The sequence below is a fragment of the Papio anubis genome, chromosome 20 (genome assembly GCF_008728515.1).
Source record: "Papio anubis isolate 15944 chromosome 20, Panubis1.0, whole genome shotgun sequence".
In the NCBI taxonomy this organism is placed as follows: domain Eukaryota; kingdom Metazoa; phylum Chordata; class Mammalia; order Primates; family Cercopithecidae; genus Papio; species Papio anubis.
Window position 1 is genome coordinate 9,273,170 of NC_044995.1, and position 133,488 is coordinate 9,406,657.

The following is a 133,488-nucleotide window of genomic DNA, read 5'->3' on the forward strand; positions in this document are numbered from 1 at the left end:
CTATGGTCTGTCTCTGCTACTGTCTGGATTTTGTTTTCTCACTCATGTTTCAGTTAATACCTCTCTCCCCAATTGAGTCCAGCTTGTTACTAACCTCATTTGTTGAGTTTATAATTTTACGAACTCCGTTTTTTAATTCTGGAATTTTGATGTGTTTTTTGTTTTTCTGAGATGGAGTCTTGCTCTGTTGCCCGGGCTGGAGTGCAATGGTGCGATCTCGGCTCATTGCAACCTCCGCCTCCCGGGTTCAAGAGATTCTCCTGCCTCAGCCTCCTGAGTAGCTGGGATTACAGGCATGAGCCACTGTGTCCGGCTAATTTTGTATTTTTAGTAGAGACAGGGTTTCTCCCTGTTGGTCAGGCTGGTCTCAAACCCCCCACCTCAGGTGATACGCCCCCTCCAGCCTCCCAAAGTGCTGGGATTACAGGCGTGAGCCACCACGCCCGGCCGTGTTTGTTCTTATATTTGCTAGTTCTTTGTTGAAATTCTTTATCCTGCTCCCACTCAGCTTTTTGGTCATCTGCTGCCTTTCGTTTCAGAATCAGCAAACCGTTAACATAAAGCTAACCTCAAAGGATAAAGTCCCTTTGCTTGGTTTCCTTCCTCTTTTATGTCTTGGAACCCTAAAGTCTCTCTGACTTGGAAGCGTGCCAAGTTTTACAGACAGATGTTCTTCAGTTTTTGTTCATCTTTTTAAATTTTTTTTTCTTTTTTTTTTTGAGACAGAGTCTCGTTCTGTTGCCCAGGCTGGAGTGCAATGGTGCGATCTTGGCTCACTGCAAATTCCACCTCCCGGGTTCAAGAGATTCTCCTGCCTCAGCCTTCCGAGTAGCTGGGACTACAGGTGCCCTCCACCACACCTGGCTAATTTTTGTATTTTTAGTAGAGACAGGGTTTCACCATGTTGGCCAGGATAGTCTCGATCTCTTGACCTCGTGATCTGCCCACCTTGGCCTCCCCAGGTCCTGGGATTACAGGCGCAAGCCACAACAACAGGCCTAAAGTTTTTTTTTTTTTTAAATGAACAGTGAGAAGTTTATTCTAAAACGACCTAGTCAGATATTTCTGGAAGCCAAACTTCCATCAGTGTTTCTTCTGAACCTACCTCCCAGGCATAGATCCACATATTTACTGAAATTCCTGCTGTGATAATTCCAGTCCAAGCAAATCATCACTGTCCTGGAAGGCAACAACTTTCTTTTTTTTTTTTTTTTTTTTGAGACGGAGTCTTGCTCTGTCGCCCAGGCTGGAGTGCAGTGGCCGGATCTCAGCTCACTGCAAGCTCCTCCTCTCGGGTTCACGCCATTCTCCTGCCTCAGCCTCCCGAGTAGCTGGGACTACAGGCGCCCACCACCTCGCTCAGCTAGTTTTTTGTATTTTTTTAGTAGAGACGGGGTTTCACCGTGTTAGCCAGGATGGTCTCGATCTCCTGACCTCGTGATCTGCCCACCTCGGCCTCCCAAAGTGCTGGGATTACAGGCTTGAGCCACCGCGCCCGGCCGGAAGGCAACAACTTTCTAACTGGTCTATCCACACTTGGTTTTTCTTGTTTTCTTTTAGAAATATAATGATATATCAATAATAGATAAGGCCAGCTGGGTGCGGGGGCTCACGCCTATAATCCCAGCATTCTGGGAGGCCGAGGCAGATGGATCATCTGAGGTCAGGAGTTCGAGACCAGCCTGGTCAACATGGTGAAACTCCATCTCTACTAAAAATACAAAAGTTAGCCGGGAGTGGTGGCGGGCTCCTGTAGTCCCAGCTACTCGGGAGGCTGAGGCAGGAGAATTGCTTGAACCCCAAGATCATGCCGCGGAACTCCAGCCTGGAGGCCTGGGCTCTGACAATAATAGCCAGCAATAATGGTGGGGCGGCGGGTGGGGCTCCCATGCCTGTAATCTGGCTCTGGGAGGCGGCGGGAATGGGTGGGACCATCTGAGGTCAGGAGGTGGAGTCAGCCTGGTGCTGTGGTGAAATCCCGTCTCTACTAAAACAAAAATTAGCCAGTGGTGGCAGGAGCTGCAAATCCCAGCTACTCAGGGAGGGGCTGAGACAGGAGAACCTGGCACCAGGGGCTGGGAGGCTGCGAGGTGAGCCAAGGTGTGCCACTGAACTCCAGCCTGGGTAACAGAGCAAGACTCTGTCTCAAGCCTTGTGGCCATGTAACCAATAATAGTAGAGTAGGACACTCTACTTTCTTCTGCGGTTGAAAATCCAGTTCCATCCATAGAAATTATGGTGAAACAGGCACTAATCAAACTAATTAACCTCTGAGTTCCACGGTAATTCTCATCTATAAATGGAAGTCTAGTGAGTAGAAAACACCTTTGCAAAGTTATTTGGTAAGGAAACTATCCATACAGAGAGATTACTCAGGAAATTGTCTGGCATAAAGTAAGTGCTCAGAAAACATTACCTCTTACTTTTTTTGCTTCGTACAATTCTGACTTCAGGAAGCGGTCTCACAGAAACATTTTAGACAAAAATATGATGATGCCACACCTTTCCCACTCTCTTGAGGGTAAAATACCAAAACTTCATTTGGCCTTTTAGAGACTCCCGCTCAATCAATACACATACTCTTCCTTATCATTTTTCCACCTGGAATCCACTCAGCGTAACAACAGGAAAAATTACCTGCTGATGGGGACTTTCACCGAAGCTGTCTCCTCCGTCCAAGTCTCCCCCCAGCTGCTCTTCAGTCAGTCCTCAGCCGCCGATTACACTACGCAGAGCAGGTGGCTACCCTGGGGTCAGCTCTCAGGGTCGAGTCCCCTTTTCACACAAGGTCGTAGGATTGTATGTATTTATGTATTTATTTATTTTGAGACAGAGTCTCACTCTGTCCCCAGGCTGGGATGCAGTGGTGTGATCTTGGCTCACTACAACCTCCGCCTCCCAGGTTCAAGTGATTCTTCTGCCTCAGCCTCCCGAGTAGCTGGGATTACAAGTGCCCGCCACCACGCCCAGCTAACTTTTGTATTTTTAGTAGAGACGGGGTTTCACCATGTTGGCCAGGATGGTCTCCATCTCTTGACCTTGTGATCTGCCTGCCTTGGCCTCCCAAAGTGCTGGGATTACAGGCGTGAGCCACTGCACCCAGCCGGATATTTTTTTCTTTAGAGCACTTACTGCATCAGCAGATGTGGCTCTCAGTGCCACAAAACTCTGCCTCCTAGGTTCAAGCAATTCTCTTGCCTCTCAGCCTCCGGAGCAGCTGGGATTACAGGCGCCTGCCCCACTATGCCTCTCTAATTTTGTATTTTTAGTAGAGATGGGGTTTCATCATGTTGGCCAGGCTGGTCTCGAACTCCACCATCAAATTGAGTCCATCCACCTCGGCCTTCCAAAGATGCTGCAATTATGCAAAGGCGTAGAGCCACTAAGCCTGGCCAGTTGATCCCAGCTTTCAAAGAAGAATATTACAGGTTTAGATTTACAGGGGGTTGCAAGGAGGCAGACTCGTGGCTCCGCCTCCCGTCCCAGCATACAGAAAGCTGATGCTTGGTAGCGATGGCTCAAGCCTGTAATCCCAGCACTTTGGGAGGCCGGGGCAGAGGCGGATCTGCGAGGTCAGGGGTCAGAGAGACCATCCTAGCTATGCAGTGAAACCCGTCTCTACTAAAAACTCTAAAAACAGCAGGAAGTGGCTGAGCCTGAATCCCAGCTACTCAGGAGGCTGAGGCAGGAGAATGGCATAAACCCAGGAGGCAGGCTTGCAGTGAGGAGGCTGAGATCGGCCTGCACTCAGCCAGGCAGAGGCAGACTCAATCTCAAAAAGAAAAAAGCTGAGACAGCCAAATCCAGGAGTCAGGATTCAGACCAGCCTGAATCAACATAAGTAGAAACCATCTCCAAAATACAAAATTAGGCAGGCATGGTAATTTGCATGCCTGTAATCAACTTCACCCTAGAAGACTAAGACAGAGAGAATCCATGAACCTAGGAATAGGCTACAGAAGAAATGCTGAGAGCCAAGACCCATGCTATTCACATAGCCCTGGAATTCACAGAGTGAGATTCCATCTCAAAGAAAAAGGAAGGAAGGAAGGAAGGGGAGTAGAGCATCTACTAAGGACACACTGGGGCTGCAACAAGGACCAGGACATCCTGGGAGAGAGCTCATTCTGTTTGGCTTGGCTAGTATTCTGCACCCTCTCTCCATCTGGAACCAAGTCACGACACACCTATTAGAGTATTAGATTCTAGAGCATGAATTATTCACACACATGCCTGGCATACTGGGGAGGACGTACAGGAGCCAAGCAGGAACTCTCATTCATTATAGTGGTTAGATAGATCCAATAGCACAGGAGACAGTGTGGCAATTTCTTTACAAACTAAATGCCATGCTAGGAATCCAGCATTGTTTCCTTAGTATTATTTACCCGAGACTAGAAAGCTGTCAGTCACATAAAGGAAGAGCAGCATGTAGATCTCGGTAGCTTCTTCATAATTGCCCAAAACTTGGAAGCAACAGGATCTCTACACAGTAGATGGAGTGGATTAACTGTAATGCTCAAGACAGTGGAATGTACTTGTCTGAAGAAGATGCTGGAAATCTCAAGTCATAGAAAGACATGGAGGAAGTTAAATGTATATCATTACATAGAAGAAATCAAACAGATAGGATCACTCTAGTTGGCCTATATTGCCTCCTGAGAGAGTAAAGGCATATAGAAAGAGTAGAAAGTTCATTGGTTACTTGGGAATAAAGGCTTGGACGAGAGGAAATAAATCCCAGTACAGAATGGAAGCAGGAACAAATGAAAGAGCAGAAGAGGCTAAACATTTAGAGTAAAGACAGGAATTTTCAGTGGATTTCATCATGAATGGAGTCAGAAACATTCATCATTATCGATTCGTATTTAGTGGCAGCTGCAAACGGTATTTTTAGAAACTATATACTCAGGAAATTAAAAGAGAGAGGTGAGGAGGACAGTGGCTCCTTGCCTGTAATCCCAGCACTTTTAGGGAGGCTAGAGAGGAGCCCAAGATCCACCCTGAGGGCAGGAGTTCAAGGAACTCCAGCCCTGTCCAGCAGCTGAGAACCCATCTCGACATACAACAATTAAAGCTGGAGTGTAGAGGTCACGCACCTGTAATCCCAGCTACTCGGATGGCTGAGGCAGGAGGATCGCTGGAGCCCGGGAAGTGGAGGCTGCAGTGAGCTGAGATTGCACCATTGCACTCCAGCCTCGGTGATGGAGAGAGACCTATCTTAAATAAATAAAAATTTTAAACGACAGCATATATATATACATGCACACACACACATATGTGCATATACACACATGCATATATGTATATACACACATGTGTCCATATACACGTGTGTATACACACATGTATATACACATATGTGTCCATATACACACGTGTATACACACATATGTATATACACATGTGTCCATATACACACGTGCACACACACATATATGTATGTGCACACATATATTATATATAATATAATATGTATATATACACATACATACATATGTATATATACACATACATACATATGTATATATACATATATGTATATACACACACTTATATGTATCTATATGCACACACACACCAAATAGACACATCGATGAGAGAACACTATATTTACAAAAGTGCAAGGGAAATTTGAACATAAGACTTCAGATGCTGATTACGGTAGCTGAGGTAGGAGGGGGAAACAGGGTGGAGTATACACTACAGAAATAGTCATGCTTTATCAATTCTGTGGTTTTCATGGAGCATGTTGACTTCACGTTGATGTTTTTTACGTGTTCTGCAAAAAAAAATTTCTTTAAATGGGCCCTTGGAAATTTACCAGTGGTGTGCTGGTAAAGGCTTGACCATCAGCTCTCTGAAAAAAAAAGCAAAAGGAAACACAGAAAAACAACCCTGACGTGCAGCATTTGCCGATTTCGTGGTGTAAAATACTACACCACGGTTTTGACGTGAGTTTTACATTTGGTAAAAGCAAATTGCGCCTCCTTTGAATGGAAGGATTGGGACGGAGATACGGTTCCTGTCAAGCACTAATTAGGGAGCAAGCCTTGCCTCATATTGCCTTGGCTCTCATGCAAGAAAAAAAAAAGTAAAATTTGTGAATCTGTGTTGCTTCCTCAGCCCCATCCTGGGTAAAATTGGAGACGTGTACAGGGCAGGAGAAGCTGTTTATTTCCGTGCCTGGGTGGTTGATCTTGTTAAAGATTTGTTAAATGCTAGCACCTGGGAGACCACATCCTCTGTGCATTTTTCAGTTTTGCTCAGTTCCTGACTCTGCATAGCAGAAGCATTTTCACATCTGTGACACCCACTATGTCTTGTAACCCCGGCAGGGAAGGGAGGACAAGGTTAAAATACGGTTCCGAGGACCTGGTCTCTCCACAACGCAGGCTGGAGGTGGGAGCCCGTGGAAAGCCAGGTTCATCCACCATCGGAACCCGGGCCAGGCCGCCGAGGCTAATATTCAGGACAAAGCCAGGGGCAGGGTGGGAATCCTGTGGAGATGACCATCGTCTTGAGGTCTTCCTTCCACGGCTCCATCCGGGCCCGAAGATGGCGAGAAACGTGGGTGAGTCCCTGCTACCACCTCACCCTCAGGTTGCTTTTTTGGCTGAACAAGAGGCTTCTCCCAGGCAGGAAGGGTGGGACACAGACACGTGAGCCAATGTGGATGACCTGGGGAGGGCTTTGCAGTTGAATCTCCTGAAAACGGCAAGAAGTGCAGACCTCCGGGCAGTCGAGACTCAGATTCTCTAGACACTTCCCTTTGGCTGAGCCAAGCCAGGGTTGCTCAGGAACTGGGGACCTTGAGATTGGATTCGATTGGAAGGAAAGACATGGGATTGCAATGTGCCGAACTCTGTGAGGACCAAGGTTTAGCTTGAGTTCCCCTGTCTGTCCACGAGGTCCAAGCCTGAGATCATTACGGCAAGCACATGTCAGGAGGAAGACTGGTCAGCAACGCAGTGACCGTGCTGGAACAGTTTTGAAATATTTGAACTATTCTAATGCAAACTCTTCTTTGAATGACATTTCACGTTGTATCTTACGTCATTTTGTTTATGCAGATGTCGTCTTTCCACTTGACATTTAATTGGTGTTTAATTTAAGTCGCTAATATTGTGTGTGTGTCTGAGTCTAGTGTGAGAATCATTGCTCCATGCCTGTGCATCCCACACCAAGTAACGTTTTTGAGTGAGGACGCTGTGCCATGCTGAGTCTGTGGCATGCCTTGGACATGAGCATATAGCTTGCCTTCTCTAGCTGGGATCAAAGTCTTAGAGGAGTGCAAAGGCGGAGGGGCCCTCTGAGAATATGGAGCAACGACAGCTCTGTATCACCCCTCTTACGGAAAAACCCAGAGTAACTGCCCATGTTTTCTGTGACCTTAGATTGTGGAGGAACCGACAGATTTCCATTCTGCCAGCCACTCCTTCCCTAGTGGGCACCACACCTTTGCCCCCCATCCTTCCTGGGCACCTGGTATTCAGATATTAGGGGAATATTAATCAGGGCCCAACTAGGAAAACAGAAACCCTTCTCTACAGTTAACAGAGAGGGAAGTAAAGGCAGGACGGTGCCCCTGCATTGGATCCCAGCACAGGCAAAGAACATTAGTGGAAAGGTGATGAAATCTAAATAAAGCCTGTCATGTAATTACTGTATCAGTGTTAATTTTTTTCTTTCTGGCAGATGTGCTGGGGTCGTGTAAAGCATGAACATTAGAGGGAGCTGGATGAAGGGCATACGGGAACTCTCTGTATCTCTGCAACTCTTCTACAAATTTGAATTTATTCCCAGGTAAGACGTGTGTTTAAAAAATGAATTAGTCGGCCCGGCGCGGTGGCTCACGCCTGTAATCCCAGCACTTTGGGAGGCCGAGGTGGGTGGATCACGAGGTCAGGAGATCGAGACCATCCTGGCTAACACAATGAAATCCCGTCTCTACTAAAAATACAAAATATTAGCCGGGCGTGGTGGTCGGCGCCTGTAGTCCCAGCTACTCGGGAGGCTGAGGCAGGAGAATGGCGTGAACCTGGGAGGTGGAGCTTGCAGTGTGCAGAGATCGTGCCACTGCACTCCAGCCTGGGCGACAGACCGAGACTCTGTTAAAAAAAAGAAAAAACAAAAAAGAAATTTCTTCCACCAGATACCCTGGCGTGGTATCTCGAGGGCATGGACGCAATGCAGCCATGTTGTTTGCTAAGGTGTAACAAGGGTGGCCATTGCTCTAGTTCCCAGTAAGATCCTCATTTCCAGCTGAGACCTTGTCAGCCTGGACTTCGCTGCTCACATCACTATCAGCATCTTGGTCATAACCGTGTAATCAGTCTCCAAGAAGTTTCAAACATTCCCTTCTCTTCCTGTCTTCCTCTGGGCCCTCCAAATAACATGAGGTCTATTCCGTTAACAAATTTCAAGTGAACAAGACGTTATTATTGATGATTGATAGGTCGTATGTTGTGCAGCAGATCTCTAGGATCTATTTGCTGATAACTCCCCATTTCCCCCTCCTCCCAGTCCCCGTGATCACCATTCCCTGCTGTGATGTCGTGACTCTGGTGACTTTGCAGACCTCCTGTGACATCATGCAGTACTTGGTCTCTGCATCTGCATTGCTTGGCGTGATGTCCTCAGGGTTTGTCTGTGTTGTCGCCTGTGGCAGAATTTTCTTCCTTGTTTAAGGCTGCATAGTATTCCCCTGTGTGTGTGTACCACATTTTCTATATCCATTCATCTGTCAATGGACATTTAGATGATTTTCACGTCTTAGCTATTGTGCATAGTGCTGCAGTGATCAGGGGAGTTCTGATGGCTCTTTACATAGTGATTTTTTTTTTTTTTTTTTTTTTTTGAGACAGAGTCTTGCTCTTCTTACCCAGGCTGGAGTGCAGTGGTGCAATCTCAGCTCACTGCAACCCCCGCCTTCCGGGTTCAAGCAATTCTCCTGCCTCAGCCTCCCAAGTAGCTGGGATTACAGGCACCCACCTCCACACCCAGCTAATTTTTTTGTATTTTTAGTAGAGATAGGGTTTCACTATGTTGGCCAGGCTGGTCTCAAACTCCTGGCCTCAGGTGATCCACCTGCCTCGGCCTCCCAAAGTGCTGGGATGACAGCCGTGAGCCATCATGCCTGGCCTGTTTATTTTATTTTATTTTATTTTATTTTATTTTCTTATTTTTATTTATTTTGTTTTGTTTTGTTTTGTTTATTTTAAATATAGACCCAGAAGTGGGATTCCTGGGCCATATGGTAGCTCTATTTTTAATTTTTTGAGGAACCTCCCCAGTGTTCTCTATAGTGATTGCCCAATTTTTAATTCCCACTGAAGTACGCAAGGGATCCAGTTTCTCCACATCCTCACCAACACTGTCTCCTGAAAAAAATAGCATGCGTCGTAGGATATTTTTTAACATGTTAAATACCTTGTTGGGATTTTAGCAAAGATCACAGTATGAAAAATTTGGGGAAGGATTTCTATGGCTCCCATTTCTAATACGAGGAAATGTCAGCTTCTAGTTGTGTCATGTCTTGCCCAAGAGCTGCGACCGTTGACTTGTGGAGTTGGGATGGCGTCCAAGTCAGTTGGTTGCCCGACCTTTATTCTGCCTTGTCCCGTAGATTTAGAAAGAGGTTGACACATCGGGTACCTAGTTTAGGGTCATCTGATCCTAAGCCACATTTAGGGTAAGTGACATTTTTCAGAAACCAGCGCCCTCCCTCTTGTCTCACTAGTGGGAAGGGGGAAAGAACAGGACAGAAAGCTCTTCCTCTTGTGTGAGGCAGCTGCTGTGGAAACCCCACAGGCAGGAGGCCCCTGGCCAGCACATCCTGTCAGCTTGTGTCTGCTGCAGAGTTCTGTCCTTGCACTGGTGCGCCCCAGGCCAGGCCAGACTGCTGGGACCGGGGCCATGTCTCCCCACCCCACCGCCCTCCTGGGCCTAGGTGAGTCCTGGAGGCAGCGGGGAGGCTGGAAAGGGGGTCGGGAGGTCTGGAAAGTTCCCTGCTCAAGCCTGACTCCAGTGCAGAAGATTCTGCGATGGAAAGTGTCCTCCTCCCCCAAGACTGCCCTGCTGCTCTCCCCGGGGCCTAAGTCTGACCAGAGAAGACCTTGTCCTAAAAACAGGGGCCTGGGTGTGGGGATGAGGTCAGCTTTAAGAAGGGCTGGGGGAGCAGGAGCCTTTTTGGAAGAGGAGACTTTGGGATTGATCTTGAAACCATTTTGCAGCAAGAAGGATTGCACTGAGATAGCGATGTCGAGGAGGGTTGGTTTGGTCATGATGAAATGCTGAACGCCCCCCAGCTCCATCCAGCCCCCTTTTGATAGCAGCCCCGTAAGGAGACTGGGTGGTGGCATTTTTCTCACTGGGGCTTCTCTTGCAGTGCTCTGCCTGGCCCAGACGATCCACACGCAGGAGGGTGAGTCACACCTTCGTCCCGTCTTCCCCGTCCCCTCTGGCACCCCAAGGGCAGTTCTGGGTGGGAGTCATGTTGATACTTAGAGGGCCTGGAGGGATCCCTTTAAATATACCCTAGATTGGCCGGGCGCGGTGGCTCAAGCCTGTAATCCCAGCACTTTGGGAGGCCGAGACGGGTGGATCACGAGGTCAGGAGATCGAGACCATCCTGGCTAACACGGTGAAACCCCGTCTCTACTAAAATACAAAAAAAAACTAGCCGGGCGAGGCAGCGGGCGCCTGTAGTCCCAGCTACTCGGGAGGCTGAGGCAGGAGAATGGTGTAAACCCGGGAGGCAGGGCTTGCAGTGAGCTGAGATCTGGCCACTGCGCTCCAGCCTGGGCGACAGAGCAAGACTCTGTCTCAAAAAAAAAAAAAAAAAAAATATATATATATATATATACACACATACACCCTAGATTGCAAACTATTCCAAATGTAAAATGCATAACCCTCACCCAGTTCTCTCTCGCATCCTCTTATTTTGCCTTTCTTATTTTCAAAAATTTAATTTTTAATTGACAAATAATTGTATATGTTTGAAGGGTACATTGTGGTATGATGACGTGTGTACACATGGTGGAAAGATTAAATAAAGCTGATTAACATATCAGTCCTATCACATACTTATTTTATTGTGATGAGAATATTTTAAATCTCCTTTTAGTACTTTTGAAATATACAATAAATTATTATGAACTATTGTTCTGCTGTGCAACAGATCTGAAAAACTCACTCCTCCTGGCTAGCTGAAACTCTGTATCATTTGATCAGTGTCTCTCCCATATTACTGGAGGCCCTGCAGCCTCCAGTAACCACCATTCTACTCTCTACTTCCATGCGATCAACTTTTCTTAGATTCCACAGATAAGTAAGATCATGCAGTAATGATTGTCTTTCTGTGCCTGGCTTGTTTCACTTAGCACAATGTCCTCTGGTTCATCCATGTTGTTGCAAATGATACAACGTCCTTCCTTTTTTAGGGCTGAATAATATTCCATTGCATAGACACACCACATTTTCCTCATCCATTCATTTGGCAGTGGACACTCGAGTTACTTCCAGGTCTTGGCAGCTGTAGGCTGTCTCGCGGTCACCCTAAGTGCAAGCGTCACCTTACACCCACCGATTCCCACATGAAATTTAAACCCAACCGCGGCCGGCGGGGCGGTGGCTCAAGCCTGTAATCAGCACTTTGGAGGCGAGCGGTCAAATCCGAGGTCAGAGATCGAGACCATCTGACTAATCCGGTGGCCCGTCTCTACTAAAAATACAAAAACTAGCCCGGCAAGGTGGTGGTGGCTTATAGTCCCAACTACTGGGGAGGCTGAGGCAGGAGAATGGCGTGAACCGGGAGAAAGGCGGGCTTACCGGTGAGCTGAGATCCGGCCACTGCACTCCAGCCTGGGTGACAGAACAAGACTCCGTCTCAAAACAAACAAACAAACAAACAAACAAACAAACCCAACACGACAAGGTTGAGCCCAGCAGTTTTCCCCAGACCAGCCCACACTTCACTCGGCAGCTTCTTGGCGGGGAACAGGACAGTCACAAAGGGCAGACTCTGAACATTCCACCTCTTCTCCATCCTCCTAGATGCATCATGTCACCCAGTCCTGGTGATTTCACTCTCAGTTTTTCTCATCTTTCCCTCTCTCTTCATTGACTTTTCCTGTGTCTCCCCCAAGTGGTGGCCGCTCTCCCCTCCGTGGCTCCCTGAGGCCGGCCGCAGCCTGTCCATACCACTGCTGCCCGCTCCCTTCCTGACCCCAGGGACATTGCGATTTGCGAAAGCACAGACATGGCCATTGTACTTTCCACCGTTTTTAAATTGTATTAAAAATTTTTCATTTAATATCTCATTGTAAGATGAAATTTTTTTCTCAGAGCCCTTCCTCTGTTTATCTTCAGATAGAATCAGACCTGTGTACTTCTCTTTGGTCTGGACCTGCCCATTTTCCCACCCACATCCTGTCCCTGAGGACTTTGCTGAGGAGGTCAGCTCCACCACCCACCTGTCCCCTAGATTCCTGCGCTTACCCACAGGAAACTTAACCGCAGTTCGCAGCTGCAGATTGGACAATTCTCCGAGCAGTATCTGTCCTCCCTTCTAGACGTCCACCTCCAAAGGGCAGGCAGCCTCTGTGTGTTTCTCACATTTGTGGAATTAGCAGCCCATGAAAAGCGTCTTTAAACGGATTGATAAGTAACTGAGATATGGTTAAAAGAAAGAAAAATGAACAAATGGGTGGGTTTGGGGAGATGCAGGTCAAAGGATAGAAAATTTCATCTAGACAGGAAGAGTAAGTTCAGGATTGTGCAACATAAGGATTAATCACAATGTATCGTATGCTTGAAAATCGCTAAGAGGCAGATTTTAAATGTTCTCACCACAAAAATTAACTATGCAAAGTAAGGTTATATGAATTAGCTTGATTCAGCAATTCCACAGTGTATATCTGTACCAACACATCATGTTGTACACCTTCAATATATGCAGTTTTAATCTGTCAGTAACAAAGAATGAATGAAGACGGGGTGAGCGAATTGAAGCCCTGCCAGCTCTCTGCCCTGCTCCAGGGATTTTGCTGGGTGACACAACCTTCCTGTTTCAGGGCATCAAACCATACTTCACTCCCACCCCAGAAGCCCAGTTGAGATAAATGGGGTTTTCAAGAGCACAATAACAAGGAAATGCAAATTCGGCTGAGGAGAAAGGGCTGGGAAAACCGAGGGGCCGGTGTCTCCACAGAGACCTGCATTAGCAATGGGGACCTGTCACGGGCTGGGCATCTGCTGTGAGCAGATCAGGGCTGGGGCTTCACCCTCACCCCATGGGACCCTCACAGGAGCCTGGCAACCCCGTCCCACCTCTAGTCCACCAGGGGATAGGCCACCTGTTAGGCCCAGCGAGCCATCTCCAGAGCCTGCTCCCTGTCCCTTGTCATCCACGAATGTCATTTCTGTCCTGTGCCTCCCCTCCACCCCTCTGTCCCTGGAAATGGCCCTGGGCTCTCGGCAGACATGAGGTCCCAGGCACGACACTTCCGTGGCCCTGAGCAAGGCCGTTTGGCATGAAAGAGCAAGTCTCAGGAGTCCTTATTATTCAACTGGGAAAATAACTGCAGCTATGAGAATTACATGAGTAGAAAGGATTAAGGGCGTGGCGATGTTCTAAGGTGGGATAATTAAATGGCTGCACAGCTCTATAAATTGCTAAAATCCCTAGTATACGTGCTTCAAAATGACACGTGTGGTGACTTCCTACAGGCTGGGCTGAGGTCCTTCTCTGCTTCCCTCCTAGGGCCCTTGAACCTCCATCCTGGCTGAGCCAGGCACCGTGATCCACCTGGGAGGCCTGTGACTATCGTGTGCGAGGGCCCGGTTCGGGACTACACATTCCGCCTGGAGAGGAGGAGGATGATCCAAGTTCAATGATACTAAGGATGTGTCTCAAGCTAATCCCATCTAGGTCAAGGCCAGATTCATTGACTTACTTCATGAGGAAATACCAGGCGTTATCGCTGCCTCTATAGGAATGCAGGTCTCAGCTGTAGTGATACCTGGACCTGGTGAGGAGCGAGGTGAGGGCGTCCTTTGGGCTACTTACAGTCTCAGCTGACCTTGAGCTTGTCCCCAGGTCCCTGGACCCTGTCCCAGCTGCTGCCCTCTCTCTGTGGCCACCCTTGCCCTCCTCCTGACCCCCAAGCCCTCCTCCCCATCTCCTCTACACCTCCCTCTGCCCTCGCTGCTTGGGTCCTGGAGCCCTGGTCTCCTCGGACACCCACCAGGATGGCCTGGACACTCCAGCCCCAGCATCCAGTGGGCTCAGAGCTGGCTCTGCTGGCTGGGTGGGGAGTGGGTTCCCCAGGGTCAGAAGCGACCCCCTGAGGGATGAGTGTCTTTTCACACAGGATGGATGGTCTCACTTGTTATTCCTTTCCACTGAGCCAGAACCTACCCCAGGCAATGTGCTTCTCCTGGTGTGGTTCATCTCCCCATTGGGCGACACAGAAGGGCCCAGGGATGGCCCTGGTCAGGGCTGGACCCAGGGCTTTAGGGAAAGAACCTTTGAGACATGACCCACCGCAGCCCCTGTGTGTGCTCAAGCGGAGATGTCCTGGAGTCCAAAGTCCCACTGGAAACCAGCCACCTCGCATGTTCCCCCCAGGACCTCAAAAAGGTCCCTGAGGTCAGAAGCAGGAAGCTTGTAGTGGGAGAGCAGAGGTGACCAGTCCCAGGAGAATAGGGCAAGCTTGTGGGGGCTCTCCCCAGCCTCCTGTCCCCTGCCCTGTTTTCTCAGGAGTCTCCGGACATTGTCTGAGATTGCCTGATGGCCATGCGGCCTTTGGATGGGGGCTCAGGGTGGAGGAGGGCAGGTTGGTTGGGATGGGTTCTACATCCTTCTCTTGCCCCTGTTTACAGAAACCTCTGGAGGCACGGACTCCCCCGTCACAGAGCCTGACTCCTCAGCTGGTCAGTAGCAGGGTCCTCAGCCGGAAGGGATTACAGAGGGATCTGTGCTGGGGATGCAGCTCCGGGTCCAGCCCTCGGCCCTGGGCTTGGAGTCAAGGACTAGGGAGGCCATGGGAAGGAACTGACACCGCCCGGCTCTGGGAGGTGGCGAATGCTCCTAGAGACCATAGCAACAATGGTACCGTGATTGCAACCTCGTTCCATGCCCGGAACTGTGGAAAGCACTCAATGCAAGCACCACTCTCGGGGGAAATTCCAAGTCACAGGGTTCCTCCTACGCTCCCTCCTCCTCTCTAATATGCAAAACATAAACTAAAGTTTCTTGCTTAAAGTCACAAGGCTATGAAGGGGCAGGGGCAGGGGCAGGGGCAGGGGCAGGGGCCACCCACCCGGGCAGCCCCACCCCAGACTTTCGGGTTCTCCTGAGCTCCATGCTGCCCCCTTGTGGGCGTGGCCTCACCATTCACCCCGCTCTGCACCTGATGGAGGGACTTAGAACTCACCTCCAACCTGGGACACCCAGAGAGGGACGGTGATGCTCCTATTGGCTCTGTGATCCCCGGGGGAGGCCTGAACAGTGGCGTAGGGTCCCGTAGGAGGAGGAGGGTGCCACAGGGAGGGGACATAGCCTGTGAACGGTGACCAGGATGAAGCCATGAGGCTTCCCTTCCATCTGGCTCTGCCCTGGACTCTGTGATGGGAGAGAAGCTGCCCCTGGCTCTGCCCCTGGACTCTGTGTGTGATGGGAGTGAAGCTGCCCCAAGTCCCTGGGTCTCAAGTTGTCCATCTCCTCCTGTGATCTGTGACTGGAACCTCCCAAGGGAGGACACAGGGGTCATAAGACATCCACGGACCCTTCTCCACCTGGGTTTCCATCACCAGAGTGGTCGTCCTCGGACCTAGACCCAGTGATGGCCTGTGAGGCTCGGGCTGTGAGCTCAGGCAGGTGAGATCAGGGGCTGAAGCCACACGGGGAGGTGGGAGGAGCCATGCTATGCTCCAACCGGACCCCTCAGAGGCTCCTGGGCTGCCGGGGCACAGCAGGATGTGCTCCTGAGTCCAGCTGACCTGGTTTAAGTCCTGTATCTGGTTTTTATTAGCCTTCTGTCTCGGGAATATCTACCCTCTGTTTCTCTCTCTCTCTCCCTCTCATTCCCTCTCTCCTCTCTCATCTTTCATGCAGTGACATATAAAGGTTACGAGGACAGACCCTCCTGCAGCCAGATTGCTGGGTTCATGGTTCAAATCCCGGTGGTTCTGCCACCCCCCCGGCTCCATGCCTGATGGTGACTCACCCAAACGTCCTGTGTCCCAAATTCCTCATGTGAAACATAGGCAGTAAAATAGCTGCCCCGGTAGAATCGTTTAGGGGAGACTTGAGTTCAGGTAGACACGGCGCTGACATCAGTGCTGATTAGAAAACCCCAAATGAGGGGTGCTGCTATTAATACTGAGGAAGTATTTTCTCACAGGGACTGTGACAGGCACTGAAGGCTCTGGGTGTGATGCACGTGAATGAGGAGAAATGGCCTTCCACCTTGTGAACTTCAATAGGGAGAAACAATTAGAATGAGCGATAGAAATGCACAGATTCTCATACATGCATATACAGATAAAAATATATGATTTGCAATGGAGAATTTCAGATCTATAATTTAAATTATAATAAATATTTTTCCATCATATATTATTTATGTAAGGAAGATAATTATAGAATAAGAATATGTTAGTGTATCACTACATATGACTATAATGTATATTATCTATAGTATATGAAAGATAATTTACTATATAGTATAATACATTTCAACTGTTATAATTAATAAATAAATATAGGTATTAATGTAAACATACTATCTATTATGTATACATTATATATAACTATAATAGAAAAAATATTTTATATTTAATTACAGGTTTAGATTTAATATAAATTATACATTATATATTATAGTGAATATATGTAACATATAAGTTATAAATCATATACAATTAACACTATATACATTAAATTATGTCTATGTCAAGATTACATAATTTAAAAATATATTTGTTATATATTATACATTTGCATAATACATGATACATATAGCTATAAATAATATAAAATGTATAATATTGCACATATATAATACATATGCAATTTTAAATGGTGGCAAATGTTATAAAGACCAAGCCCAGGAAGTCATGGTGTAGAATAACGGGTGGTGTCCTGGACCTTGGAACGTGGACGAGGCATGAAAGAGAGCACACTCCAAGAGAGAACGTCTGCCTTTCTGGAAGGATATTGAAGATGCTACCTAGGCAGCGGGGGAGGGGAGGGACGCTGTTCCTGGAAGAGAAACGCTTGGTTCAGACCCTGGGTTTTGGGGAGCCCCGCAGGACCCCATTTGGTTACCTGTGAATTGGGTAGTGGCGTGCACTGTACAGAGGAGGGTGAATGTTCAAGGAGACGACAGGCCGGCCAGCAATGCGCTGCGCAGGGAGCCTGGGCGGCGCCGCACACACTCGCCCGCTAGCTGCAGGGCTTCAGGAAACAGGAGCACATCGAGGCTTGGATTCTTCCCACAGGAGGGCGGGTTACATCCCCATCAGGGGGTTGCCGCGAGGGCAGATAAAATCAGACACGGGGATTCTTGCACTCTGGTGGGAACCCAGAAGGAGGTCAGGGAGGGAAAGTCTCCCTTCCTCTTCTTGGTGGTTGGTCTCTGCCTAGATCCACAGAGGGCAGAGAGCAGCGATGTCTACCACAGCTTCATGCCCAGGAAACGCGCTGTATCTGCACCATCCAGTAGGGATGGCTTCAGGCACATGGGGTCACTGAGCCCTCGAGATGCAGACAGTGCAGCCGGCTTCTCACACCATTCAACTTTGGATAAATTTAAATATCAATAGCTACGTGTGACTCTCATACTGGACAGTAGATGTAGAAAGTCTCCATCATCACAGAAGACTCTGCTAGACGGTGTTGGTCTAGAAGGAGCGGTCAGGGTCGTGGGGAGTGAAGAGAGATCCCCACAGTGGACATGGGAGGACTCAGAGCCTTCGCTGTCCAGCTCAGGACTAACTCCATTTCTTTCTAATTCCTCCCTCCCAGGACCCACGCAGAGGCCGTCAGACAACAGTCACAATGAGCGTGAGTGATGGGGACTATGGAGCGTGAGCCTGGCGTGTGCCTCCTGGGGAAGGAGAAAGAGGTTGGGCTTTGGGGTTGGTCAGATTCCCACTCTGCCAATGGCCCCGGCTGTGTCCCTGTGCAGAGGGCCCCAGCACTCAGGACTCCGGTGGTGGAAGAAGGGGATAACGATCCCTGTGCTGCAGGACTATTATTTACCTGAGAGATTTTATATATTAGTAACTTTATGACATGCACGTGACATGTGTGTGGTATACAGTAGGTGCTCAATAAATGCACACTGCTGAAAACCTGTTTCTGTCTTTCTTAGATGCACCTGCTTCCCAAGGTCTGAGTGCTGAGCATCTTTATATTCTCATCGGGGTCTCAGTGGTCTTCCTCTTTTGTCTCCTCCTTCTGGTCCTCTTTTTCCTCCATCGCCAGAATCAGATGAAGCAGGGTAGGTCTCAGGGGCAGGGTGGAGTGACCTGGGGAAGCTGTCAGGAGAGGCTAGGAAGAAGGTCTCCTTAATTCTTACCCCGACTGTCCTCAGGGCCCCCCAGAAGCAAGGACGAGGAGCAGAAGCTACAGCAGAGGTGAGGCCCCTGGGAATGACTCCTGGACCTCCACCCAGTCCTCTGCCCCCAGGCTGCCCCTGAGGTTCACTTTTATTTTTCCTCTCAGGCCCGACCTGGCTGCTGATGTTCTAGAGAGGACAGCAGGTAGAGGGGGAGGAGGAGGGACAGGCCTGGGATGGGGAAGTGGGAACTTCTTGCCAATCCAGATGCAATGTGGGGGGCGGGGGGAAGAATCTTTGGGAACATTCTAGAAGGTCGTATTATCGATTGGGTGCAGGATGTCAACTGAAGCTGGGGGGTCTCAGGCAGATTTGCCTTGTGACATCCTTCCCAGAAAACTGGCCATGTATTTTCTCCCCCAGACAAGGCCACAGTCAATGGACTTCCAGAGAAGGCCACAATCAATGGACTTCCTGAGAAGGAGAGAGAGACGGACACCTCGGTGAGCCTTCCTCCTAGTTATTCAAGTTCCCCACATTTAGCAGCTTAAAAAAATCTCAGTTCCTTGGACTGGGAATTCAGGAGTGGTTCAGCAGGGCGGTTCTGGCTCATGGCCTGTCCTGAGGTTGCTGTCGAGAGGTCGCCCAGGGCTGTGTCCATCTGAAGGCTCTTGTGGGCTGGAGGCTCTACGTCCAAGACGCTCACGCCGACGGCTGTGGGCAGGAAACCTCTGTTCCTCTCACAGGGGCCTCTCCACACCGCGGATTCCCCCAGAGGGAGGGATCCAAGGATGGGTGGCGGGGAGGGGCGGAAGCACGATGTCTTTTGCCTCAACTTGGAAGTCAGGAGTCTTCCCTTCTGCCTTGTTCATTGTCACATAGACCAACCCTAATACCCTGTGGGAGGGCTCTTCACAAGGATGCAATTTCAGGAGAGGGTCCTCGGGGCCCATGGAGATGGCTGCCACAGCCCTCCAGTCCCACAGCCCGTCACCTCACCCTCCACCAGGCACTCCCTCACCCTGGGTCTCTCTCTCTCAGGCCCCGGCTGCAGGGAGTTCCCAGGAGGTGACATATGCGCAGCTGGACCACTGGGCCCTCACACGGAGGACAGCCCAGGCTGTGTCCCCACGGTCCACAGAGCCCATGGCTGAGTCCAGCACATATGCAGCTGTTGCCAGACACTGACCCCAGGCCCACCTGGCCTCTGCACCTGAGGATATAAAGTCACTCTAGGAAAAGGCTGAAGCGGCCATTTGGAAGGCTTCCCCTTGGACTCATCTTCATCCAGAAAGCCAGCCAGGCAGCCGACCTGGAGACATGAGCTGGAGACTGGAGGTTTCTAACCAGCATCCAGAAGGTTCGTTAGCCAGGTAGTCCCTTCTACAATTGAGCAGCTCTTTGGACAGTTTCTCAGTTGATTCCAGAGACCCAGCTACAGTTCCCTGGCTGTTTCTAGAGACCCAGCTTTATTTACCTGACTGTTTCCAGAGACCCAGCTAAAGTCACCTGCCTGTTCTAGAGGCCCAGCTACAGCCGTCAGGCTATTTCCAGAGACCCTGCTACAGCCAATCAGCTGATTTCCTGAGCAGTGATGCCGCCTCCAAGCTTGCCCTAGGTGTCTGCTGTGACCCCAGAGACTTTGCTGTAATTATCTGCCTTGTTGACCCTTAAAGACCTTCCTAGAAGTCAAGAGTTATCCTTGAGACTGCACTATACACACACAGCTGAGAGCCAAGCCCAGTTCTCTGGATCATGCTTTACTCTGTGCATCAATAAATAATTTTGAATACCTCACATCTGGCAACCTCAGGCCTGGTCCTGGGTGCATAGGTCTCTCGGACCCAGGCTCTGCCTTCACAGTTGTTCAAAGCTGAGTGTGGGAAACAGAACCTACAAAGGAGGTGTCAGCGTTTTCTTTTTAAAATTTAATCTATCAGGATTGTACATATTCAAGGCGTAAAATGTGATAATTCGTTATACGCATACATTGATTGTGCAATGATAGCCACAATCACATTCATCAGCGCACCCACTACCACGGATATTATACATTAGATATTCTGAATTTGCTCATCTTAGGACTTCCCATTGGTGTCAGTGTTTTCTGACAAATCACGTGTATCAGGAATGAATGAGGGAGGTGTGGCTGGGTGAAGGCAGACAGCTGACCCTACAGGTCCACATCTGCGCATACATGCACAGGAAGGCATGCTCTCACACACATGCTACACACACACAGACATGCACACACACTCACACGCCTCAGGGAATCCAAGGAATCACTGAGCCTGCTGTTGGTTGAGGCATATCTGAGTATCCACCCTACCTGTAGGGTCAGACGGTACTCTCTCAAACGCAGATTGAAACAGAAAATTACCCTATGCAGCACTAGGAGGTGACAGAATCTCATTTGGGTTCATCTGTGTTTGTCTTTAAAAAACAAAAGCAGGCCAGGCGCGGTGGCTCACGCCTGTAATCCCAGCACTCTGGGAGGCTGAGGCGGGCGGATCACGAGGTCAGGAGATTGAGACCATCCTGGCTAACATGGTGAAACCCCGTCTCTACTAAAAATACAAAACACTAGCCGGGAGTGCTGGCGGACGCCTGTAGTCCCAGTTACTCGGGAGGCTGAGGCAGGAGAAGAGCGTGAACCCGGGAGGGATAGCTTGCAGTGAGCCGAAATCATGCCACTGCACTCCAGCCTGGGCGACAGAGTGAGACTCTGTCTCAAAACAGAACAAAACAAAAACCCCAAAACAGTCACAAGCCTGAAGTGGAGACTCCAATGGGCACGGCTTGCGTGAGACCCTGTGGGGAAAAGAGAGATCAGACTGTTACTGTGTCTATATAGAAAGAAGTAGACTTAAGAGACTCCATTTTGTTCTGTATTTGAGATGCTGTTAATCTATGACCCTACCCCCAACCTTGTCCTTGCAAGAGACATGTGCTATGGTGACTCAAGGTTTAAAGGATTTTGGGCTGTGCAGGGTGTGCTTTGTTAAACAAGTGCCTGAAGGCAGCTTGCTGGTTAAAAGTCATCACCATTCTCTTAATCTCAAGTACCCAGGGACACGCACACGGCCAAAGGTCTCAGGAACCTCTGCCTAGGAAAGCTAGGTATTGTCCAAGGTTTCTCCCCATGTGATAGTCTGAAATATGGCCTGGTGGGAAGGGAAAGACCTGATTGTCCCCCAGACTGACACCCGTGAAGGGTCTGTGCTGAGGAGGACCAGTACAAGAGGAAAGAAGGCCTCTTGGCGGTTGTTGGCGGTTGAGATAGAGAAAAGCATCTGTCTCCTGCCCGTCCCTGGGCAATGGAACATCTCGGTGTAAAACCCGATTGTATGTTCTGTTTACTGAGAAAGGAGAAAACCGCCTTAGGGCGAAAGGTGCGACTTGCTAGCGCAATGCTGCTCTTTATGCACTAAAAAGGTTTATGGAGATGTCTACATATGCATATCAAGGCCCAGCACTTTTCCTTAAACTTAAGTCACAGAGATCTTTGTTCATATGTCTTGCTGCTGACCTTCTCCCTACGATGATCCTATTATCCTGCCACTTCCCTTTTTTCTAAGATGGCAAAGATAATTATCAATAAATACTAAGGGAACTCAAGAGACTGGTGCCGGCGTGGGTCCTCTGTATGCTGAGCGCCGGTCCCCTGGGCCCACTTTTTCTTTCTCTATACTTTGTCTCTGTGTCTCATTTCTTTTCTCAAGTCTCTCGTTCCACCTAACGAGAAACGCCCACAGGTGTGGAGGGGAAGGCCACTCCTTCAGACCCCACCTGAGAAGAACTGCACGTGTAAACCATCATCAAAACACTTAAGACAGTTTGGCTCTGTGTTCCCACCCACATCTCATCTTGAATTGTAAGCCCTACAATCCCCACGTGTCAAGGGAGAGACACCAGGTGGAGGTAATTGAATCATCGGGGCAGTTTTCCCCATGCTGTTCTTTTGACAGTGAGTGAGTTTTCATGACAGCTGATGGTTTTATACGTGTTTGGTAATTCCTCCTGTATTCGTTCTCCTTCCTGCCTGCTTGTGAGGAAGGTGCCTGTTTCTCCTTTGCCTTCCGCCATGATTGTAAGTTTCCTGAGGGCTCCCGAGCCATGCTGAACTGTGAGTCAATTAAACCTCTTTCCTTTATAAATTACTCAGTCCCCGGGGGTTCTTTGTAGCCGTGTGAAAACAGAGTAATGCAACATTGTATCCCGTACATATATGCCATTATTATCTGTCAGTGAAAAAAAGAATACAAAAAAATCCCGGAAAAGCAAACCAAACAAATGAAAAATCCTAGAAAAGAAGCCTACATGCCCACTACAAAGAGAATATTTTTTAAATATTATTTTATATATATATATATATAAAGATTTTTAAGAATTCAGCAAAAACTCAGCCAGCTCTTTCTATGGGGCAGTTGCTAATTTAGTTGTAAGCAAACATGGACACATTAAATTCTCCTACAAACCCTTCACAGCGTGCTCTATTATTTTCCTCATTAAAAAAAAAAAAAAAACTATGGACCGAGACATGAAGTAACCGGTCCAAGGTCGGCCAAGTCTCAGAGGCAGGGGCTTCAGATCCGGGTGAGGCTCCTGATTCCATATTATGAACCCCGGGACGGACTGCAGCTCAGTCTGCTGGGAGGTTTCTGTCCTGGTTCAAAGAGGGTGGGTGCCTGGCTGGCCTACCCAATTTTAATTTGTACTAAGCTTTAATTTTCTATTTGTGCTCAGGTTTAATTTCCTCCTGTGATCTGCTTTCTATTGCTGTACTCTATATCTTTGCTTTCTTGCGTGAATATCATGACTGATTTTCCCTGTTCTTCACGTGGGACACGTTCTCCCTGCTCTATCTGTCTCTGTCCTTGTCTCTCTCTCTTTCTGTCTTTCTGTCTCACAATGTGTCTCTGTCTCTCTCTCTCTCTCTCTCTCTCTGTCTCTCTTTTTTTTTTTTGAGACAGAGTTTCCCTCTTGTTGCCCAGGCTGGAGTGTAATGGTGCGATCTCAGCTCACTACAACCTCTGCCTCCCAGGTTCAAGCAATTCTCCTGCCTCAGCCTCCCGAGTAGCTGGGATTACAGGCATGCACCACCACACCCAGCTAACTTTTTGTATTTTTGTTAGAGATGGGATTTCTGCATGTTGGTCAGGCTGGTCTCGAACTCCCAACCTCAGGTGATCCACCCACCTCAGCCTCCCAAAGTCCTGGGATTACAGGCGTGAGCCACTGCGCCCAGCCATCTTTGTCTCTTTTTCTGTATCTCTGTCTTTCTTTTCTGGTTGTTTTTCAACCATCAGCTGGGTGTTTTCTCCCATAACGTCTTGTTTGTTTGACTCTGAGGTTGACAGGTGGGTAAAGGAACTCTTTAGCAGAAGGCAGACAGTCTGGACATAGGAGAGGATGTGTGAACTTTTCTACCCCTTGCAGAGCACAGGAGAGCTGAGCCGAGCAGATGCCACTGTCTGCTCCAGTGCAAGGAAGTCCAGGAAGTTCAGGCGGTGAGGTCACAGTGGAAACAGGACAGATATAGTTTAGGGGAAATTAAGCAAAAATACCACACTATTATTTCTTGAAGTATTAGTGGGAGGAGGATGGACCCAGAGAGAAGACAGAAAATCAGATGCAGGGGACTGTCTTTTCTTCTTCACCTTCCAACCCACCCAACGCAGGGGCCAGAACTCAGGGTGATGAGGTCTGGGGACATTGCTGTGTGGCGATGTCCCTCCTGCTGCACGGCCCCCAAGCACCACCTGGGCAGTGCAGTGTGGCCAGGCAGAGAGGGAGGGCCTACCCTGTGCTTGTGACCCCACCCCAATTCCCCTGGGGTGTGAGCACCAGGAGGCTGCAGTGAGGCCCAACGTGGAAGGGAGGACAGGCCTCACCTGGGCCAGATGGGGCAGCAGCATATACATACAGACATCCCTGTGAGTATCCAGGGCAAAGGCCAGGGGTCTGACCTTCCCTTTCTTGGAGCCCTGGGCCAGCTGGGCAAGGTGTTGAGAGAAACATTACCCAGTGACCTTTATTAAAGCAAAGTAGGGAGGGCTTTATTCAGAACCATCACTGTAGGTACAAGGACCACAACGGTGGGATTTTGTAGTAGGGGAAATAAAATGGGCTTGACATTGAATAAAGCTTGAACAAGTGAGAATGTTTGTCATACAAACTATAGGGTGGATATATATATATATATATTTTACCTTTTAGTGTCAAAACTGAACATAGAAAATAAATTCATGAAGCGGGGATATTTTCTGAGGGTGTCCAGGGCTGCCCGACACCTCTTGTCTACCTTCTCTGTCATAGCCCCATTTAAAACACTCTCTCTGGATGAATACACCAAACCTCACAGTCTTTGCTCTCTTGCTAGGAAGAGCATGTTTCACTCTTGGCTCCTGCTTACACACCTGCTGTCCAGTGGAAACTACTACTGAGGACATTTGAAAATAGTTGTGGTGGTAGCACGTTGTATTTTGGTTGGTGATGCCAGTTAGTCTCTGAAAACTTTCTGTCATGAGTATAAAATTATACACCTTCATCTCCTTTGTTATAGGATCTGGGACGCAGTATGCACTTGATTGCACCAACAATAGAAAATTTCTGGCATCCATGTGAAGAAAGTAAACTATATCTTCCACTTAAACAAATAAAATATCTTTTTGATAAAAGGTGGCTATACGTTTAAGGCTTAGGGAGGAGGAATAATCAAGGAATATAAATGTGTTGATGTCTGCATGCAATTCTGACACTTAACCAGATTTAAAAGTGCTTTGAGAGTCCCCAGAGCTCTGCACCTGCTCCAGATCCACTGGGATTTGGAGCTAAAGCTTCCAAAAACTGTTGTTCTGCTCAGTCCTTCAGCCGTGAAAACCTGTTCTGTTCCGATTGCTAAGATCTAAGCTGTAAGAGCTGCGGGATGGGAATTTTCCTGTTGCTGTTCCAAGAAGTAAAATGTGCCTCACTTGGTCCTACATTGTACCTCCATAAAAATCACTTTGATAAAGAAAGCAGAAGGTCTTTACTTTTTCATGAATTATTGCAGTTCTTTAAGGGCATACGGGGCCATCATCACAGCTGGTCTAGGATTCACAGATATTTTCTTGTTGCCTTTATTTACCATCCAGCTCAATTTATTTAGTACACTATATCTATTCGTTTGTGAGACTGCTTTCTGCTTTTATAGACCACTCCTCTTTCTCCTATTTGGATTTATTGATTGATCTCTAGAACAAAGTTGCTAAATTAATTATCTTTGTTGTGATACAACATTTTCTTCCCAACAAAAGGAAAAGATTTGTGCACATATACTACATGAAATGTGTATTATTTTCTCATTCTTCCACCTTCTCCCCATCCTCTACAACACTGGGGTCAAACTGTTATTGGTTATTATACATTCTTTCAGAAATGTCTTTGATTTTCTAAAGCATCTTTTTCTTTTAACTAATCTGTACTTTACCAAGATTCTAATTTCCCAAATTCTCATACCAGTTAAATCACATCGTAACTTAATAACTTGTTCATTATTAGAGTAAACAAATACAATGTTTTTCAAGAATAAAGACAGTCCTATTTTTGATGGATCCTAATTTGAATTCTTTAAAAACCATTTACATTTTGGATACTTATAAAATTTTCTGTTAAATTAAACATGACTAAGAAAGCCATATATTTTACTTTGCATGATATAAATATAGAATGATTCTCTTTTCATTCTACTTTAATTATTGGCAAATTGAGAAACCATAATTCATTTATTTCTGTGTAGAATTAAAAGAGCAAGACTGGAATCAGAACAATTATTATGCAAATTGATGGTGTGACCCTGAATTAAACATTTGGCTAATGAATGTATTTTAAATAAAAATCACCTGCACTTTCAAATTTATTTTTGAAATATTTTGACCATATTGGCCAGGCTGGTCTCGAACTCCTGACCTCAGGTGATCTGCCTGCCTCGGCCTCCCAAAGTGCTGGGATTCCAGGCGTGAGCCATTGCTCCGGGCCCATTCTTGTTTTCAAAAGCTCACTCATTTCTGAACTTCTGTGCCAGCGACTTCCTAGGCAAGGAAATGCCAGATGTACCTTTTTTTTGGACTCTAGTCCACTCCGGACATATTTTGTCTCCACCGGTAACCGTGGCCATTGTGTTGAGGAAGGAACAAAAGCAAGAGATTCTCTGAGCAGGTTTCTATGAGCACCAGATTGTCGGCCGGTAGGGGCAACTGCAGGAACTGAAAGTTAATCTCCCCTGGGTATGACACCCACTGTTACTTTCCTCAAAATCTCACTTTCCTCCCCAAGGAAATACAGCTCCCCAGATGAACCACCACGTGGGTTTGGGGATGTGAAAAAGGGAAATGAAAGAGAAGGAATATTTATGATTTCAACCACACTGGGAACTCAAGGAACCTGCTGTAGCCAACTTGAGAAAGAGAGGCCAGGCTAAATTTGGAGAAAAAAGAGATACACAAGTCCCATTTTTAGAATCCAAGAGGCCTGGAGTTTGTATTATTTATTATTATTATTATTATTATTATTGTATTTTTTTAGCAGCAACACTCATATGGAAAGTACTTGGACACCTTGGGGACTGTGTGTAAAGTTGACTCCAGTTATGGTGAGTATGGAAGCTCCTATCTCAGGATTCTCGTTTTAGGGAAAATCACTGCTGGTCTGGAATTTTTTCTTTTTGAGGCAGTCTTGCTCATTACGCCCAGGCCTGAACCAATTCCCGATGGTGCGATCACGGCTCACTGCACAAGCCTCGCCTCCTGGGTTCACACATGCTCCTGCCTCAGCCTCCGTTCGTGGCTGGGACTACAAATACCACGCCGAGCTAATTCCCATGTTTAGTAAAGATGGGGAGAAGCTGCATGTTAGCCAGGATCTCGATCTCCTGACCACCTGATCCACCTGCCTCAGCCTCCCAAAGTGCTGGGATTACAGGCGTGAGCCACCGCGCCTGGCCTGCTGGTCTGAATTGCTCCAGACAGCTCTTTTTTTTTTTTTTTTTTTTTGAGATGGAGTCTCGCTCTGTCACCCAGGCTGGGTCACCCTTGACGCGATCTCGGCTCACTGCAAGCCTCCACACTCCCGAGTTCAGAGCAATTCTCCTGCCTGAGCCTCCTGAGTAGCTGGGACTACAGTGCCGCATCACCATGCCCATGCACTGTATTTTGTCAGAGGCAGGTTTCATCTTGTCAGGCTGGTCTTGAACTTCTGACCTCAGGTGATCCACCTGCCTCGGCCTCCCAAAGTGCTGGGATTACAGGCGTGAGCCACCGTGCCCAACCACGGATAGCTCTTTCTAACCAGAATCATCACCCGTATTTCTGAGGCTTGCAGAAAAGATGAATCTTCTTCTCACTCACTTGATTAAAAAAAAAAGTTGGGGCTCGGCGCGGTGGCTCATGCCTGTAATCCCAGCACTCTGGGAGGCCAAGGTGGGCAGATCACCGGAGGTCAGGAGTTCAAGACAAGCCTGGCCAATATGGTGAAACCCCATCTCTCCTGAAAAAAAAAAAAAAAAAAATATGGGCCAGGTGTGGGCTCACTGACACCTGTAATCCCAGCACTTTGGGAGGCCGAGGTGGGTGGATCACCTGAGGTCAAGAGTTTGAGACCAGCCTGACCAACATGGTGGTCTACTACTAAAAATACAAAAAATTGTCTCTACTAAAAATACAAAAAATTAGCCGGGCTTGGTGGCATGCGCCTGTAATCCCAGCTACCTGGGAGGCTGAGGCAGGAGAAGCACTTGAACCTGGGAGGCGGAGGCGGAGGCGGAGGTTGCAGTGAGCTGAGATCGTGCCACTGCATGCCAGCCTGGGCAACAAGAGTCAGACTTCATCTTAACACACACACACAAATATATTTACCAACGGGCACACAGGTGATCCTTGTTCCCATCTTCTCCATTTCCATCTCCAGAGGCAGTCAAGTACCTCTTTATTCTGTTTCCTCTCAGAGATACCTCGTGTATGTACATTTCTCCACATGCCGTGCTCTGAGACTCATGGCTGTATTGCAGATAAGTGTTTTTATTTCTCACTTTATTTATGTATTGATTTTCAGTGAACAATTTATTGCACACGTCGATGTCCATACGTCTGTTTGCACACCTGGAAATACAGCTCTATACCACTTTTTTCATTTCCTCATTCTCAAATACATTTTAGACACACTAGGAACATTTCTGCATTTTTTGGTATCAAAATACCCCAATCATCTGCTCCTATGTTGGGTAATATTACCTTTCTGGATCCTCCTCTTGCTCTTTGTTCAGTTTTTACCTAACCTGTCACATCCTCACAAACATTTTTCTTTTTATGACAAACTGGGTTAAGTGATCTTTGCCCCTAGTACTCACTGCTCTTGTCTATTTTTTTTTTTTTTTTTTTTTAACAGAGTCTCCCTCTGTCACCCAGGATGGAGTGCAGTGGCAAGATCTCGGCTCACTGCAATCTCTCCCTCCTTGATTCAAGTGATTCTCCTGCCTCAGCCTCCCGGGTAGCTGGGATTACAGGTGCAGCCCAGCCACGCCCAGCTAATTTTGTATTTTTTAATCAGAGGCAGGGGTTTTCTGTTGGCCAGGCTGGCACTGGTATTTTTTTAATAAGGATAACACATTCCAAGACCTCCTGGGTAACTAGAATTTTGTTGTCCCCTCTGTGTGTTGTTTTTAAATAATAGTTAATCTCTTTTGTATTTTTGCTTAATTCATCTGACTTTCTCCATTTCTACCATAAATTGAATGAACAATGGGAGGTTTTGTTCACTGTAGTGTTTCTTATTCCCGAGAAAGTTACTTGGAATCTATGACTAGTCTCTCATTAATTGTAAAACAAAACAGATAAATGGACAGAAGAATAGATAGATTAGTACTTGGATTATTAGTAGTACTATTAAGTTGAACCAAGAGAACGCGGAGAGCTGAGTGAGCTACAAAAAAAGAAAAGGAAGCTGGGCGCGGTGGCTTATGCCTGTAATCACAGCACTTTGGGAGACCGAGGTGGGCAGATCACCCAGGTCAGGGAAGTCAGAGACCATCACAAGCTATGCGGTGGAAGCCCTGTCTCTACTAAAAATACAAAAAATTAGCCGGGCGTGGTGGCACGTGCCTGTAATACCAGCTTCTCAGGAGGCTGAAGCAGGAGAATTACTTGAACCTGGTAGGCAGAGGTTGCAGTGAGCTAAGACCACGCCACTGCACTCCAGCCTGGGTGACAGAGCGAGACTTCATGTCAACAAAAAAAAAAAAGAAAGAAAAGGAAAGGCAGCCACAGCCTTTGGCTGATTCAGAGTCCTGGCCCTGGGACACCAGGAGTCCTACATGCAGATCTATGGATTCCATACTGACAGCTGATGCATTACTAGAGGTCAAAGGGTGAGGCTTGGGTTTAGCTAATGTTGAGACTAATCTGAGACCAGAGAAGAGCAGAGTTAAGCATCCCAGAGGCTGGAGATTGTTGTCCTCTGTCCCTGAGTTGTTGTAAAAACCAAACCCACAGTATCTCTGCGGCTGAGAAGTTGTTTGTGACTTCAACAAGGCCCAGGAACCTGAACACGTTTGAGGAGGGTGCCATAGGGTTCTAAGCCTGAGCTGGGAGTTGAGTTCAGCAAGGATCTCATACAATTCCCCCATGAGAAGGGAGGAGAGTGTGAAGGAGCCAGGGCATAGTGGGTTATACAGCTGGTGGGGGACTGATGGTGAGTTACACACCCTGGGGGGTGGGACAGGGATACAATGGTGGGTTACACGCCCTGGTGGGGGGATACAATGGTGGGTTACACGCCCTGGTGGGGGGATACAATGGTGGGTTACACGCCCTGGTGGGGGGATACAATGGTGGGTTACATGCCCTGGTGGGGGGATACAATGGTGGCCTGGCTACTCATGCCCCGCCTCATTCTTATTCATAGGAGTCTGATATGGTTTGGCTCTGTGTCCCCACCCAAATCTCACCTTGAATTGTAATAATCCCCATGTGTCAATCATGAAACCAGGTGGAGAAATTTGGCTCTGTGTCCCCACCCAAATCCCACCTTGAATTGTAATAATCCCCACCTGTCAAGGGTGGGACCAGATGGAGATTACTGAATCATGGGGGCAGTTTTCCCTGTACTGTTCTCGTGATAGTCAGTGAGTTCTCACGAGATCTGATGGTTTTATAAGGGGCTTCCCCCTTCGCTCCACTCTCATTCTCTCTCCTGCTGCCCTGTGAAGAGGTGCCTTCCACCATGATTGTCAGTTTCATGAGGCCTCCCCAGACAGGTAGAACTGTGAGTCAGTTAAACCACTTTTCTTGTAAATTACCCAGTCTCGGATAGTTCTTCCTAGCAGAGTGAGAACAGACTCATACAGAGTGGTGGATCCTCTCAACCATCCTCCACCAAGTATAGACCCACAGTGAGGAATAACTAGAACTCCCCTTTCCAGAGTGTAGATGTGTAAACACCCATCCAGGGCTTCCAAGGTGAGTGTGATCTGTCTAAGCCCTCACCAAATGCTCCATTCTGTCTACTGACCACGCCCCTCTAGACTCTGCCATGGAGAATCTCATCCCAATGACCATGCTGCCTTGACCCTGGTGGTCTCTGGGGGATGCTCCTTCAGGCTCAGTACAGCCAGAGAAGGCCCCAGATGACTTCCCTCATGAAAACTCAAGATGAGTATGGATTTACTACTTACAGTTTGCAGAACCTTGGAGAATCGGCAAAAAAAACTGAGATAGGGCCGGAAGAATCTGGAGGAGCTGGAGGCATGTTCTGGGTGAACAGCGTGCTGCTGCATTCAAGACGACTGTTATTTTTTTCAGGTGCAGGTTGTGCAAGAAGGAGTTAATCTCACAGCTGCAAGGGGGATAACGTTGGGAGGGTTTGCTTGTAAAGGTGGTCCTGAGCTGGCATCTAGTTCCTAAACATGGCTCCTGGAATGTTCCCTATGTTCCTAAGAGATAAACTGGGGTTGTGTGACTGCAGCACTGAATTCTGCTGTGTCTTGACTAGGCTGTTTCTGCAAACAGTGTAGCTCACTGTTGATGAGCTAGTTAAAAAAAAAAGCTGGCAAACACCAGCTTTTCCCTGGTTTCCCTGTGACTGACCCTTATGCCTACGTGGTCCCCCACCTAATAACAACCTTGAACATTGAGTCTTAAGCAGGTTTGCCTGGAACCAACACTTCACATGTGTTGCTACATTTTTTTATGCTGATGGAATGATTAAGACAAGACACAGATTTTCACAGCTTACGACTAGCATTCTTGATCTTAAATTTATTTTGGTAAAGTTTTTTTTTTTTCCAAAAAGATAAAAAAAAAAAATTACTCTTCTAGAAGGATAAAATGGACACAAGTTTTTATTTAGCTTACTATTAACAAGGGAACGGGAAAAATATTAATACTGAATTCAAAGAATAATCCAAAGAGCAGACATTTATAGGCTGGTAATGTTTAAGGGGATTAAAAAATGAGGCTAATTTTTTAAAATTTTTAGTATAGAGATGGGGTTTCATCATGTTGGCCAGGCTGTTCTTGAATTCCTGATCTCAGGTGATTCACCCGCCTGGGCCTCCCAAAGTGCTGGGATTACAAGTGTGAGCCACCGTGCCCGGCCATAGAATTGATTTTTAAGTGTGTTAATTCTACCCACTACTTTTCACCACAGCAACATCTGCCTATGTCATTTCTAGTCAGCTGTCTCTTCTCAGATATACTGCATGCTGTCCATCTCCCCCATGCACGTGATCTTACAAAGAACACTTCTCCCAGAGTTGACTGAGAAATCGGGCCTGTCCCGAGGGGATGGTTGCAGCTCCTACTGTCCCGGAGCATCAACTCTTCCAAACTTAGCATCTGCCCAAGGTTGTGGCTGGCAAGGCGGAGTCCAATGTGACCTCCCACTCACACGTGGGATAGATGTCCAGGTGTGGCAATACCACACACAGCCTGTTTTTCACACACACACACACACACACACACACACAGGGGAGATGGAGCCTCCTCCATAGGGAGGCTCTGAGAGGGAAGGAGGAGCCGTCAGTCCCTCTCACTGGGAAGGGGCTGAATCAGGAAGACCCCGGGTCTGTTTGCTGCTACATCCTGGCCCTTGGTGAGACAACGACAGATTAGATAGATGAAGCCAAAGTGAGGGGAGAGCTCATTTCTGTCTGTAATATCTCCAGAGAGCCTGGTGTTCACCCCCAGGACAAGCCCTGGGGAAATGACAGCTGGGCTCCTGGGGAGGGGCAGTTCCTCTTTCTGTGGGGCTGCTGATGGGATGACCTCGTGATGGGGAGGACCCAGACTCCGTGTGCCTACACACCATGTGTCTGTCTGTCTACGGGCACCGTGCTCACATCTGCCTGCACAGCCAGGGCCAGGAGGAGGAGATGCCATGACCCCCATTCTCACAACCCTGCTCTGCTTTGGTGAGATCTTAAGAGGGGGAGGAGAGACCCTAGTCTAAAAGAGAGACCCGAATCCATAGCCAGGCCCTGGTCAATTAGGACACCCCAGGGGCTCAAGGAAAAGAAGACCTGCTCAGGCTTTGGGGGCAAATCTCTCACAGGGAATCTTCCAGGAGGCGGAAGCCACGCCCAGGACCGCGTGCAGAGCAGGTGAGTCTGTCCCCAGCTGTCCCAGGTCCCTCCTCCTCTCTGGGGACAAGGGACCACCCCTGGGCAGGTGGGGGTGGAGACAGCAGTTCTGGGCTGACTGATGGGGATGACGCGGGGTCCTGGGGCTGAGAGCCGGAGTCTGAGGGTTGGGGACATCTTCAGACCTAACCTGTGGTTTCCTTCCAGAGAACCTACTCAAACCCATCCTGTGGGCCGAGCCAGGTCCCGTGATCATCTGGAAAAAGCCCGTGACCATCTGGTGTCAGGGCACCCTGGAGGCCCAGGAGTACCGTCTGGATAAAGAGGGAAACTCAATGTCGAGGCACATGTTAAAAACACTGGAGTCCGAAAACAGGTCAAATTCTCCATCCCATCCATGATGTTGAGATTGCAGGCTGATGTCCACTGTTGCTATCAGAGCCCTGCAGTGGTCAGGCCCAGCTGACCCCTGGGGCTGAGTGGTGACAGGTGAGAGGACACTCAGGGGTCCCAGCCCCAGGCTCTGCCCTCGGGAAGCGGGTCAGCTCTCAGCTCTCAAGGGGTCTCCCTTCTCACAGCCCAGCCTTGTGGGATAAAGTGGGAGGTATGAGCCCCACGTAAACACAGCTGCCCTTTGCTCTCCTGAAAGCCTACAGCAGACCCAGCCTGTCCGCCCTGCCGAGCCTGTGGTGACCTCAGGAGTGAACGTGACCCTCCGGTGTGCCTCACGGCTGGGACTGGGCAGGTTCACTCTGATCGAGGAAGGAGACCACAGGCTCTCCTGGACCCTGGACTCACACCAACACAACCATGGGAAGTTCAGGCCCTGTTCCCCGTGGGTCCCCTGACCTTCAGCAACAGGGGTACGTTCAGATGCTACGGCTATGAAAACAACACCCCGTACGTGTGGTCAGAACCCAGTGACCCCCTGCAGCTACTGGTGTCAGGTAAGAAGCCGTAGCTTTTCCTTACACAAAGTCAGGGCAGCGGGTGAGCTGTTGGGAGCCTTACCCTCAGAGCTGGCCACGAACAAGAAGAGCGGGGGGAGGCAGAGCTGGGGACACAAATACAGGATGAGAAAAAAACAAGGACACTGGAAACCCTACTGAGGAAGGCTGCAGAAGGGAAAGAGGCCCACAGCGGGAGGAACCAGCACCTCAAGTCCCAGCGACTTTCCTTCAGGTGTCCTAGGAAGCCCTCCTGACCCTGCAGGGGCCCTGTTGTGGCCCCGGAGAACCTGACCCTGCAGTGTGGCTCTGATGTCGGCTACATCAGATACGCTCTGTGTACAAGGAGGGGGGCGATGGCCTCCCCCAGCGCCCTGGACAGCAGTCCCAGGCTGGGCTCTCCCAGGCCAGCTTCACCCTGAACCCTGTAGGGGAGGCTCCCACGAGGGGCCAGTACAGATGCTTTCTGAGGGTGCACACAATGTCTCCTCCAAGTGGTGACCCCCAGTGACCCCCTGGACATCCTGATGCATGAGTGAGGAGCCCGGGTTGTGGGCACCCAGGGTCTGCACCCAGGCCCTGCAGTGAGCCCAAGTGGTGATGGCCGGGATGGGGCGCGGGGAGTTCCCAAGGGAAGGAAAGACAGACAGAGACAGGGGATGGGCGGGGAGGGGAGACTCAGACTGAGGGTCCCAGAGAGAGGCCTGGGGGTGGCTCAGCTCAGAGCGGTGGGGCAACCCTTCACCCATTCTTCTTGTCTCTAGGACAGATCCCTGACAGACCCTCCCTCTCAGTGCAGCTGGGCCCCACGGTGGCCTCAGGAGAGAAGGTGACCCTGCTGTGTCAGTCATGGGGTCCGATGTTCACTTTCCTTCTGGCCAAGGAGGGGGCAGCCATCCCCGCTGCGTCCTGAATCACTTACAGAGCTCAGCAGTACCAGGCTGAATTCCCCATGATCCCGTGACCTTGGCCCGCAGCGAGGACCTACAGGTGCTCACGGCTCGCGCCAGCTCCGGCCCCTACCTGCTGTCTCACTCCAGTGAGCCCCTGGGCACAAATGGTTTCAGAGTGAGGAGCCTGACCCTGTCCTCTCTGAAACTCGAAGAGGTTCTTGGGAAATGAAAAAGAGCTTCAAGGGAATGTCCGTCCGTCTGTCTCACTTGCCCTCCTCTTCTTCCTCTAATCAGCACCAGCCTCAGGCCTGAGCCTCTCTCCCAGGCTGCCCCCAAGAGAGCTCAGGACACTAGGAAAACAGGAGAGTGAAGGGGGAGGGTCCAGCCCATGGGAGGGTGGAAATACACAGGAACCTCCGACCCAGGGGAAGGTCTAGCCAGGGTGTGAAATAGATAGGGACATCCCACCCTGGGCTCCCAGCCCTGAAGTCTCAGTAGGGTAAAGAGTGGAGAGGACTGGAAGGAGGTGGGGGTGAGCCTCGGAGGAGATGAGATTAGACTGAGGGTGGAAGACGGAGGCCCCACATGCTCCCCTCCTGATGTCTCCATCTCAGAATCAACGTCTGGGTGTCCCAACCTCTAAGTCCTGACCCCATGGGAGATGAAAGTGCAGTTACTCTGACCCAGTATAATATTCTAGATTTGTCTCAACCTTATCTCCAATATTCAGGAAAGGGGTCTATTCCCCAGAGGAGCAGGGGAGTGGACAATGAGGGCATGAGTCCCGCGTGGCTTCCTGTGGCCCCAAGGATGGGGCAGGTGTTCCCTCTGTGGTGGTCAGAGGGGAGGGAGGTGTCCTAGGACCAGGCAGGAAGGAGGGGGCAGTGATGATGGGCAGAGGAGTTAGGTCAGTCCTCCCCTATCTGAGCAGGATTTGGGGTCGGGGGTCCAGGCCTGACATGGACAAGGGGAAGACGCTGAGGCTGATGTTTATGTAACTACTGCATAAAAACTGGAAATTTCTTTTATATTTCCAAATTGTAAGCCCCTCTTTCTCACCTCAACTATGAATATATATGTAGTTACATTATATTTTTAAAACAAATATCTAAAGCCACATATACATATGTGTCTACAATCATTGTATTAATCAGTTCTCACACTGCTATAAAGAACTACCTGATGGGCCAGGTGCGGTGGCTCACACCTGTAATCCCAGCACTTTGGGAGGCCGAGGCAGGTGGATCATGAGGTCAGGAGATCGAGACCATCCTGTAAGCTGCTGGGTGAAACTCCATCTCTACTAAACATGAAAAATTGGCGAGGCGTGGTGGTGGGTGCCTGTAGTCCCCAGCTACTTGGGAGGCTGAGGCAGCAGAATGGCGTGTGAACCTGGGAGGCGGGCCCGGTGAGCTGGAATTGCACCACTGCACTCCAGCCTGGGAAGTGACAGAGACTCCCCTTCAAAAAAAGAACTACCTGAGGCTGGGCACAATGGCTCATGCCTGTAATCCCAGCACTTTGGGAGGGCAAGGCAGAGCCTTAGATCACCTGAGGTCAGGAGTTAAAGACCGAGCGCCTGACAACATACGTGAGAAACCCTGTCTCTACTAAAATACAAAATTGGCTTGTGAGGAGGTAGGTGGTGGCAGGTGCCTGTCAATCCCAACTACCCAGGAGGCTGAGGCAGGAGAATCTCTGGAACCTCGGAGGCAGAGGCTGCAGTGAGCTGAGATCGCGCCATTGCTCTCCAGCCTGGGGGACAGACAAAGACTCTGTCTCAAAAACAAACAAACAAACAGAAACCTACCTGAGATTGGGTAATTTATAAAGGAAAGAGGTTTAACTGACTCACGGTTCCACAGGCCATACAGGAAGCCTGGCTGGGGAGGCCTCAGGAAACACAATCATGGCGGAAGGTGGAGGGAAAGCAGGCACGTCTTCTATGGCTGGAATAGGAGGAAAGAGAGAGAGGCAGGGAGGTGTTGCCCACTTTTAAATAACAAGATCTCATGACAACTCACTATCACGAGAGCAGCAAGGGGAAGTCGGCTCCCACGAACCAGTTACCTCCCACTGGGCCTCTCCTCCAACACTGGGGATTAACATTCAACATGAGATTTCAAAGGGACACAAATGCAAACCATAGTTAATCACATATATTTCATAAGCCATGTTAATCACATATATTTTATATGAATATATGTACTATGTACATATGTAGACACAAACATATATTCAAGTATTCATTCCTATGCTTAATATTTTCCATCATTTTTTAAATATTTATTTGTTTTTAATTTTTATTTTAAGTTTGGGTATGTTTTAAATAGTTGCTTTCACCTTCCAATCTAGGTTCATACTTCAAAAAAGCAGAAATGATGTTTTTCTGTCCCGCTCAGTCATTATCATTTAAAAAAAAATATTTTCATATTTAAGTATATCACATTGTTGGTGTTCCTAACTATACGAAGAATTAGTTAACAAGACAGTAAATGAATGATGAAACTGCAGGGGAGCTGGCTGAGGCAGCACGCAGCGGGGGCCATCGCAGCCTTCAGTCCTTGTACTCCTGACTTTCAAGAGCCACTGAGGACCAGCTCCTCATCCACAGAGACTGGGTCCTCATCCACTGAAAAATGGAAATTTCTATCCCTGGGGGAATTAGTTTTATGTTTTTGTTGCACAAGATTGCACATCCAAGACAGCACACAAGAGCTCAATTCTTTCTAGTTGGGAGATCATTCTTCTCACTAGTCCTGAGCTCTTGGGCTCAAGGAAACGTTGTTCCAAAGTGACTCAGACACAAGATCTGAATTCCCAGAGCAGAGAGAGGTTGAAAAACCCAATGACATACCAGGGGAGGCCTGCTAGAGCAGAGAATGTGTTCACTAAGGATCTACATAAAGCCACACCATGAGAGATGGAGGAATATAAGAAAGCAGAGCCCAGGGGAGAGGCTCTTCAGCTTCTCTGTATCCTTGTTCTTTGATTTTTTAGGAGCAACTGAGACCCTCAGTCCAGCACAAAATAAGTCAGATTCTAAGACTGGTGAGTGAGGAGATGCTCCCAGTTATGGGGCTGGGCACAGAAGGGTCCTGTCAAGGGGAGGTGGGTGCCCTGGGTGGACATTCAGGGGTCCTGGGTAATCATGATCTGCCCTGACCTCTGTGACCTCTTTGTCCACCATCCCTAGCCCCACACCTCCAGGATTACCGTGGGAGAATCCTCATCCATGGGTATAGCTGGCTTGGTCCTGGTATTCCTTGGGATTCTGTTATTTGAGGCTCAGCAGAGCCAGAGAAGCCCCACAAGGTGCAGCCGGGAGGTGAACAGCAGAGAAGACAATGCACCCTTCAGAGTGGTGGAGCCCTGGGAACAGATCTGATGATCCCAGGAGGTTCTGCAAGACTGGGGCAGCAGTTGGGGAAGTGTCTGCTGAGAATATTCGGGGAAGAAACATGGGTCAGAGTGCAGGAAAGGTGTCTATAGAAGATGCTTCTCCATTAAACTGTAAGTGCTTTCCTCTCGTGTTGACTCCTCATGTTGCCCCTCCTTCCTTTTTCTTCCTATGCCGGTGGAAGGCACTTTATGGTGAGTTTAGGTCTCGCCCTGTGACTCATATGCGCTCCACTTTCAAATGACACATCTTTTCTTTATTTCTAGCTAGTGCATTTTCTGATGTGTGTATTACTGGGACTATCTTTTCAGCTCATAACATGGAATTTGCTTTTGATAATTAAATCCATGTACAAAAATCAGATTTGCATTTTACCAAAATTTAAGTTCAAAGTAGGTCTTACCACCTGTCACTCTCATCCTGTTGTTTCTCTAGAAAATACGTCACTAGGAATCAAAAAGTGTCTGATGGAAAAAGCCTGTGTTGTGCCCATAGACTGGCTTCCTGAGCAGCGACAAAGCGTTTTCTAAAAGCATCGGCTGTGGAATTTGTTGATGACTGTGGTATAAACGCTCCCTTCATGGGCAGCTTCAAGATTCTCACATGACTGCACCTTCCCCGACCTGCTGTCACACCCCAGTCGGAGCTGGTGGTCTTGGGTTGATCTTGGGTGAAAGAGTCCTGACCCTGCCCTCTCTAAGTTGGAGGTTAGGCTCAGGCCCTGCCCCCAGGGCTCTGGGTGAGAGATGGAGTGAAGGGGGCTCTGAGGGAGGCTCGGCCACAGAGGAATTCGCCCCTCAGAGGAGAGGAGGCCAACAGGGGTGCTCCCTCTTCTCCTTCACCTGGAGTCCAGCAGGTGCTAGGTGGGAAGGGAGAAGTCTTGGAAGGCCACGAGGCTTGAATGGAAGGGAGACCTTTGAGTGGAGGTGGGCCTGCAGGACAAGCTCAGTCCTCAGTCCCTGTAATGCCCATTCCCAGGACCTCCCAGGGGATCGGCCCCAATCCACAGGCTCCTCCTCACACCGAGGGTGAGTCACTGAGGCCTTTGGGCTTAGGAGAGTGACCTCCCACTAGAGCAGTCCACAGTCTCCCAGAGGATCCCATTCCCTCAGGACTCAAGCACCGTCTTCCCTCTAGAGCCAGAGAGGAGAGACCACAGGCTCCCAGGGGAGCTCTCAAGGCTGGGCTGGAGGTGAGGGAGTCGAGCAGGGGAGATGCTGGGGGCAGCCTGAGGGAAGGAGCAGCCAGGCTGGCGTGGGGGAGCAGAGCAGTCCCAGCCTCCCTGCACCATCCTGGCCTAACAGGCCATGAGGACCAGCCCCTCACCCCATGGGGTCAGGCTTCCCACAGGGGGGTGAGTGCCAGGGGGCTTTTGAGTGGGAGGCCGGGTGGGGTCCCTGGGGAGCAGGGCTGAGTTCTGGTCATCAGTTTGAGGCTCTCTGGTGATGAGGTGACATGAATGAAGCCCCTCCCTGCCTGGGCCTCCAGTTTCTCCAAGTGTAAAGGCAAGAGGCCTCGGGTGGGAAGTTCCTTTCGGCTCTGACTCAGCTGGGACCTCCTGGGTGAGGGGGACACCTCCCAGGGGAGGCCTCCCAGGACCCAATTCCATAAGGCCTGTCTTTTCCCACCTCTACAGCAGTGAAAGCTGGTGACCTGGGGCAGGGAGGAGCAGAGAGGCTCATGTGGAGGAGGCTCATGTGTCCAGAGGGTCTGGGATCCTCCCAGCCACCCCCTCCCCACCCAGAGAAAACCAGAGCCAAGCCCAGGAAAAGCAGTTTCCCTTCCTGTGGGTCCTGGCTGTGGGGACCTGGACGGGCAGCAGCAGGCTCTGAGTGACCACATCCGTGTACCTCTCTGTCTTGGAGGGCCCTGCGGTCTCCTCTCCCACAGCTGGAGCCCCCAGAGCAGGCATCACGATGTTCGTGCTTCTCTGCCTCAGTCGTGATGGAGAGGGGAGAAGGGGCTGCAGGTTCTCCGCGAGCTCCTCTTTACTCAGCCTGGGCTCTCGGGGTTGGGGGGCACAGTCTTTCGGGGCTGAGGGTGATAAAACAGGGACGGGTTTTGGACTAAGCTGGAGGACCGGGAGTGAAAGAGATCTTGGGATCCAGTCTCTGGTTCCATTTCAGGAACCATTCCTTCCCCAAATCCTCCCCATGGGCTGAGACAGGCTCTGTGATCACCTGGGAGAGGCCTGTGTGTCTGGTGTCAGAGGGGAACCTGGAGGCCAAAGTGCCACGACTGGATAAAAAGAAGGAAGCCCAGAGGCGAGAGTCGCAGTGGCTCCGCCTGTAATCCCAGCACTTTGGGAGGCAGTAGGCCGGATCATGGTCAAAGGGCTCCAGAGACCAGCCTGGCTTTATAGGTAGAAACCCCGTCTCTACTAAAAATACAAAATTAGCTGGGTGTGGTGGTGGGCACCTGTAGTCCCAACTACTTGGGAGGCTGAGGCAGGAGAATCGCTTGAACCTGGGAGGCGGAAGTTTCACTGAGCCGAAATTGTGCCACTGCACTCCAGCCTGGTAACAGAGCAAGACTCATCTCTGAAACATTAAAAAAAAAAAAAAAAAAAAAAGGAGGGAAGCCCAGTGCCCTGGGACAGACAGAGCCCAGTGCAGCCTGGAGACAGGCTGAGTTCTCCTATCACGTCCATAACAAATGAATATGTAGGATGACATTACTGTCACTATTTCAGCCCCAGTGACTTGTCCAGGCTCACTTTGACCCTGGGCTGAGGTGAGGCAGGTTCAGGAGAGGACACATGGGTCCCAGCCCCAGGCTCTGCCCTCAGGAAAGGGGTCTGCTCTCAGGGGTGTCTCTCCCTCACAGCCCAGCCCTAAGGGATAAGGTGGGAGGCTTGAGCCTCAGAGATCACACTGCCTCCTTCTCTCCTAGGATTCTACAGCCAATCTACCTTCTCAGCCCCCTGAGCCTGTTGTGACTTTAAGAGAGGACCCTCCAGTGTGGCTCACGGCTGCAACTGGACAGATTCATTCTGACTGAGGAAGGAGAACTCAGTCTCCCCTGCACCCTAGACTCTCAGCAACACCCTAGTGGACAGTCCCAAGCCCTGTTCCCTGTGGGCCCCATGACCCTCAGCCACAGGTGGGTGTTCGGATGCTATGGCAGTAACGGGAACACTCTTCAGGTGTGGTTGGACCCCAGCAACTCCCTGGGGCTCCTGTTCTCAGGTGAGGAAGTTGGAACACCCTTCAGGTGTGGTCGAACCCAGCGACTCCCTGAGGCTCCTGTTCTCAGGTGAGGAAGTCCCGTCTTAACCCCAAACGTTCTTTGAGGCATCAGACAGGTTGCTGTGGATCTCACTCCCAGGCAAGCCCCAAGTGTGAGGGTGGAATGAGGGGAACAAGGGCTTCTGGGGCCAGAGACATAGAGTGTAAGTGATGGTGAGATCTGCAGAGCCAGAGGAGGACAAGGGATGTAGTTGACTAAAAACTAAACTAAAGGCAGGTAGCCTGGCGCCTAGGAACCAGACCCGAAACCAGGCCTGGGCCTGCCTGACCTAACCCTGGCAGTTAAATTCGACCCTGACCCTGCTGTTGGTATCCTGTGTAGATTCAGGCGTTGTCTGGAGACATTGTAAAACCTCCCAGGTTCTGTTCTGTTTCCTCCTGACCACGGTGCTCTGCAGTCCCTGTATGTACCCCTGGCTTGGTCAATCCAGATCACGACCTTCTCATGAACTCCCTTAGAGTCGTGAGCCCTTCAAAGGGACAGAAGTTGAGCACCTGACGGGCTCCCAGCGGATTAAAGCCACTCCCTTCACTATCTCGGTGTCTGAGGGGTTTTGTCCGCGGCTCGTCGTGCTACACATGAAGAAACACCAGAGCACGGTGGTTCACACCTGTAATCCCAGCACTTGGGGAGGCCGAGGCGGGAGGACTGCTTAAGCCCAGGAGTTCGAGACCAGCCTGGGCAACATGGTGAGACGTCCTCTCTACTGAAAATACAAAAATTAGTGGAGTGTGTTGGCGCACGCCTAGAGTCCCAGCTACTTCAGGGGCTGAGGTGGGAGGATCACAGGGGAGATGCCTGACCACCCCCTGGTCTCAACTCCAGGCAACGGGACGACGACGGAAGTGAGCTGCTTCACCCACAGGGTGCCCTGGCCATTGAGAATTTCCAAACCTCCCACTCTAGGGCATGCGGATGCACAGCAAAGACTCCATTTGGTAGCAGTTATGCAACAACTTGTATTCAGATAATCTCACATGAAATAAAATTAAAGTTAAATTAAGTATAATAAAACCGACATCTGGACAGAGTTTATTTTTGGAAGAAGTTTAAGCAAAGGCAGTCATAAGCATGTAAATAAATTCCAACTCATTTACTAATTGTAAATTATTTTTATTTGTAACATTTATTTGTAAAAATTATTTGTAAACTCATTGTAAATTAAAATATTAAATTTACAGTGGACATGCAAAAAAACTTGTAAATAAATGCATTATGAAGTAATACTAATTTCTTTATTGGGTGTCAAAGGAAACTTGTAACTTAAGACACTTTTATTTTACCAACAAATAACAATTATCATGAAGAGAAAATGGGCCAGGTGCGGTGACTCACGCCTGTAATCCCAGCACTTTGGGAGGCCGAGGTGGGCGGATCACCTGAGATCAGGAGTTTGAGACCAGCCTGGCCAACATGGTGAAACCGTGTCTCTACTAAAAGTGCAAAAATTAACTCGGGAGGCTGAGGCAGGAGAATGGCGTGAACCCGGCAGGCGGAGCTTGCAGTGAGCTGAGATCCGGCCACTGCACTCCAGCCTGGGCGACAGAGCGAGACTCCGTCTCAAAAAAAAAAAAAAAATGCAAAAATTAGCTGGGCGTGGTGGCAGGCACCTGTAATCCCAGCTACTCAGGAGGCTGAGGCAGGAGAATCGCTTGAACCCGGGAGGCAGAGGTTGCAGTGAGCTGAGATCGCACCATTTACACTCCAGCCTGGGTGACAGAGCAAGACTCCATTTCCAAAAAAAAAAAGTGTATGTATCAGCAAAGAATGAAGGAGGCATCTGGGGAAAGTGTGGCTGGGTGAAGGCCGAGAGTTGACCCACCTACTCACACCTGCACACACATGCACGAGTATGCATACACTCACATTCACACATGCACATTTGCACACATATGCACACACCCACATGCACACACATGCACACAGACACATCAGGAGAGCCCCAAGTCCGCCATAAGCTGGGACATGTTGGTGTCTCCACTACACCCACAGGGTCAGATGCTGTCACTACTGAGACTAAAACAGAAAATCACTCTGTGAGACACTAGGGGGCGAGATCATCTCATTTAGCTTAATTTGTGTGCATGTCTTCAAAAAAGAAACAGTAACGCTCGTGTACTCACGTATATACACATACACATATGTGCACACATATACCCACACACACGCACACATGTGTCCACACACACATATATACTCACACACATGCACACAAACACATATATACGCCCACACACATGCATACATGAGCACACACACATATATACACACACACATATATCTCTACACACATATGTATCCACACACATGCACACGTGCACATGCATATATACCCACACATACACCCCACACACATGCACACACTCACATATATGCCCCCACACACATGCTCACACATATATACCCACATACAAACATCATACCCACACACACACGCACACGCACATATATATCCACACACACGCACACGCACACATGCATATATACCCCCACACACACCCCCACACACACAACATATATACCCACACACATATTTTTGAGACGGAGTCTCGGCTGTGTCATTTTAGGTTGGAGTGCAGTGGCGCCATTCGCTCACTGTGTGCTCCGCCCCTGGTTCACGCTTTATTCTCCCCTAGCCTCCGGGAGTAGGCTGGGACTATAGGTGCCCACACCACCGGCTAGTTTTTGTATTTTAGTAGAGACGGGGTTTCACCATGTTAGCCAGGATGGTCTCGATCTCCTGACCTCGTGATCCACCCGCCTCGGCCTCCCAAAGTGCTGGGATTACAGGCTTGAGCCACCGCGCCCGGCCCCCACACACATATATACTCACACACATGCACACGTGCACATGCAGATATATATCCACACACAAGCACATGTTCACACACACATACCAAGACACACATGCACACACCTATATACCCACACACATGCACACATGCACATGCACATGTATACACGCACATGCACATATACCCACATGCACACTCACACACACATACAGCCACACACATGCACACACATACCCACACACATGCACACACATATACCCACACACATGCACATGTGCACACGCACATATATGCCCACACACACACAACGCTCACACACACATACACTCACACACACATACACACACCTATACCCACACACACGCACACACATACTCACATACTAACACAAGCTTTATATACTTTCACTTGCACGCAGTACTATTTAACTTTTCACTTGTTAATTTCTTAAGGGGTGGAGTACATCTCATTGGGTTTTTAATGATGCTTCAATTAAATAAAACAGAGTTTGTTCAATGGAAAATGCCAGACAAATGCTGACTGTTGTTATCTTTTCTATTTTCGATGCATGTGTATTTTGGCTTTTTTTTTCTAACACGAAAAATAATTTACAAGCCCTTTTGTAAGCTGCATGTTCACTTAAATATCCTACGAAGGTAGCCTGCCCCGTTACTCTCCTGCAACAACCACTCATACATAGGTTGTCGCACATCCCACTCAGCACACACCTTCCTTGAAGACCTTCGGTTTGTGTGATAATGTGCCCTCGCTCTCTCCCTGCCAGCCTTTCCCACGTAGAGAGACAGTTTAAAATGTTTCACTATTTTTAGGCAGTCCCTGGCACTATGTATTCACCGTGCCTGTTTTTAGGCAGTCCCTGACACTACCGTGTTCACTGTGCCTATTTTTAGACAGTCCCTGGCACTAGGTATTCACTGTGCCTATTTTTAGACAGTCCCTGGCACTACCGTATTCACCGTGCTTTAGTGTCCCTGCATATGGTGAGTTTTCACAGGTATTTGATTGCTACCTTTTCTTCCTGTTTTTTTGGGAATTGAGGGTGGTCGTTTTCACACAGAAAGAGAAGTTTTTCCCAGGGACAGTGATTCTGACCGCAAAGCTGAGATACCCTGAGCATGTGAGGGATGCTGTGGGTGGCATCCACAGCACCCAGACCTCCAGGGCCACTTCCTGAGTTCTGTCCACTGCAGATGCCAAAGGTCTGGACTTCCCTTTCTCAGAGCCTTGCGTCAGCTGGGCAGGGTATTGAAGAAAAGATTATCCAATGGCCTTTGTTAAATCACAGTAAGGGGGACTTTATTCACAACCATCACTGTGGATGGAGGGACCACGGGGATGGGATTTTGCAGTGTGGGAAATAAAACGGGTTCAACCTCAAATACACCATGAACAAGGGAGAATTTATGCCAAGGAGCAGGGAGGGAGAGGTCAGTGGATGAGACATTACAATCAGGAAACCTCATAGGTGTGGGGATTCTGGCTAAACCAGGATTCTTGCTGAAGGTGGGCAAGGGTGACTGGACATCACGTGGAGGATGAGGAACCTGATCACATATCAACGGTGAGCAGATAACTAGGGTTAAACTGACTTAGCAGGATTCTTGCTGCAGTTGGACAAGGAAGAGACAAACACAGAGGCCCAGAAGTCAGGGCTAGTTGGAAAAGAGCTCAGAAGCACCTGAGATGAGCATGATCAAGGAGAGCATCTCTGTGAAGGGAGAACGTGGGCCTGGGCAGGTGTTGGGTAAGTGAGTGTGGAGAGTTCAGTCCAGGAACCATAAAGCACATGGGCCTTGATGTATGGTGAGATCACAGACCCAAGAATCTTATTCTCTTTTTACTGAAGAAATGTGATCACTAGGGCTGTCTCTCTTGAGCTGGAGAATGAAGTCTCGGGAAACTCACAACTCTGTGCCTTTGCAGAGGCTGAGTTCACCTGGTACCAGGAGGACACTACAGCCAGTACTGTGGGCCTCTCCTTCACCTCTACCAGACCACACCTTGCTAACCCAAAGAACCTGAAAAAACAACTTTTCCAGGACCTTAACTCTGCCTGGGAGTACCCCCGCCGGTGCCCTGGCTTCTACTGGCAATTCCCTTGGCTATGATTTGGAGAAGTCTCGGGCTCTTAACTCCATGCCCTGATTCCTTGGTCCATCTCCTCTACTTGGTGATGGCCCCTTGCCTGGGAGGTCACCATGACCTCAGAAGCCCCAGGGTGAGGTGGAGTTCTCAGCTTCCTCCCCCGTGTGAGCAGGTGATGGAATTTCAAAGCAGGCCACTGCAGATTTCAGGATCCAAGGCATGTCTTTACCTATCTGGAAGCACTGTGGCAAATAGAAAATGCAAAAAGAATGAAGATCTACAGAAATGTAGTCTTTCGGCGCTATCAAAGGAGCTCTTAAGAGTGGCCTGAGAGTAAAGTGTAGACTTCCGCAAATGCACAGATAGAGGAAATGATGAAGATTCCCAGTCTTCAGGGATGGGGCTAGGCGGCCACCCTTCCCTATTCACAGAACCCATGTTCTGTACCATAAATGGGCAAGGGAAGCCCGTCAGGGCACCGACCAGAATCCACCACCATCCCAGGCCTATCTAGGTGTCTGCAGGATCCTCAGTCCAGGAAGCCCCATCCACAAATGTTTGCACATTGTTTCTTTAGTGCATTCACATCTGCAGACTAGGGAGCATTCAGTTTAGAATGAGGACATTTGAAAGCATCAGACTGGCCATGTCCAGCCTCCTCCCTCAGTTCTGCACGCTGCTGCAGTTCCCTCTAATGACGGGATATAACCTGGGGCCAGGTGAGAGAGCAGAACTCAGGTATCAGAGTCACATCCCAGTGACACAAGGTGTCAGGGACAGGAACATGCTGTCCTACCCCCCACTCCATCCCTCCACAGCCCAGCAGGGCCAGCTCTGAGCCCACCCAATACTAGGCTGAGAAGGGGCAGGGACAAGGACATAATAGCCCCACCTAGGGTGCAGCCCCCCCTGGAGAACACGAACAGAACTAGGATGAGTATCCTCTCAATGTGCCAAATCCCTCTGTGCTATGCATCTTGCAGATATGACAATATGAAGTTGTCAGGATAATTTTATGGTTCCTTTTTTTGCCTGTGGGGAATCTAAGCATTTGTGTGGAAATGTGTTGCCAGAGAACCATCAGCCTATTAGAAGCTGAAGCCCAGCCAGTAAGTTTCCCAGGCCCCATTATACCCTGTCTGTCCATCCATCCATACATACATACATACCTCCATCCACCCATCCATCCGTGCATCCATGTATCCATCCATCTATCCATACATCCATCTATTCATCATTTATTTATCCATCCACCCACCCACCCACCCATCCATCCATCCATTCATCCACCCACCCATCCATCTATCCATGTATCCATCCATCCATTATTCATTTATCCATCCATCCATCCATGCATGCATCCATCCACCTCCCCATCCATTTATTTATCCATCCACCCATCCATCCGTCTATCCATGTATCCATCCATCCACCCATCCATCCATCTATCCATGTATTCATCCATCCATCTTGCATCCATCCATCCATGCACGCATCCATCCATCCATCCATGCATCCATCTATCCATCCATTTATTTATCCGTCCATCCATCCATCCATCCATCCACCCATCCATCCATCGATCTATCCATGTATCTATCCATCCATCCATCCATCTTGCATACATTCATCCTTCCTCTCTCATCTATCTATCTGTCACCAGTTAACAATGTGTGGGTTTTATCTGGATATGGGCTCAGCCTAGTTATGAAATATCTCACTAGAAACGCCTTGCAGAAACTAAGGCCTCCCTGTGGTCACACAGCGGAAGCTGAATTTGGACTGAGAGCTGACAGCCTTCCTTCCTGTGAGGCATGTATGTTGAGTCCTGTCATGAGGCCCTGTGAGAACATTTTGCACTCTTCTGGACTGCAGGACCTGTCCTGACATCACAAGACAAGGACAGAGAGGACTGGAGAGGCTGAGCCATGAACCTCCCTCCCACCACCTTCCTGGGCCTCAGTGAGTTTGGGAACAAAGGTGGGAATTGAGAAACAGAGGGGTGAACGGCTTGGGGAGGGGGTCCAGGCCCTATCTGTGGCCCAAGATGATCTGATGCCCTGAGAGAGGAGAGTCACCCTCTGCAGGTACCTGCCTGCTTGGGGTCACCTGGGTCCGAGGTGATCACAGAGGTACCTGAGGCCTCTTATATATCACAGAAATTAGAGATGGGTTTGGGTTCAACATAAGACAGGCAGAGGAGTATTTGGTAGAGGCGTTTCCTTGGAACTTTGCCTGGGGAAGGAAACCATCCTACTGAGAGTTAAGGTTGATGAGGGTGGTTTGGAGACTACAGGCAGCTCAATCTTTTCCCTCATCACACTGACCCTTGGCTCCAGTTGAAGGCTGACCGGTGGTGGGTGGTGTTCTCACTAGGGCTTCTCTTCCAGTGCTCTGCCTGGCCCAGATGATCCACACACAGGAAGGTGAGTCACGTCTGCAGGACTCCCCACCCCAACCCCGAGGGTCACTCTGGGTGGGAGTCATGTGGACTCTGGGAGGCATCCAACACCAATTTACACAACGCGAACGTCCCCCTCAGTCCTCTCCCGACAGCTCCACATACCTGCAAGATACCAATAGTTGATTTCAAGAACCTCCAAAACTGGACCTCTGCTTGTCACCCACACAAGGGTGATTCTCCATCACCCTCCACCCTGCTTTCTTTCTCAGTGGCTGTCCTGGACCAGATAGCAGATATCTGGTCCTGGACCAAATAGCAGACAGGTATCCTGGATTCTTCTTTTGTTAACTCGCCTTTAACCAATCAGAGAATTCTGTTGATTTTTACCCCCGATACGTTCTGGAGAACCTCTGCCCACATTTCTTGCCAGAAAGAAAACCCACTTCCCCTGTCTAGAGGGGAACCAGAGATCATGTGACAGCTCCAGCATGTCCCGAGGGCTGCAGGTCCCCAGTTCCCTCTTTCTGACCTGTAATCTTAGTTGTAGGCCACTAGAACTAAGCTCACCTCTTGATGCAAAATGGCTGTTGTTGCTCCAGCCATCACATTTATTTTCAGGCTAGAAGGGAAGGAAAGGCAGATTTTTTTTTTTCTTTTTTGAGATGGACTCTCCCTCTGTCGCCCAGCCTATAGTGCAGTGGCACCATCTCGGCTCACTGCAACCTCCGCCTCCCAGGTTCAAGCAATTCTCCTGCCTCAGCCTCCCGAGTAGCTGGGATTACAGGTGGACACCACCATGCCCGGCTAATTTTTATCTTTTTAGTAGAGACGAGGTTTCACCATGTTGGCCAGGCTGGTCTTGAACTCCTGACCTCAGGTGATCCACCCGCCTTGGCCTCCCAAAGTGCTGGGATTACAGGCGTGAGCCACCGCGCCCAGCCAGATTTTTTTTTTCCCAACAAAGGGCCCTCCTGGCCTAATTAATGCTCTTTAACATCCCTTCTGGGGAATTTCACCAACAAGGCTCCATCTCATTGGCACAGACACCATCACGCGGCTGCACAGAACCGATCCTGGGATTGTGAAGTATGCTGTTCTATTCCGTAAAGCACTACACCCAGCTCAAGAGTGCTCTGACTCAAACGAGGGCACCAAGTGCCGATGCGCTGGAGGTCATGGCAGTCTCTGCATTATTTCCTTCCTGCCCTTCACAAGGAGGGGAAGCCCATTCCTCATGGAGGACACTAACATCCTGCTCTGCTTCCCTCCTAGGGCCCCTGCCCAGACCCTCCATCTCGGCTGAGCCAGGCACCGTGATCCCCCTGGGGAGGCCTGTGACTATCGTGTGCCGGGGCCCGGTTGGGGTTCACACATTCCGCCTGGAGAGGGAGGATAGATCCAAGTTCAATGATACTAAGGATGTGTCTCAAGCTAGTCCATCTGAGTCCGTGGCCAGATTCCGTATTGACTCAGTAAGTGAAGGAAATGCCGGACGTTATCGCTGCCTCTATAGGAAGTCCACCGAATGGTCTCAGTACAGTGACTACCTGGAGCTGGTGGTGAAAGGTGAGGACGTCACCTGGGCCCTGCCCCAGTCTCAGCTCGGCCCTCAGGTTTGCCCCCAGGTCCTAGGGTCCCGTCCCAGCAGGGGTGGCTCTGTCCACAGCCTCCCCCTCTCCCTCTGCACATATCCCTCTGCCCTCACTGGACACCACAGAGGGCCTGGACACTCAGCCCTAGTATTGGGTGGGCTCAGAGGTGGCCCTGCTAGGTTGTGGAGGGATGGAGTAGGGGATAGATCTCATTCAAGGGAATGACTGTCTTTTCACTCAGGAAGTCCCTGCTCCCTATTCCTTTCCACTGAGGCAGAACCTGCCACAGCCCCAGGCAACACATCCCCTCGGGTGTGACCCACCTCCCATTGGGCAGGTGACAGGGTCTGACCAGGGCTGGATGGAACTTTGGGGGAAACTTTGGTTTGATATCATCCATGCTTCTGTGAGTGGTCAGCCTTGAGATGTTCTGGAGGGGGTCCAGCGAGGAGGCTCCCCCATACCTCAGGGAAGGAGAAAGTAGGCATTTCTCCTTTAACGCTGAATGTCTTTTCTCCTTTTTCTCTCTGTTCTGCTGTGACCCACATGGCAGGGTCAGATTCTCAGTGCCCCGGAGTGGCCCCTGTCGTCCAGCCCTGGAGGGCATTCACCTGCTTTATCCTGAGGCTGTGACACTACCCTAAGTAATTTAGGGTACCTATGAGTTGGCACAGTGAACCCCCTTGGTGAGGTCAGCCTCAAATACAACTGGCCCCAAGTCCAGTTGAGGAAGCTCCTGCCTCATCTATGTTAGTCCATGGCCCAGGGACCAGCTGGTGCCTGGTGCCATTGTACTGGGACCATTGTACTGGGGTTAGGAGCATGTTCTGAGGGAGTGTCCGGACCCTCAGTGGAGCTGGAGAAGACAGAGTACTTTCCCTGGGCCCCCATGTCTCTGTGTCCCTTTCCTGGGAGTCCTGAGGGTCTCGATTATAATGGAGAGGGCCAGGTGGATGGGGCAGGAGATGAAGGCCAGGTTGAGCAGGGATGCACAGAGGAAGCCCCAGCTCCCCACCCTTCTGCTCATTCGCAGGAGTCCGCGGGGATTTCAGCTGCCCCTTCCTGGGACCCCTCCTCAGCTACCGAGAAACAGAAGCCTCAGCCTGGGATGTCTACTCCCAAGGACTTCTGTGCTGGGACTGTGCTGCGGGGGCCTCAACCCTCTCCTGCTTGAGGTTGGGCTTGGCTTTTTATGGGGTTGAGACTGGCATTCTCTCAGCACTGGAGCCCCACATTTTCCAGCACTTCAATTCCAATTTATAGGATTTTTGTGTCTGATCCTCGAAAGCATTTCCTTTCGACAACAACACAAAGGAAATGCTCTTTTCATTACCATGTGGGGGAAGAAAATGAGGCAATGATTTTTAAAGTCCCACGGTTTTCTAAGGCAGCCAGACTCCACACTCGGTCACCGACCGGCGCTCCCCAATGCCCTCTGGAAGCCTCTTCTACTGTCCCCACTAGATCAGCACTAGCAAGACCTGAGCGTCCGCCATGTGGAGAGTGAGAGTGGATGGCGATACTGGTCACAAATGGGGAGGGCATCGCACCACACCTGTCCTGGGAAACCCTGGATGTGTGGACCCCTCTGGGAAAGGGTCTTCTGGGGAGGGACTCCAAGAGGGTGACGAGGAGAAAGAGAGTATCAGAAAGAAGTGTGTGTATCTGCATGAGTGTGTCTGCGCGTGTGTATCTATATCATACATCTACCTATCTATATATCAAGTGTGATTTTTAAATATGGGAAACATGATAAAGACCACATATCTGTGTGTATCTGTGTGTGTCTGTGTGTGTGTGTGTTCCGGGTGTGTTTCCGTGTTTATATTGCTATATATATGCACCTAGAGAAGTATATAGGTACAATTTTAAAATACGATAGTAAAAAGATGACAAAGATTTCAAAGGACACTGATATAAAAGATACAAAAGGATGGTCCTTTTAGGGGATGTATATATCCCATATCACAAACCCTTTAAGGGGATGTTGCCTCAGGGCAGGGCAGTGGTTCCTGACACGTGACGAGGATGAAAAGTGACTGGGTTGAGCGCCCACCCTGATTCTGAAACAGACAGCTACCGCTCTGCCTCCCTGTTGGCCTGTTGGGGCTAAGTGGTCACCATTGTCTGGACCTTAGTGTGCCTAAGGGCGGGTTCCAATCTCCTCTTCTCCCTCTGCTATTTGAACGGAGCATTCTAGGAGGCTGTGAGCCCAGCATGAGACCTCTCTGGACCCTTCCTATCCTCCCACTCCCTGTTCCCAGGGTCCTGGTGCTCCTGGTCCTATTCTGGCTTTATCAGTGTCTGTAGGACTCATGGCTTCAGCACCATGGAGGAAGAGTGACATCCTCATGGTCCTTGTAGTCTGAGCTCTTAGGACCTGCAGATCTCAGAGTTCTGACAATCACCACCTCTATAGACGGTCTGTGCTTACTGATCCACTGGGGCTGGGGATCCCACCAGCAGACCCAGCCCAGCCCCTGCCATCAGTACCCAGGGTCCTCTTCACTGGGTGCTCAGAACTATGTCCCCAGGAGATCCCTGGACATTAAGACAGAGGGGACTCTCCAAGGGATGGGTGAGCAGAATGCATCCTTCCTTTCTTAGGGATGGACACACAGGGGCCATCCTAACTTTATCCCATTCCTGATTCCTTTTCCAAGAAGCTCAGATGATAATATTTAAAGCTGTGAGTGGAAAAATGGGAAGTCTATAAAAGTTACCCAGGAGATAAAGGGGCTGAGATGAGCTGGGCAGAGCAAAGGCAGCCCTGGTCCCCGTGGAGCTCCCAGCCCCTCACCCAGAGCCAGATCAGCAGACTCCAGGCTGGGAGCACACATAAGGTTGAACCAGGGATCCCAAGCTCTGCCCCTTCCTTTGAGGGGAACAGGGGTCCTGCCTCTTGCAGTGGGCTGGGTGGACACTAACCGGGCACTGAAATCGGATTGCATCCTTGTAAATACAGAAGGCATGTTGTCCCCCCAGTTGACTCCTAGGGAATTCTGGTTCCAAGAGAAGGTGAGAATCACCCTATATCTTGCAGCTGGGTTTGATCAATGGCAGTTGTGAATTGGGCAGCCTCACCCTGAACCCAGCGCCTTCTACTTGACTCTGTATAAGACTTGGCTGTTGTGAACCCAGGGACCTCAAGGTGCTGTGGGTGGTTGCCAAGGAATCCAGGGCTGGGGCATTTCCAATAAAGGGACTGTTACACAGATGGCTCAGGATGCTGAGGTCAGCCCAAGAAGGGGAGGAGACGCTGCCTCAGTCCTTCATGAGTGTTTTCTGATTCCTAGGAGCCCCTGATGAAGTCAGCCCCTCACCCACAGAAGCAGACTCCTCCTCAGGTAAGTCATCTATGTACTGTGTGGAGGGAAAGTGCTGGGTTTTGGAAGCAGGGTCTGTCCAGGAAAGTGCAGAAGGAGCTTCTGTTTCAGGGATCCTGGCCTGGGCTGGCTCTTCTCCACCTGTCAGTGATTCTTCTTCTGCTCCCAGCCCCCATCACCCAGAACTGCAAGGTGAAGAACATTGTCTGCATGAGCCTGGCCGGCGTGGTCTTGCTGATCCTAGCAGTGATCCTGGCAGAAGCTTGGCACAGCCAGAGGGGGGCCAAGAATGACCTTGGCAATGCGGACAAGAGGGCTCCCCTCAGACAGGTTAGACCCCAGGATCCAAAAGAGACATTCCAAATGCTCTGAGGCTCACCCTGGAGCCCAGGGAGATCCAGAGCCCATCTCGGACTGTGCGCTTCATGGAGCACCTCGAGGGAAGGGTGCCCCTGTTGGATCCGGACAGAATCTGAGTTGGACATTGGGGAGCAGCAGTGACATGCCCCAGCTTCTCCTCGGTTTCTCAGTCTCTTGCATCCAAGGATTTTCCTTAAGGTCTAATACTCATAATCACTACCCTACACCCTCCTCCTTTGTAATTCTCTTTTGTCTCTCAGGTCTAAGACAGGATTTCATTTCTCTTCAACCTTCACCTCTCTTTCCATTTTCCCCATTCTCCTACCCTGTGTCAGAGGCTCTCACAGCCCAGCCCAGGTTGTCTCCTGAGGGTTTACTCCTGTCCCTTTGGTGATATCGCCATTTGGGACCTCCCTTTTACACCTGATTAGACGACTCCCGTGTTGAAATCTCCAAACTCTCTTCTTCCTCCCGGAACCCCACTTCACAACTGCCTGCTGGGAATCAGGAACTGTTACCTCATTGTCCTGGCTTTCCCAAAAAACGGATACCAGTCACTGACATAAGCCAGGCTGGCCCCAAGCTGCACCTCCTTTATGGTGACTCAACCCCATTATAATAATCCTGTTTGTCTCTTATTGTAATTTTTGACTGAAATTGCATTTTGTCTGATATCAGTATAAGTACCCCCTGCTCTCTTTTTGCTTCCATTTGTGTGAAATAACTTTTTCTATTCCTTCACTTTCGACATACTTGTATTCTTAAAGCTAAAATGAATCTCTTTTAGGTTGCAGAGTTGGATCTTATATATTTAATTCAGTCACTTTGTGTCATTTAATTGGGGAATTTAATCCATTTACATTTAAAGCAATTATTTCTAGGTAAGAGCATATGACTGACATTTTGTTGTTTTCTGATTTTTTTAGGCTAATAAAAACTTAACTTCTATTGTATGCAAAATTTGTATGTTTTAACTTCTGGTATCCACATATGCTATTGATGTAACAGTTTCCAGGTTTTATATATTATGTATCCATTAACAAATTATTTTAGGTGAAACTACTGTTAGTATTTTTGTCTTTTAACTCTTTTACTAGAGTAAAAGTGGTTTCTACACTGTAATTACATCACTGGACATTCTGAATTTGACTATGTTTTACTTCACAGTAAGTGTTATGCTGTTATTTGTTTTCATGTTTTCATTGTAATTTTATTTCAAATTGAAGAACTACTGTTACCATTCATTGTAGGCAGTTCTCGTGGCAATGAGTTCCATGGCGTTTATCTGTATGAAAAAGTATTTATCTCTCTTTTATGTCTGAGGGATAACCTTACTGGATGTTTTATTCTTTGTTGGCAGGATTTTTTTTTTTTTTTTTTTACCTTCAGCACTCCAAATATATCATCCAACTCTCTCCTGGCCTGAAAAATTGTTGCTGAGAAATCTGCTGGTAGCCTTATGTTTCCTGTATGTTATGAGTTGCTTGCTTCTCTCTTGTCATTGGACACATCAGGCACTTTCCATCTGCTGAAGGAAGGAGGAGTTGACCAGCCCTGAAACATGGAATTGAGATTCTCTCATGAGAGGGGCCAAGGTCTCTTCCCTGTGTGCCCTGGGAACAGCACCCATGCAGAGAACCAAAGATACTATGGTTCAGCCAGGCATGGTGGCTCACGCCTATAATCCCAGCACGTTGGGAGGCCGAGGTGAGCAGACCGCCCGAGGTCGGGAGTTTGAGACCAGCCTGATCAACACGGAGAAACCCCATCTCTACTAAAAATACAGAATTAGCCAAGGGTGGTGGCGCACGCCTGTAATCCCAGCTACTCAGGAGGCTGAGGCAGGAGAATCACTCGAACCTGGGAGGCGGAGGTTGCAGTGAGCTGAGATCGCACCACTGCACTCCAGCCTGGGCAACAAGAGTGAAACTCCATCTGGAAAAAAAAAAAAAAAAAAGATACGATGGTTCTTCTAGCTCCTACCCGTAGGCATGGTCACAGCCCAGGGACTCTCTGCATCTCAAGCTTCCTCTTGAGGAATCCCCCAGGTATGAGAGCCTCTGTTTGACTATATCTGCCCGCAAGGTCCCCAGAATCACTATTCCATGCTGGGTGCCAGGGAAACCCTAGGGTGACGTGAGGCATTCGGTGACACTCTCCTCTTAGGGACAGAACCTCAGAGTGGGAGGCATCAGGATGAGCCCACTGAGAACTCCCTATCCCTGCAGATCCTAGTGGGCAATATAGGGTGTTTATTCCCTAAAATACCACTATCTGCTGGTATCAGGGGAGCACAGGCAGCCCCCAGCACTTCCGCTAAGCCCAGCCATGCTCACAGGTGCCCTCAGGAGACAGCCTGACCCTCCAGTGTCATTTGGTGTCTGGCTTTCACCGACTTGTGCTGGCCAGCAATGAGGGAGAGGTTCACATCTCCTCTGGGCTTAGATGGGCAGCTCTGACTTCCCCCTGGGCCCTGTGAGCCACACTCATGGGAGCCGGCACAGACACTATGGTGGACACAGTGTTTCCTACCTGTAGTCAGCTCCCAGGGCCCCACTGGACAACTTGGTTGCAGATGAGGAGCTCCCGTTTAGCCCCCTGTCTTTTTTGTTTGTTTGTTTTTGTTTTTGTTTTTGTTTGAGACGGAGTCTTGCTCTCACTGCAAGCTCCACCTCCCGGGTTCCCGCCATTCTCCTGCCTCAGCCTCCCGAGTAGCTGGGACCACAGGCGCCCGCCACCTCGCCTGGCTAGTTTTTTGTATTTTTAGTAGAGACGGGGTTTCACCGTGTTAGCCAGGATGGTCTCGATCTCCTGACCTTGTGATCCGCCCGCCTCGGCCTCCCAAAGTGCTGGGATTACAGGCTTGAGCCACTGCGCCCAGCCTGTTTTTGTTTTTGACAGAGTCTTGCTCTGTTGCCAGGCTGGAGTGCAGTGGTGCGAACTCGGCTCACCACAACCTCCGCCTCCCAAGTTCAAGCAATTCTCCTGCCTCAGCCTCCCAAGTAGCTAAGATTACAGGCACACTCCCCACACCCGGCTAATTTTTGTATTTTTAGTAGAGACAGGGTTTCACCATGTTAGGCAAGATAGTCTCAGTCTCTTGACCTTGTGATCTACCCACCTTGGCCTCCCAAAGTGCTGGGATTACAGGGGTGAGCTACCGTGCCCGGCCTAGCCCCCTGTCTTGATTATATGTTCAGGGCCCTGGGACCAGGGTCATCCCTGGTGATGAGGGTCCAGGGAGAGGGTCCTAGAGTAGAGGAGAAAATGAGGCAGTGATCCAAGGAGAGCAACTTAGAAAAGGAGAGTGAGAGGCCTGGAGATTATACAGACCCACACCAAGAGTCTAACAGGAGCTGAGAGAGAGGAGGCCAGTCTCCCAGTTCAGGGTCCAGGACTTGTGGGAACGGGCTGCTTTGTACACACTACAACCTTGGTATTTCCTAGAAATGTTCAAGAAACCCTCCCTTTGTCTGAGCCAGGACCCTTAGTGTTCTCGGGAGAGAATTTGACCTTGCAGTGCTACTCAGAGATCTGGTTGGGTACCTTCTGTCTGTCCAAGGACAGGTCACTTACGCCTCCCCAAAACCATCGATTGAAAGACATGACCTTACTCTCTCAGGCCAAGTTTACACTAAGTCCTTTGACTTCAGCCCACAGGGGGACCTACTAGTGCTGTGGTCCACATAGCTCCTCCTTATGCCCAGTGACCCCCTAAAGATTTTGGTCTCAGTACAGGAGCTCCAAGCACCACATCCATTAAGATTCTAAACCCTCAGCATGCATCCCTGTGCTAGGAGAGCCCTGGCCTGTATAGAAAAGGAAGAAAAAACAGCAGGGACCAGTCATAGGGCAAACCCATCTCAGAAAGGGATGAAAAAAGTCATGAAAGTGGGGGTGATTCTCACTCTAACTCCATGCCTTACCCTACTTGGGGGTCACAGAAGGTGCTGGGTGAGTGGAATGAGAAGATTTGAAAATGTAGGGGGTTGACCTTTGAGCAAAAGAGATGAAGCTGAGAACAGAGCAAGAGGCACCACAGCCCCACCTACTCCTGCTGTCTCTGCCCCAAACAGACAGTGGGGTCTGCAGCTCCTCACCCTCATGGGCTCACTTCATGTTGGCTGAGCAACAAGGTCCTCACAGACTACAGGAGTCACAGTCCCCTGCAGACCTGGGCTGAGTTTCTCATCTTATTCTTCTGCCCTTGAAGTCTTTACAGAAGAAGTTGTTTCCAGAGGGGCTGGGAAATGAGAGCCAGGCTCCTGGGGAGGGGCAGTTCCTCTTTCTGTGGGGCTGCTGATGGGATGACCTTGTGATGGGGAGGACCCAGCCTCCGTGTGCCTACACACCATGTGTCTGTCTGTCTACGGGCACCGTGCTCACACCTGCCTGCACAGCCAGGGCCAGGAGGAGGAGATGCCATGACCCCCATTCTCACAACCCTGCTCTGCTTTGGTGAGATCTTAAGAGGGGGAGGAGAGACCCTAGTCTAGGAGAGAGATCCCAATCCATAGCCAGGCCATGGTCAATTAGGACACCCCAGGGGCTCGAGGAAAAGAAGAAGACCTGCTCAGGCTTTGGGGGCAAATCTCTCACAGGGAACTCTCTTCCAGGGCTGAGCCTGGGCCCCAGGACCTGCCTGCAGGCAGGTGAGTCTGTCCCCAGCTGTCCCAGGTCCCTCCTCCTCTCTCTGGGGACAAGGGACCACCCCCGGGCAGCTGGGGGTGGAGACAGCTTGATTCTGGGCTGACTGATCTTGGATGATGGGGGGTCCTGGGGCTGAGAGCTGGAATCTGAGGGTTAGGGACATCTTAGACCTAACCTGTGGTTTCCTTCCAGAGAACCTACTCCAAGCCCGTCCTGGGCGAGCCGGGTCCATTGATCTGTCTGGAAAAAGCCGTGATGGCATCTGGTGTCAGAGCCTGGAGGCTGAGGTACCGTCTGGATAAGAGGAAACTCAATGTAGAGCACATGTTAAAAACACTGGAGTCCGAAAACAGGGTCAAATTCTCCATCCCATCCATGATGTGGGAACACGCAGGGCGATACCACTGTTACTATCAGAGCCCTGCAGGCTGGTCAGAGCCCAGCGACCCCCTGGAGCTGGTGGTGACAGGTCAGGAAAGGGACACTCGAGTCCCAGCCCCAGGCTCTGCCCTCGAGAGCTGAGTCAGCTCTCAGCTTTCAAGGGGTCTGCCCTCTCACAGCCCAGCCTTGTGGGATAAAGTGGGAGGTGTGAGCCCCACGTAAACACAGCTGCCCTTTGCTCTCCTGAAAGCCTACAGCAGACCCAGCCTGTCCGCCCTGCCGAGCCCTGTGGTGACCTCAGGAGTGAACGTGACCCTCCGGTGTGCCTCACGGCTGGGACTGGAGGCAGAGTTCCTCTGATCGAGAAGAGACCACAGGCTCTCTCCTGGACCCTGGACTCACACCAACACAACCATGAGAGTTCCGAGGCCTGGAAATTTCCCGTGAGTCCCTGACCCAGCTTCAGCAGCAGGGAATGCGTTCAGATGCTACGGCTATGAAAACAACACCCCGTACGTGTGGTCGGAACCCAGTGACCCCCTGCAGCTACTGGTGTCAGGTAAGAAGCCGTAGCTTTTCCTTACACAAAGTCAGGGCAGCGGGTGAGCTGTTGGGAGCCTTACCCTCAGGCTAGCCCACCGAAGAAGAAAAAGAGCCGAGAAACCAGGCTGGGGACACAAATACAGGATGAGAAAAAAACAAGGACACTGGAAACCCTACTGAGGAAGGCTGCAGAAGGAAGGCAGCGGAGGAGCCAGCCCCTCCGGGTGACTCCGACTGTCCTCAGAAGCGTGTCTAGGAAGCCCTCCCTCCCTGACCCTGCAGGGGCCCTGTCGTGGCCCGGAGAGAACCTGACCCTGCAGTGTGGCTCAGTGTCGGCTACATCAGATGCATCTTGTACAGGAGGCGTGGCCTCCCCAGCCCTGGACAACAGTCCCAGGCTGGGCTCTCTGAGCCAGCTTCACCCTGAACCCTGTGAGGGGGCTCCCACGGGGGGGCCAATCTGATCTCTGGTGCACCTGTCTCCCTCCCGAGTGGTAGGCCCCAGCGACCCCTGGACATCCCTGATCATGGTGGGAGCCCAGCGGGGTTGTCAGGCACCCAGAAGTCTGCACAGGCCCTGCGAGGCAAGTGGTGATAATGGCGGGATAAGGGGCGGGGAGTTCCCAAAGGGAAGGAAGAAAGGCAGACAGAGACAGGATGGGGCGGGAGGGAGACTCAGACTGAGGGGTCAGAGACACTGGGGTGGCTCAGCTCAGAACAGGTGGAACCCCAGCCCTTCACCCATTCTTCTTGTCTCTAGGACAGATCCCTGACAGACCCTCCCTCTCAGTGCAGCTGGAGCTACGGTGGCCTCAGGAAGAGAGGTGACCCTGCTGTGTCCCAGTCTGTGGGGTCGATGTTCACTTTCCTTCTGGCCAAGGAGGGGGCAGCCCATCCCCCGATGCGTCTAAGATCCACTTACAGAGCTCAGCAGTACCAGGCTGAATTCCCCATGAGGTCACGTGCCCCAGCCCGCCTTGGGCCACCACAGGTGCCTGGCGGCTCCGCGCAGCTCCGACCCTACCTGCTGTCTCCTCCAGTGAGCCCCTGGGCTGGAGTGGTTTCAGGTGAGGGCCCTGACCCTGTCCTCTCTGAGCTCGAAGAGGTTCTTGGAAATGAAAAAGGAGAGCTTCCAAGGGAATGTCCGTCCGTCTGTCTCACTTGCCCACTCCTCTTCTTCCTCCATCAGCACCAGCCTCTCTGAGCCCTGAGCCTCTCTCAGTGCAGGCCCTGCCCCCAAGAGAGCTCAGGACACTAGGAAAACAGGAGAGTGAAGGGAGGTCAGCCATGGGAGGGTGGAAATACACAGGAACCTCCGACCCAGGGGAAGGTCTAGCCAGGGGAGTGTGGAAATAGATGGGGACATCCCACCCTGGGCTCCCAGCCCTGAAGTCTCAGTAGGGTAAAGAGTGGAGAGGACTGGAAGGAGGTGGGGGTGAGCCTCAGGGGTGATTAGACTGAGGGGTGGAAGGCAGGAGGCCCCACACGCTCCCCTCCTGATGTCTCCATCTCAGAATCAACGTCTAGGTGTCTCAACCTCTAAGTCCTGACCCCATGGGAGATGAAAGCGCAGTTACTCTGACCCAGTATAATATTCTAGACTCGTCTCAACCTTATCTCCAATATTCAGGAAAGGGGTCTATTCCCCAGAGGAGCAGAGGGGAGAGTGGACAATAGGGGCATGGTCCACGTGGCTTCCTGTGGCCCCGAGGATGGGGCAGGTGTTCCCTCTGTGGTGGTCAGAGGGAGGAGGTGTCCTAGGACCAGGCAGGAAGGAGGGGGCAGTGATGATGGGCAGAGGAGTTAGGTCTGTCCTCCCCTATCTGAGCAGGATTTGGGGTCCGGGGGTCCAGGCCTGACGTGGACAAGGGGAAGACACTGAGGCTGATGTTTATATCAACCATAAAAAACTGGAAATTTCACTTTTATATTTCCAAATTGTAAGCCCCTCTTTCTCACCTCAACTATGAATATATATGGTGCATATTTTTAAAACAAATATCCTAAAGCCACATATGCATCGCATTATCTACAATCATTGTGATGTCTGTTCTCACATCCTGCTATAAAGAACCACCTGATAGGCCAGGCAGCGGTGGCTCACATCTCTGTAATCCCAGCCAGTACTTTAGGAGGCAGTGGGTGGCTCATGAGGTCAGGAGTCGAGAGACCATCCTGGCTAACTGCAGTGAAACCCGTCCTCTACTAAACATCTGAAAAAATTAGCCAGTGGTGGTGGCATGCTGTAGTCCCAGCGCTTGGGAGGCTGAGGCAGGGAGAATGCGGCGTGAACCGAGGCGGAGCTGCAGTGACCTGAATCAGCCATCAGCCTGAAGCGACAGAGAGGCAGAGTCTCAAAACAAACAAACAAACAAACAAACAGAAACCTACCTGAAGTTGGTGCAAGGAAAGAGGTTTAACTGACTCACGGTTCCACAGGCCATACAGGAAGCCTGGCTGGAGAGGCCTCAGGAAACACAATCATGGCAGAAGGTGGAGGGAAAGCAGGCACGTCTTCTATGGCTGGAATAGGAGGAGAGAACAGGGAGGTGTTGCCCACTTTTAAATAACAAGATCTCATGACAACTCACTATCACGAGAGCAGCAAGGGGGAAGTCGGCTCCCACGAACCAGTTACCTCCCACTGGGCCTCTCCTCCAACACTGGGGATTAAGATTCAACATGAGATTTCAAAGGGACACAAATGCAAACCATGTTAATCACATATATTTCATAAGCCATGTTAATCACATATATTTTATATGAATATATGTACTATGTACATATGGGCTTCTAAACATATATTCAGTATTCATTCCTATGCTTAATATTTTCCATCATTTTTAAATATTTGTTGTTTTATTTTTTATTTTAAGTTTGGGTATGTTTTTAAATAGTTGCTTTCACCTTCCAATCTAGGTTCATACTTCAAAAAAGCAGAAATGATGTTTTTCTGTCCCGCTCAGTCATTATCATTTAGAAAAAAATATTTTCATATTTAAGTATATCACATTGTTGGTGTTCCTAACTATACGAAGAATTAGTTAACAAGACAGTAAATGAATGATGAAACTGCAGGGGAGCTGGCTGAGGCAGCCTTGGCGGGGCCATCACTTGGCGCTAAGTCCTTGTGCTCCTGACTTTCCAAGAGCCACTGAGGACCAGCTCCTCATCCACAGAGACTGGGTCCTCATCCACTGAAAAATGGAAATTTCTATCCTGGGGAATTAGTTTTATGTTTTTGTTGCACAAGATTGCACATCCAAGACAGCACACAAGAGCTCAATTCTTTCTAGTTGGGAGATCATTCTTCTCACTAGTCCTGAGCTCTTGGGCTCAAGGAAACGTTGTTCCAAAGTGACTCAGACACAAGATCTGAATTCCCAGAGCAGAGAGAGGTTGAAAAACCCAATGACATACCAGGGGAGGCCTGCTAGAGCAGAGAATGTGTTCACTAAGGATCTACATAAAGCCACACCATGAGAGATGGAGGAATATAAGAAAGCAGAGCCCAGGGGACAAGCTCTTCAGCTTCTCACCAACATCCTTGTTCTTTGATTTTTAGGAGCAACTGAGACCCTCAATCCAGCACAAAATAAGTCAGATTCCAAGACTGGTGAGTGAGGAGATGCTCCCAGTTATGGGGCTGGGCACAGGGTCCGGAGTCTGTGAAGGGGAGGTGGGTAGCCTGGGTGGACATTCAGGGGTCCTGGGTAATCATGATCTGCCCTGACCTCTGTGACCTCTTTGTCCACCATCCCTAGCCCCACACCTCCAGGATTACACCGTGGAGAATCTCATCCGCATGGTGGCTGGCTTGGTCCTGGTATTCCTTGGGATTCTGTTAGTTGAGGCTCAGCAGAGTCAGAGAAGCCCACAAGGTGCAGCCAGGAGGAGGTGAGCAGCAGAGAGAAGACAATGCACCCTTCAGAGTGGTGGGCCCGCAGGAACGAGGTCGATGATCCCAGGAGGTTCTGCAAGACTGGGGCAGCAGTTGGGGAAGTGTCTGCTGAGAATATCAAGGGGAAGAAGCATGGGTCAGGTGCAGGAAAGGTGTCTGGGTGTCTGTAGAAGATGCTTCCTCCATTAAACTGTGGTGCTTTCCTCCTCATTGTTGACTCTCCTTGACTGCCCCTCCCTTCCTTTTTCTTCCCTATGATGGAAGGCTTTGCCCCTATGGTGAGTTTGGGTCTGCCCCACTGTGACCTCATACTCTGCTCCACTTTCAGGTAATACATCTTTCTTTATTTCTAGCTAGTGCATTTTCTGATGTGTATTACTGGGACTATCTTTTCAGCTCATAACATGGAATTTGCTTTTGATAATTAAATCCATGTGCAAAAATCAGATTTGCATTTGCAAAATTTAAGTTCAAAGTGATGCCCTACCACCTGTCACTCTCCATCTGTTGTTTCTCTAGAAATACAGTCACTAGGAATCAAAAGAGAGGTGTCTGATGGAAAAGCCTGCTGTTGTGCCCATAGACTGGCTTCCTGAACGACGACAAAAACGTTTTCTAAAAAGCATTTATTTGTGGAATTTGTTGATGACTGTGGTATAAACGCTCCCTTCATGGGCAGCTTCAAGATTCTCACATGACTGCACCTTCCCCGACCTGCTGTCACACCCCAGTCGGAGCTGGTGGTCTTGGGTTGGTCTTGGGTGAAAGGTCCTGACCCTGCCCTCTCTAAGTTGGAAGGTTCGGCTCAGGCCCTGCCCCCAGGAGAGCTCTGGGCAGAGATGGAGTGAAGGGGGCTCTGAGGAGGCTCGGCCACAGAGGAATTCGCCCCTCAGAGGAGAGAGGCCAACAGGGGTGCTCCCTCTTCTCCTTCACCTGGAGTCCAGCAGGTGCTAGGTGGGAAGAGGGAGGGTCTTGGAGAGGCCACCGGGCAGATGGAGGGGAGACCTTTGAGTGGAGGTGGGGCCTGCAGGATAGCTCCAATTCCTCAGTCCCTTTCTGTGCCCATTCCCAGGACCTCCAGGGATCCCAGCCCCCAATCCACAGGCTCCTCCTCCACACCTGGTGAGTCACTGAGGCCTCTGGGCTCGGAGAGAGGGCGGCCTCCCGCAGGGCAGTCCTGAGTCTCCCAGAGGATCCCATTCCCCTCAAGGACTCAAGCACCGTCTTCCCTCTAGAGCCAGAGGAGGGGCCACAGGCTCCCAGGGGCTCAGGCTGGGCTGGTGAGGGAGTGGGAGGCGGGGAGATGCAGGGGGCCAGCCTGGGAAGAGGCCCAGTAGTGGCGTGGGAGCAGGGCAGTCCCAGCCCTCCCCTGCCTGTCCTGACCTAACAGGCCATGAGGACCAGCCCCTCACCCCCATGGGGTCAGGCCTCCACAGGGGTGAGTGCAGGGCTTTGAGTGGGAGGTGAGTGGGGTTCAGGGGAGGAAGGGCTGAGTTCCGTCATCAGTTTGAGGCTCCTCTGGTGATGGTGACATGGATAGGCCCCTCCCCTGCCTGGGCCTCAGTTTCTCCAAGAATATGAAACTGGCGGCCTCCGGGTGGGAAAGTTCCTTTCAGCTCTGACTCCCAGCTGGGACCTCCTGGGTGAGGACACCTCCCAGGGAAGCCTCCCAGGACCCGATTCCATAGGGGCCTGTCCTTTCCCACTTGCAGCAGTGACGGTGACCTGGGGCAGGGGAGGGGAGCAGAGGCTCATGTGTCCAGAGGGTCTGGGGTCCTCCCAAGCCACCCCCCTCCCCACCCAGGGAAAACCAGAGCCAAGCCCAGGGAAAAGCAGTTTCCCTTCCTGTGGGTCCACAGCTGTGGGGACCTGGACGGGCAGCAGCAGGCTCTGAGTGACGACATCCGTGTATCTCTCTGTCTTGGAGGGCCCTGTGGTCTCCTCTCCCACAGCTGGAGCCCCCAGAGCAGGCATCACGATGTTCGTGCTTCTCTGCCTCAGTCAGTGATGGAGGGAGAAGGGGCTACCAGGTTCTCCACGAGCCTCTCTCTTACTCCAGCCCTGGGCTCTCAGGGTTGGGGGGGCACAGTCGTTCTGGGCTGAGGGTGATAAAACAGGCTCACGGCTGCAGCTGGACAGAGTCATTCTGACTGAGGAAGGAGAACTCAGTCTCTCCTGCACCCTAGACTCTCAGCAACACCCTAGTGGACAGTCCCAAGCCAAGCCCTGTTCCCTGTGGGCCCCATGACCCTCAGCCACAGGTGGGTGTTCGGATGCTGGCAGTAGCAGGAACACCCTTCAGGTGCGGTCAGACCCCGGCAACTCCCTGGGGCTCCTGTTCTCAGGTGAGGAAGTTGGAACACCCTTCAGGTGTGATCAGAACCCAGGGACTCCCTGGGGCTCCTGTTCTTAGGTGAGGAAGTCCTGTCTTAACCCCAAACGTTCTTTGAGGCATCAGACAGGTTGCTGTGGATCTCACTCCCAGGCAAGCCCCAAGTGTGAGGGTGGAATGAGGGGAACAAGGGCTTCTGGGGCCAGAGACATAGAGTGTAAAGTGTGGTGAGATCTGCAGGTAAGAGAGGGACAAGGGATATGTTGCGACTAAAAACTAACATTCTAAAGGCAGGTAGCCTGGCACCTAGGAACCAGACCCGAAACCAGGCCTGGGCCTGCCTGACCTAAGCCTGGCAGTTAAAATTCGACCCCTGACCTAGCAACTGTTGTTATCTGTACATTCCAGGCGTTGTCTGGAAGGACATTGTGAAACCTCCCGTTCTGTTCTGTTTCACTCTGACCACCGGTGCTCTGCTGGCAGTCCCTGTCACGTACCCCCTGGCTTGGTCAATCAGATCACGACCTTCTCACGCAGACTCCCTTAGAGTCGTGAGCCCTTCAAAAGGACAGAAGTTGAGCACCTGACCAGCTCCGATTTTAAGACGCTAGCCTGCAGAGGCTCCCAGCTGATTAAAGCCACTCCCTTTACTGTCTCAGTGTCTGAGGGGTTTTGTCCGCGGCTCGTCCTTCTACACATGAAGAAACACCAGAGCACGGTGGTTCACACCTGTAATCCCAGCACTTGAGGAGGCCGAGGCGGGAGGACTGCTTAAGCCCAGGAGTTCGAGACCAGCCTGGGCAACATGGTGAGACGTCCTCTCTACCGAAAATACAAAAATTAGCGGAGTGTGGTGGCGCACGCCTAGAGTCCCAGCTACTTCAGGGGCTGAGGCGGGAGGATCACCCACCTGAGCCTGGGAAGGTTGAGGCTGCAGTGATCCGAGATCGTGCCACTGCACTGCAGCCTGGGGGACAAAGTGAGACCCTGTCTCAGAAAACAAAAACAAAAAAAACGGCTCTGACCTTTTCAAAAGTATCAAGGTCGAGAACAAAGGTCAGCAAAGGCACCACGTAGTGGAGTGCGAGCCTATCTGTTGCCTGTTGCTCTCGGGCGCCATCTACTGGATCGCAGCCAAACGACAACACCGAAAACCACTACTGAATTCTACCGCCTGGAAGAAACCAAGAGCACGAATTCATCAATGCCTTTGTTGTCTGAAAACTTCCAGAAATAAAGCCAGCAGACTATACTCAACTTATACCCTTGCAATGAAAGGAATAGCAACCCTCCCAGGTGAGAAAAAAATCAGGGAAATAACTCCTAGTATCTCCAAACCAGCCCACGAACTCCCCAGAAATTGTCCTTAATCAGTATGAATTGTCTCAAATGACAAACGTAGAATTTGGAATCTGGATCGCAGGGAAGGTCATTCAAATCAAGAACAAAGTTGAAACTCAATCCAAGGAACCCAAGCAATCCAGTAACGTGATTAATGACATGAACGATTAAATTTTAAGAAAGACCCAAACTGAACTACTTGAGTTGAAAAATTCACGACGCGAATTTCATCATACGTGGAGAAGCATTAACAGCAGAATAGACCAAGCTGAGGAAAAGAATGTCAAAGCTTGAAGACTTGTTTGAATCAAAGCAGTCAAATATAAAGAAAAAATACTTTTAAAAATGAACAAAATCTCTGAGAAATATATTATCTAAAGAGACCAAATATATGTCTTGTCAGCATTCCTGAAAGAGGAGAGAGAATAAGCAACTTGGAAAATATATTTGAGGATACAGTCCATGAATATTTTCCTAAACTCGCTCGAGTTTGACACACAAATCCAAGAAACACGGAGGCGTCCAGCCAGATACTATATATAAGATGACCATCCCCAAGGTACACAGTCCTCAGATTTATCAATGTAAATGCAAACGAAAAAGACCTTAAAGGCAGCTAGAAAAAAAGGACAGGTCACCTACAAGCCCCATCAGGTGAGAAGCAGACTTCTCAGTAGAAATCTTAGAAGCCAGAAGAGATTGGAGGCCCTATTTTCAGTGTCCTTAAAAAAGTAATTACATAACTGGGGGTGGTGGCTCATGCTTCTAATCCCATCACTTTGGGAGGCCGAGGCAGGAGGATCACACTTTGGGAGGCTGAGGCAGGCGGATCACGAGGTCAAGAGTTTGAGACCAGCCTGGCCAATGTGGTGAAACCCCATCTCTACTATAAATACAAAAAAAATGCTTGGGCATGAGTGGCCTGGCCTGTGGTCCCAGCTACTCAGGAGGCTGAGGCCCGAGGAAGAATCACTTGAATCAAGAGGTGGAGGTTACGGTGAGCCGAGATCACTCCTGCACTCCCAGCCTGGGGCTGACAGGGCCGAGAATCTGTCTCAAAAAAAAAAAAAAAAAGTACAACTAAGATTTTCATATTCTGCCAAACTAACTCCAATTGATCACAACTAATAGCTATTAGTAACTTATAGTAATTTAAACATTTCACAAGTGTTTTTCTGAGATCATCTCAAATCCCCATGTGAATGCTGTCACTGTACCTACAGATAAAATGGTAATTACCTGTCAGCAAGGAGATGACCTCATGGTGTCCCAAAACTCTATCTCTGGGATAAGATGCCCCTTTTGCACAGACACACAGAATGTGATGATGGCAGCAGCTACTTCTGCAGCAAAAAAATGGCATTTGGTAAGTGGACCTAATTTTTTAGGTTCAGATGCTCATTCTTAGAGGAACGAAATGTTTATCATAAAAATATGGTGTGGACATATAATTCGTTTTATCCCTCAGAGTAAAAACTGAACAACAACAACAAAAAACAAAACAACAAAAAACAAGAAGCAGGGATATTTTCTCTGAGACAGAATCACCCAAACTTTCTCACCCCAGGGATGCCTGACATCTCTTGTCTACCTTCTCTGTCACAGCTGCATTTGAAGTCTCTCTGGATGAATACACCAAACCTCACAGTCTTTGTAAGAGGGTGAAGAGCATGTTTCACTCTTGGCTCCTGCTTACACTCCTGTTGTCTAACGGAAGCTGCTACTTCGGACATTTAGAAATATCTGTGGTGGCAGCATGTCGTGCTTTGGTTGGTGACGCCAGTGAGTTTCCGAAAACTTTCTGTGATGAGTACAAAACCATAAACCTTCATCACTTTTTTGATAGGTCCTGGGGAGCAGTATGCACTTTTTTCCACCGATGATTTTACGTCTCTAGAGAATTTCTGGATTAAGCGTGAAGAATGGAAACTCTCTCTTCCATCCAGAAAAATAAAAATATCTTTTTGATATTAACTGGCTACATTTTTAAGGATTAGGGAGTAGAAATAATTAGAGAATATAAGTATTTTAAAGTCTAAATATGACTCTGACTCTTACCAGAGGTCAAAGTGCTTTGATAGCCCACAGGCTTTGCACCTGCTCCCAATCCATCATGATGTAGAGCTAAAGCTTCTCAGAGTCGTCATTGTACTTGGTTCATCAGCAGTGAAAGCTTGTTCTGTTCTGACTGCTAAGATCTAAGTCGTAAGAGCTGTGGGATGGGAATTTTCCTGTTACTCTCCCAGGAAGTAAAATATGCCTCATTTATTCTCTAATTGTGCCTCCATCAAGATCACTTTGATAAAGAAAAGGAGAAGGTCTTTTCTTTTTCATGAATTCTTGTTTTTTAAGGGCGCATGGAATCTATAATCCCAGCTGATCTAAAATTCACAGATATTTTCTCGTGAATCTCTTTCTTTTATTATTCCCCTTCTACATTTATTTAGTATAATATAAATTCATCTGTAAGATTCTTCTCTGATTCCGTAGAGCACTCCCCTCTTCTTCTTTTTTGGATTTCTTTATTGGTCTCTAATACAAATTTGCTAAATTTATGCTATTTGTTGTGACAAAACATTTCCTTCCTAAGAAGTTTGAACCTGTTTGTGTGCATAAATTAGTGTTCTTTTCTTGCTCTCCCACTTTTCTCCCCATTCTTTATAACTCTGGAACCAAACTGTTACTGATTATTATATATTCTTTCAGAAATTACCTTGATTTTCTAAAGCACCTATTTCTTTTAACTAATCTGTACTTTACCAGCATTCTAATAGTTCCCAAATTTTAGTACTAGTTAAATCACATTGTAATCCACTAACTTCTTCATTGTTTGAGTAAATAAATACAATATTTTTCAAAGTAAAGACAGTTCTTGCTTTGATAAATCTAATTAAATTATTTAGACAATATCTACATTTTAGAGAATTATAAAATTTTCCATCAAATTAAATATCTCTTCTAGGATTACAGGCGTGAGCCACTTCACCCGGCTTTTGGATGCTGTTGTTGTTGTTGTTTTAATGTTACTCTATTTTTTTAGATTCAGGTGCTACACACGCAGGTTCCTTTCATGGATGCATTGTGTTCTGGTGAGGTTTAGGTGTCTAGGGCACGCATTACCCATATAGCTCACCAGATATTAGTGGGGAGGCAAAGGGGATACTTCTCCATCCCCAAGAGCCTAAATAACATTTCCACATGGGGCCCAGGTGAAGGTCTCTGCAGGATCCCCCCGCTTGGGTGGGCTCAGCTGTCACCCAGGGGTCCAGTGCGGGGACTGGTAACCCATGGGCCTGCCGGTTGGAGCGGGGGTCTCACCTGCTTGCCCGTCGCTGAGCTCCACCACCAGCCAGGGAAAGATGAAGGCGCCAAGAGCAAAGGCTTTGGTTAGTATGATAGCTCTGCAGCATTAGCAGCTGTTTATCGTTATGGCCTCAGTGTGACCGCTCTTGGAGCCCTGATCACAGACTGCCCTGTCCTCGCTGTCTCTCCACCTGTCTCAGCAACCTCTCGCTGTCTTGCCCAGTGCCACCTCTCCGTGTCTCTCACCCATTGCCACCCCTCCTTGGATCGCTGACTGTCACCATCTCTGCTGTCCAGCCATCTCGCCTCTCTGCTAATTGTCCCTGCCTCGGCTGAAAGTCTCTCTACCTCTCATTCGCTGTCCTCATCATCCTTTCCTGGTCACTCGATGATGCGGGGAAGGTGAGCTCCCAGATTGGGGCATAGCCCAGGACAGTTCTTGGCTTTGCCTAAGAAAGAATTTAGGCCGGGCGCGGTGGCTCACACCTGTCATCCCAGCACTGTGGGAGGCTCAGGTGGGTGGATCACTTGAGGTCAGGAGTTCAAGACCAGCCTGGTCAACATGGTAAAACCGCCTCTCTACTAAAAACTACAAAAATTAGCAGGACGTGGTGGCGGGCGCCTTGTAATCCCAGCTACCTAGGAGCTGAGGCAGAAGAATCGCTTGACCCCTTGAGGCGGAGGTTGCAGTGAGCCGAGATGGCGCCATGGCACTTCAGCCTGGGCAACACAGCGAAACTCTGTCTCCAAAAAAATAAATAAGTAAGAAATAAATATAATAAAATGAAATTTAAGGGTGAGCTAGTGTTACCTAACCCCTTAAGGGTTACGCCAACCTCTCGTCAAGCAGCCATGCACAGCAGCAGCAGAGGTACTCCGCCTCAGGTAGCAGGGCTGCCCCGCAGGCAGTGTGCCCAGAACAGCAGCTCAGAAACACAGCTGCAGTCATTCTTGTACCTGCTTTTAATTATAGGCTAATTAAAGGGTACGTATGCAGAAATTCCTAGGAAAGGGTGGTAACTTCCGGTCAGTGGGTCTTCGCCTTGGAAAAGGGCAGTAACTTCCGGGCGTTGCCATGGCAATGGTAAACTGAGATGCCACGCTGGTGGGCGTGTCTTAAGAACAGCGGCTTATACCCCTCCCCCCGCCCTATATTAACTAGTTGTCAATCTGGGGTGGCGTCTGAGTCCCCGCCTCCAAAGTCCCACATCCTACCTCAGAACTTCTGAGAAAGCCTTTTCCCTTCCCACCCTGGGTTTTCCCATCCGAATAAGAAGGAGCTGCCTGGAAGTGGCCCCCAAAGCCCTTTCATTTCTGACCTCCTGGGGCATCTGGGTTGTGGCTCATCCTAGACCTGCCCCAGTCTCCAACCCTCCCTGGGCCTGGTCGACTCCTTCCAATAACTCTGTGTTGCAAGGGTTACCAAGCCAGGAGAGGCAGCTGCAGGTACGTGTAATTGTATCCATCAGTGCTGGGGTCTGAGATTCGTGAGATGAAGCCACAATATTAGGAGAAAGCAAAGATTTGTAAAAACCCCACTGGTTTAGAATCTCCCCTCTCTCATGTATCACACAAAGTGGTTCAGATTTTCTACTAAAAGCAACACCCAGCACAGCTATGCATGACTCCCAGGCCCCGACCCTGTCCTGCAGGATGGGTGATGAGTAGAGGAAGGAGCACAGGCTGGGTCAGGAGGAGTTGGGGTCCAGCCTGACTTGGACACAGGGAAGATGCTGGGGCTGATGGAGGAGGAAGAGAGGCAGGCAAGTTGGAGAGAGGAAAGACGGCCGCTCCCTTGGCAGCTCTTATTTCTCATTTCCAAGAGCTCCTGAGGATAAACCCCTCACCCACACCTGCAGGGTCCCTGGGTCCTCTGAGGACAGGAAAGGAGGCTGCTCAGGCCTCGGTGGGATCTGACTCTGATGAGGCTGGAGTCCACCAAAGACCTGCTCCTTTAGAGAGAAGCACCCCAGCTGTGGGTGCCGCTCACACGGTCCCTACTGTGCTCAACTGGAGGCCTCTGTGCTCAGGGAACTCCTGAAAGTAAGGAGGGGCCGTGCACCTGCTCCCTGGATGAGTTAGGGAATTAGTCACAGCACGGCTTGTGTGTCATTCATTTCTACCCTGCCTTTTCCGTGCACACTTGTCTATTGTTCCTCTCTGTTCTTCTGAAACATTTAAAGCAATACATGAATATATAAACTTATCATTTTAATTTGGGACTTGATTTCATTTATATATTTGCTTTAGAAAATAGTTTCTTATTTACGTGAAGTTTTCCTATCCTAAACTTTTTAGGTGAGTTTTATTGAACTTAAGAAATTATGTCTTGGCGGTGATGGCTCAAGCCTGTAATCCCAGCACTTTGGGAGGCAGGAGCGGGTGGATCGAGATCAGGAGGTCGAGACCACCCTGGCTAACACGGTGAAACCCCGTCTCTACTAAAATACAAAAAAACCTTGCTTGAGGCCGAGGTGAGGCCTGTAGTCATAGCTACCGGGGAGGCTGAGACAGGAAGAATGGGGAACCGGGGAGGCGGGCACAGTGAGCTGAGATCCAGGCCACAGCCTCCAGCCTGGGCAGCAAGCCGAGACTCCGTCTCAAAAAGAGGGTGTCTTGGCGGGCGGTGGCTCCAAGCCTGTAATCCCAGCACTTTGGGAGGCTGAGGCGAGGATCCACGAGATCGGGGAGATCCCGAGACCATCCTAGCTAACGAGGTGAAACCCGTCTGTACTAAAAAAAATACAAAAACTAGCGGGCGAGGTGGCGAAGCCTGTAATTAGCTACTTTCGGAGGCTGAGGCAGGAGAATGAGGCTAAACCGGAGGTGGAGGGCTTGCAGTGAGCTGAGATCCGGCCACTGCACTAGCCGCAAGACAGAGCAAGACTCTGTCTCAAAAAAAAAGAAGTGTCTTGAAATTTTATTTATACGACTTTTATATATTTATTTCAATGTAAACAATTATTCAATCACTTTAATAATCTGTAAATGAGGTCTTTGATTCCTTATAAATAAAAGCTAGGTATACATGATACAGTAATTGGTTTGAGTACATTTATTTTATTTTATACCAACTTACTACAGAATTTCTTAATTCCAATTATTTTCAATTGATCCACTCTAATTTACTAATAAAATATATATAACTCACAAGAAAGTTGAAATTTCACTTTATTTCTAAATTGCATGGCAATATTTCTCATGTCAAATATTAATATATAACTACATATTAAAAATCTAAAGTATTACATAGATGTATCTATAAATGATTACGTGGGTTGCATCTGAATGTATTTGTGTTTTTATCTACATATGTATACTTGTCCATGTGCTTAGTATGTTTGACGTAGTGGATCTTTACCTGCTTGTTATTCATCTTCCCACCTACATTCACACTTCCTACAAGCAGAAATAGGCCGGGTGTGTGGCTCACGCCTGTAATCCCAGCACTTTGGGAGGCGGAGGCGGGTGGATCACGCGGTCAGGAGATCGAGACCATCCTGGCCAACACGGTGAAACCTCGTCTCTACTAAAAATACAACAACAAAAAAAATTAGCTGGGTGTGGTGGCAGGCGCCTGTAGTCCCAGCTACTCGGGAGGCTGAGGCAGGAGAATGGCATGAACCTGGGAGGTGGAGGTTGCAGTGAGCCGAGATCACGCTACTGTACTCCAGCCTCGGCAACAGAGTGAGATTTCGTCTCAGAAAAAAAAAAAAAAAAAGCAAAAAAAAGAACTCCAGGTATTATCTCAGACAACGAGAGACTGTTCCATCTTGGTGCATTGGTGAGAGTACACCACCACCATTTAGAATATATACATTTGTACATGTGCATGTGTGTACGTCACACGTTAGGTGTCCTTGCCTATATGAAGAATTAGTTAGTGGAAGAAGAAACCCCAGGTGAACTGGCTGAGCTGGAGTGAAGGAGAGGCAGCCCCAGGCCTTCACTCTTTGGATTCCTGATATTCAGGAGCCCCTGAGCTTCTTCATCCGTGGAACTTGGGTCTTCAGCTGGTGAATAAGCGGAAAGACACATCTATGGAGGAATTAGGTCATGTGGTCTGTGTTGTACACTGAACAGAGAGTAGTTGAAGGATCAGTTATTTCTGTTGCAGAAGATGATTTTTCTTGCACATCCTGAACTCTGAGGTACAGCAAAACTCTTGTCAAAAAATGACTCCGGAGCAAAATTTAAATTCGAAGAACACAAGAAGGCTGAAATAAATTAGTGAGGACGCAGCCGAGGGAGGGTTGATTGAGGAACTCCATAAAAGTCATGTTGAGAGACATAGGGAACTATAACAATGCAGAGCCCAGGGGGAGAGGCTGGGCTGAGATCTCTTCAAGAACCTCTCCTTCTCCTTCTCCTTACAAGCTGTGATTCTCAGAAGTAGCTGATACCCTCCGTCTGACACAGAACATTTCTGATTTCTCCAAACGTCTCACATACGTTTCCCCCTGATTATTTCTCCCCCAACTCTGCATTTGCTTCTCTCTGTCTCTATATCTATGTGTTCCCTTCTCCTGTCTGTTTCATTACTTCTTTCTCTGTTCTGTATCGACGTCTCTTTCTGTCTCTGTCTCTCTCTCTTGTTCTCTTCTCAGCTGATCTAAACTTAGAGCTAATATTAGCGCTCAGTGATTTGAACGTCTCACAGGTATTTTTCTGAGATCATCTCAAATCCCCATGCACACACTGTCACTGCATTGTAGGTAATATGATAATTACCTGTCAGCAAGAAGATGACCTCATGGTGTCCCAAACTTTATCTCAGAGATAAGATGTCCCCTTCTGCCCACATGCTCAGACTGAATCCCTGGCAGTTACTTTCCCAGTGAGAAATGGCATTTGGTAAGCGGATTTTCTTTGTACATGGAGAGCCGTATTCTTAGAGACATAGAATGCCGGTCATAAAATAATAATATGGAATGGGCATACAATTCTCTTTTTCCCTCGAGGGTCAAAAATAGAACAAAAAAAGAAAGAAGTACAAGTATTTTCTGAGAGTTCCTTAAATGTAGAATCATCCTAAACTTCTGCTTCCAGGGCTATCTGGCATCTCTTGTTTACCTTCTCTGTTGTAGCCCCGTCGGAAACATTCTCTGAACACGCCAAACTTCCCAACCTTCACTCTCCTGCTTGTACAAGGAGTATGAGTGTATTTAGCCCTTGGCCCCTGTTTACACACCTGTTTTCTGATGGCAACAGCTACCTAGGACATTCGAAAGGATCTGCGATAGCACGTTGTGCTTTGGTTGGAGACGGATGTACGTCTGTGGAAACCTGGTAAGTGCAAAATCCTATACTTGGATCTCCTTTCTGGGAGCACTTTAGTTCACAGATAATCTTACGTTCACAGAACATTTCTGGGATTAGTGTGAAGAAGGTAAACTCTATATCCTATTTGAAGAATTAGAAATCTTTTTACAAAAAGAGAGACCGAGTGTTCAAGGCTTAGGGAGCAAGAATAACCAGGGACTATCAATGTGCTGGGGTCCAAATGCAATGCGGACAGTTATCAGATTTTTAAATGTTTTGATATTCCACAAACTTTTGCACGTATTTCAGATCCATTGGGACCTAAAGTTAAAGCTTCCAAAAGTCATTGCTCCAGTCAGTCCTGAAGCAGTAAGAATTTGGTGTGTTCTGACTGCTGAGATCCCAGCCACAAATGCTATGGGATGGGGATTTTCCTGTCACTAGCTCAGAATGTAAGATATGTCTCATTTAATCCCTAATTGTGCCTTCATAAAAATCACTTTGGGCCAAGCGTAGTGGCTCACGCCTGTAATCTCAGCACTTTGGGAGGCTGAGGTGGATGAATCATGAGGTCAGAAGTTCAAGACCAGCTTGACCAACATGGTGAAACCCCGACTCTGCTAAAAATACAAAAAGAGCCGGGCGTGGTGATGGGTGCCTGTAATCCCAGCTACTCGGGAGGCTGAGGCAGGAGAATTGCTTGAACCCAGGCATCAGAGGTTGCAGTGAGCTAAGATCACACCACTACACTCCAGCCTGGGTAATAGTGAGACTCCAACTCAGGAAAAAAAAAAAAAAAGACATATAAACCAATGAAACAGAATAAAGGACCCAAAAATGAAGGCACGTATCTACAGCCAGCTGATCTTTGACAAAACTGACAAAAACATACACTGGGGGTAAGTGTTATTTCTTTGTCTTGCCTGATTGCTCCGGCGAGGACCTCCAGCACTACGTTGAAGCCGAGTGGTGAGAGCGGACATCTTTGTCTTACTCCAGTTCTTAGGGGGAAAGCTTTCTGCTTTTCCCTGTTTGCTATATTGGCTGTGATTTCGTCGCCTATGGTCTTTAGTATTTTGAGGTATGTCCTTCTATGCCTTGTTTGTTGAGAATTTTTATCCTGAAGAGATGCAGGATTTTACCAAATGCTTTTTCCGCATCTCTATGACATAATCATAGAGACTGAAACCGGAGTCCTCTCATGTCCCCACCCCTCATGTCTTAATCTAGTCTAGAAATTAACTGTGATTGAGTCTCTGCCATGAGCCAAGCGCCGCTGGCCCTCACATCCGCTGTGATGAGTGAGGTTCATGACAGCAGGCTCCACACAGGGAAACTGAGGCTCAGAGATGAAGTAGTACTGCCCAAGATCACGCAGGCCATAGATAATAATCAGGAATTACATAGAAATCAATTCCCCACTGGCTGGGTGTGGTGGCTCACCCCTGTAATCCCAGCACTTTGGGAGGCCGAGGCGGACGGATCATGAGGTCAGGAGATCAAGACCATCCTAGCTAACACGGTGAAACCCTGTCTCTAATAAAAATACAAAAATATTAGCCAGGCGTGGTGGTGGGCACCTGTAGTCCCAGCTGCTCGGGAAGCTGAGGCAGGAGAATGGCGTGAACCCGGGAGGTGGAGCTTGCAGTGTGCCAAGATTGTGCCACTGCACTCTAGCCTGGGTGACAGGTCAAGATTCCATCTCAGAAAAAAAAAAAAAGAAAGAAAGAAATTGTTGAGAGAGTTGTCGCCTCTCCGCAAACCAGAGCCCAAACCTAAGTAATGTACCCACAAAAATTAAAAAATAGATACATAAGAATAAACATTTCAAAACAAAGCCTAAGTAATTACTCTGAAAATGTTGAACTTGGATTGAGGTGTAGAGGGAAACCCAAAGAAACAAAAGGCACAGTGGAGGCAGAAATGATTCAGAGGTTTGTTCCTGGAGGTGGGGTGGAAGTAGACTCTGTTGCAAAAAAACAAAAAAAAAAATTAAGAGAAGTAAAAGAAAAAGAGTACTATTGGTTAGAAAAGAAACACTCCAGGGCCACTAAAGGGTCATGATTTCTTCCCCTATTTCCCTGCATTTCTCCTCTGTGCTCACTGCCACTCACAGCTCAGCCTGGGCTGCACAGCGCGGTGTCAGGTGCGTCTCTGCTGACCTGAGTCTGCCTGCAGCATGGACCTGCATCTTCCCTGAAGCATCTCCAGGGCCGGAGAGACGACTGCCATGGTAAGGACCCCGCGACGCTGAGCCGATGGATGGGCTGAAGGAGGGAGGGAGACCCCATGGGGAGGCTCTGAGAGGGAAGAGGAGCCCACGGTCGTCCTCGCCTGAAAGGGGCTGACTGAGGAAGTCACCGGGTCTATTTGCTGCTGTGTCCCGGCCCTCAGTGAGATAAAGATAAATCAGGCAGACAGTGGCCCGGGGACGGGGAGACCCCATATCTCTCTGAAATGTCTGCAGAGAGCCTGATGCCCACCCCCACCTCAGCCCTGGGGAAATGAGAGCCAGGCTCCAGGCGAGGGCGGTTCCCCTTCCTGTGGGCTGAGGATGAGACAACCCTATGACAAGAAGGACCCAGCCTCTGAGCGGCCACACCCTGTGTATGTCTCTGTCCTGCCAGGCACCATGGTATCATCCATCTGCACAGCTGCAGCCAGTGGGAGGAGACGCTGTGACCCCTGCCCTCGTGGCTCTGCTCTGCCTCGGTGAGATTGGAAGCAGGGAAGGGGCACCCTAGTCTGGGAGGGACCCCACTCCATAACCAGGGCCTTGTCTATCAGGAAACTCCAGGGTGTTAGCAGGTTCCCAGGGCGGGGAGGGTCTGCTCAGGCTTCAGGGGCAAATCCCTCACAGGGAATTCTCTTCCAGGGCTGAGTCTGGGCCCCAGGACCTGTGTGCAGGCAGGTGAGTCTGTCCCCAGCTGTCCTAGGTCCCTCCTCCTCAGTGGGGACAAAAGGCCACCCATGGGCAGCTGGGAGAGGAGACAGCAGTTCTGGGTGACTGATGGCGACATCTGAAGGGTCCTGGGACTGGGAGCTGGGATCTGAGGGCTGAGGGACGTCTTGGGATGCAGCCTCTGATTTCCTTCCAGGGCCCCTCCCCAAACCCACCCTCTGGGCTGAGCCTGGCTCTGTGATCATCCGGGGGAACCCCGTGACCATCTGGTGTCAGGGGACCCTGGAGGCCCAGGAGTACCGTCTGCATAAAGAGGGAAGCCCAGCGCCCTGGAACACACAGAACCCACTGGAGCCCAGGAACAAGGCCAGATTCTCCATCCCATCCATGACAGAGCACCATGCAGGGAGATTTCGCTGTTACTATCTCAGCCCTGAAGGCTGGTCAGAGCCCAGCGACCCCCTGGAGCTGGTGGTGACAGGTGAGAGGACACTCAGGGGTCCCAGCCGCAGGCTCTGTCCTCAGGAAGGGGGTCGGCTCTCAGGGGCGTCTCCCTCTCACAGCCCAGCCCTGGGGATGATGTGGGAGGTGGGAGCCCATTAAACACGGTGCCTCCTTCTCTCCTAGGATTCTACAACAAACCCACGCTCTCAGTCCTGCCCAGCCCTGTGGTGGCCTCAGGAGGGAACGTGACCCTCCTGTGTGGCTCACAGCTAAGATTCGACAGGTTCATTCTGACTGAGGAAGGAGACCACAATCTCTCCTGGACCTCGAACTCACAGCTGTCTCTTAGTGGGCAGTTCCAGGCCCTGTTCCCTGTGGGCCCCGTGACCCCCAGCCACAGGTGGATGCTCAGATGCTATGGCTCTCGCAGGCATATCCTACAAGTGTGGTCAGAACCCAGTGACCTCCTGGAGATTCCGGTCTCAGGTGAGGAAGCCACAGCCTTCTCTAGTACAATTTAGGGGAGCCAGACAGGTTGTGGAGAGTCTTACCTGCAGGGCAGCCCCCGCTAAGAAAGAAAAAAAGGGGAAGGAGAACACAGAAATCCTAGGGATACAAGTTCAGAGTGAGAAAAACAGAGCAAAGGCCGGGCGCGGTGGCTCACACCTGTAATCCCAGCACTTTGGAAGGCTGAGGCGGGTGGATCACCTGATGTCAGGAGTTCAAGAACAGCCTGACCAACACAGTGAAACCCCATCTCTACTAAAAATATAAAAATAGCTGGGTGTGGTGGTACACACCTGTAATCCCAGCTATTTGGGAGGCTGAGGCAGGAGAATCGCTTGAATCTGGGAGAGGCAGGAGGTTGCAGTCAGCCAAGATTGTACTGCACCCAACCTGGTGACAGAGCCGGTGAGATCCCATCTCAAAAAAAAAAAAAAAAAAAAAAGGCCGGGCGCCGTGGCTCACATCACTGTAATCCTGCAGCACTTCGGAGGCTGAGGTGGGCGGATCAACAGATCAGGAGATTGAGACCATCCTGGCTAACACGGTGAAACCCCGTCTCTACTAAGAACACAAGACCAGCTAAGGCGGAGGGCGTGGGCCTGTAGTCCCAGTGAGCTACTCAGGAGGCCGGAGGCAGGAATGGCAGGAACCCAGGAGGCAGAAGTTGCAGGGAGCTGAGATCGTGCCACTGTACCCAGCCCGGACTCCATCTCTAAAAAAAAAAAAAGAGGAAAAGAAAAAGAAAAACAGAGCAAAGAAGACTCCAGACGGAGGTTTACAGAAGGAACCAGCCCCTGCACTCCCGGTTCCTTTCCCCTGCAGGTGTGTCTAGAAAGCCCTTCCTCCTGACCCCACAGGGCCCTGTTGTGGTCCCTGGAGAGAACCTGACCCTCCAGTGTCACTCTGATGTTGGCTATGACAGGTTCACTATGCACGGAGGACAGACATGACCTCCTCCAGCACCCTGGCCAGCAGCCCCGGGCTGGGCTCTCCCAGGATGACTTCCCCCTGGGCTTGGAAGTGACCCCCAAAACCCCCTCATTTCTGACCTTCTGGGGCATCTGAGATGTGGCTCATCCCAGACCTAGAAAAGCAGCTCCTATCAGTCACCCTAAAACCTGGTCTGCTCTTGCCAATAGCGACACCTCGTAAGGGTTAGAAAGCCAAGAGGGGCAGCTGCAGGTACATGTAATCGTATCCATCCGTCCTGGGGTCTGAGATTCGTGAGATGAAGCCACAAAATTATGAGAAAGAAAGATTTACAAAAAACCCCACTGTTTAGAATCTCCCCTCTCTCACACATCACACAAAGTGTTTCAGATTTTCTACTAAAAACCATGCAGCTCTACAAGACTCCCAGGCCCCTACCCTATCCTGCAGGATGAGCGATGAGTAGAGGAAGGAGAACAGACCTGGTGAGCAGGATTTGGGGTCCAGGCCTGACCTGGAACATGGGGAAGATGCTGGGGCTGATGGAGGAGGAAGAGAGGCAGGCAAGTTGGAGAGAGGACAGATGGACACTCCCTTGGCAGCTCTCACTTCTTGTTTCCATGAGATCCTGAAGATGGAGCCCCTCACCCACACCTGCAGGGTCCCTGGGCCCACTCAGGACAGGGGAGGACGCTGCTCCGGCCTCGGTGGGATCTGACTGTGATGAGGGTGGAACCCACCCCAGACCTGCTCCTTTAAAGAGAAGCACCCCAGCTGTGGGTGCCACTCTCATGGCCCCTCCTGTCTTCAAGCGGAGGCCTCTTTGCTCAGGGCACCCCTGAGACTAAGGAGGGGCCGTGCACCTGCTCCCAGCAGTAAGTTAGGAACTTATTCACGGCACATCTTGTCTGCTGTTCATTGCTACTCTGCATTTGCTGGGCATGCTTGTCTATTTTCTCTCTCTTCTTCTGAATCTTTTAAAACAATATTTGAGTATTTAAATTTGTCTCTTTAAGATATGTGGATTTATGATTTAAAAACCAGTAATTCCACTCCCATTGTCGTGGGGTGTAATTCAATATTTACATTTGCTTTATAAAATTAGTTGCTAACGACAAGTATTTCTATTATTAATATATAAAATTGAAGTTTATGAATGAAGTTAATAAGTGTTTTGAAGTTCTGTTCATAAGAATGTGTACATTTAGTCTAAAGAATTCTTCAACTACTTTAATTATTTTTAAGTGAAATATTTGATTCATTTATATTTCTTTTTTTTTTTTTTTTTGAGATGGAGTCTTGCTCTGTCACCCAGGCTGGAGTGCAGTGGTGCAGTCTCAGCTCATTGCAAGCTCTGCTTCCTGGGTTCACCCCATTCTCCTGCCTCAGCCTCCCAAGTAGCTGGGACTACAGGTGCCCGCCACCATGCCTGGCTAGTATTTTCAGTAGAGACAGGGTTTCACCGTGTTAGCCAGGATGGTCTCGATCTCCTGACCTCGTGATCCACCCGCCTCAGTCTCCCAAAGTGCTGGGATTACAGGCGTGAGCCACCATGCCCAGCCTGATTAATTTATATTTCTAAGTAAGATATACACATGAGAAAGCTTTTAGTTTGAGTATATTCATTTAATTTCATATTAGCTTGCTATGACATTTTTCCCTTTCCATTATCTTTCAACTGATCTCCCCAAATTTACTGATAAAATTTATATTAACTATAAGAAAATTGAAAATTTATTTTTTATTTCTAAACTGCATATCAATTTTTGTCACTTCAAGTATTAATATGCATGTAATTGCATCTTAAATAAGTATCTAAAGTTTAACATATATACATACTTATGTATGGTTATATAAGTTACATCTGAATATAAGTGTAGGTATATCTGCATATATTTTTTATATGTATATCTACATGCTTAATGTATTTCACATCACGGGCTTTTACACATTTGTTATTGGTCTTCTCACTTAGATTTGCACTTTATAAAATCAGAAATTGTTTTTTGTTTGTTTGTTTGAGACGGAATCTTGCCCTGTCGCCCAAGCTGGAGTGCAGTGGCACGACCTGGGCTCACTGCAACCTCTGCCTCCCAGTTTCAAGCGATTCTCCTGTTTCAGACGCCCGAGTAGCTGGGATTATAAGCATGTACCACCACGCCCAACTAATTTTTTGTATCTTTAGTAGAGACAGGGTTTCACCACATTGGTCAGGCTGGTCTCGAACTCCTGACCTCGTGATCTGCCCTCCTCCCAAAGTGCTGGAATTACAGGCATGAGCCACCGTGCCTAGCCCTAAAAGCAGAAATTGTTTTATGGCCTCTGATAACGTCATATATACACACACACACACACACACACATACACACACACATACACACACACACATTTATATACATACATATATATATGACTGACTACATGAATAATCAGCTAACTAGAGACTTATTGTACGATGAAACACCAGGTGAGGTGGTTGAGGTGGCGTGAAGGGGAGGCAGCTGTTTGTGTTTCTGACATTCAGGAGCCCCTGAGGACCCACCCCTCATGCACGGAGCGTGAGTCCTCAGCTGGTGGATCCGTGAAACTCTCATCTCCGGGGGAATTGGCTCATGTGCTCCCGTGTCCCAGGCTGCACCGACAGCACCCAGGGCTCAGTGACCTCTGTACTGGGGACCACTTTCCTTGCAGATTCTGGTCTTTCACGGTGCAGGAAAACTCTTTCCCAAATGACTCAGGAGCAAAAACAAAGGAAAGGTGAAATAATTCAGTGAGGAGACTGGAGGGAACCCTGCTCCAGCAGCGGGAGGGCTTATCGAGGAACTCCATAGAAGTCATGTCGAGAGGCATAGGGAACTAGGAGAATGCAGAGCCCAGGGGAGAGGCTGGGCTGAGATCTCTTCAAGAACTTCTTCTTCCCCTTCCCCTGTTTTGATTTTCAGGAGCAGCTGATAACCTCAGTCCGTCACAAAACAAGTCTGACTCTGGGACTGGTGAGTGAGGAGATGCTCTCAGTTATGGAACTGGCACAGAGGGTCAGGTCCTGTTAAGATGATGTGGGTGCCCTGGGGGTCATCTAGGGGTCCTGGGTGATACTGATCTGCCCTGACCTCTGTGACCTCTTTGTCCACCATCCCCAGCCTCACACCCCCAGGATTACACTGTGGAGAATCTCATCCGCATGGGTGTGGCCGGCTTGATCCTGGTGGTCCTCGGGATTGATATTTCAGGATTGGCACAGCCAGAGAAGCCCCCAGGATGCAGCTGGGAGGTGAACAGAAGAGAGGACAATGCACCATTGGGTGCTGGAGCCTTCCTCGTGAAGAGATCTGAAAGTCCCAGGAGAACGAAGATAATCGAGGCCCAGCATTCAACTGTCTGCTGGCAATTTCTTTTTGGTTCAAGTGAGATCGGAGTCTCGAGGTCGCATGTTATCTGACTGTCTGCTGGCACTTTTGTCTGCTTGTTTTGACGGAGTCTGAGGCCTTGTGCTTTATCTGACTGTCTGCTGGCAATTTTTGTTCATGAGCTTTTTGAGACGAGTCCTCGAGGCCCGCGCTATCTGACTGTCTGCTGGCAATTTTTGTCTCGCTTTGTTTTTTGAGACGGAGTCCCTTTGAGGCCTGTGCTATCTGACTGGTCTGCTGGCAATTTCTTTTGTTCGCTTTGTTTCTTAGTCTCGAGGGTTTATGCTATCTGACTGTTCATAATTTTTATCTGCTTTTTTTTTTTTTTTGAGATCGGTCTCGAGGCCTGAAGATCTGACTGTCTTGCTGGCAATTTCCCTTTGTTCGCTTTGATCTGGAGTCCTCGAGGCCTATGCTACCTGGACTGTCTGCTGGCACTTTGTTCGCTTATGACGGAGTCCTGAGGGCCTATAAGCATTCGACTGTCTGCTGGCACTTTTGTTCGCTTTGTTTCTTTGAGATCGGAGTCTCGAGGGCTCCAGGCGCATCTGACTGTCTGCTGGTAATTTCTTTTTGTCTGCTTTAGATTCGAGTCTGAGGTCGGCGGCGAACCTGACTGTCTGCTGGCAATTTTGTTCGCTTTTGAGACGGAGTCTCGAGGTCGGTTATCTGACTGTCTTCGCTGGTAATTTATGACGGATCTCGAGGTCAGGCGACTGGACTGTCTCGCTTTGGCAATTTCTTTTATTCAAGCGAGATTTGATCTGAGCACGGACTGTCTGCTGGTAATTTCTTTATTCATGAGCTGACGAGTCTGTGAGGTCGGCGATCTGATCTCGTCTTGCTGGCACTTTTTGTTCATTGTTTCTTTGAGACGGAGTCTCGGAGGCCTATGCTATCTGACTGTCTGCTGGCAATTTCTTTTTGTTTGTTTGTTTTTCTTTTTTTTTTTTTTTTTGACGGAGTCTCGCTCTGTTGCCAGGCTGGAATGCAGTGGTACAATCTGGGCTCACTGCAACCTCTGCCTCTCGGGTTCAAGTGATTCTCCTGCCTCAGCCTCTGGCAATTTCTGGAGGGAGGAATGGATGTTTGAGTGCAGGGACACTGGTCTGGGGTGATCTGTAGAGGACCATAAAAATATGATACCTTTCCTTTCTATTAATGTTGACTTCCCTTGGTTGGATTCCCTTCTCTTCCCAGCCCGAGACATGAGGCTACATCCCACATGGCAGCGTTGGGTCCACATCTCCGCACGCCTGTGTACTGTGGTCCATGGCATGTCAGACAGTCCTCTTCATTTCTCATTACCACACTCCCTGTGTGCTTTACTGAGCCTCCATCTCTTCAGTTCAGAGTTCCACACCTGACCCAGTAACTAAATCCATGGGAGAAGGTCAGATCCCCACCAGGAAAAGATAAATCCAGAAGGGCATCCTAGCCTCCTGTCTGTAGCCTTCAAGCCTCTTCACTCTTTTTTTTTTTTTTTTGAGACGGAGCCTCGCTCTGTCACCCAGGCTGGAGTGAGGTGGTGCCAATTCAGCTCACTGCAAGCTCCGCCTCCCGGGTTCAAGTGATTCTCCTGCCTCAGCCTCCCAAGTAGCTGGGACTACAGGCCCCCGCCACCACGCCTGGCTAATTTTTCTATTTTTAGTAGTGACAGGGTTTCACCATGTTGGCCAGGATGGTCTCGATCTCCTGACCTTGTGATCCGCCCACCTCGGCCTCCCAAAGTGCTGGGATTACAGGCTTGAGCCACTGCGCCCGGCCCGACAAACTTCTTTACTCAGCCCACTGATTCAATTCTTACCCAGAAATGCCCTCAAAGACACACCCAGAATAGTGTTTAACCAAATACCTGGGCACCCTGTGAATCAATCAAGTTGACATAAAAGTATCCATCACACCAATAGATCTTCACACCCTAGTACCTTCCTGACACACGGTCATTGCTCAATACATTGCACTGTCAGGCAGATGGCAGGAAGGAAGATATTTTTCATTCGTGGAAACTCAGGAAAAGGAAGTTACTTGGCCCATGTTACACAGCCTGGATGAAATGCAGAGTTAACGCTGCAGTTGCAGTTGAGTTGGCTTCTCTCCTGCCTTCTCCAGCTGCATGTTCTGGGACAAGGTCGCTCCTTGGGTGTGGGTTTGGCATGAGGTGGAGGCAGGCTGGTCAGGCAGAATGTGGGGAGTCAGGTGAGACTCAGATCTTGTCTGAAAGATCCCTGGAGCCTGCTGTCTCTTCTGCCTCATCCTTCAGAGGAGGCTGTTCCCCTTCCTAAGACGCCCTTTATGAGGAACCCATGCCCTGTGACACAGCGCTTAGGGCTTGTGACACCTGTGTGTCCATCTGCCCTGCTGGGCTTTGTGGTCTTTATAATTTGTACCTTTGAGGGCCAATGGAAGGTAGTACCAGATCTTGACCCTCACTGCCCTTCTCTGTCTCTGGGAGCTTTGGGGAGAGAGGAGGAATGGAGTTGAGGTAGAAAGACCAGCAAGTACTTGTTTTCTGGTCACCCTGCCAACCAAAACAGGATCTGATCCAGACATGATGAAATGAAGAAACCAAGCAGGAACCAGCAAAAGGTGACAAAAGAGATCCCTAGCTGTCCTCATGGCTCACTGGCATAAGACATTCCCACCAGTACCATGACAGTTTACAAATGCCATGGCAAAGACCCAAAAGTTACCACCTCTTTTCATTGCAATGACTCAGAAGCTACTGCCCATTTCCTAGAAAGTTCTAAATAACTCTCCCCTCAATCTGCATTGACTTGCTCCTTAATTTGCATATAATATAAGGTAGGTTTACGTGAGTATAAATACAGTTGCCAAGAGCTCAAATGTTGTAGAATTTGGGCGCACTGACTGTGAGTGAGCCCTTCTCTGCAAGGATCAGCCTTATTCAAAAAAAGATTCCTGTTTCACACTATTGGTTTACCTGTGAATCCTGGGTGAAGCCAAGCACCCTCCCAGGTTAAGCCCCGATTTGGGGACTCACCTTTCCTGCAACAGAGTTCCCTTCCCACTTCCAGCTGATGGCCCCTTGGGAGACCCCAGAGGCTCAGGGGCTTGAGTCCTTGAGGAAGGAGAGAATGTGCTCAGCTCCGTCTGTGATGCCAGCTCTCAGGGGCCCAGAACGGGCCTGGAGCAGCTTCTATGTGTGGGTCAGGATGAGCTCTCTTAGGGGTCCCTCCTCCAGAGCTGTGTTAAGATCCATGGGACCAGCACAAGCAGGTGCATCCTCCCCAGACTTCCTGGTTCAACCCAATGGAGCCATGAGAGTAGTTTTGCAGGGGGCCTGGGTGCACAGAGAACCTGGTGTTATGAGGACTAGGCTGGGTAGTGACTTGGAGTGACAGCCGGGGAAATTGAGGGAGTAGAGCGCCCCCTAGGAACTTCAGCTCCAATTCCTTCCCAGAAACCCTCCACAGATCCTCCACCTGGGCTGACCCAGGTTCCTTGATCATCACGGAGCTTCCTACAACCATCTGTTGTCAGAGGCCTCTGCAGGCTGGCACCTGCCATCTATATAAAGTGAGGGTCTCTCCATTCTCAGATACACAGGCCCTGCAGGACTTCATCAACAAGGCGCCTCTCTGCATAGCTTACAAGAGCTCACACACTGCAGGGTGGTGCACCTGTGTGTATCACAGCTGGAATGTCTGGTAAAAATGAAGTCACCCCCTGCCCCCGGCAGTGACAGGTAGGAGGGAGGATCCGGGTCACCTCTCCACCATGGCCCCTCCTCGTAAGCAGAGGGAATCACCCCAGCACCTGGACCCATTCAGATGAAGTAAATTTACTGAGGCTTCAGAGGAAGGTCTTCAGGACTCAGATCTTAGTTATAGATTAAAATAAGTTAGCCACTTATGGCTGGGCGTGGTGGCTCAGGCCTGTAATCCCAGCACTTTGGGAGGCTGAGGTGGGCGGATCACAAGGTCAGGAGATCGAGACCATCCTGGCTAACACGGTGAAACACCATCTCAACTAAAAATACAAAAAAATAGCCAGGTGTGGTCGCGGGCGCCTGTAGTCCCAGCTACTCGGGAGGCTGAGGCAGGAGAATGGCGTGAACCCAGGAGGCGGAGCTTGCAGTGAGCCGAGATCGCGCCACTGCAACGCATAGACATATAACTTAGAAGGTATATAAGCTCTGGAAAACTGTGATTTTGTGTTGGTCTGGCGATATTTTCCCAGCCTTCTCCCTGTACCTGGTTACCTGGCTGCTGATACCCATGTGCTGTCTATAGGGATCTGGGACTGTCCTTTGAAGAGGTGTGTGCTCACTGTCTGTGAAGGCTCATGTGAGCCATCTTGGGCGTACATGCAGATTCCTGGGGGACACATTAGCCACTTGTGAGGGCCACAGGTTCATGCCTGGGTCTCTTGATGGGCCCCACAAGTCAGTTATTAGGCTCTGCAGCAGTTTTTGAGATCTCTGTGTTGGTTACTGTGATGTCTTTCGTCTTTCCCTGGTGCTAGCTCCTTTGGAATGGCTAGACTATTTGGCCGTACCAATTTCCTGAGTGATCTGGGTGGGTGCAGGTGGACTGGGCTTCTTGGGCAATTTTCCCTGAGGCTGGGAGGCTGTGTGCTCACTCTGCTCCCACTTACCCCTCTGGTAGGAATTGCAGGCTGTGGGAGCTTGCTTGGCACGGAGCTGTGCCACCTTGGAGGAGGGGTAATGCAGAAACATGGTAACGTTTCTTCCTACACTCTTCAAGAATCATTTCTCCTTTTTTTTTTTTTCCCCTTAATCTTGTTCTGAAAATGCTGCCCTGGACTTCTGAATTCTCACAGAAATATTTCTGTTCATGAACGGGGGTCAAAATAGATGCTCTTAGAGGGTCTGAGGGCAAGGCTTGTCTATTCCACCATGTTAATAATACCACTCCTTCTGCCTTGGAATTTAATTGTAGGTTTCTTGTAAAAATTAAAGATTTTGAAAACAATATGGATTTGAAAGCATAACACAGGTTTTTGACTTTGTTTGTTTGTTTGTTTGTTTTTAGACGGAGTTTCACTCTTGTTGCCCAGGCTGGAGTAGAGATGGGATTTCTCCATGTTGGTCAGGTTGGTCTCAAACTCCCGACTTCAGATGATCCACCCACCTCAGCCTCCCAAAGTGCTGGGATTACAGGCATGAGCCACTGCACCCTGCTTATTTTTTTTATTTTCTTAATGTCAGAACTGAGACACAGTAACTCATTTGCTTGTGTCTTGCATTCTCCATTTTGCAATTCTGCCCCTATGGCTGTATCTTCAACTGGATCCACCCATTTTTATATTTAGCATTGACCTGCAACCTCAGGGTTGGGGCAGCCATTGGTCTTTATTGCCTATACACGCAATACACAGATTACCCAAGTATGTCCACTCTTTGACATTATTAGGTGGAAAATTCTACAGAGAAAAGAATGTTTCCTGTGAAGTACTTCTTAGAGAAAAGAGAGCACTTGGGTCTTGCCTCCATTTGCAACTTTGCAATGTAGTGATTTGGTTCTTTACCATATCCCAAATGTGAAGTGTTGTATGTTGTATTTTGTTTATAGCGGTATTAAACACATAGAGTTTGTATCTATTCATTTTTTATCCATTACAAATATTATTTGATGCTATAAATGTCCCACACTTTGCCAATAAGAATCCTCCATTGGGAACCCTTTTTCTTCTGGTCACATGAGTCTGAGGGTACTTGGTGACTCCTTTGCTCTTTTGAACAATAAGGGGTTCTGAGTTCATCTCCTATAGTTTCTGTCCTAAGGTAGCTTCAACCATTTCTCCGGGAAAAAAAATGTTAAAATCCTGACAACATATATTTATCAATGTTAAATATTTTTGGGCCGAGAGCGGTGGCTCCCGCCTATATTCCGAGCACTTTGGAAGGCCGAGGAGAGTGGATCATGAGGTCAAGAGATCAGGACCACCCTGGCCAACATGGTGAAACTCCGTCCCTACTAAAAATACAAAAATTAGCTGCATGAGATGAAATATGTAAAGAAAAAGATGAGCATAAGAATAGGAACAATAGACACTGTGGACTACTAGAGGGTGTAGGAGGGTTAGAAAACTACTTCTTGGGTACTATGCTCACTAACTGGGTGATGTGATCTGTACTCCAAATCTCAGCATCAAGCAATATTCCCATGTAAGAAATTTGTACGTGTATCCCCTGTATCTGAAATAAAAGTTGGCAGGAAGGAAGGAAGGTAGGAAGGAAGGAGAGAGAGAGAGAGAGAGAAAGAAAGAAAGAAAGGGAAAGAAGGAAGGAAGGGGAGAAAGAAAAAGAAAGAAAGAAAAAAAGAAAGAAAGAGAGAAAGAACAAAAGAGAAAGAAAGAAAGAGAAAGAAAGGAAGGAAGGGAAAGAAAGAAAGGAAGGAAGGGAAAGAAGGAAGGGGAGAGAGGAAAAGAGAGAAGTAACGCAAGAGGAAGAAAAAGAAAGAAAGAAGGAAGGAAGGAAGGAAAGGAGGGAGGGAGGGAGGGAGGGAGGAAGGAGAGGTCCAGCTGAAGTGGAGAGGGGAGTGGACCCTAGTCCTTGTCCCTGTCCATGGTGCTGATTCCTAGGGATGGCAACGATGTCCCAGGCACCTGTGGAATCAGGTCCGTAATCGGAAGAGCAGACTAAAAGGTCCTTCTTATTCTGAAGGGCAAGTGGGTGGGTAAGCTCTTATTCTGAAGGGCAAGTGGATGGGTAATTCACAGAGAGTGATAGCTTGAAGTGGAGATGGCTCAGCCACTCTAAGATAGATGCCTTTAGCAAACTCTATCTAAATCTGGGATGGTACTCTTCCATCCATCAAAGGCAGAATGCCATCCTTATTTCCAAAAGGTCTCTCAGTTCTAAACTTCTGTACCAGTAACTTCCTGGGAAAGAACGTGTCAGGATTAACTTTTTCTGTAATCTCTGTCTACTCTGGACATATTTTGTCTCCACCAGTAACTGTTTTCATTGTGTGGAGGTAGGAATAAAAGCAGGATAGCAGTTTTTTTAATTAGATTTCCATAATCATCAGGTTGTCACCCTGGCAGGGGAAACCACAACACTGAGTGCTTGAAAGATAATCTGTCCTGGGTTTGAAACTTCCTGTACAATGCGCGATCTTGGCTCACCGCAACCTCTACCTTCCGGGCTCAAGCGATTCTCCTGCCTAAGCCTCTCGAGTAGCTGGGATTACAGGCGTGCACCACCATTTCTGGCTAATTTTGTATTTTTAGTAGAGATGGGGTTTCACCATGTTGGTCAGGCTGGTCTCGAACTCCTGACCTCAAGTGATCCACCCACCTCGACCTCAGGAAGTGCTGGGATTACAGGTGTGAGCCACTGCGCCCGGCCACGTATCTCCTTATTCTAGTTCTTCTCAGAGAGAATTCTGCGTATGTATATTTCTCTCCATCCAATGACTTGAGATTCATGGTTTTATTGTAGATAGGTTTTTTCTCATTTTGTTTCTTTATTGACTTTTACTTAACAATTTATTGCACATCTGTAAATACAGATCTATGTTACTTCACAGCACTTATTAAATTTCCTCATAATTAAATAACTGTTATCCACACTAGAAAACTTTCTGCATATTGGTTCACAAAATACTTCAATCAGCTGATCTTATATTGAATAATAATATTTTTCTGGATCTTCATATAATGACCACCTTCTCAATGTTTGGTTCTTACCGAACCTGTCACATCCGCAAAGACATTTTCCATGACAAAGTGGGTTAAGTGATTCTTGCTCACCTATATTCTCTAATAGTCCTTGTATTAGGTTAACACACATTTGAGATCTCTAGGTAGCTTACTTTTTTGTCCATGTAGCCGTCTGCACATGTTTTTTTTTTTTTTTTCTAATTTATCTCCTTTAAAAATTTTTGCTTTTTTCTCATGAGTTTATACATTGAATTAACAACGGGAGATTTTGTTCACTGTAGTATTTCTTCCTCCTGAAAAAGAGGCTTGGATGCGGCCTGGCATGGTGGCTCACACCTGTAATCCCAGTACTTTGGGAGGCCAAGGTGGACAGATCATCTGAGGTCAGGAGTTCGGGACCAGCCTGACCAACATGGAGAAACCCTGTCTCTATTAAAAATACAAAATTAGACAGGCATAGTTGCACATGTCTGTAATCCCAGCTACTCAGGAGACTGAGGGAGGAGAATCGCTTGAATCTGGGAGGCAGAGGTTGCGGTGAGCCAAGATCTCACCATTGCACTCCAGCCTGGGCAACAAGAGCAAAACTCTGCCTCAAAAAAAAAAAAAAAGATTTGGATGCTATAGTCATTCATTGCAAAACAGGACAGATGGGTGGACCCAATCATTAAAAATGAGTCAGTGATTATTACTTTTAGTAGTAGTAGTATTAAGCTGCATGGACCACAGAGATAATTGGATGAGGCAGAACAATAGAAAAGGCAGTGACAGCCTTTGGCTCTGTTGTATGCTGGGCTCTGGTACAACCTAGAGTCACACACACATGAATTCTGTATGGACAGGTGAAGAGTTACGAGAGGTATCTACCTTAAGGGGTTAAGCATGGGTTTAGCTAATTTGGGAAGAAATTTGAGATGAGGAAGGAGCATAGTTAAGCACTGCTGTGTCTTTGAAATCCTTTTTTCTGTCACTGAGTTGTGGTTGCAAAACTAAACTCTTACTATCCCCCAAACCGAGAGGTTGGTGGTGACCTCAATGAGGCCCAAGAACTGGAACAAATTTGAGGAAGGAAATCATACAGTGCTCCGTCTGAGGTGGAAGTTGAGGTTAGCAAGGACTGTTACACAATTCTCCCATGAGAAGGCAAGAGAGGTCCAGGTGTGCGGCCCCAGCACTTTGGGAGGCCAAGGTGGGTGGATCACCTGAGGTCAGGAGTTCGAGACCAGCCTGACCAACAAGGTGAAGCCGTCTCTACTAAAATTAGGCTGGGCATGGTGGCACGTGCCTGTGGTCCCAGCTACTCTGGGAGGCCGGAGATACAGGGAGAATTGCTTGACCTTGGGAGGTGTGAGGTTGCAGTGAGCCAAGATTGTGCCACTGCACTCCAGCCTGGGCGGGATGGCAGAGCAAGACTCCATCCCAAAAAGAAGAAGAAGAATAAATAAATAAATAAGAAATGATAAAATGAGCAATGATAAATGAGAATGAGAAGGAAGGAAGGAAGGAAGGGAAGGAAGGAAGGAAGGGAAGGGAAGGGAAGAAGGAGGAGGGAGGAGGAGGAGGAGAGGGAGGGAGGGAGGGGGATGGGAGGGAGTGGATAGGGAGGGAGGGGGAGGAGGGAGGGAGGGGGAGGGAGGAAGGGGAGGGAGGGAGGGAGGAGGAGGACGGAAAGAAGAGAAGAAAGAAAGAAAAAGAAAGAAGAAATGAAATGGTAGATTCTATGGATAATGGGCTGAGAAAGACGCGGAGCTCAAACTACATGCTGACTAATATATGATTCCACAAACCCTTCTGACTGGAGGGTCACTGATATTTTGGGTCTCCTGGAATCAGTATCAGCTCAGAATCAGTGTCCAGTAGCACCCAAGATGTCTGGTAACTGTGTTTTTCTCTAGTGCACAGTTGCCCCCTGACAAAAGGTCATAGGTCTCCTTCAGGAAGGCTGGGAGGACAATGTGTAAATGGCAATGCAGAGGCGTGGCTCTCTCTACTGGCACTAAGGGTTCTGGGCCTATAAACGGGCTCCATTCCAGGAATTGATTAAGGGACTGCTGTGTATGCTTTTATGAATCAGGTTAAACTTTTGCTTACTTTACCCAGCCATTTTCTGATGACACAGATAAAAATTAAGTAAGTTTCTTATCTATTTCACTTATGGGAACACCATGACAAACTAGCAAGCACCACATGGTTGCATAAGTCACATGATTTCAATTGCTGCTTTGAGTCTGCTTTGCATTACTGTGGTCACACCAATCTCGCCTTTGTTCGTGGAGTTTCGCCGCATGGCCCCTGCCACTCTGGGATCCAATGACTCTAATTACATTTATGTTTCTCAATTCAGCAGCAGCAGCTCACGCCTGAAGTTTGAACCTAAAAAGAAAAACCATCACAGAGCTCTTCCACAATTCTGGGTCTTCATTTATTTCTCACAAGATTGTTGAAAGATACATTTTCGGCTGGGCACGGTGGCTCACGCCTTCCAGAGGCCGAGGCTGGTGGGATCACTTTGAGTGCCCGTGAGCCGGTGACCAGCTCGGCCACGGGTGAGATCCTGTCTCTACCAAAAATACAAAAATTAGCTGGGTGTGGTGGCGCACGCCTGTAATTCCAGCTACTCGGGAGACTGAGGCAGGAGAATCGCTTGAACCCGGGAGATGGAGGTTGCAGTGAGCTGAGATCACACCACCGCGCCTCCAGCCTGGCACAGAGTGAGACTGGCCTCAAAAAAAAAAAAAAAAAAAAAGAAAAAGAAAAAGTAAAAAAAAAAAGAAGCATACATCTTCTAGACTCTTTCCACTTAGACAGAGTGATTTTGAAATGACAACCCCTCTCTAAATACTTCAACTTCCTAAACATTTGAATCCGTTTCTATATAGTAAATAAACCAAGGCAGGTCTGGCATTTTGAGTCTAATCACTTTGTGCCACCTTTGGTGGAAACCTCCACCTTAATGACCTCGTGAGGGTCCTGGGCACCTGTGGCGACCCACCTCTGACCTCCGTTATTTAATGTGGATCCATCTACACTTGGGGACTTCCATGCCTCATAACATCTACACTTGGGGGCTTCCATGCCTCATAACATCTACACTTGGGGGCTTCCATGCCTCATGACACTGATGTTCTGCGTATTTCAGAAATGCTGCCTGTAGATTTCTCCATTAGGGATCTCAGATGTGAGATCTCGAGTGAACACATCAATCATCCAACGCTCTGATCCTATCATATCCCAAACACCTCATGTCCTCACCTGGTCTGGAAATGAAGCACCAAGGAGCCTCTCCCATGTCCCAGGAACCACTGACCCCACAACCACGGTGACGAGTGGGATTTGCGACAACAAGCTGCAAAGGAAGAAACTGAGGCTCAGAGATGGTTCATTACCGCCCGAGGTCACGTAGGCAGTGGATGATAACCGGTCATTGAATAAATGTCAGCTCCCTCCCCAACTCCCCAAATCAAAGCTCAAACATAAGTCATTGTTCCCCAAAACGTTGAACAGGGATTGAGGTGCAGAGGGACAGCCAAGGACGAAAGGGGCACCGAGGAGGCCGGAAAGACTCAGAGGTTTGTTCCCAGGGAGGTCAGGGGTGGACGTTGTAGAAAACAAAAAGGGGGGAAGTTAACAAAAGGGGGGGATTACTATTGATTAGAAAGAAAATCTATAGTCCAGGGCCACAAAGAGGGTCACAACTTCCCCTCTTTATTCCCTGCATTTCTTCTCTGTGCTTACTGCCACACGCAGCTCAGCCTGAGCTGCACAGCGCGGTGTCAGGTGCGTTTCTGCTGACCTGGGTCTGCCTGCAGCATGGACCTGCATCTTCCCTGAAGTATCTCCAGGGCTGGAGAGACGACTGCCATGGTAAGAACCCCGCGACGCTGAGCTGCTGGACGGGCTGAAGGAGGGAGGGAGATCCCATGGGGAGGCTCTGAGAGGGAAGAGGAGCCCACGGTCGCCCCCGCCTGAAAGGGGCTGACTCAAGAAGGCACCAGTTCTTTCTCCTGCTACATCCCAGGTCTCAGCGAGATGAAGGCAAGCCAGACAGACGGTGGCTGGGGGTCAGGAAAGACCCCATTTCTGTCTGAAATGTCTACAAAGGGGTTGGGCCTGCCCCTACCTCAGACCTAAAGGAATGACAGCCAGGTTCCTGGGGAGGGCAGTTCCACTTCCTGTGTGGCTGCAGATGACAAAACCCCATAAGAAGGACCCAGCCTCCGAGTGGCCACACCCTGTGTCTCTGTCCTGCCAGCACCGAGGGCTCATCCATCTGCAGAGCAGGGCAGTGGGAGGAGACGCCATGACCCCCATCCTCACGGTCCTGATCTGTCTCGGTGAGATTTGAAGAGGGAGGGGAGATTCTAACCTAGGAGGGGCCTCACCCCACAGCCAAACTCTAGTGCATAAGGAGACCCCAGGGGCTCACAAAGATCCCAGGGAGGGGAGGACCTGCTCAGGCCTCAGGGGCAAATCTCTCACCGGGAACTCTCTTCCAGGGCTGAGTCTGGGCTGGAGGACCTGTGTGCAGGCAGGTGAGTTTGTCCCCAGCTGTCCCAGGTCCCTTCTCCTCACTGGGGACAAGGGGCCACCCCCGTGCAGCTGGGGACAGGGAATAGCAGATCTGGGCTGACTGATGGGGGCATCTGGAGGGTCCTGGACTGGGAGCTGGAATCTGTTGGGTTGGGTAGGAAATGACTTAGAATCTGAACTCTGATTTCCTTCCAGGCACCCTCCCCAAACCCACCCTCTGGGCTGAGCCAGACTCTGTGATCACCCAGGGGAGTCCCGTGACCCTCAGGTGTCAGGGGACCCTGGAGACCCAGGAGTACCGTCTATATAGAGAAGAAAAAACAGCACCCTGGATTACACGGATCCCACAGGAGCTTGTGAAGAAGGGCCAGTTCCCCATCCCATCCACCACCTGGGAGCACGCAGGGCGGTATCGCTGTATCTATGGTAGCCACACGGCAGGCTGGTCAGAGCGCAGTGACCCCCTGGAGCTGGTGGTGACAGGTGAGAGGACACTCAGGGGTCCCAGCCCCAGGCTCTGTCCTCAGGAAGGGGGTCGGCTCTCAGGGGTGTCTCCCTCTCACAGCCCAGCCCTGGGGATGATGTTGGGAGGTGGGAGCCCATTTAACACGGTGCCTCCTTCTCTCCTAGGAGCCTACAGAAAACCCACCCTCTCAGCCCTGCCCAGCCCTGTGGTGGCCTCAGGAGGGAACGTGACCCTCCAGTGTGACTCACGGGTGGCATTTGACGGCTTCATTCTGTGTAAGGAAGGAGAAGATGAACACCCACAATGCCTGATCTCCCAGCCCCGTACCCGTGGGTCATCCCGGGCTGTCTTCTCCGTGGGCCCCGTGAGCCCGAGTCGCAGGTGGTCGTACCGGTGCTATAGTTATGACTCACGCTCTCCCTATGTGTGGTCTTTACCCAGTGATCTCCTGGAGCTCCTGGTCCCAGGTGAGAAATTCACAGCATTGTCTGGAGTTCCCTGAGTCTCCGGGCAGGTGGGGAGGAGCCGCGTCTCAGGGCAGCGCCAGGTGGGATGATGTTGGGATGAGAGGGCTCAGGGCTCCTGGGGCCAGAGACACAGGAAGATCAGCAGTGGTGAGGCCCAGGGGGAGAGGGAGGGTTTGTGGGGAAGCCTGAGGGTCGCTCCTGGAAACCGTGACCACCTTTTCCCAGGTGTTTCTAAGAAGCCGTCACTGTCAGTGCAGCCGGGTCCTGTCGTGGCCCCTGGGGAGAAGCTGACCCTCCAGTGTGGCTCTGATGCCGGCTACAACAGATTCGCTCTGTACAAGGAGTGGGGACGTGACTTCCTCCAGCGCCCTGGCCGGCAGCCCCAGGCTGGGCTCTCCCAGGCCAACTTCCCCCTGGGCCCTGTGAGCCGCTCCTACGGGGGCCAGTACAGATGCTCCGGTGCACACAACCTCTCCTCCGAGTGGTCGGCCCCCAGTGACCCCCTGGACATCCTGATCTCAGGTGAGGAACCCAGCGGGTTCAGTCAGGGACCCACGCTCTGCACAGGCCCTGCTGGGGGAGCCAAGATGGTGATGGCTGGGATGAGGTGTGGGGGTCCCAAGGGAGACAGAGACAGACAGAGACAGGCGATGGGCAGAGAGGGGGAGACTCAGATAAAACAGACAGAGAGACTAAGGGTTCCAGAGAGAGGCCTGGGAGGTGTCAGCTGAGAACAAGGTGGGGCAGCTCCTCATCCATCCTTCTCTCCAGGACAGATTCGTGCCAGACCCTTCCTCTCAGTGCAGCCGGGCTCCACGGTGGCCTCAGGAGAGAACGTGACCCTGCTGTGTCAGTCACAGGGATGGATGCACACTTTCCTTCTGACCAAGGAGGGAGCAGCTGATCCCCCTCTGCGTCTAAAATCAAAGCGCCGGTCTCATAAGTACCAGGCTGAATTTCCCATGAGTCCTGTGACCTCAGCCCACGCGGGGACCTACAGGTGCTACGGCTCACTCAGCTCCAACCCCTACCTGCTGACTCACCCCAGTGACCCCCTGGAGCTCGTGGTCTCAGGTGAGGGCCCTGATCCTGTCCTCTCTGAGCTCAAAGGCTCAGCTCAGGCCCTGCCTCCAGGGGAGCTCTGGGACAATAATGAAAGAGGGGAGTGAAGGGGGAGGGTCCGCAGGGGAGGGCCCAGCCCATGAGAGGGTGGAAATAGACGGGACCTCCCACCCCTGGCTCCCATCCCTGAAGTCTCAGTAGGGTAAAGAGCAGGGAGGGCTGGGAGGAGATGGGGGTGAACCTCAGAGATGAGATTAGACTGAGGGTGGAAGACGGAGGCCCCACCCGCTCCCCTCCTGATGTCTCCACCTCAGATTCAGAGCCTCTGGGGGTCCCAACCTCTAAGTCCTGACTCATGGGTGACAAAGAAACAGCCATTCCCAGCTCAAGAGAAGTTTCTAGACTCATCTCAATGCTACCTCCAATATTCAGGGTCTGATTCAGGGCAGCAGAGGGCAGGGTGGACGGTAAGGGTGTGGTCCGCGTGGCTTCCTGGTGCTCCAGGATGGGGCAGGTGCTCCCTCCGTGGTGGTCAGAGGGGAGGGAGGTGTCTGAGGTTCGGCATTGATGAGTGGAGCAGCGGGGACTTTCCCTTCCTCAAGGAAGAGACCCAGGAGCCAATACCTCATGGGGGAGCCAGGGCCAGGGGCGATCACAGGCAGGTGCTTGCTCTAGGAGTCAGGTGGGAGGAGCCTGGGGAGGTGGGGCTGGGTCTGTGATGGCTCAGCCTCTCCTTGGGAGGTGGAACTTCTGAAAAAGCTGGTTCTCCCTCGCACCCTGGACTCCCCATCTGAATAACGGGGAACTGCACTCTGGATGTGACCACCCCAAAGCCCCTTCATTTCTGACCTTCTGGGGCATCTGGGATGTGGCTCCTCCTAGACCTGCTCCCATCTCCAGCCTTCTCTGGCCTTGTCCTAATTCTCCCAATAACGGAGGCTTGTAAGGGTTAAAAAGCCAACGGAGATGGGGGCAGGTGCATGCAGTTTTACTCATCCCCCCTGGAATCTCAGCTTAGTAAGACAAAGCCACACTATTTTGAAACAAGAAAGGTTTACAAAGCCCCACTGTTTTAGAATCTCCCCTCTCTCATGTAAAAAACAAAATCCCTCCAATTTGATACCGAAAGCCACTCCTGTCACAGCTCTGCATGACCCCAGGCCCCTACCCTGTCCTACAGGATGTGTGATGAGTAGAGGAAGGAGCACAGGCTGGGTCAGGAGGATTTGGGGTCCAGGCCTGACTTGGACACGGGGAAGATACTGAGCTGATGGAGGAGGAAGAGAGGCAGGCGAGATGGAGAGAGGACAGACAGATGCTCCCTTGGCCGTTCTCACTTCTTATTTCCAAGGGCCCCTGAGGATGGAGCCCCTCACCCACACCTGCGGGGTCCCTGGGCCGTCTTAGGACGGGAGAGGAGGCTGCTCGGGCCTCAGTGGGATCTGACTGTGATGACGCTGGAGTCTGCCCCAGACCCGCTCCTTTAGAGAGAAGCACCCCAGCTGTGGGTGCCCCTCACACAGCCCCTCCTGTGCTCACCTGGAGGCCTCTGTGCTCGGGGCACCCCTGAGACTAAGGAGGGGCCGTGCACCTGCTCCCTGGATGAGTTAGGCAATTATTCACAGTGCATCTTGTGTGTAACTCATTTCTACTTTGCGTTTTCTATACGCACTTGCCCATTGTTACTCTCTTCTTTTCTAAACCTTTTAAAGCAATACTTGAATATGTAAATGTATAATTTTTATTTCAGCTATGTGAACCTATTATTTAAAAATTATCATACTTCTTTCATTGGGCTGTGATTTGATTTATATATTCAATGTAGACATCCGTTTTTCATTAACCTCATGTCTTCCTCCCCTACATATTAAAAACTGAGGTTTCCTTAATGAGCTTCAGAAGTGTTTGGATGTTTCAAAGCACAGTGGCCCGAGGGAAACTGACCGGGGGGCTCCGTGTGGCTCGTGAAACCCGCGGGAGGTCAGCGGGGGCTGCAGTGCAGCTCAGCCCTGGGCCTGGGTGGGTCCATGTCCAATCTTGTCCAATCACTGCATGATTCTAACATCTAAATAAACCTCTTTTATAGGAAAAGGAGGTGCTTTAAATTTGATAATTTAAATTTAAATTAGAAGAGGGCAATGTGGTAGTGAGTTACTATGAAATACAATGAATATACCCAAACCAGTAGCTTTCTCATGGGTACTTACCTCTTGTTTAAAAAATATGAAAGAATCAAATACTTCACTTATAAATTGTCAAAGGTGTTGAATAATTCTTTAAATTAAAATGGACATAATTTTTTAAATGTCTACCCAAGACCCCCACCTCTCCTTGACAGGGAAGTTATGTAAGTTGTATATAACCTTAGGCAGAATTTGTTATATAAGTTACATCTGAATGTCTCTTCTCCTCTGTTTTGATTCTCAGGAGCAGCTGAGACCTTCAGCCCACCACAAACCAAGTCCGACTCCAAGGCCGGCGAGTGAGGAGACGCTCGTGGTGAAGACGCTGGGCGCAGAGGGTCAGGTCCTGTCAAGGGGAGCTGGGTGTCCTGGGCGGACATTTGAAGAATTATATTCATTCCAACTTAAAGAATTATTCAACACCTTTAACAATTTATAAGTGAAGTACTTTATTCTTTCATATTTTAAAAATAAAAGGTAATTATCCATGAGAAAGCTGAGTTTGAGTATATTCATTGTGTTTCATGCTAACTCACTACCAAATAACCCCATTCTCACTGCTTTTCTAGGGATCTCCTCTAATTTCCTGATAAAATTTATACAAACCATGAGACAACGGAAATTTTACTTCTTTACTTCTATATTGCTTGCCAATATTTCTCACTTCAAATACCAATATGTATGTAATACATCTTAAATAAATATCTAAAGCTTTATATCTATACATATTTTATGTGTGGTTATATAAGTTACATTTGAGTATGTGTGTAGGCATATCCAAGTTCATCTGATATATATTCATCCATATTCTTAATATATTTGATGGCCGGGCACAGTGACTCACACCTGTAATCCCAGCACTTTGGGAGGCCAAGGCGGGCAGATGACCTGAGGTCAGGAGTTTGATACCAGCCTGGTAAAAGCTTGTCTCTACTAAAAATGCAAAACAAAAAAAATAGCTGGGCATGGTGGCACACCCCTGTAGTGCCAGCTACTCAGGAAGCTGAACCATGAGAATCACCTCATGAACCCAGGCGGCAGAGGTTGCAATGAGCAAAGAGAGCGCCACTGCACTCCAGCCTGTGCGACTGAGTGAGATTCCATCCCAATAAAAATAAAAATAGGCCTGGTGCGGTGGCTCACACCTATAATCCCAGCACTTTGGGAGGCTGAGGCAGAAGGATCATGAGGTCAAGAGTTCGAGGCCAGCCTGGCCAACACGGTGAAACCCCATCTCTACTAAAGATACAAAAAATTAGCTGGGGGTGGTGGCAAGCACCTGTCATCCCAGCTACTTGGGACGCTGGGGGCAGGAGAATTGCTTGAACCTGGGAGGCGGAGGTTGCAGTGAGCTGAGATCATGCCACTGCACTCCAGCCTGGGAAACAGAGCGAGACTCCATCTCAATAAATAAGTAAATAAATAAATAAAAAGATATTTTGTGTGGTGGGCGTTTACATGTTTGTTACTGGTCTAGATTCACCTAGATTCGCACTTTGTAAAAGCAGAAATACTAATTTATGAACCTCTAATAGCACCACTATTTAGCAGACAGATGTTTGTGAGTGGGGATGGAGAGGAAGGTATCACATCATTCTAGGTTTTCCTGACTATATGAAGAATTAGTTAGTTAGATTAATTGGACATTGAAAACCCAGGTGAAGTGGCTAAGGGCATGAAGGGAAGGCAGCCCCAGACTTTCACCCCTTTCTGCTTCTGACATTGAGGCGCCCCTGAGGACCAACCCCTCATGCACGGAGCCTGGGTCCTCAGCTGGTGGATCCGTGAAACTCTCATCTCCGGGGGAATTGGCTCATGTGCTCCTGTGTCCCAGGCTGCACTGACAGCACACAGGGCTCAGTGATTTCTGTACTGGGGACACTTTCCTTGCAGATCCTGAGCCCTTGAGGTACAGGAAAACTCTCTCCCAAATGACTCAAGAGCAACGTTTGGATTTGTAGAACACAGGAAAGCTGAAATAGTTCCATGAGGAGACTGGAGGGAACCCTACTACAGAGGAAGGGTTTACTGAGGAACTCACTAGAACTCATGTCAGAAGACAGGGGAAGATAAGAATGCAGAGCCTAGGAGAGAGGCTGGCTCAGGGTACTTCTCCTTTGTTTTGATTCTCAGGAGCAGCTGAGACCCTCAGCCCATCACAAAACAATTCAGACCCCAAGACTGGTGAGTGAGGAGATGCTTTCAGTTATGGGGCTGGCACAGAGGGTCAGGTCCTGTGAAGGGGAGGTGGGTGCCCTGGGTGGACATCCAGAGGTACTGGGCGTTGCTGATCTGCCCTGACCTCTGCGGCCTCTTTGTCCACCATCCCCCACCTCATTCCCCCAGGATTACACAGTGGAGAATCTCATCTGCATGCGCATGGCTGGCTTAATCCTGGTGGTCCTCGGGATTCTGTTATTTGAGGCTCAGCACAGCCAGAGAAGCCCCTAAAATGCAGCCGGGAGGTGAACAGCAGAAAGGACAATGCAACCCTCAGAGTGGGAGCCTTGGGAATAGATCTGGTGATCCCAGGAGGTTCTGGGAGACAATTTAGGGCCAATGCTATCTGGACTGTCTGCCGATCATTTCCAGAAGGAGGAATTGGATTGCAGAGACATTTTCCAGGGTGATCCATGGAGGACCATTAACATGTGATACCTTTCCTCTCTATTAATGTTGACTTCCCTTGGTTGGATCCCCTTCTTTTCCCACCCCCAGACATGAGGCTACATCCCACACGGCAGCGTTGGGTCCACAGCTCTGCACACCTGCGTGCTCTGGTCCATGGCATGTAACACAGTCTTCTTTATTCCTCATTGCCACACTCCCTGGTGTGCTTTACTGAGCCTCTATCTCTTCAGTTCAGAGTTCCAAACACGCTTCAGTAACTAAATCAATGGGGAAGTATCGGATTTCCACCGGGAAAAGATAAATCCACCCTGATGCCCTGACACCCTCTCTGAACCCTGTGAGCCCTTCCCTCCTTCTCAGATGCTACCTGTTTAGCTTCTCCTCAGATCATTGTGTCACCATCACTGCCATCCTGTTCCACACATTGTCATCACCCTACACCCAGTCAGCAGCCACTCCCCATTCCTTCTTCCCTCCAGCACCTGCTAACCATGAGTGTGCTTTCTGTCTCTATGGGTTTGCCTATTCTTGCTGAAAACATTTCAATCTGCCTATGATCTGTGAGCCCCTCACTCCGAGACTCCCTGCCTTTCCAGGCAGAACCAAAGTACACCATGTCAAAAGCAATGATAGGAGTTTGCAGTGCGTTGGTGATCCACGAAAGGAAAATCACAGAAGTGGGATAGAAATCCAGCTGCAGGCAAGACCTCAGGTCAATGAATCTTGTCAAGCAGTTGAACTGTTTCTTTCTACTCACCTAGGACAGTCAGACAGAAGTATGCAAAATGACTGGGCTGATTCTTTTCTGAATTGTCCCAAAACAGCAAGAGGACTTGAGTCCTAGCACTAAAGAGTTCAACATGTCTAGGTCAAAGACCACTGTTGTGTTTGAAGGATGTAAAACCCTGCTGCATAGAATAGAATGTTTGGAGGGAGGAATGTGAGAAACATGAGGGACCGAATATTCCCCATCTACCCTCTAGAATAAAGAAATCTTATCATTCGCCACCTACCCTCTACAGTAAAGAAATCTTATCATTCACCATCAACCCTCTAGAGTAAAGAAACCTTGTTATTCACCATCTACCTTCTAGAGTAAAGAAATCTTACCGTTCGCCACCTGCCCTCTAGAGTAAACAAATCTTACCATTCGCCACCTACCCTCTAGAAGAAAACTTATCATTCGCCATCTACCCTCTAGAATGAACAAATGTTATCATTCACCATCTACCCTCTAGAATAAAGAAATATTATCATTCACCATCTACCCTCTAGAATAAAGAAATCTTATCATTCACCATCTACCCTCTAGAATAAAGAAATCTCATCATTCACCATCTACCCTCTAGAGTAAATAAATGTTATCATTTGCCATCTACCTTCTAGAGTAAAGAAATCTTATCATTCACCATCTACCCTCTAGAATAAAGAAATCTGATTAAGGACATTTTCAAAGTTATGTTCATATCCATAACAATATGAATGGTTACAATATTAGGTTTTATCTATACAGCATCTTCCAAGTTCCAGTTTGGTTGTGCCAGGCCAAACATTTGAGCCAGATTTCGGCAAGATCGAGCAGGAGACTCTAGTGTCTGTCGCTGATGACCTTCCCGCCATACCAGGCTGCCAGCCTTTTTCACGGACCCCTGCGTGTGCCTCCTGACTCTCAGGTACGAATCCTGTGAACACACTGACCTCCGCCTTCTACATGACTGATCAGCACTATGAAATCTGCACAAAGATGAATAAGAAATATACTGTCCCCACATTCCTTAAAATAAAACTGGGTCCTCACCCAAGGGCTTTTGCTGGATTATACTAGTAAAAGGCAGGTCTTACAACACACATTCCACAGACTCACATCTCAGAGAAGATTCCTTCCACAGGCTCAGGGCCCTGAACACACTGCTCTACTCCCAGGGCTCGGAGATACTCTGTATGTGGGTCTTCCCCCCATCCAGGAGCCCTAATTCCTTCTTCCTCAGTTTTTCATACAGTAATTTTTCCCAGGACTGCCGTCTACTTTCCTCTGCCAGAAATTCCTCGCTGGTTCCACGGCAATCTCCTCAGGGCTTCCATTTCATAAAATGGAAACGGAACTCTTCATATACCACAAAAAGGAAAATAATCATCCAAACACTATAAAATACAAACATCCATCTAGCAACATATTTCTTAGTACATCGTGAATTCAAATATATATCATACAAAGTGACTGAGGATTTTATTAATTTTGAGCAATAGTGAGGTTTTCTCATAGTATCTTTTGATTGTTGACTGCAAATCGAATAACAATTGTGTCTGGGAATATAATGTGTAAGACAGCCATGTAGAAAGAGTTTTTTTCCTTTTTTGTCTACTAAATACTTAATATTTTATGTGCAATGCCTGCCTTAAATATGGGCATTTCCTCCTTTGAGATATGTGTTCATAAATGTACACACATATATACACTCACACACGCATGTATATACTGTACAGTAGCATCTACACCTACGGTGTATACACACATAGTGTGTTTTTATGTGATATGTGAGTAATACACACATAACACTTAGACTAAGTGTATGTATCCTATATATCCAAATATATGTGGATTCTTTGTTCTATACAAACTTTATAATATTTCTCTATACATCTACACACATATATAATGTGTGTATATATAGTATTTGTACTATATATAGTATATGTACATGATATGTAAATATATACACATATTAACATACACATATACACATATGTATACACACATATCAGAATCAGAATTTGTCTATACAAGTCCCGTAACATGTGTAACTAGAATGTTTTGCCATATGTATGTAATTGAGATTGAACATTAATGTGTACACTTTACTCATTAATTTTTTCTCTTAACCTATCAGATCTTGATAAACATTTGTTTGAATCACCAAATAAATATAACTTTATGTTATATAATTTCAAGAACCTATGGTTAGATGCATGAAGGTTTACATACCTTTGGCCAGGTGCGGGGGCTCACGCCTGTAATCCCAGCACTTTGGGAGGCCGAGGAGGGCAGATCACGAGGTCAGGAGTTCGAGACCATCCTGGCTAACATGGTGAAATCCCGTCTCTACAAAAAAATACAAAAAATCAGCCGGGCGTGGTGACAGGAGCCTGTAGTCCCAGCTACTCGGGAGGCTGAGGCGGGAGAATGGCATGAACGCGGGAGGCAGAGCTTGCAGTGAGCCAAGATCTTGCAGCTGCATTCCAGCCTGGGCAACAGAGCGAGACTCCATCTCAAAAAAAAAAAAAAAAAAAAGTTTACATATCTTTTGTCATCTTTAATACCTTCTTTAAAAAAATAAATGAAGATGAGTCTCACTATGTTGTCCTGGCCGGTCTTGAACTCCTGGGCTCAAGTGATCCTCCCACCTCAGCCTGCAAAAACCCTTCATGCCCAGCTCTTACAACTTCATTAAAACACAAAATTTTAGTTTTTATTTCTAAAAGTTTTTGTATCATGTTATATTTTATTGGATATTAATATTTCCAATAGATATTTTAATAGCATACCTTTCTTCACTTACTGATTCTAAATTATCATTTTATTTTAGATGGTACTATTGTGTTTCATGCCTAGGTGTCACTGGGGGTACTGAGCTATTTAACTCATCCTTCAGTGGGTGAATTACTCTTTTACGTACAGGGTAAAAAAGGAATAATTTGGAATAACTTCCCCTATTTAGTTAAGTATTCATTCAATTACATATTTTCGAATGAAGATTCATTTATCCTCGCCTTTAGAGAAGACAGGTTCTAATTTCCCCGTAGCTGAACTCTGAGTACTGATATGTGTACATGCACACGTACTCATATGTGTGTGCCCCCGTGTGGTTGCATTCGTGTGTGCATGTGTGTGTGTGTGTGATTTTCAAATATTAGACTGTTTCCCACTTTCATCACTGCAGCATCTCATATTCTACGTTTTGGAGTCATTGATCTTTTTTTTTTTTTTTTTTTGAGACGGAGTCTCGCTCTGTCACCCAGGCTGGAGTGCAGTGGCGCGATCTCGGCTCACTGCAAGTTCCGCCTCCCGGATTCCCGCCATTCTCCTGCCTCAGCCTCCCAAGTAGCTGGGACTACAGGCGCCACCACCACGCCCGGCTAATTTTTTCTATTTTTAGTAGAGACGGAGTTTCACCGTGTTAGCCAGGATGGTCTCCATCTCCTAACCTTGTGATCCACCCGCCTTGGCCTCCCAAAGTGCTGGGATTACAGGCATGAGCCACCGAGCCCGGCCTGTATTTTTTAATTTACTCCTATTTTTCAGTTTCTCATGATAGGTCAAGATTTGCATTTTGGCCAGGCACGGTGGCTCACGCCTGTAATCCCAGCACTTTGGGAGGCTGAAGCAGGTGGATCACCTGAGGTCAGGAGTTCAAGACCAGCCTGGCCAACATGGCAAAACCCCGTCTCTACTACAAATACAAAAATTAGCCGGGTGTGGTGGTGCGTGCTTGTAGTGCCAGCTACTCGGGAGGCTGAGGCAGGAGAATCGCTTGAACCCGGGAGGCGCAGGTTGCGATCAGCCGAGATTGCGCCACTGCACTCCAGCCTGGGGGACAGAGTGAGACTCCGTCTCAGAAATGATTTGCATTTCATGCTTAAATGCATGCACCCTGGTGACTTAATTGCTTCCTCCCTAATGACCCCTAATGGCACCAGACACAAATGCTCTGTCAGTTTTAATTTTCTCTTTAATGTAGGTGCTTCTCCTTCTGACCAGCTTTCATTTCCCATTTTCTGCACATGACTGTGATAATCGGGGTGTTGATGAAATATTATGAGAAGCATCTCTCAAGGGCAGGAACAAACGGGCACTCCTGAGTGCAAACCTCAATCACAGGCCTTGATGGTGGGCGCCAGCATCCCTTCACACCCCCACCTCTCCTGTCTTCACCTGCTCTGGAAATTACCCATGGCTGAGCCCCGTGCAGCTCCCAGGCACCAATGACCCAGCTCCCCTGTGAGGAATGGAGTTCATGACAGGCTCCAAATGAGGAAACTGAGGCTCAGAGATGGGAAGTTACTGCCCAAGGTCACACAGGCAAGGGGTAACACATGAATATTTAAATAAAGACGAGATTTCCCCTCAAATCAGAGTGCTAACCCTATGTATTGTCCCAAAACCTTGAACGCAGGAGCGCAGGATGGGAACAGGAGTGTTTGAAAGAAAGGGGGGGGCACCAAGAAGGCAGAGTCAGGTCAATGTTGTTTCCAGGGAGACGGGGGGGTGGGTGACCGTTGCGATGAGTAAATGAGAAGTTCGTGAAGGGAACTTTTTTGCATAAAGAAAACTCACACTCCAGTTCTGGGAAAAGGGTCACGATTCCTTCCCTTGTGTCCCTGTATTTCCGCTTTCTGCTCATTGCCACAGTGAAACTCAACTGGAACTGCACAGCCAGACGTGAGAGGAGTCTCTGCTGATCTGAGTCTGCCCTGCAGCCTGAATTTGCATCTTCCCTGAAGCTTCCCCAGGACTGGTGAGAAGACTGGCCGTGGTAGGTTCCCCACAAGGGTGTGTTTACGGGTGAGCTGAAGGAGAGAGCGGGACCCCACGGAGAGGCTCTGAGAGGAAAGAAGAACCCTCCGTTGCCTTCACCTCGAAGGGACCAACTCAGGAAGGCACCACGTCCATTTGCAGCTACATCCTGGCCCTCAGTGAGATGAGGACCGGTCGGGCAGACAGCGAAAGGAGATCAGGAGAGATGCCTTGTGTGTCTGAAATATCAGCAGAAAGCCCGGTGCCTGTCTCAAAGGATGGTTCAAGATACGTGACTCACGACATAAACTAAGAACGAAAACCATATGATCATCTCAATAGAGGCAGATAAAGCCTTCAAGAAAGTCCAAGCCCTGGGAAAACAAGAGCCGGGCTCGTGGCGGGGTCCGGGACAGTTCACCACCCGTGGAGATGCTGGTGGGAAAATCCAGTAAGTGGGAGAACATTGCTTCTATGTGCCCAGGCCCTGTGTGTCTCTGTCCTGTGGGACACCATGGTTTTACCCACCCGCACGGCCGGGGCCAGTAGGAGGAGACGCCATGACTCTCATGCCCATGGCCATGGTTCACTTCACTGAGATTTGATGAGGGGAATGGGAGGTTCTAGCATGAGAGGGACCTTGCCCCACAGGTAGGCCAGTAGGAGACCCCAGGGAATTACGGAGGATCCCATTCCCATTTTCCTGGGAAAAAGTTTTCATTTCTCCCTATTCAATTTGATATTGACTGTGGGTTTGTCATGCCGGGGCTCTTATTATTTTGAGGTATGTTTATTTCATGCCTCGTCTGTTGAGGGATTTTATCGTGAAGGGATGTTGGACTTTCTTGAATGCTTTGTCTGCATCTATGGAGATGATCATATGCTTTCTGTTCTTAGTTTATTTCATGAGTCATCTTTATTAACTTTGCATATATTGAGCCATCCTTTCACCCCTGGAATCAAGCCAACTTGGGCATGATGAATTACGTTTTTGATACACTGTTAGATTCTGTTTGCTAGTATTTTCTTGAGGATTTTTGCATCTGTGTTCCTCAGGTTTCTTGGCCTGTAGTTTTATTTTTCTGTTGGATCCTTGTGTGATTTTGCTATCCGGATGATACTGATTTTGTAGAATGAACTAGCAAAGAATTCCACAAGCTTGATTTTTTGAAATACTTTCAGTATGATTGGCACCAGCTCTTCTTCGTACATATGGCAAAGTTCAACCGTGAATCCATCTGTTCCTGGGCCTTTTTGCTGGAAGACTTTTTAGTACTGATCCTTTTTCATTGGTCGTTATTGGTCTGTTTAGGGTTTCTATTTTTTGCCTGTGCGATCTTGGGAAGCTATATGTGTCTAGGAATTCATCCATTTCTCTAGGTTTCCTAGTTTATGTGCATAAAGCTGTTCATAGTAGTCTCTGATGATCTTTTGTATTTCTGTGGTGTTAGTTGTACTGTCAACTTGATCATTTCTGATTGTACTTATTTAAATCTCCTTTTTGTGATTAGTGTAGTCAGCCATCTCTCAATTTTATTTATGCTTTTAAAAAACCAACATTCTTTCACTGATTCTTTGTAATGTTTTTGTCTCAGTCTCATTCTTTACCTGTCCTTTCTGAGTTTCCGTTGTTTTCAGCGTCCATTGCTAGAGAGCTAGTGCGATCCTTTGGTGGTGCCACAATATTCAGATTTTTCACGGCGTCAGAATCCTTGCACGGATTCCTTCTCGTCTGGAGAGGCTGCCACTTACTCTCTTTGAATTTATTTTCATTTGGATGGGATTTCTTTTGGGCATTTTCCCTCCGCCCCGCAGGGAATGTGACTGCAGAGCATGTTGGGAAGGGTCTTTTGGCTTTTTCCCATAGCCTTGGGCGCTTCTGCAGCACGGTTTGTGTTGGGCTGTTCAGTTCAAATCACAGGCCGGGAGCTGGTGCTTTTATGGTAGAGCCACCTCAGCATGCTGGTGCGCTATGGACCTGGCGGTTTCCTGTGAGGTGCTGTCTGTCGTTTCAGGGGAAGGACTGGACGGAGGTCTGGAGCCCTGAGCCTCTGTTCCATCGGGGTGAGGGAACACAGCGGGCAGAGCTGGAACCCCAGCTGCTCCACGAATATCCTAATGATGAGTGCAGGCATCAGTCCTGATGGACGTGGCTGGGCACCCGGTGAAATGCTCTTGAGGTCTCTGCTGGGGATGAAAAAGAGCTACATCCTCGGCTTCCAGCTCTCAGAGGGGACACTGTCTCGTTTCCCCGTCACACCCTGCTCCAGGCTGGCCCTGAGTCTCAGTTCAGACTCACACTGTTGTCTCTCCCAGGCCACGTGTGTGGCTGGGAGTCAGTGGGAAACACCCACCTTGCCATTCTCTGCAAGGGGCATGGTCTCCAAGGCAGAGCCTCTTCCCTCAGCCCAGTGCAGACACTGAGCGCTGTCCGCTGTCCCACGGCAGCTGCTTCCAGGTGGGATGTGGGGGTCTCATGCCCTGGATGGGAGAGTGGACGCCAGTTGTGGTGGTGCTACCAGCTGTGCCCCACCTCAGGCCCTGGGGTGACTGGTCAGGTGCCAGCAGAGCAGGGAAAGGGCAGGCAGCTTGGATCGCAGGCCCCTAGGGTGGCCAGGCTGGACAGTGTGTGCAGTCCTGTAGGGGCCTCTTGACTGTGCTGTTCCAGGGTTCAGGGTGCTGCCTGTGATGGGGAGTGGGCTGGGCTGGTCCCCAGGTCACAGGCAGAAACCCCTTGCAAGGGCAGCAGAAGGCTCAGGTGGCAGAGCCCACGGGCAGATCACAGGGTCTGTGGGGACTGGCCTCCTCAGAAGGGCTGGGGCTGCAAGTCAAAATGGCCAGGTGGGTGGCAGCAGGGCACAAAGCTGTGGGCCTGTCACTGAGGCAGGGCCCCCGGCCAGCACTGGAGACTGGGCAGCTGGGGCACAGGGTCTGCCCCACACTGCCTCCCCCTGAAGAAGTGGGCACTCGGTTTTGCTGTTGGGGACACACGAAGTGTCAGGCCTCCACACCTCTCCCTGAGCCTGGGTCAGCTCTAGGGCAGGCAGAGGTGGCAGGACTGCAAAAGGCTTGTCAGGCCTCTGGAGCATTGGGCTGTGAGGGCACCAATCAAGGGCCAATGTCTGTGGGACAGGACGGGTGCACTGGGGCCCTGCAGCTGGCAAGCCCCATTAGCAGGAAGGAAGCCCCATTTAGGAGGAAGGAAGCCCCATTTAGGAGGAAGGAAGCCCCATTTAGGAGGAAGGAAGCCCCATTTAGCAGGAAGGAAGCCTCATTAGCAGGAAGGAAGCCCCATTAGCAGGAAGCAAAGCCCCATTAGCAAGGGTAAAGAAAGCCCCATTAGCAGGAAGGAAGCCCCATTTAGCAGGAAGGAAGCCCCATTTAACAGGAAGGAAGCCCATTTAACAGGAAGGGAAGCCCCATTGAAGTGGAAGGAAGCCCCATTAGCAGGAAGGAAGCCCCATTAGCAGGACACAACAGAGGTGGGAGCTGTGTGGTGCCCAGCTTGGCTGTTCCCTGCAGCCCCCAGCTGTCATGGCTGGATTCTTGGGGCCTACAGGAGGTGCCTGGCCTCCCTCCCTCCCTGCTAAGGCAGTGGCAGCTGGACCCAGGCTGCTCAGGGATCAGAAGCCTGTGGGACTCCCACGTGGGCTTCTGAGTGCCTCTGCACCATCTCCAGGAACTCCCAGCCTCTGTAGGCCAAGGGGGTCAGTTCTCCCAGACTAGACCAGTAAAGGGCCAAGGCAGGGGTGTGGATCCCAGGGGCCTCACACCCACTCACCCTTTCCCTTTGTTAAGGAGCCTCTCACTCACCCCTTACCCTTGTTAGGGGGCCTCTCACTCACTCACCCCTTCCCCTTGCTAGAGAATCTCTCACTCGCTCACCCCTTCCCTGTGTTAGGGAATCTCTCACTCTCTCACCCCTTCCCTGTGTTAGGGAATCTCTCATCACTCACCCCTTCCCCGTGTTAGCAGCCTCTCCTGGCTCCCACCTTTTCTCTTCTCTTCTCTTCTCTCCGTGTCCTCATGGTTCTCAGGTGAACCCCAGCGTCCTCTTGGAAGATCCACTTGACCTGTTGGTATTTACTCGCCATTTTGGGTCCTCTTGGTGAGTAGGCAGACTCCAGCCCTTTCCATTCAGCCAACTGGAACTTCAACCCCCAGTCATTTTCTTGTCACTTTTTACTCTTGGGAAATCCAGTCCCAATGTGCTTGTCTTTCATTTGAGAATAATTTTCATTTTCTCCAGTAATTTTAAAATTACTTTGTATCTATTCTAGGTATTGTTTGCTCTATCATAGTTAAGACATTAATGTTATTTATGAGTTTATGCACATTAAACTCATGTTCTTTCTTCATTTCTGTAAAAATGTCAACTTATTTCTTTGCAAGTATTTACTAACATACTCCTTATTTCCCTCATTCTGAAAGTGTGATCTATAGAGAGATATCTGTTTCCTCTTCTCATTCCATTTCTTGTGTGCATTAATTATCTTTTCTATTTTTTATTTCTAGTTTTTCTCTGATGACTAATGAAAAATTTTAATCAATATTCTACACCAATACAATGTTTATTGTTTCAGCTGTGTCTCATTCTTGATGAAATTATTTCTAACTGTGTTAACATAATTTACTATTTTTCACATCACAATAGCTTCCTAATTCATTTCTATAATTGCCTGTTTTTTCTCTAATGGACGGTTTGATTTTTATTCCTCTGGGGTGGGTTTTTCTCCCACATACATGATCTTCCATACAGGGTTTCTCCCAGGGCTGACTCAGGAATGAAAACTGATGAGGGCATTCCTGTAGCCGCTCCTGCCCTGCGGTGTCCACGCTCCCAAGTTTAGAATCAGCTCCGTGTTATGCCCAGCATGGCGGGGTCTGTGTGACCTTCACACTCAAGTGCCAGATATGCCCGGTCCAACAATGATAAAGCAAGTCTGTGTCGTGTGCACCCGGGAAGGTGGCTCAGTGTTGAGTGTGGCTTGGGTCACTGAGTTATCCCAGGGTCTGTCCACAAACACAAAAGACAGAGAGCCACAGTCTCTAGGGTCCCACAGTTTCCTCCACTTTTTTCCTTGTTCTGAGAGAGAGAGAAAGTGCCATGACTGCTCTGTGGGTTGGACAGATGCCTGTTTCCACCTGCAGGCTGGAACCCAAGCGGAGGTCTTGAGCATCCCCAAGTACTGATAAAACACTTTAGGTTGTTTCTAGAAAACGCTGAAAAATTAACCCTTTTGCTAAAAATATAGACACAAGTCCTCCCCTCAACCAGATTCCTGAAACTCTCAGGTTAAACTTCATAACCCAGTGCCTTCACTGCAGACACCCAATAGGAAAGTCACAGGTGCAAGGATGAGATGACTTTGGTCAAACTCAGACCCCACAGGACCAGAAAGGCCTGAAGGAGAGGAGGCTCATGCTTCCAGGTCTCAGGTAAGAACTGTTTCTAAGGACTTAAAAAAAAACCCACAAGAAACACTTCCATGTCCTTCACCCCTCTCCTGCTTTGACAAGGTTTATCACTAGCTATTCTTTCGGACGTCAGGAATTCAGATAAGATGCTCTTGAGAGAACACTTGCCCAGCAATGGCATCTCCTCCGATGGACTGACAGCAACTCTGGCTTTGAACCTCTGGAACCAGGGAACTCTGTTTCTAGGCAGCTGTCAGCCTCTCCCTTGTTGCTGATAAGAACTTCCTTTACCTCTCTACGTACAGAGAGCTCTCTCTACAGTGCTTTTCCTCTACTCTCACATCACAGGAATCATCAACACAGAAGACTTCTAGGACCAGATGTGTGGGATTTTTTTTTCCCCAGACCCAGTAGCAAACAGCAGCTGGGTGTCCTCTAAGTCAGCTCTGACGCTGTCTACCCAGACACAGTCCCACATCCCACAGATTAAAGGCTAAGTCCCCAAGACTGTCCCCCACACCATTCCCAAGTGCAGACCTCCAGAACTTCTGATCGACTGGCTTCAAGTTGGGGATCCCATGACCCCCTCTTTGGGTTTGATTAATTTTCTGTAGCAGCTCACAGAACTCAGGGAAACACTGACATTTCCTGGTTGAATACAAAGCACACTGCAGAGGACACAGATGAAGAGACACATAGCAGGAGGCATGGGGAAGGGCGCTGGGCTTCCATGCCTCCCCCTGCTGCTACCCTTCAGGAGCTTCCAGCCACGCCTGTAGCCAACCAGAAACCCAAGTGTTCCAGTCCCTTTGGGTTTATGGAAGCTTCATGGATGTCAAAGCATTCTCACAAGGAACAGGGTGAGACCATCTTCTAGATGGGTCTTAAAGCCACCATCAGAAAGGCAGGAACATTTCAAGTCTCTGTCTTTGGGCAGGAAGGGAAGGGCAGGAGGAGGTCAGAGGCTTTCCCCTTGCCCAACATGTTTTGTAACATTCTAATGAAAGACTGTAACAAGCATGCTATGGGAGTTATGAACCAGGAACCGCGGGTTAAAACCAGCATATATCCCAACATCACACTTCCCTCCCTGGACTTCACTCTGTGGCTTGCCACGCACCTGTGATTACAGAATCCTGCTTCTCATTCCCAAATACACTCAAAATCCAGGCAGCCCTGGAGCAATGCAACCTTGAATTCATGGGGTCTCTTATGTGCACACTGTTTTCAAACAAATGGGGATCAAAACTATTGCATTTGTGAGAAGCAAGACTTGTGTATATGAACAGCGGGCTTTTCCTATATGCAGGTCCAGCAGAGACACAATGTCGGGCTTAGAGTACAAGTAAGTTTTGTTAATGCAGGGGGATACCTGTTCCAAGCTGCCTGGGTGTATCCCAAGAAACAACTGTACTGAGAGATCATATTCTCTAGGGGTTTATTTTTGTGTTTATTTTTATTTTAGGTTAAAGCTTTGGATAGAACACCCAGTGTCTCCTTGTCCATCTGAAGAACATGCTGCTATGTGGAAGCACATCCTTGAGATCCTCAAGGAGACACTGGGCAAGGAGACAAGGATGCCCCCTTCTATGGAAGTCCCCCTAATAAATGCTCTGTGAACACCCTGGTGTTTAGTGCTTCTTTCTTTGGAATCCCAGCAGCTCTATCACTGGACGGTTTGGTGCACTCCTTTGAGGGAACTCCTCTGGGCTGCTTGGGGTCCACTCGAGCCTCAGGTGTGGCTGGAGGATGCAGCCTCCCACCTTGGTCTGGAGCCCTGAGCCCCTCTCTGTCATTGCAGATCCCGGGAGGGTTCCTCTCTCCCGGCTCCACTCTGTGGGGAAATCCCTCCATCCTAATGTAGGGAGCCCCCTTCTGATGGTCCTGGGACCTGCGCATCTCACCCCCGGCCCTGTTCTTCTTGTGGGATCCTACACCGGGGCTTCCACACGCCTTTTCTGCTCATGACATTGATGTCTTGCATTTCAGAAATGCCTGATACATTTCTCCATTAGGGCCTGACGCACATCTCTAAGTGGACACATCAATCACTCACGACTGTGGAGTCCAACACCAAGATCCTCTCATGTCCCAAGCACTCCTTGGTAGGTCTTACTCCTTGATCTGGAAATCAAGTACAAATGAGCCCTCCTAATGTCCTTGGGCACCCAACAATCCTGGAGACCACGGGTGACGAGGCAGGGATTCATGACAACAGTCTGCAAAGGAAGAAGCTGAGGCTCAGAGATGGGACACTACAAACCAAGGTCACATAGGCAGTGGATGACAACCAGTCATCAAATAAGTATCAACTCCCTCCTCAACTCCTCAAATCAAAGCGCAAACATAAGTCATTGTTCCCAAAATGTTGACCAGGAATTGAGGTGCAGAGGGACGGCCAAGGACGCAAGGGGCACCGAGGAGGCAGGAAAGACTCAGAGGTTTGTTCCTGGGGGGAGGGGGTGGACGCTGTAGCAAAAAAAAAAAAAAAAAAAAAATTAAAAAGGGGAAGTTGAGAGGGAACTATTGAAAGAAAACCCACAATCCAGTGCCAAGAAAGAAGTCAACTTTTCTTCCCCTATTTCCCTGCATTTCTCTTCTGTCCTCACTGCCACACACAGCTCAGCCTGGACGGCACAGCCAGATGTGAGATGCGTCTCTGCTGGTCTGAGTCTGCCTGTAGCATGGACCTGCGTCTTCCCTGAAGCATCTCCAGGGCTGGAGAGACCACTGCCATGGTAAGGACCACACAACGCTGAGCTGATGGACGACTGAAGGAGGGAGGGAGACCTTCGGGGAGGCTGTGAGAAGGAAGGGGAAGCCTCCGCTACCCTCATCTGGAAGGGCAGACACAGGAAGCACCAGTTCTATTTGCCGCTACATCCCGGCTCTCAGTGAGATGAGGATAAACCAGACAGACAGTGGCTGCGGGTCAGGAAAGACCCCATTTCTGTCTGAAATGTCTGCAGAGGGCCCGGTGCCTGCCCCAACCTCAGCCCTAAGAGAATGAGAGTCTGGATCCTGGGAGGTCAGTTCCGCTTCCTGTGTAGCTGCAGATGACAACACCCCAGGAGAAGGACCCAGCCTCCGAGTGTCCGCACAATGAGGGAAGGAGGGGAGGCTATTTCTCTCTGTGTGTCTCTGTCCTGCCAGCACCGAGGCCTCATCCATCCGCACAGCAGGGCAGTGGGAGGAGACGCCATGACCCCCATCCTCACGGTGCTGATCTGTCTCCGTGAGATTTGAAGAGGGAGGGGAGATTCTAACCTAGGAAGGGACCTCACCCCACAGCCAAACTCTAGTGCATAAGGAGACCCCAGGGGCTCACAAAGATCCCAGGGAGGGGAGGACCTGCTCAGGCTTCAGGGGCAAATATCTCACAGGGAACTCTCTTCCAGGGCTGAGTCTGGGCTCCAGGACCCGCGTGCAGGCAGGTGAGTCTGTCCCCAGCTGTCCCAGTTCCCTCCTCCTCACTGGGGACAAGGGGCCACCCCCGTGCAGCTGGGGACGGGGAATAGCAGTTCTGGGCTGACTGATGGGGGCATCTGGGAGGGTCCTGCACACCAAGAGCTGAGATCTGTTGGGTGGGAAATGACTTAGAATCCGATCTCTGATTTCCTTTTAGGGATCGCTCCCCAAGCCCACACTCTGGGCTGAGCCAGGACCGTGTGATCACCCAGGGGAGTCCCGTGACCCTCAGGTGTCAGGGAAACCTTGAAGCCCGGGAGTACCGTCTATATAGGGAGAGAAAACTCAGCATCCTGGATTACATTGGATACGACCAGAGCTTGTGAAGAAGGGCCAGTTCCCCATCCCATCCATCACCTGGGAAGATGCAGGGCGGTATCGCTGTCAGTATTACAGCCACACTCACTCATCAGAGCCCAGTGACCCCCTGGAGCTGGTGGTGACAGGTGAGAGGACACTCAGGGGTCCCAGCCCCAGGCTCTGCCCTCAGGAAGGGGGTCGGCTCTCAGGGGCGTCTCCCTCTCACAGCCCAGCCCTGGGGATGATGTGGGAGGTGTGAGTCCCATTTAACATGGTGCCTCCTTCTCTCCCAGGAGCCTACAACAAATCCACCCTCTCAGCCCTGCCCAGCCCTGTGGTGGCCTCAGGAGGGAACGTGACCCTCCAGTGTGTCTCATGGGCGGCATTTGATGGCTTCATCCTGTGTAAGGAAGGAGAAGATGAACACCCACAATGCCTGAACTCTCAGCCCCATACCCATGGGTCATCCCGGGCTGTCTTCTCCGTGGGCCCCGTGAGCCCGAGTCGCAGGTGGTCGTACCGGTGCTATGGTTATGACTCACGCTCTCCCTACGTGTGGTCTTTACCCAGTGATCTCCTGGAGCTCCTGGTCCCAGGTGAGAAATTCACAGCATTGTCTGGAGCTCCCTGAGTCTCCGGGCAGGTGGGGAGGAGCCGCGTCTCAGGGCAGCGCCAGGTGGGATGATGTTGGGACGAGAGGGCTCAGGGCTCCTGGGGCCAGAGACACAGGAAGATCAGCAGTGGTGAGGCCCAGGGGGAGAGGGAGGGTTTGTGGGGAAGCCTGAGGGTCGCTCCTGGAAACCGTGACCACCTTTTCCCAGGTGTTTCTAAGAAGCCGTCACTGTCAGTGCAGCCGGGTCCTGTCGTGGCCCGTGGGGATAAGCTGACCCTCCAGTGTGGCTCTGATGCCGGCTACAACAGATTCGCTCTGTACAAGGAGTGGGGACGTGACTTCCTCCAGCGCCCTGGCCGGCAGCCCCAGGCTGGGCTCTCCCAGGCCAACTTCCCCCTGGGCCCTGTGAGCCGCTCCTACGGGGGCCAGTACAGATGCTCCGGTGCACACAACCTCTCCTCCGAGTGGTCGGCCCCCAGTGACCCCCTGGACATCCTGATCTCAGGTGAGGAACCCAGCGGGTTCAGTCAGGGACCCACGCTCTGCACAGGCCCTGCTGGGGGAGCCAAGATGGTGATGGCTGGGATGAGGTGTGGGGGTCCCAAGGGAGACAGAGACAGACAGAGACAGGCGATGGGCAGAGAGGGGGAGACTCAGATAAAACAGACAGAGAGACTAAGGGTTCCAGAGAGAGGCCTGGGAGGTGTCAGCTGAGAACAAGGTGGGGCAGCTCCTCATCCATCCTTCTCTCCAGGACAGATTCGTGCCAGACCCTTCCTCTCAGTGCAGCCGGGCTCCACGGTGGCCTCAGGAGAGAACGTGACCCTGCTGTGTCAGTCACAGGGATGGATGCACACTTTCCTTCTGACCAAGGAGGGAGCAGCTGATCCCCCTCTGCGTCTAAAATCAAAGCGCCGGTCTCATAAGTACCAGGCTGAATTTCCCATGAGTCCTGTGACCTCAGCCCACGCGGGGACCTACAGGTGCTACGGCTCACTCAGCTCCAACCCCTACCTGCTGACTCACCCCAGTGACCCCCTGGAGCTCGTGGTCTCAGGTGAGGGCCCTGACCCTGTCCTCTCTGAGCTCAAAGGCTCAGCTCAGGCCCTGCCCCCGGCAGAGCTCTGGGACAATAATGATTGAGGGCAGTGAAGGGGGAGGGTCCGCATGGGAGGGTCCAGCCCATGAGAGGGTGGAAATAGACGGGACCTCCCACCCCTGGCTCCCATCCCTGAAGTCTCAGTAGGGTAAAGAGCAGGGAGGGCTGGGAGGAGACGGGGGTGAACCTCAGAGATGAGATTAGACTGAGGGTGGAAGACGGAGGCCCCACACACTCCCCTCCTGGTGTCTCCACCTCAGATTCAGAGCCTCTGGGGGTCCCAACCTCTAAGTCCTGACTCATGGGTGACAAAAACAGCCACTCCCAGCTCAAGAGAAGTTTCTAGACTCATCTCATTGCTACCTCCAATATTCAGGGTCTGATTCAGGGCAGCAGAGGGCAGGGTGGACGGTAAGGGTGTGGTCCGCGTGGCTTCCTGGTGCCCAGGGATGGGGCAGGTGCCCCTCCGCGGTGGCCAGGAGGGGAGGGAGGTGCCCGAGGTCTGCATTGGATGAGTGGAGCAGTTGGACTTTCCTCCCGAAAGAGGATTCCCAGGAGCCATCACCTCTCATGGGGAGCCAGGGCCAGCGGAGATCACAGGCAGGTGCTTGCTCTAGGAGTCAAGTGGGAGGAGCCCGGGTAGGTGGGGCTGGGTCTGTGATGACTCAGCGTCTCCTTGGGAAGTGGAACTTCTGAAAAAGTGGGTTCCCCTTGCACCCTGGACTCCCCATCTGAATCACAGGGAACTGCCTCGATGTGATCACCCCAAAGCCCCTTCATTTCTGCCTTCTGGGGCATCTGGGATGCGGCTCATCCTGGATCTGCTCCCGCCTGCAGCCCTCTCAGGCCCTGTCCTGATTGTCCCAATAACTGTAAGGGTTTAAAAAAAAAAAGCCAACAGAGATGGGGGCAGGTGCATGGCCTTGCTCATCCCTCCTGGAACTTCAGCTTAGTAAGACAAAGCTGGCCAATATTTTGGAAAGAACAAAGATTTACAAACCCACTGGCTGGACAATCCCCTGTCTCATGTATAAGAGAAAATCTCTCCAATTTTCTACTAAAAGCAACACCTGGCACAGCTCTGCAGGACCCCCAGACTCCGACCTTGTCCTGCAGGATGTGCGATGAGTAGAGAAAGGAGCACAGGCTGGGTCAGCAGGATTTGGGGCCCAGTCTGACTTGGACACGGGGAAGATGCTGGACTGATGGAGGAGGAAGAGAGGCAGGCGAGATGGAGACAGGACAGACAGACGTTCCCTTGGCAGCTGTCATTTCTCATTTCCAAGGGTCCCTGAGAATGAGCCCCTCACCCACACCTGCGGGGTCCCTGGGCCATCTCAGGACCGGAGAAGAAGCTGCTCGGGCCTCGGTGGGATCTGACTGTGATGAGGCTGGAGTCTGCCCCAGACCCGCTCCTTTAGAGAGAAGCACCCCAGCTGTGGGTGCCCCTCACACTGCCCCTCCTGTGCTCATCTGGAGGCTTCTGTGCTCAGGGCACCCCTGAGAATAAGGAGGGGCTGTGCACCTGCTCCCTGAACCAGTTAGGGAATTATTCACAGCTCATCTTTTGTACAACTCATTTCTACTCTGCGTTTTCTATACGCACGTGTCCATCGTTCCTTTTTCTCTAAAACTTTTAAAACAATATTTGAATATATAAATTTTTAATTTTATTTGTTGTATGCATTTATTACTTAAAAATCATTAATGATACTCCTCCTTTAATTGGGTCTTGATTTAATTTACGCATTCAATGTAGAAACAAATTTCTCATTAATATCAAATCTCCTTTAGACATTCAAAATGGAAATTTTCTTAATGAATTTAAGAAGTGTTTTGAAATTTTGCTCATAAGAATATTGTATGCTCATTTTAACTTAAAGACTTATTCAACATCTTTAACAATTTTTAGGTGAGATATTTGATTTCTCTATCTTTTTTAAAATAAGAGAGAGGTATCCATGAGAAAGCGACTGGTTTGAGCATATTCTTTTAAATTCGTGTTCACTCACTACAGAATCGCTCCTTTCTAATTACTTTTCAGTAGATCTCTTTTAATTTCTGGTAAAATTTATATAAATTATAAAACATGGAAATTTGATTTATTTCTAAATTGCATAGCAATATTTCTCACTCAAATACTAACATGTATATAACTTCATATTAAGCATATATCTGAAGTTTTACATATATACACATGTTTATGTACAGTTATATACTTACATCTGAATGTGTGTAGGTATATCTAAATACATTTTTATGTGTATTCATCCATATGCTTAATACATTTGATGTGACAGGTCTTTACATGTTTGTTATTGGTTTTCTCAGCTAGATTCACACTTCCTGAAAGCAGAAATATTGATTTATGAAGCTCAGATAGCACCACCACTTAGCACATGCTTATCTGTGTGTGCCGGTGTGTGTGCACCTGTATTGCATTCTAGGGGTTCCTGCCTGCATGAGGAATTCGTTACCTAGGGATTAAACGGAAGATGAAACCCTAGGTGAAGTGGCTGAGGGCATGAAGGGGAGGCAGGTCCAGGACTCTCACTCCCCTTTGTGCCCTGATATTCAGGGAGCCCCTGGAGGTCCAACCCTCCTCCATGGAGCCTGGGTCTCCAGCTGGTGAATACGTGAAACTCTCATCTCCAGGGAAATTGACTGCTGTGGTCCTGCACCTGCCCCTTGCAGCCTGTTAGGGCTCAGAGAGCACACAAGGTCTTAGTTATTTCTGGACTGGGGACCACTTTCCTGATAAATGCTCAGCTCTCGGGGTGCAGGAAAACTCTCCCGGAATAACTCAGGAGCCGAGCTTGGATTTGTAGGGCACAGGAAGTCTGACATAATTAATGAGGAGACTGGAGGGAACCCCAAGCAGCAGAGGAAGCTGGCTCTGAGGAACCCATAAAACTCATGTCAAGAGACACAGGGGAAAAGAAGAATGCAGAACCCAGGAGCGAGGCTGGGCTCAGGGCTCTTCTCCACTGTTTTGATTCTCAGGAGCAGCTGAGACCCTCAGCCCGTCACAAAACCAGACAGACTCCAAGACTGGTGAGTGAGGAGATGCTCTCGGTTATGGGCTGGCACAGAGGGCCAGGGACTGTCCAGGGGAGGTGGTGCCTGCAGAGTGACATCCAGGGGTCCCAAGCAAGTGACTTGACCTGCCGTGACCTCTGTGACCTCTTTGTCCACCATCCCTAGGCCAACACCCCCAGGATTACACAGTGGAGAATCTCATCCGCATGGGCGTGGCTGGCTTGGTCCTGGTTTTCCTCGGGATTCTGCTATTTGAGGCTCAGCACAGCCAGAGAAGCCCCCAAGATGCAGTCACAGTGAAATAGCAGAGAGACGCATAATGCACTCCTTCAGAGTGGTGGAGCCTCAGTGACATCTGATGATCCCAAGAAGTTCTTGGGGACACCAGGACCCATCTGAACTCTGCTGGTCACTTCTAGAGACAGGAATCCATATTTGAGTGCAGGGAAACCTGTCTGGAGTGATTCCTAGAAGATCATTAAACGGTGATACATTTTTTTAACTATGAATGTTGACTTTCCTCGAATGGATCCCCCTTTTATCCCATCCCCAGACATGAGGCTCCAACCCACATGGCAGCTTTGGGTCCACACCCCTGCACACCTGCATGCTCTTGGTCCACCTACATGTAACACAGTCTCCTTATACCTCACCGTCACATTCCTTTGATGTCCCTTACTGAGTCCCCATCTCTTCAGTTCAGAGATCCAAATCTGAACCACCAACTAAGTCAACGACAGATCAAATTCCAACCAGGTAAAGATAAATCCATCCTGAGACCCTGACAGCCTCTGCACCCTTTGAGCTCTTCCCTCCTTCTCAGATGCTATGTGTGCAACTTTTCCTGAAATATCACCACTTGAATCATCACTCACACATTTCAAGTGACACCACAGCTATGCTGATTCTGAAAAAGACGTCTTTCAAATGCTATTATTGGTGGTATCTACCAATTTCTGTGACATAAATATTTCTTTTCATGGCCCACATCAAGGTGCCAATAGGTTCTCACTGAATGTAGGGTTGGGAAGCGAGGGACACAGGTATCTCACTACCAATGAGTACCTGTACTCTGTGGCACATCCCACTGAGAGCTCACCCATATACCTACAGTCCTTTCTAATTCAGAGGCAATGATCATTGCTGCTTCAGTGTTATGGCACAGGCCAAATGAAACTCTGACACTGCTATCCTAGTATATCCACAAAAGACAAACATATTAATATCTGATGTGAGAGAGAACACGGCTGACTTAAAAATCTAAGTACAACATAAGAAAGATGTTGACATAATTGTGCAGGTTCAATGAAAGAATGTTTTGTTCTTTTGTTTTGTTTTGTTTTGTTTTGTTTTTGAGATGGAGTTTTGCTCTGTCACCCAGGCTGGAGAGCAAAGGCGCGATCTCGGCTCACTGAAACATCCCCCTCCCAGGTTCAAGCGATTCTCCTGCCTCTGCCTCTCGAGTAATTGGACTACAGGTGTGCACCATTATTCCCGGCTAATCTTTGTATTTTTAGTAGAGACGGGGGTCTCACCATGTTAGTCAGGCTGGTCTTGAACTCCTGACCTCAGGTGATCCACCCGCCTCGGCCTCCCAAAGTGCTGGGATTACAGGTGTACACCACTGCACCTGGCCGATGGAAGAATTCTTAAATGACTTGTCCTACTTTCTGCTGGTTCAGACACTCCTTGGCTTGGGGCAGTGTTGCACCAATTTCTGCCTCCATCTTCTCAGCCTACGTCTACCTGGGTACCTCGGTCTTTACACCCATTCTTCTCTGTGTGTCTCTTCTCTTCTTCAGATTATGATATCACTCAGATCAAATTAGGACCCATTCTAATTCATTATGATCCCTTGATCATACCTTAAATGCATTTGCAAAGACTCTATTTCCAACTATGTTCACATTTATAGCTAATGGAGCTCAGCATTTCAACATGTATATTAGAGGAACAAGTCAATTTATAACAGTGTCTGCAAGAAAAGTACGCATAGAAATACATTTATCCAAATACAAAAAGTAGCTGGGCGTGGTGGCACACGCCTGTAAACCCAGCTACTCAGGAGTCTGAGGCAGCAGAATCGCTTCAACCCAGGAGGCAAAGGTTGCAGTGAGCTGAGATGGTGCCATGGCACTCCAGCCTGTGCAACAGAGTGAGACTCTGTCTCAAAAAAAAAAAAGAGAAATACATTTAACCAAAGAGATGCAATACATACACATTGACAATTTAAAACTACTGCTCAAAGAAATAACAAAAGACCTAAATGAGGAAAACGTCATCCCAGTATCATAAATCAAAAGGTGTAAGGTTAGTTCTGTCCCTCTTCCATGTCCTTCACCCTCCTCCTGTTTTGACAAGGTTTATCACTAGCTATTCTTCAGGACGTCAGGAATTCAGATAAGATGCTCTCGAGAGAACACTTGCCCAGCAACGGCATTTCCTCCAAAGGACTGACAGCAACTCTGGCTTTGAACCTCTGGAACCAGGGAACTCTGTTTCTAGGCAGCTCTGTCAGCCTCTCCCTTGTTGCTGATAAGAACTTCCTCTACCTCTCTATGTACAGAGAGCTCTCTCTACAGTGCTTTTCCTCTACTCTCACATCACAGGAATCATCAACACAGAAGAAGACTTCTAGGACCAGATGTGTGGGATTTTTTTTCCCCCAGACCCAGTAGCAAATAGCAGCTGGGTGTCCTCTAAGTCAGCTCTGACGCTGTCTACCCAGAGACAGTCCCACATCCCACAGATTAAAGGCTAAGTCCCCAAGAATGTCCCCCACACCTTTCCCAAGTGCAGACCTCCAGAACTTCTGATCGACTGGCTTCAAGTTGGGGATCCCATGACCCCCTCTTTGGGTTTGATTAATTTCCTGTAGCAGCTCACAGAACTCAGAGAAACACGGACATTTCCTGGTTGAATACAAAGCACACTGCAGAGGACACAGATGAAGAGACACATAGCAGGAGGCATGGGGGAAGCGGCACGGGGCTTCCATGCCCTCCCTGGGCGCCACCCTCCAGGAGCTTCCACATGCTCAGCCATCCAGAAACTCATGCAAACCAGTCCTCTTGGGCTTTGCTGGAAGTCATGATGTCGTGGGGCATTTCCCTCCCACAAGGAATAGGTGAGACTACCCTAGATGGGTGCTAAGAGCCACCACTGGGGAAAGGCAGGGAACATTCAAGTCTTGCCTTGGGCAGGTGAAGGAAGGGCAGAAGGAGGTCAGAGGCCTCCCCCTAAGCCCAACACAGCCAACATTCTAATGAAAGACTGTAACAAGCGCTATGGGAGTCATGAACCAGGAACCGCGGGTGAAAACCAGCATATATCCCAACATCACACTTCCCTCCCTGGATGCACTGTGGCTTGCCATGCCATGCACCCCAGATTATAATCCCTGCTTCTCATTCCCAAATACACTCAAAATCCAGGCACCCCTGGAGCAATGCAACCTTGAATTCCTGGGGTCTCCTTTATGTGCACACTGTTTTCAAACAAATGGCATCAAAACTATTGCATTTGTGAGAAGCAAGACTTGTGTATATGGAAAACGGGCTCTTCCTATATGCAGGTCCAGCAGAGACAATGTCAGGGCTGGAGTACCAGCAAGTTTTGTTACGTGTAGGGGGTACTGAAACGAGTTGCCTGTGTATCCCAAGAAACAACTGTACTGAGAGATCATATTCTCTAAGGGTTTATTTTTGTGTTTATTTTTATTTTAGGTTAAAGCTTTGGATAGAACACCCAGTGTCTCCTTGTCCATCTGAAGAATACATGCTGCTATGTGGAAACACATCCTTGAGATTCACGAGCAGACACTGGGCAAGGAGACAAGGATGCCCCACTCTGGAAGTCTCCCTAATAAATGCTCTGTATGGACACCCTGGTGTTTAGTACGCTTCTTTCTATGGAATCCCAGTAGCTCTACTCACTGGACAGTTTTCCAGTGCACCTTTGAGGGAACTCCTCTGGGCTGCTTGGGGTCCACTCGAGCCTCAGGTGTGGCTGGAAGACGCAGCCTCCCACCTTGGTCTGGAGCCCTGAGCTCCTCACTGTGTTACAGATCCCGAGGCTCCTCTCCGGGCTCCACTCAGTGGCGGAAAGCTACACCCTAATGAGCCCTTGATGGTCCCGGGACCCTGTGGCATCTCACCTCTGACTTCTGTTCTTTCTTGGGATTCTTTCTGCCACCAAGCTTCTGCACGTCTGCTTCAAGTGATATGATGTTTCTGTATTTCTGTGAAATGCTTGATGTATATTCTATTAGGCTGATGTGACATTTCCAGGGATACATTCACCTACGTAGACTGTGGAGTCCAACACCAAGATCCTCTCATGTCCCAAACACCTCAGGTCTTACCCTGATCTGGAAATCAAGCACAAATGAGCCCCTCCCAATGTCCCAGGCACCACTGACCCCACAACCACGGTGACGAGTGGGATTCATGACAACAGTCTGCAAAGGAAGAAGCTGAGGCTCAGAGATGGGACACTACAAACCAAGGTCACATAGGCAGTGGATGACAACCAGTCATCAAATAAGTATCAACTCCCTCCTCAACTCCTCAAATCAAAGCGCAGACATAAGTCATTGTTCCCAAAATGTTGACCAGGAATTGAGGTGCAGAGGGACGGCCAAGGACGCAAGGGGCACCGAGGAGGCAGGAAAGACTCAGAGGTTTGTTCCTGGGGGGAGGGGGTGGACGCTGTAGCAAAAAAAAAAAAGAAAAAAAAATTAAAAAGGGGAAGTTGAGAGGGAACTATTGAAAGAAAACCCACAATCCAGTGCCAAGAAAGAAGTCAACTTTTCTTCCCCTATTTCCCTGCATTTCTCTTCTGTCCTCACTGCCACACACAGCTCAGCCTGGACGGCACAGCCAGATGTGAGATGCGTCTCTGCTGGTCTGAGTCTGCCTGTAGCATGGACCTGCGTCTTCCCTGAAGCATCTCCAGGGCTGGAGAGACCACTGCCATGGTAAGGACCACACAACGCTGAGCTGATGGACGACTGAAGGAGGGAGGGAGACCTTCGGGGAGGCTGTGAGAAGGAAGGGGAAGCCTCCGCTACCCTCATCTGGAAGGGCAGACACAGAAAGCACCAGTTCTATTTGCCGCTACATCCCGGCTCTCAGTGAGATGAGGATAAACCAGACAGACAGTGGCTGCGGGTCAGGAAAGACCCCATTTCTGTCTGAAATGTCTGCAGAGGGCCCGGTGCCTGCCCCAACCTCAGCCCTGAAAGAATGAGAATCAGGATCCTGGGAGGTCAGTTCTGCTTCCTGTGTAGCTGCAGATGACAACACCCCGTGAGAGGGACCCAGCCTCCGAGTGTCCGCACAATGAGGGAAGGAGGGGAGGCTATTTCTCTCTGTGTGTCTCTGTCCTGCCAGCACCGAGGGCTCATCCATCCGCACAGCAGGGCAGTGGGAGGAGACGCCATGACCCCCATCCTCACGGTGCTGATCTGTCTCGGTGAGATTTGAAGAGGGAGGGGAGATTCTAACCTAGGAGGGACCTCACCCCACAGCCAAACTCTGGTGCATAAGGAGACCCCAGGGGCTCACAAAGATCCCAGGGAGGGGAGGACCTGCTCAGGCTTCAGGGGCAAATCTCTCACCGGGAACTCTCTTCCAGGGCTGAGTCTGGGCCCCAGGACCCACGTGCAGGCAGGTGAGTCTGTCCCCAGCTGTCCCAGGTCCCTCCTCCTCACTGGGGACAAGGGGCCACCTCCGTGCAGCTGGGGACGGGGAATAGCAGATCTGGGCTGACTGATGGGGGCGTCTGGAGGGTCCTGCAGCCAAGAGCTGAGATCTGTTGGGTGGGAAATGACTTAGAATCCGATCTCTGATTTCCTTTTAGGAATCCTCCCCAAGCCCACACTCTGGGCTGAGCCAGACCGTGTGATCACCCGGGGGAGTCCCGTGACCCTCAGGTGTCAGGGAAACCTTGAAGCCCGGGAGTACCGTCTATATAGGGAGAGAAAATCGGCATCCTGGATTACATTGGTACGACCAGAGCTTGTGAAGAAGGGCCAGTTCCCCATCCCATCCATCACCTGGGAAGACGCAGGGCGGTATCGCTGTCAGTATTACAGCCACAGTTGGTGGTCAGAGCTCAGTGACCCCCTGGACCTGATGGTGACAGGTGAGAGGACACTCAGGGGTCCCAGCCCCAGGCTCTGTCTTCAGGAAGGGGGTCGGCTCTCAGGGGCGTCTCCCTCTCACAGCCCAGCCCTGGGGATGATGCGGGAGGTGGGAGACCCATTTACACTGTGCCTCCTTCTCTCCCAGGAGCCTACAGCAAACCCACCCTCTCAGCCCTGCCCAGCCCTGTGGTGGCCTCAGGAGGAAACGTGACCCTCCAGTGTCACTCACAGGTGGCATTTAGTGGCTTCATTCTGTGTAAGGAAGGAGAAGATGAACACGCACGACGTCTCAACTGCCAGTCCCATGCCCGTGGCTGGTCCCGGGCCGTCTTCTCCGTGGGCCCCGTGAGCCCGAGTCGCAGGTGGTCGTACCGGTGTTATAGTTATGACTCACGCTCTCCCTATGTGTGGTCTTTACCCAGTGATCTCCTGGAGCTCCTGGTCCCAGGTGAGAAATTCACAGCATTGTCTGGAGTTCCCTGAGTCTCCAGGCAGGTGGGGAGGAGCCGCGTCTCAGGGCAGCGCCAGGTGGGATGATGTTGGGACGAGAGGGCTCAGGGCTCCTGGGGCCAGAGACACAGGAAGATCAGCAGTGGTGAGGCCCAGGGGGAGAGGGAGGGTTTGTGGGGAAGCCTGAGGGTCGCTCCTGGAAACCGTGACCACCTTTTCCCAGGTGTTTCTAAGAAGCCGTCACTGTCAGTGCAGCCGGGTCCTGTCGTGGCCCCTGGGGAAAACCTGACCCTCCAGTGTGGCTCTGATGCCGGCTATGACAGATTCGCTCTGTACAAGGAGGGAGAAGGTGACTTCCTCCAGCGCCCTGGCCGGCAGCCCCAGGCTGGGCTCTCCCAGGCCAACTTCCCCCTGGGCCCTGTAAGGGTGTCCCACGGGGGCCAGTACAGATGCTCCGGTGCACACAACCTCTCCTCCGAGTGGTCGGCCCCCAGTGACCCCCTGGACATCCTGATCGCAGGTGAGGAGCCCTGTGGGTTCAATCAGGGACCCAGGCTCTGCTCAGGCCCTGCCAGGGGATCCCATGTGGTGATGGCCGGGATGAGGGGTGGGGTTCCCAAGGGAGGGAGAGACAGACAGACACAGGGATGGGTGGAGAGAGGGGGAGACTGAGAGAAAACAGAGACAGAGACTGAGGGTACTAGAGAGAGGCCTGGGGAGATCTCAGCTCAGAACAAGGCGGGGCAGCCACTCACCCATCCGTCTTCTTTCCAGGACAGACCCAGGCCAGACCCTCCCTCTCAGTGCATCCGGGCCCCACAGTGGCCTCAGGAGAGAACGTGACCCTGCTGTGTCAGTCACAGGGATGGACGGACACTTTCTTTCTGACCAAGGAGGGAGCAGCTGATGCCCCCCTGCGTCTGAAATCAAAGCACCAGTCCCACATGTACCAGGCTGAATTCCCCATGAGTCCTGTGACCTCAGCTCACGCGGGGACCTACAGGTGCTACGCCTCATTCAGCTCCAACCCCTACCTGCTGACTCACCCCAGTGAGCCCCTGGAGCTCGAGGTCTCAGGTGGGGAGGAGCCGCGTCTCAGGGCAGCGCCAGGTGGGATGATGTTGGGACAAGAGGGCTCAGGGCTGCTGGGGCCAGAGACACAGGAAGATCAGCAGTGGTGAGGCCCAGGGGGAGAGGGAGGGTTTGTGGGGAAGCCTGAGGGTCGCTCCTGGAAACCGTGACCACCTTTTCCCAGGTGTTTCTAAGAAGCCGTCACTGTCAGTGTAGCCGGGTCCTGTCGTGGCCCCTGGGGAGAAGCTGACCCTCCAGTGTGGCTCTGATGCCGGCTACGACAGATTCACTCTGTACAAGGAGGGGGGATGTGACCTCTTCCAGCGCCCTGGCCGGCAGCCCCAGGCTGGGCTCTCCCAGGCCAACTTCACCCTGGGCCCTGTGAGGGGCTCCCATGGGGGCCAGTACACATGCTACGGTGCACACAACCTCTCCTCCGAGTGGTCGGCCCCCAGTGATCCCCTGGAGCTTGTGGTCTCAGGTGAGGGCCCTGATCCTGTCCCCCTCTCTGAGCCTAATGCTCAGCTCAGGCCCTGCCTCCAGAGGAGCTCTGGAACAATAATGATTGAGGGTACTGAAGGGATCCACAGGGAAGGGCCCAGCCCATGAGAGGGTGGAGAAATAGACGGGACTCCATTCCCTGGCTCCCACCCCCTGAAGTCTCAGTAGGGGTAAATCGCAGGGGTGGGCTGGGAGGAGACGCAAGGTGAAGCTCAGAGATGAGATTAGGACTCAGGGTGGGAAGACGGGAGGCCCCTACACACTCCCTCCTCCTGATGTCTCCCACCTCAAAATCAGAGTCTCTGGGGGTCCCAAACTCCTGGGTCCTGACTCAGTGGGTGACAAAGAAACAGCCATTCCCCAGCTCAGGGAAGTTTCCAGACTCATCTCAATGCTACCTCCAATATTCAGGGTCTGATTCAGGGCAGCAGAGGGCAGGGTGGACGGTAACGGTGTGGTCCGCGTGGCTTCCTGGCGCTCCAGGGTTGGGGCAGGTGCTCCCTCCGTGGTGGTCAGGAGGGGAGGAGTGTCTGAGGTTCGGCATTGGATGAGGGCTGGAAGGGACTTCTCTCCCCCGCAGCAGCAGGATTCCCAGGAGCCATCACCTCTCATGGGGAGCCAGGGCCAGCGGAGATCACAGGCAGGTGCTTGCTCTAGGAGTCAGGTGGGAGGAGCCCGAGGTGGGGCTGGGGCTGTGATGGCTCAGCCTCTCCTTGGGAGGTGGAACTTCTGAAAAAGCTGGTTCTCCTCGCACCCTGACTCCCCATCTGAATAACGGGGAACTGCCTGGATGTGACCACCCCAAAGCCCCTTCATTTCTGATCTTCTGGCGCATCTGGGATGCGGCTCATCCTAGATCTGCTCCCGACTGCAGCCCTCTCAGGCCCTGTCCTGATTGTCCCAATAACTGTAAGGGTTTTTTTAAAAAAGCAACCAACAGAGATGGGGGCTGGTGCATGCAGTTTTGCTCATCCCTCCTGGAATCTCAGCTTAGTAAGACAAAGCCACAGTATTTTGGAAAGAACAAAAGTTTACAAACCCCACTGGCTGACAATCTCCCCTGTCTCATGTATAAGAGAAAATCTCTCCAATTTTCTACTAAAAGCAACACCTGGCACAGCTCTGCAGGACCCCCAGACTCCGACCTTGTCCTGCAGGATGTGCGATGAGTAGAGAAAGGAGCACAGGCTGGGTCAGCAGGATTTGGGGCCCAGTCTGACTTGGACACGGGGAAGATGCTGGACTGATGGAGGAGGAAGAGAGGCAGGCGAGATGGAGACAGGACAGACAGACGTTCCCTTGGCAGCTGTCATTTCTCATTTCCAAGGGTCCCTGAGAATGAGCCCCTCACCCACACCTGCGGGGTCCCTGGGCCATCTCAGGACCGGAGAAGAAGCTGCTCGGGCCTCGGTGGGATCTGACTGTGATGAGGCTGGAGTCTGCCCCAGACCCGCTCCTTTAGAGAGAAGCACCCCAGCTGTGGGTGCCCCTCACACTGCCCCTCCTGTGCTCATCTGGAGGCTTCTGTGCTCAGGGCACCCCTGAGAATAAGGAGGGGCTGTGCACCTGCTCCCTGAACCAGTTAGGGAATTATTCACAGCTCATCTTTTGTACAACTCATTTCTACTCTGCGTTTTCTATACGCACGTGTCCATCGTTCCTTTTTCTCTAAAACTTTTAAAACAATATTTGAATATATAAATTTATAATTTTATTTGTTGTATGCATTTATTATTTAAAAATCATTAATGATACTCCTCCTTTAATTGGGTCTTGATTTAATTTACGCATTCAATGTAGAAACAAATTTCTCATTAATATCAAATCTCCTTTAGACATTCAAAATGGAAATTTTCTTAATGAATTTAAGAAGTGTTTTGAAATTTTGCTCATAAGAATATTGTATGCTCATTTTAACTTAAAGACTTATTCAACATCTTTAACAATTTTTAGGTGAGATATTTGATTTATCTTTTTTAAAATAAGAGATAGGTATCCATGAGAAAGCGACTGGTTTGAGCATATTCTTTTAAATTCGTGTTCACTCACTACAGAATCGCTCCTTTCTAATTACTTTTCAGTAGATCTCTTTTAATTTCTGGTAAAATTTATATAAATTATAAAACATGGAAATTTGATTTATTTCTAAATTGCATAGCAATATTTCTCACTCAAATACTAACATGTATATAACTTCATATTAAGCATATATCTGAAGTTTTACATATATACACATGTTTATGTACAGTTATATACTTACATCTGAATGTGTGTAGGTATATCTAAATACATTTTTATGTGTATTCATCCATATGCTTAATACATTTGACGTGACAGGTCTTTACATGTTTGTTATTGGTTTTCTCAGCTAGATTCACACTTCCTGAAAGCAGAAATATTGATTTATGAAGCTCAGATAGCACCACCACTTAGCACATGCTTATCTGTGTGTGCCGGTGTGTGTGCACCTGTATTGCATTCTAGGGGTTCCTGCCTGCAAGAGGAATTCGTTACCTAGGGATTAAACGGAAGATGAAACCCTAGGTGAAGTGACTGAGGGCATGAAGGGGAGGCAGACCCAGACTTTCACCCCTTTGTGCTCCTGACATTCAGGAGCCCCTGAGGTCCAACCCCTCCTCCATGGAGCCTGGGTCTTCAGCTGGTGGGTACGTGAAACTCTCATCTCCAGGGAAATTGACTGCTGTGGTCCTGCACCTGC

General features: G+C 49.5%; 6 protein-coding genes, 2 long non-coding RNA genes and 1 pseudogene across 35 annotated transcripts in view; 8 read left to right on the forward strand and 1 right to left on the reverse strand.

Moving 5' to 3' along the window:
• The first annotated feature begins 9,196 nt into the window (after positions 1-9,196).
• Positions 9,197-64,166, forward strand: LOC101002582 (leukocyte immunoglobulin-like receptor subfamily A member 4). Its single transcript, XM_031660377.1, is given in 21 exon segments — positions 9,197-9,952; positions 10,391-10,426; positions 50,250-50,543; positions 53,866-53,916; positions 54,065-54,265; positions 54,687-54,854; positions 58,582-58,713; positions 58,872-58,907; positions 59,098-59,191; positions 59,193-59,374; positions 59,537-59,628; positions 59,631-59,759; positions 59,761-59,855; positions 60,077-60,156; positions 60,159-60,359; positions 60,590-60,622; positions 60,625-60,668; positions 60,671-60,896; positions 63,395-63,445; positions 63,594-63,724; positions 63,726-64,166. Coding segments are annotated over 21 exon segments (2,376 nt in total). The 5' UTR covers positions 9,197-9,918; the 3' UTR covers positions 63,792-64,166.
• Positions 14,883-20,468, forward strand: LOC108583315 (leukocyte-associated immunoglobulin-like receptor 1). Of its 3 annotated transcripts, none has more exons than XM_031660265.1 (8): positions 14,883-14,940; positions 18,038-18,076; positions 18,201-18,294; positions 18,387-18,515; positions 18,609-18,651; positions 18,740-18,777; positions 18,996-19,075; positions 19,614-20,468. In XM_031660265.1, the coding sequence occupies exons 4-8, from the start codon at positions 18,506-18,508 to the stop codon at positions 19,758-19,760; spliced, it is 318 nt and encodes a 105-aa protein (XP_031516125.1). In that variant the 5' UTR covers positions 14,883-14,940; positions 18,038-18,076; positions 18,201-18,294; positions 18,387-18,505; the 3' UTR covers positions 19,761-20,468. The 3 variants fall into 3 exon arrangements, with proteins under 3 accessions (XP_031516125.1, XP_031516124.1, XP_031516126.1); XM_031660264.1 differs by lacking the exon at positions 18,201-18,294 and adding an exon at positions 15,823-15,886 and having other exon boundaries at positions 14,923-14,940; XM_031660266.1 differs by lacking the exon at positions 14,883-14,940 and adding an exon at positions 15,817-15,886.
• LOC116271726 lies at positions 32,560-38,519 on the forward strand (annotated as a pseudogene).
• A 13,882-nt stretch (positions 64,167-78,048) lies between the features above and the next one.
• Positions 78,049-104,722, forward strand: LOC101002234 (leukocyte immunoglobulin-like receptor subfamily A member 3). 7 transcript variants are annotated; one of them, XM_031660258.1, is made up of 10 exons: positions 94,673-95,380; positions 95,559-95,675; positions 95,830-96,145; positions 96,308-96,343; positions 96,537-96,824; positions 96,972-97,274; positions 97,500-97,796; positions 98,046-98,348; positions 102,653-102,703; positions 104,664-104,722. In XM_031660258.1, the coding sequence occupies exons 3-10, from the start codon at positions 95,947-95,949 to the stop codon at positions 104,705-104,707; spliced, it is 1,521 nt and encodes a 506-aa protein (XP_031516118.1). In that variant the 5' UTR covers positions 94,673-95,380; positions 95,559-95,675; positions 95,830-95,946; the 3' UTR covers positions 104,708-104,722. The 7 variants fall into 7 exon arrangements, 6 of the variants coding, with proteins under 6 accessions (XP_031516123.1, XP_031516121.1, XP_031516118.1 ...); XM_031660262.1 differs by having other exon boundaries at positions 96,064-96,145; XM_031660263.1 differs by lacking the exons at positions 94,673-95,380; positions 95,559-95,675 and adding an exon at positions 78,049-78,201 and having other exon boundaries at positions 96,064-96,145.
• Positions 78,088-84,070, forward strand: LILRA5 (leukocyte immunoglobulin like receptor A5). The gene is given in 8 exon segments (XM_009195292.3): positions 78,088-78,201; positions 78,596-78,680; positions 78,844-78,879; positions 79,067-79,351; positions 79,498-79,800; positions 83,694-83,744; positions 83,892-83,967; positions 83,969-84,070. Coding segments are annotated over 8 exon segments (897 nt in total). The 5' UTR covers positions 78,088-78,198; the 3' UTR covers positions 84,027-84,070.
• Positions 94,058-95,170, reverse strand: LOC116271730. Its single transcript, XR_004180456.1, has 2 exons — positions 95,064-95,170; positions 94,058-94,184 (listed from the first exon to the last, which is right to left on the reverse strand). It is a non-coding gene; the product is annotated as an uncharacterized LOC116271730 (long non-coding RNA).
• Positions 104,723-108,438: 3,716 nt separating the features above from the next.
• LOC110741959 lies at positions 108,439-115,706 on the forward strand. The gene is made up of 2 exons (XR_004180454.1): positions 108,439-109,113; positions 115,546-115,706. It is a non-coding gene; the product is annotated as an uncharacterized LOC110741959 (long non-coding RNA).
• A 1,909-nt stretch (positions 115,707-117,615) lies between these two features.
• On the forward strand, positions 117,616-122,904 carry LOC103875530 (leukocyte immunoglobulin-like receptor subfamily A member 3). Its single transcript, XM_031660378.1, is given in 9 exon segments — positions 117,616-117,633; positions 117,706-117,744; positions 117,746-117,845; positions 117,848-117,994; positions 118,142-118,444; positions 118,670-118,966; positions 119,216-119,518; positions 122,564-122,614; positions 122,765-122,904. Coding segments are annotated over 9 exon segments (1,398 nt in total).
• Positions 122,905-127,356: 4,452 nt separating this feature from the next.
• The window catches only part of LOC101022334 (leukocyte immunoglobulin-like receptor subfamily A member 3), a 109,080-nt gene continuing 102,948 nt past the window's right edge, over positions 127,357-133,488 (forward strand). For 2 of the 20 annotated variants that reach the window (XR_004180452.1, XR_004180450.1), the window contains exons 1-8: positions 127,379-127,577; positions 127,809-128,074; positions 128,237-128,272; positions 128,462-128,746; positions 128,893-129,195; positions 129,421-129,717; positions 129,972-130,274; positions 130,453-130,749. Coding sequence is in view for 15 of the 20 variants with exons in the window: in XM_031660253.1 (XP_031516113.1) it covers positions 127,942-128,074; positions 128,237-128,272; positions 128,462-128,746; positions 128,893-129,195; positions 129,421-129,717; positions 129,972-130,274; positions 131,875-131,942 (1,425 nt within the window). In the remaining 5 variants the exon portion in view is untranslated. Of the gene's footprint in view, positions 127,578-127,808; positions 128,075-128,236; positions 128,273-128,461; positions 128,747-128,892; positions 129,196-129,420; positions 129,718-129,971; positions 130,275-130,452; positions 130,750-131,355; positions 131,689-131,874; positions 132,484-133,253; positions 133,436-133,488 lie in introns of those variants that run through there. The other 18 variants (XM_031660232.1, XM_031660233.1, XM_031660237.1 and 15 more) reach the window with 15 other exon arrangements.

Excerpts from the sequence above, each read along its gene's own strand:
- LOC108583315 (XM_031660265.1), top strand. Across the intron at positions 18,652-18,739 it reads GAGCAGAAGCTACAGCAGAG|GCCCGACCTGGCTGCTGATG; the intron begins GTGAGGCCCCTG and ends TTTTCCTCTCAG. Across the intron at positions 18,778-18,995 it reads TGTTCTAGAGAGGACAGCAG|ACAAGGCCACAGTCAATGGA; the intron begins GTAGAGGGGGAG and ends TTTCTCCCCCAG.
- LOC101002234 (XM_031660258.1), top strand. The coding sequence starts at position 95,947 with ATGACAGCCAGGTTCCTGGGGAGGGCAGTTCCACTTCCTGTGTGGCTG. Across the intron at positions 96,825-96,971 it reads CCTGGAGCTGGTGGTGACAG|GAGCCTACAGAAAACCCACC; the intron begins GTGAGAGGACAC and ends CTTCTCTCCTAG. Across the intron at positions 98,349-102,652 it reads CCTGGAGCTCGTGGTCTCAG|GAGCAGCTGAGACCCTCAGC; the intron begins GTGAGGGCCCTG and ends TTTGATTCTCAG.